At 40.9% G+C, this 144,179-nt stretch overlaps 1 protein-coding gene across 3 annotated transcripts; it reads left to right on the plus strand.

The window, feature by feature from the left end:
• Positions 1-45,573: 45,573 nt before the first annotated feature.
• NRIP1 (nuclear receptor interacting protein 1) lies at positions 45,574-118,949 on the plus strand. Of its 3 annotated transcripts, XM_036379528.2 has the most exons (4): positions 45,574-45,758; positions 52,561-52,645; positions 95,888-95,936; positions 110,163-118,949. In XM_036379528.2, exon 4 carries the CDS (start codon positions 110,524-110,526, stop codon positions 114,010-114,012), a length of 3,489 nt encoding a protein of 1,162 aa, XP_036235421.1. In that variant the 5' UTR covers positions 45,574-45,758; positions 52,561-52,645; positions 95,888-95,936; positions 110,163-110,523; the 3' UTR covers positions 114,013-118,949. The 3 variants fall into 3 exon arrangements, with proteins under 3 accessions (XP_036235421.1, XP_036235431.1, XP_054374590.1); XM_036379538.2 differs by lacking the exon at positions 95,888-95,936; XM_054518615.1 differs by lacking the exons at positions 45,574-45,758; positions 52,561-52,645; positions 95,888-95,936 and adding an exon at positions 87,280-87,294.
• Positions 118,950-144,179: the final 25,230 nt, after the last annotated feature.

Below are 144,179 nucleotides of genomic sequence, written 5' to 3' on the forward strand. Positions count from 1 at the left end.
CTTAGTCAGCCTTCTGAAGTAATCCTTTCTTCTATTCTTTTAGTATAGTTTTAATGTAATAGACATAATAAAATAATAAATCAAGCCTTCTGAAACATGGAGTCAGATCCTCATCTCTTCCCTCATCCTAAGACCCCTGTGAACATGGTCACAATGGAGCTTGAAAATCCTGCAGTCAGGCATTATTGCAAAGCTGGTATTGGAAGCTGGTTTTATACAAATTTTGCTGCAAAATAAAGTTGATCATAAAAGTTTGTAGATATCATCTTCTCAGTGACTAGTGGTAGACATTCAACAAAAAAATTTATTTTGGTGAGAACTACTGGCTTTCTCACTGAACCTGTTCTAATTTTACTGTGCCCTTGTAACTTGTCATGTAAGATCAGGTCTTCAGATTCTTTAGAGAAATTAATCTTTCCAGTAATCAAAGATCCAAGAGGGTAATGTGGGATTAGAGTCAATATGGCATAGCACTTCTTTGTGCAGGATGTGCTTTCCTGACCAGGATACTTTCGCATGATGTTCTCTGCAGCTTGGGATGCTGTCTGAACACTTCAACCACTTGATAAGATACATTGATTTTATTTCTTTTCCTTTTGTGTTAATATTTTCATTTCTTGGATAAGAATTTTTTCCTCCCTTACTAAGTTTCTGTATCTTGCAAAGAGCCAGAGACTGGATTTTAGCAAAGAGCAGACACATCAGGCTTCAGCAGGTCAGCCAACCTTGGTGAGAGCCCCCTTGGAGGGAAAGAGAAAGATCTCAGGAGGGGAAACACAAACTGATCCAAGCTGCATGTAAGTGGGAGGTTACACAGGGGCTTGGAGTATACCAGTATATTGAGGATGCTGGGGTTAGGCTTCAGTTGGACATAAATGTTGTTGTTTTCTAATTATTTAGGGAGAGGAGGAGAACAGGGATCTCCATGGTGCAAGTGGGCTGGGTAGTAAAACTGAGAGAGCTGAAGACCAAATTCCCCATGTTCCTTTGGACTGCATCCCTGCTTTTCTCAGCATCACTTCAGTTTGTCTTTAAATCCTCTTATTCAGGACTAGTAGAGAATAAGATAAAGGCAGGGAGTTAACCAGTAAAGGAAAGAGGAGTGTTGATCTCAGTCTTGGTTACTGAAGGGCTTCTGCTGTTGTGGTGTAATCCTTTGCTGGAATGAGCCAAACTCTGTTACTTAATTGGGCAAAGCTCCCTTTGACTTGTGCTTGATGAACAGCCCTGGGACCTGGCTCTGTGCAGTTGTGATGAGAGATGCCTCAGCATTTCAGCTCAGCCTGCCAGTGCTGATCTCCCCAGCTACTGGTGCTGTGCACTGTTTGAGGGGGGAAGTTTCTCTTTGAGCAGCTGCAAAATGTTGGTAGTGTGCATGCTGAGAGGCAAAGCCATCAGCTGGCAGGAGGGAATGAGGGTTAGGCAAATGGCAGAGCAGAAATCACTCCCCTTTTCTCCTTTCCAGCCCATCTGTGGTGCCCTTGCCAAAAAAGTTTTAGTGTTGGCTTTTCTCTCCCCCTCTCTTTTCTCTCCCCCTCTCTTTTCTCTCTCTCTTGCTTTTGTTTGTTTTGGTTGTTTCGGTATTTGTGTTTTTTGTTTTAGTGTGATTGGGTTGCTTTTGTGGTTGCCTTTGGAGATCTGTGCAGTGCAAAGGCCAATGGTGTTTGGCATTATTTAAGAACTTCTATAGGTCTGTCTTGATGGTACCAGATGATATGGACTGCTAGGGGCTTGTTGGTTTGTTTGTTTGTTTGAATTGAGCCAGCAGACCTGCTTGCAAGCAGCTTTCAGCATCTTGGGAAGTTAGAGATCACCCATGGTACCTCTTGCAGGTCTGTGGTAAAGCACACTCTCCTCTAAGTGACAGCAGGATCAGAAAAGCACTGGGCTGAGCACACACATGTGGGGCTGCCTAAAATTTTCTTCTTCAGACAGATTGTGAGGTTTCACCTGATGCTCATTGTTCGTGGCTTTCTAAAGGATGCGCCCAGTTTGAAAATCTGCATGTCAGGCATGTGCAGCCATGCTGTGCTGCTGCAGTGCTGCTACTGTGGGCTGCTACCATGTGCAGGAGTCACTTCATGTAGAAAATAGTCTGGTCAGTACTGTCTTTTAAAACCACACATTTGGCTGTACTTGTCTCATGGGCAGTGGCCGTGTTTTATTGCACATAAACTCAAAGAACGCCATTCGTCCCTTCAAAAAAATAAACAGTCAAACTCTAAAGACTGGGAAATAGATTGTGCACAGGGCTGTTATTAAACCACCTCAGATGCCCTATCAGTCTCTGAATTAAGAACAAACTAAGAAACAGAAGGCCTGCAGGCTGCCTGGTGTTTAACAAAAGAGGGGTAATTAATGAATTGGATGTGAAGCTGCATTGTGATTTTTATGAAAGATTTTGGGAAGGGCATTAAACTAATGGAATCCATAACATTTGGCACAGGGTTTGCTGGTTTTAATTTCACATTCTTTGTACATTCTTAACTATCTCATGGACATCTAATGAACAGAAGAAACTTTCTGTGTAGCATTTTCACAGTATCTTCACTTTGTTGTATAAAGATGAAATGGTTAAGCACGGAAATGTTAACTATATATAATTTTGTTTCTATTACAGAATTATTAATGATATGGCAGATGTAGTGTTTGCATATTCTACTTTGTCATTAAAACCTTGCTGTGCATCTCCTTGATGGTAACTCCTTTTAAGCTGAGCAGTAACGTGGCTTGAATGAAGACTTTAGGGTTTAGCAAATGAGGAATACACAGGCTTGGGATTCAGAGGAGCTGATGCTCTGTCAGCTCTTCTGTGTTGATGGTGATGTGCTCCTGTCATGTTCACTCTCTGTGCCTGAGAATTGCCTTTTGAGAAGCAACAGCATCATGCTGGCTGAAATTGCTCTGAGGTCAATATCTTTATCCTTCTTCAAGGAAGGAACGTGGATCCTGCCATCCTCTCTATGGACCACAAAGTATTTCCATTCCTTTTGTTTTAAGACTGTAATTCCTATTTGTTCAGGTTCTCTCCAGTCCAGAAAGTGGTAATGAATAGGGCATGAAATGAGCTGCATAAAAGGCTGGACACTTAATTCATGGGGCAGAAATAGATATAAACAATTGGATTTCTAAGTGTACTTCTCTAGTTGGTTTTCTAGGTAGAGGGGGGAATAACCACTAGGGAAATAATGCTGAACAAAACCCTGATATTGTGGCCTAATTATCTGAATTTTTGGAGTTGTATACCATCTGAAGAGTGATTTATGAGAAAAGTAAGGAATACTTCTCCTTTGTTTTAAATTGGTGTCCCCAAATATGCATCTGTTGTACACACAGAGCCAAGAAAAACAGATGTGGGAAGAAGAAACTGGAGAACATAAGAGCACACAATAAAATAGATTATCCCATGCCCAGAAACCCACATTTCTCCCATATATGATGGATATATAGCTTACACCAATACATAAAGACAGTGTAAAGAGAAAGGGAGGGACAGATGAATTACAGCAGTGCAGTCCCTGGTACTCTGTAGCTTTTATGGGGCTGCTATGCCTGGCTGCAGAGGGATTCTGTTTTACTGCATCCACTTTGTGTTCCACTTTCCTGCTGAATTTTCAGGAGTGCTACTTGGTTATTGATGTTTTTGGTTAATTGTGGTTTTAATTGACGGAGGCCATACGTGGGGAAAGGAGCTCCTGGAGCATCTTCGTGTGATTGTCACAGCTCTTTGTCAGTACCTTCCTGCAGTAAATCTGCCCCTACTCTTCTGGCAGTGCAGCTCTAGCAACTGAGCTGATTGATTACATGTATGCTCACACCAGTCTTTCAGAAAGCAAATCAATTTACATTGCTCAGGGAGTGTGCTCTTTTATTATTTTGCTAAACTTTTACCAGTAGCTGAAATGACTCTGAGCTTTCATGATATTAATCCTATTTTACATATTGTATCTAGTCTTTGATACACAGGACATCCCTAACAACTAATGGATTCCAGGGCTGTCCCTATGTAATTAATTCCTCTCTTTATGTTTTCTAGGCTGGTGGAATAATGGAAAAGCATTTAATTAAGGGTATATTTGTGAACCTTCCCTGAGGCTGATTCATGCATAAAACTTAGAAATGACATGCTGCCCAGCCAGTAAATTTTCAACAGGATCCCTTCCTTTCAGCAAAGAGACCCCTTGTTTTGAGGTAGTAATTGTCTTTTTCAGATATTTGGCCAAATCAAATACTGGTGCAGATCAGCATTGCTTCATTGCCTGTAGCAGATTAATGCCATTCCCACAGCCTAAGGCTTTAACTGACTGTTCACATAAAGGCAACCTTGTCACAAATTAATAGGAAAGTTATACTTGATTTTATGTGGCAGGCACTGGTTGGTTGTTTTCTAGAATTTAAACCACTTGACAAAATTTTAAAATGTGTGTCTAGCATTGGTTTTGTTGTGTGGGGATTTCTTTTATATTAAATTCTATTAGATCTTCTTATCTGTATTGAGAGACTTATTACAGTGACATGTTGGAAGAGAGGTAGAAGCAAAACTCTATGTCATTTCCAAAACTTAAAATAAAATGTTTTTACCTGATATACCTTGTTGATACACATGGTTTTGCTTAAAAACAAACCCAAACAAGAAAAACATACAAACAAACACCAACCCCCCAAAGCAGAGTACAGGGAAAATATTACAGCTCAGTGGGAGGCATAATACAGATTTGCTTCATGTAGTAATGCCTTTGATTTTTTTTCTCTTTCATGTATGCTGCTATCATTTATAATGCTAGTATTTGTTTGCATGTCTCTAACTATGGTGTTTACTCCCAGGAATTGTTTTGTGATGGCTGATTGCCCCAAATAAAGATGGTTAGATAACCTCATGTTTAGCTAAAAGAGCTTGGGGTTTTTTTCAACAGACAAAGTACAATTATTGTTGGAAAACAAAAATCAAATACAGTTCTTCACCCAGTAACCTGCAGAGAGAATAAAAAGAAATGTTATTTTCTGTAATAATTTGTAGCCCAATATTCACAATTTTGTTGAGAAATGTGATTCTTTTACTGAACTGCAAACTAAAATTTTAGAAGCATATACTTCTGCTTGTGTTTTCCTACTTACAATATATTCAGAGACCCAGTAAAATACTATTAACTTAGAGGCTAAACACCTAATAGAAGACATGGTTTTCATTTTACACACCAAAATCTTGACTCAGAATAAAAATTTGGGCAGGTTTAGGGAAACGTGTTGGCAAATGAAAAGTGACACCTGCCAGAGATGTGACTGCTGTCATCATTTTGATGTATATTCCACAATCATTCCCTCTGATATCCTATATGTACAGCAAAGATTGTTCTAAGCCAAATCCCTGATAAAAACACACATAGAGACAGTTGGAGGCATGAAATCCAAGTAGAGATTTCCTTGTTGGACCCTTCTCTAATTTCATCAGGTATACATGTTTTCATTGCAGATTTCTTAAATTACTGTGTCACTTCAGTTACTTATATATTCTAAAGTTGGTATTTTATATTAAAAAACAGTGCTGATACAGTGCAAAAGGCATCTTTCTGTTTGCCTGAGATTGGGTAATTTTTGGGATCTCACAACTGTAGGAAAAAAGAGTAGTGCCATAATGAGAAGAGTTATGAAATCTGATTTCCTGTAGCTTGTGCTAAATGTATGAATCTTCTTGTGTCCAATAAATTAACACAGAAAATTTCTCTCTGCAGGAAAGGGAGGGGCATTATCTTTCCTCTGCCCTGCCATCCATACATGTGCAGAGCTTGATCAGACAGGATTTTTATAACTGCACAATGAGGTTGTGTCAAACCCTCATTGAAACTGCCCTGCAAAACTGGAAGTTATTTTACAAGCTAGACAAATGGATAGAAGCACCTGTGCAGGCAGTTGTATGAAGTGACTTCCTTGGCAAGGTAGACTGATAATAAAACCTGACTTGCTTAATTCCAGCTGCTCTGACTATGCTGGAGCTGATAACCTGTGCCTCTGTTTGTCATGGAGGGAGGAGGAAGAGAGAGCAGCCCCTTTATCACTACACTTGATTTGCTGCAGCTCAGAAGGGTTGTTCAGCTTCCAGGAGATCTCTGAATGGATTTCATTCTGCAGTGGTATCAGCTGGAGGGTGATTGATTTGGTTGTGCTCTTTTTCTTCCCTATTGTGTAAGAGTTGTGGCGATTTCAAAAAAAAATGTTTCTTTTACAGCATTTGCTGAAAGAGCAAGGGAGAAAAATAAAAATCAACAGCATGTCCCCTCTCAATCCTTTTCATCCTCTCACCAGTAAAATCCAGGGAAGCTGATTTGCTATGCTTCAATTTTGGCAATGTATTTTTTTCCAAATTGTTAAGCTTTGATTTTTTTATATTGCTTTAGAAATGGGAAACGTAGTATTACATTTTGAAACCTCAAAATATGCACACAGTGGAAAATTTTGTGAATTTAAAAATATTCCACAGCTTTTAGGGTGGTCAAAATGCTGCTTTTCAGGGTGGATGTGTTGTTCCTTTGGATCCATATTTTCTGATGTCTGCTAAGGTTCTATAGCTGATCTGGTCAGAGCCTGGTGCTAATAATGGGTTTCATCCCTGGTGTGGGCCATTCACTTCAGAGTTGGGTTTGATTATCTTTTTGGGTCCCTTCCAGTCAGAATATTCTGTAATCCTAATTATAAATAAATGCATATATATAAATATTTGCCTGTTGCAGTATTCAGGCTTGGCCAGGCCCTCTCTGAGGAGCATCTGTTGGGAAGTCTAGAGAGAAGTGTGTATCAGGATGGTTTTGCCTTCCTCTCCTTTTCCCCTTTTGTTTTCATGCCTTTTCCTGTAAGGGAACATCTAAGGCTCACAGGACTGGGGATATTTGAATAAATGAGCAAGGCTGACATCACTGTATTTTATATTGACTATCTACATAAACCTAAACTTCCAGAGTACTTAACAATCAGCTAAGCTAATCAGAGTAGGTTGTTTGAAATAGCTTTTTATCCATCATTTATACACTCAAGCAAGTTTTGTTTAGTGGAGTTGGCACTGCAAAAATCAGTTGAAATTAAAAACAAACAGCAAAACAACACCAGCCTCACAGTAAATAATTTCATCCCCCATGTACATATCTGTACAATGTATATTTCTTCTCCCTACATATCACCCTGGCTACAAATACAAGTGCTAGGAGGGTAAAGTTTCATGTTAAGATCTTGATGATCTTAATGGCATGGCCCAAGTGGGATCTGAGATGAAAAGCATATGTGTGTGTGAGGCCTGATCCATTTGCTCTGGCTGGTTGTTCAGCAGTTAGACTTGGGGAGGGAGTGCACAGTCTAAACGAAGCTGTTGATGGACAAAAGAAAAGAGAGATTTATACTTGGTCTTTCCTCTGGGGCCAGAGCTCTGTGTGTGTCCTGGCAGGACTCCTAAAGCTGAAATTTCTTTGGCAGTACATGGGTGCTGATGAGGCCCTTCAGAGACATCCTGGGTACTCTGCCACCACCCCTCTTGCCCCTCCACTGCTGTGGAGGAGAGCGATGCTCACCCAGCTGAGTTTCTTCTTCTCTCTTTAATGCCATCCTCCTGGCTTGGTCAGCTGACTTGTCCCCCAGCTTGAATGAATTTCTGCTATAAAACTGAAAAGCTGGCTATGAAATCAATCTTTCAGGGTCTAGCTTTTGTGTTTCCTGTTTAGAGCAGCCTCTCAGGTAGCTCTTTCTCCTGGTGGTTCTGACTCATGGCACCTCTGGATCCTGCTCCTGTCTCTGCTCCACAGGCTGGGGAACAGCCAACAGCACCCTTCAGAGACAGACAGGGACTCTCAGAGACTTCTCATGATGAATAATCTGTGTCTGATGCCCTCAGGCAACTCTGGTTGCTTCTGGGTCTTAGAGCTGCTTAAAGATCTTTGCTGGAGCCTCTGGGCCTGCGTTAGACAGCATTTCATCCCCTACAAAGCTGCCATTTACTCAGACCTGTGGAGCTATGACAGACTGAGGCAGGCCTGTCCTGCTCTAGGCTAGGGGGATTGGTGGTGTCTGACCAGCAGACACCTTGCATGGATGCAGTTGAAACTTTTTACTGCAGCAGCTTTTTGGGAATTGTCCATTGACAGCAGCAGCTACTTCAGTCTTGTTCCATTGAGTGAAAACTGCTGGTGTGGCAGGACAGCATTCCTGTGTCAGTGAGGAGCTCTTCTGGAGCTGTTTCAGACTCTGTAGATGGCTTGCTGGAAGGAGCTGGCTGAGGAGGAGTTGTCCCAAGCTGACTGTGACAGGTAGAGCTGTCCTGATGGATGCTTTGTGCCGCCCTGCATCCGTGGGGCTGAGCCTGGTCACCCCCATGGTCTGCCATGTGCAGGGCCAGGAGGACACCACCCCACCACCTGTGATTTTAGAGGTTTAAGCAGCAGCAGTTAGTTCTGGAGGATGAGGTAGCACCAAGGTTCTCAAATGGTTGGCTTTGTTTACCTCTAATGCTCAAGTACTAGAGATGGGAATCACCAGGAGCTACCCTAAGCATCTCCTGTAATAACTTCCTTGCTGGATCTAAGCCTTGCAAGTGTTTTCCACTCATTCCTGTCTTGTCTTCAGTCCTGTACGAGCTTTATGCTTCACCCAGTTAAAACCTTTCCAGGTCTCATGTGTGGTAGGAGTTTTTAACCAAAACCATGCTTTAGACTCACAAGCTATAGTATGTATTCAGCTACATGTGTAGGTTATCCTATGTATGTATGTAGGTTCTACATATGTAGGTTCCCTTTAGGTTATCCTAGGCAGCAGGGGAAGGTTCCCTGAAATGGGATCTTGATGATAAAAATATTTAAAACAAAAAGCAAAACCAAGAAAGAAATGCAGAAAATTTGCATGAAGAGTACAGTACTCGAGCTGTCCTAGTTAATGACCTCTGTGAGAAGCTTATCAAGCAAACACTGAAGAGTCTTTGAACTTGCCCTTAACACAGGCATTGATATTGGGCTCATCAGTGCTGCAGAATTACAGTATACTCCAGGGAATTGTTTATCACTGCAATCCTCACAAACAGGATGACTAGCATGGTTAGAGGCAAACACCAGACATTTTGTCCTGGCATGGGCTGGGCTTTCAAACACTTGAGATGATGAAAGCTGTATTCTGTCTTCCTTTATGGATGTTATCCTGCCTGCTATCATCTTCAACCATCTGGGAAATAGCATTGCATTTAGATGGACTAACTCGGGATTTCTAAATAAAATAAAAATAATTTCCTGCATTTTATTCTGAATTTTTAATTTTTTTTATTTCCTCTCAGAATTTGTGGTTGCACTTTTGAGGTGCATCCAAACTGATGTACGTTGTGTCTTGGTTTCTAGCACCTTGGGGTCTCTTTGGCTCTAGGCCTTTGTGATTCCTTTACTGAAGTGATCATTTCAATAGACAAAGCACTGAATTTTGAGTTGGGTTTGTTAGAAATTAACAACATCACTGTATTTTTCTCAGTAACTATAGGAAGAATAATAAGAGCAGTAAACTGCTCTTATAAATTGCTTTTGTTTTCAGAACTTTCTGAAATTAATTCACTGATCACTGATCCTTCTACATCTGGAGTGCAGCAGTGTTGACAAACAACTTTTTGAAGCAAAACACTGTCACACTTGCTGTTCACACTTAGGTGCATGAGATGTTGTTGCTGTAAATGTTGTGGCTGGGCTATTACAACACAGACCTGGAAGGACAAAGAGAAAGCTCATTACAAGAGGTGACATCAGGAGGAGCAGTACCCTCCTCTCTGAAAATGGAGAATTTCATGATCTCCCTCCTCCTGTGTGATTAGTCATTGGGAGAGCAGCTGTTCACCACGTACTGGGCAGCCTTCCAGCAGTGTGACATTATTGACATACCCCAGTCATCACCCATTTCTGCCTACACTTCTGGCTTACAAGCTTGAAGTGTTCCTTTCATCAGCTTTTGGGTCCACAGGAGGCTGGAGGCTGTGTGAAAGTGAGATGAGGGTACCTCTAGAACAAACAGGACTCCTCGTTTCACCCAGCCTTTCTGCAGTTCTCTTCTTTCACTGGGATTACACTTGAGTGAGTAAAGCCAACAAGGGGATGTCACAGACATCTTTTATGAAAAATCCTTTCCTTGGGATTTTTCTTCCTGAGATGCTAAAGGGGCCTCAGGAACAAAATGTAAACAATGGTTATCTGCTGCTGTGGAATGCAACAGGTGCATCTGTGATTGGTCTCATGTGGTTGTTTCTAATTAATGGCCAATCACAGTCAGCTGGCTCAGACTCTCTGAGCCACAAGCCTTTGTTATTCATTCTTTCTTTTTCTATTCTTAGCTAGCCTTCTGATGAAATCCTTTCTTCTATTCTTTTAGTGTAGTTTTAATATAATATATATCATAAATAATCAATCAAGTCTTCTGAACCATGGAGTCAGATCCTCATCTCTTCCCTCATCCTTGGACTCCTGTGAACACAGTCACAGGGTTCCCTCAACCTGGGGATCAAGTTCCCATGTAAAAGTTTGGGTTTTTTTTTTAATTTAACAATTCTGGGTTAAATAATCTTCAGCAACTAAAATAAAACTCATGTCTTTTTTTCCTAGAAGGTGGGTTTCTAAGTGCTTGGATGCTGCTGAGTGACTGAAGGAGGGATTCCATTGAAAATCTTAACTTTTTTGTATGGTGTCCTGAAGTTTTATCTGTCATCCCTTCCCCCTCCAAGGGGGACATAATTTCATCTTAGTGGAGAAGGGTTTTTGGAAGGGTTACAAAAATATCTCTTACACTCACTGAAATGTGACTGATTCACTTGGAAATAAAACCTATGCTAGGAAAGCATAAGAAACAGATGAGCTATGGCTGTCCCAGATTTTGGATATGCTCTTTGGTCTCTCTTTGCACTTCAAAAGCATTATGTAATTTTCAGAATTAATCAATGAGTTACGCTTATATGGAGAAAACTAAAACAGAAAGGTTAGTTGCTTGAGAGCAAAACCAAAAAAAGAGCAATAATCCTTTTCTTCTTATTCCCACAGAGGAGACATATTTGATAGTGTTGTGGCTTTTTCCTTCAGACACGAGTGGGGCTGGCTCCCTTTGAGCAGGGCTGCTGTGGTCAGAGCCTGAATGACCCCCAGGGCCTTGAACCACTGGCAGGGGAGGAGCAACTTCATGGCCTTGTGGGGAAAAGTGGAGATGAACATTGTACCCCAACTGCTGGTTGTTCTTTCATTGCTCCCTTGAAAAATAAGGATGAAAAAACCAGTAGAAAAGTGGCATATTTAGTGTTTGGGTTACCTTGTTTTTCAGCATCAGTAGCTGCTCCTGAGAGCTCCAGTATCAACTGGACAATCAGTGCTCAGAGAAAGGAGCTTTATGTTTCCTTCGGTATTAAAGGACAAGAGCTACCTGCCTTGCTGGCAAATGTGATTAATTGTCACTTGTCTGGAGGAGAGGAGTTATGGCCTGCTGCTTTTCAGACTGCCTTGTCTGCCTTGCCTCTCCTATAAGGCTGTGGAAAGGAGTGGAGGGGAGGATACTGGAGAATTTGTCAGCATGATGCTGATATACAGTGAAGTGCATGAGCATAAATATACTTCTCCTTTTTGAACTGATATGCATCCACAAATAAGCAGATTACAATAAAGCATGGGGTAAATATCTTAATTTTTTTTCACAGAGAAGAGCAGTCATGAAAAGCAGATCAGCTTCCAAAACTGCTCCTTTGCCAAATGCAACATTTCTATATATACACAAGTGTGGTCCAGCACTGAAATCCTAATAGCAGAGGAATAAAATTGTATTTTAATGCCCATGCTTATTCCTTGTTCCCTCAATAGCTGCTTAGGCACAACTCTGCTGATAAGCATTCATAAGGTTTTGTTTAGAAAAAATATTTTCTATGTTGTCCCTGCGAGAGAGTCTGGGCAAAGAGGTTCTTGAAACAATAGGGCTTCCATTTTGCTGAAAATTTCAACTTTTTTTCTTTTTAATTTCAATTAAAACTCATGTAAAATTATTGTGTTTAGCAAGAAAAAAAGAAGAAAATAAACCTGTGAGTTTTTATTACTTAGTTGAAAAATGGAAGGAAGACCCATTAAAAGATTCTCATCTTCCTCATCATTTGAAATTCTTATTTTTGCTGCTTATTTAAACACAGAAAAGCCCCAATTTTTATAACTAGTAGGTATCTGGATTATGCCCCAAGAGGTCAAAAATATAGTCCTAGTTGTGTTATGGGTTTATGTCCAGATCAAGGGTGATGATCATTCTCATAGTTTTATTTGTGGGGTTGTGGAAGACAGGGCTGTAGTGAGGCATTGAAAAACCAGAGCTGGGCTTCCCATCGGGTTTTCCTCACTCCAAAGTTTTCTCCTGCTCTTCATTTTTACATTATGATTGTTTTTTTTTTTCTGTGTGTCCTTCTTAGCCTGCTCTCCTGACAGCCCAGCTGGTACTGTTCATAATTGGCAGGCCATTCAGGGCTCAGACAAAAATAGCTGTAAATTAAAACACGATTGACTGACCACTCTCTCCCCTGCCTTGCACCTTCTGTAGATACTTCTATGTGTGGAAAATGAGTGGGAAATTATCTCACTTTGTTCTAGTAAGATTTTATGCATGCTTTGCAGGGATGTAAAGGAGCACAGACTGGTACTGTACAGACACAGAGCCACTAATTTACATTAAGGCTTGTGTGCTAGTTCTTCCTTTGGTTCACACTTTCCACTTTTCATGCATTTCATTAATTTTAATTATTTATAATATTAATAATAAATCAGTCTTCCTTCCACTCTGTCCCAGGGGAACCCTATCATGAAAGTTAAAAATTAGGTATATTATTACTGTATCTGCTAAGCATTAGGAGCCAGATGATTCTAGATAGTGATATCTGGAGAGTATGCTGATAATTTTAGATAGTCATTCACCTAGATAGTGAATTGGAATTAAAAGAGGGGTGGAGGGTGTCAAGCTATTACAAGCTCTGTAATAGCACCTCTGGAAACCTCAATGGTGATTTAATAATGAAAAAAAAGACTCTAAAAGCATTTAAAAAAAATAAAAATCCAAAGCTTACAATGGTCCATACCTGTAACAAGACTGATTAATAAAACAGTTTTGAAATGCTAATTCTTAAGATGAAAGGCTAATAATTAGTCTGTGTAATTATTAACCAACTTTCAGAACTGACCTGACAGCTGTTTCCTGTGTTTTGGAAAGGATGATGGGCAGAGGGAGAAGGCTGCCACAGTGATCCACCCATCCTCACTGACAGACACGCTCTGGGAGGTGCAAAGCCCTCAACTGGTGCCTGCAGCTCAGGTAGAAGGAAGGCAGGCAGGTAAGCAGGTTCATATAAAGTGAATGGGAGACATGCTTAGGTTTGACTTCATCTAGTTCACCTCCTCCACTGGAAAATGAAGACTTCTGGGAAGCTTTTGGCATGGTTTTGGTGTCTGTTTTGTTGGCTGTGAGGGGCTTAGAGCCTGTGCCTTGCTAAAGGGGCAATACTTCTTGTAGCAGGAGTCGGTGCCCAATGTGCTGGTCTAGCACCTGTAAATGGGGTCACAGCTCTCCTAAGTCTACAGGCTGGTAGAGCTTTTGCAGTAATGGCTTTCCTTAGAGCAGGCATCCAATTTCTTTTAAATCCTTTTGGGCCCAGTTGACCCAGGAGAAGAAATTTTTAGCAGGAGTTTTCTGTTCCTCCCCCATCCAGTCATTGTACAAACAAGAACTCAGCCTCTATGAGTAAATTACTGTGTTTGGTTTAAATGTCTTTGGATTTCTTCAAGTTCAAGATGTGCAGCCAGACTTGTTTTAATTCTCCCTTCCCCTCTCCCATGAACTTTTGCTCAGAAAAGACTTTCTGGGATGAGTTTTGACTAGCTTCTGACTTTGCATATACTTTTTTTCCTACGTGCTTTCTGGCATATTTGTTATGTTCACGGGGTAATTGCTGTTCTGTACCACATGGAGACCTTGATCTGCCACTGAAGCAAGTACAGTTCCTGTGTTGAAGGCAGAAGCTTCCTTTTGAAAGTTGTCACAAAGCTCCTGCTCTTGCAGAAGATAATAAATTTCAAAGCCATCAGGAAAGCTGTCAGAGGGATCAGGCTGAGTATCGCCCTAAGGCACATGGATATCTCTTTAATTTTTTTCTTTTTTAATTAATTAATACAGACTAAAGCTTCTCAGGACTTGGAACGTTAGGAGTATCTGCGAAGTGGATTTGTTGGCAGGGGCTGGAATGCAGGATCAAAGATGCAGAATGGATTCTTTACTGCATGGCCCAGCCTCAAAGAACTGGGTCTCATCTCACAGTGCAGAAGTTGATGGTGATTTTTTGATTTTTTTTGTGTAATCTATTGTGAACACCTGTCAGAGTTCTGCTGTGACTGGTTTCATTGAGCAGTGCTTAATGCCTTGGTGACTGACTTCTCCTAACCTTGAAAGCATACATGTTATGTTTGGGTTATTTTGAACCAAAAGCCCGTTTTAGGATGTAGTTAGCTTCACACACTTTCCTTGTTGCAGAAGAGGACAGAATTTGAAAATGTGTGGATTTTAAATGGAAAAAGAGAGTTTTTATGTGTATTTTTTTTTCACATAGAGGAGTGCATGCAAGTGCAGAATATGAGGGTTGTGGGACTGAAAAAAAGGGTGGAGGAGGAATTTAGTGTTTTGCTGGGCACTGTTGTAAAGCTGATGACTGACTTGCTTTGCAGCTTTTTCCTTTCACAGTTTCTGATCCTGGGGGAACCAACCTAGGCTCTCCATAGGGTAAACTAGAACAGAACCTAAAGAGCTGTCCCAGGGGAAGGGGGGGAGGGATGTGTGAAAATGGATGGGCAGAGGAATTGGAGGGAAATTACTCCTCTGAGTTCCTCATTACCACTCTTCTGACTTTTATACCTATTTTACTGGGTTGCTCTAAGTCCTGGTGAGCCTGCTGTGTTGGTGCTTTTGCCTTTGCCTGCATGGTAGGATTCTCGCTGAAACAAGGATGAGAGATGGGAAAAATATGTTTGTGTTGTTTGGTGGTGGGTGAATACCTGAAGTGATTCCAGGTGAACCACCTTCTAGACTGCTGCCACACCTGAACTAATTATCTTCACACAGAGATTTTTATTTACTGAGAGGAAGTCCCCAGAAGCTGTGCTGTCTGTGTAGGAAGAAGAGTTTAAATCATTCTTCTAACCCCTTTCTCACATTTGTTTTCTGTTGGAATTGTTGTTGTCTGTGTTTTCCAGGTAGTATTGAGAGCAAACTGATAATTGTAGCTTTGGTAAGCTGTTGGTACGATCACTTTTTTTCTAGGTTAAATGATTTATGAGGTTTTACCACAGTCTTATAAACAGGAAAAGCCAGCCTAAAGACTGAAGAGAGATACTAATTAGAGAATGATAGAAATACAAATTTAAAGCAGCCACAGTAAGGCAGAGAATTTAAACAAAAGAGCGAGCGTCCCTTTTATTACAACCTAAGCCTTAATTACACATCCTAAGTCCTCTATTACATCCTAAGTTTAATTGCAGAAAACAGGGGATGGGAAAACTAAACCTTCACAGCCATATTTGGCAGGAGCTCCAGAATAAGATATGCCTTTAGAGGAGAAAGTAGGAAGTGAGCCCTCATGAGGAGCACCTGAGAGACATCAGGATGCTCCAACTCGGCCAAGAGGAGATGAGGAGAACCTGGAGCTTCTGCCACCATGGAATGGGACAGAATTAAGTTGGTGAGTGCAGGCTGGATGCCCCCTGAAGTAATTAAGGGAGAAGGTGATGGTCAAATATGACCTGGTCGTGTACTTTACTGTTTGTCGTTTACAAAAAATGTTTAGCTCTACATTGGTGGTGTGATTTGTCACAAGATGGCTTAACAAGACTCCCAAATTGTTTATCAGCCACCATGAATGGTGTTTTCATGAGCAAATGTTCAAGGAGTTGTTATTTTGAGGGATTGGTAGCATCAGTTGCTCATCTTGCAGAAAGAGCATATTTAGTAAATTGTGGAAGTATACAGATTGCAGCTCCTTGACCTCTCAGTATTTAATGAAAGTTAAACCTCTCAGCAAGGTTTCTCTATTATGTGTGTGGACCCTCTCCTGCAGGCTTGCTTTGTTTAATTTCTCCCCACCCTCCCCAAACTGGTCACGGAGGAGGGATGTGCCTTTCTTCAGTGTCTGTACAGGGCCATGGCCAGCCCTGCAAACTGGCTTCTCTTCCAGGGAATCCTGCACTTCATATGTTTTCCTAGTTTAGTTTTCTTTGTTTCCAAATACACTGGATTGTCTGGCTGGTCTAAATTGAGCGTGTTCATTAAGTCTGAATAATGAAAGCATCTCTTTTTCCTCTTGGCTTGGTACAGACAATACAAAAAAGCCATAACCTAGATAATCATGGAGGCTTAAACTCCCCCAATTCATTTACTAAAAGTAGATTCCTCAAAGTTTCAAGAGTTAGAAAAGGGGTTTTTTGGTTTGGGTTCCTGTGTGCATGTGTGGCTTCTGAGATAGAGTTGCCTTTAAATTAAAAATAGATGGAAATTTTTTCCTAAAAAGAAAAATGCACTTATTTATCCACCTTTGGTTTATATTTTGAATTATTGCTTCAAATAATGGGAGTCCTGTAGAATTTCTGAACAAAATCATTAAGTATTTTGCATAAGAGTATTTTCTAATTGCATTCTGTAACCTGAAGTTAACACCCAAAAAAGTGATAAATATTAGTGGACGGCCTATATTAAAGACTTAATACGTGTCCAGAGTATCTTAATATTTCAATGCTTAATGTTATCTACCTATATTATCTCTGTAGGCAAAATTGTCATCTGTTTTCCCTTTTCCACAGATGAAGTGACACACAGAGACAATTAGATAGATCTCTTCCCACTTGTTTTTAAAAATGTCAGGACCCAAGTTCATGCAAAAATAATATGGCAGTGTCAGGAGCTAAACTTCACTGTTAGTCTTAGATCACATTCCTCTTCCCTCAACTGAAGTGACTCCAAAGGGAATTTTGAAATCTTCGTGCCATGAGCAAAAGCTTCTTGTGGATGCTTTCCCTCTGTTGCTTCCAGTGTAATTTTGGTAGGTGTTGTTTATGGTCTCCTTTAGTAGCAGCTTATGTGAAGCATGGAATTGCTCAGGGAGAGAGCAGTTAGTGAGAGACTCACAAAAACAGTGTGTGTGGAAAAGGAAGAAGGTCTCTACCTCCATTTTAAGTTCTGTGGGTTGTCGTGATGAGCTCCATTCCCAGCTGACAGAGGCAGTAGACAAGTCTCCATGCTACTTCATTCCCAACTCAGTTTGTGGTCTTTTTTCCTAGCATATGACCAGGAAAACAGTTTGTCTCCATTGCTGCTATCTATTCATGAACATTCAGAGGGTACAGTTGGATTTTTTTACCCATACAGAACTAGTTAGGGCTTGGGGTTATTGTAGGTAAAGAAAATGATAAGTTCTTCTGTGCTTCCATTACACAGTTTTCACATCTGTAGTGGCAAATACATCAGCAGCTGTGACAGTGCAAAATCTGGGCTGTTTTCTTCTTCTCACTTTTTTCTTTTTTAATGCATAGGTTTGCCCTCACTATGGGGTTTCTTTGTCAAAAACATTGGGGTGAAGGGCCATGCAGCCCTCACCTTGTGAAAGAGCTTTAGAGCAAGCTGCTGCCATGTTTCCCTGGACTGGGGACACAAAGCTGTCTGCCTGACACCTTTGAGAAACGAGAGTATGTCTCCACATCTCTACCTCCTTTGCATAATCTGTGATATCTGAATTAAGTTTCATGACGTATTAACACTTTGAAGCTGAGTTAATATACTGTGTTGTATATAATACATTATGTATGACTTGGGCATCAATTGTGCTGGAGCATCAGCAGCCACAGACTTGAAAATGTCTCTTTCTGTGACAGAAATCCTAAATAATACTGAAACCAAGTTCTGTTGGCATGATTCTATTTTGTATTCCTTGTCCCATTACAGCATGTCTTACTTGCAAAACCACTCATGTTCAAGCCATCTAGATTCCTCTTCTCTCCTTCATGTACTTGTCACAGAGTCCCCGTTCCACATCTTTGGTATTACAGATATTCCCATGGTGTTGCACAGTTAATTTTAATTTGTAACATCAGAAGTGCTAGGATTATGTTAGCTTTGCTGAGCCTGGGCACTATGATGTGAAGAGGAACAATGATGAGCATTAACATTTATAATAATGATGTGCTGCAAAGAAGAGTAAGAAACAGAAAGAAGACAAACCTCACTGTGTTTTTCTCTTCTTGCATATTCACATATCGTGCTCCCAAAGTGAGCTAAGATAGAGTTTGTTTTGTAGAAGTTGTCTTGTGAACTATTTGTCAGACTACCCTAGTCTGACATTGGATACAGTATATACATATATATATAGGCAAATATGCAGTCACAGGTTTATTGCTCTTAATATAACTCATCTTAAGCCTGATTACTTTTGTTTCAAAATTAGACTCTCAGAACATATTAATTATGGACATATCCCCAGACAACATGGCTGTCCATGGGGGATTTCTGCCCTTAACTCTGATTAGTGTTAATAGGAGCTACCCATGTAAACTCCTAGAGGACCAAAAGAGAAAGAATGTTCTGCTAGCTGTGGGTTTTTTTGTTTAGGGTATAGAACAATGCTAAAATGTTCCAGGAGGGAATTGGTAGAGTGCCTGATAGGGCCAGTCTGAAACCTTTCCTCTCTTTACATAAACACTGTAAATATTCCTATATACAGGAGCATGTAGGGACAGAACAAGGGGGAACGGGTTCAAATTGAAAGAGCAGGTTTAGAATAGATTAGATATTAGGGATAAAATCTTTACTGTGAAGGTGCTGAGGCCCTGGAACAGATTTCCCAGAGAAGGTCGGGATTCCCCATCCCTGGAAGTGTTCAAAGCCATCTTGGATGGGGCTCTGAGCAGCCTGGGATAGTGGAAGGCATCCCTGCCCATGGCGTGGGGGCTGGAATGAGATGATCTTTAAGGTCCCTTCCAACTTAGGTCACTCTGTGATTCTCTATGGTGAATTCTGGTAAAATTCTGAATTCTGATAAAATCACATAACACTGCTATACACAATGTTGCATATTTTAAAGTTTATATATAATGCAATAGTACTTTTTTGTTTGGTTGGGGTTTTGTCGTTGTCACTTTGGTTTTCTAACCTGAATTAGACATTAGGGAATGCCTTTTATTTTTTTCTCTGGAAGCACTGGACTGAGGAATGCTCCTATTATATAAATAATGTCTACGTGACCTGATGTTGTATGCCCTAATTATCCACTTGTCATAATTGTACCACCTTGAATTTCTTGGGAAAAGAATAATCTCATTGGAATTAGCAACAGGAACAATTTTCAGACGGAGGGGGTGGCTTGTGCTAGATGTTAGATAAAGTTAGAGATTACTGGGTTTGTGTTGTCTGAGACTTCTGAGCTCTAGTGGAAGCTAAGCATATAATAATTAAAATAGCTTCTTAGTGATGGAGAATTTACTGCATCTTTTGACAATTCATCTCAGTAGCTAATTATACTTAAAACGTGCTTTTTATCTTCAGATTGAATTTGCAAATATTGGATTCTGTTGTGTGTCTGCCCACTAATTTAGAGTCTTATGAAATATCTTCTTCTTGTCTAGTCCCTTAAAGATTATAATCTTCTCTTTGAAGCAAAATACATTCAGTTCAGTGTCTCACTGGAAGGAGTCTTTTTTTTTTCTTTCCCAGAACAAAATCATTCTTGTCGCTCTTCTCAGCTCTCTTTCCAAGCTTATTTATTTTTATTTATTTATTTAAATTAAAGGTATCATAGCTTCCCAGAGGCTTTCCTGCTTTGTTGCCAGAGACACTATGGTTTCCTGTGCACACCTGCAGCTGTCCCTAGCTAAGCAAATGGCACAGACCTTCGTGCCTGCCCTCGTGGGGAGAGGTCTGACACCCCTGGGCTGATGGAAAGAGCAAGCAGGTGCCATCCAGAATCCAGCCTAAAGGGTTTTATTGTCTAACACCATTCAGAAGCTGCACCCAGGAATAAAGCAGGATCTCTTCCAAAGATTGTGCCTATTCTTAGCAGCAGCTAAATCTTATGATCATGATGGTAGGCCCGTGTGACTGGAGGGCCGTGTTCCAGGGCGGAGGTGAGGAGGAATGCATAATGCCTGCCTCATCTTGGGGGGCTCCTCAAGGAGGAGAAAGTCACAGCTTGCTGGCTATAAAGAGGGAAATTATAAGGTGTAACACAGTTGTAGCTGTGCCAGCTGCTCTGCAGGTCATAGCAGGGCAAAAGCATTCTTACCCAAAATGTAGCAACAGAATAAAAGTAATTGTGCCATTTTCAGTCAGTCCGCTCTCTGCAAAGCATGCAAGTCAAACTCTGGGATTGGATGGATGATGATGCTGACAAAGCAGTGCCCTGAAAGTGTGTGTGGGGGTAAAAAAAATACATCCAAATGAGAAAAGTCATGGGATTCTCTTAGGGAACAGCAGGAGCTGACCATCCTCATCTGATCCCTTCCAAGTCCAGCTAGCCCAGCTCATGCAAGGGAGTGCTTTGGTATCGCTTCACATCATTTATTCTTTACCCACCTGACTTGCTAGACTAGTTGGAAACTTCCTTTTTTGTAGCATACTGTTAATGAAAATGAAGGAAAACTGGGTCAGGTGTGTGTGAGGATGTCTCCCCCATCACATGGAAGAGAAACAAAAAAGGAAGAGAAAAAAGCTCACCAGAGAGGCATGGAAGGAAATTCATGTTGGAAAGATGGTAGTGATGAAAAATAGGAAGAGTGTGACAGGGACTTCTTTGTCTGTGGATAATTTATTTCTAACAAGACGTAACAAATATTATACTTCCAAGTATTTGTTTTAGTCTAATTGCAGATGAAGAATTGTTCAGTATACCTTTACTTTCTTAATCTTCTTCTGCTGCTCTATATTTTTATGACAACACAGATATAATGGAGCATTACCAGGATCTTCCAGTACTTTTCTGTCACTTAGTTTTGTTACAGTAAATGCATGCAGGCATCTTGAGCTTTTACTGTTGGTACAGAAATGATAAAAGCATCTTAGGTGGCCTCTTTCTTGAGGTTTTCATTTGATGTTTAGGTAGGTTTCTGTTCCTGATCAAAGATTTATTTTAGTGAAGGATAGGGCACAAATGTCTTCTCTTGAAATTTGCTGGGCTGTGCGTGTTAGCATATTTTATGATGAAATACACAGAAGCCAAGCACTGACACTGCTCCAAAGTAAAACTGGTAGGAAAAAGCTGTGCAACTATAAAACTCATGACACTGTCATAAAGTATGGCTTTTTAGTGTGGATGGGGTGACACTTTTCTACTATTTCATCTTTTTAGCTGATTTATTAAGTAAGGTTGAATGTTGCTGTGGGCTGAATTACTGTAGGAATAATCTCAAAAAGTGATCTCTATAAAGACAGGCCTCAGAACATTGCCTGATTTCTGTATTTAGCTCTGGTTATTAGAACTGATCACTCAGAAGAGAGCACACAGCAAATATCCACAGTATTCAGAAGGTGCATAAAGTCTGAAATGGATTTTTTTTTTAAAACTCTTTAACATTTAATGTAATCCTATCAAGGTGGGTGGTGGGTTTTATTTTCTGGGCATAGGAAAGTGGGGAAAAAACCCTCACACCACGCTCTAAAGCCTCATTAACAAAGAACTTTACTCAAGGAGGAGATGTTAATAAGTAATGAAACAAAGGCTCTTTTATGGAGATTAAATGTCCATGTGTCGAAGTACAAAGTTCGTGTTGCAAAGTGCAGCTGTTCCCCTGCTCACAGCCCCAAAGCCTGGGCTCAAAGTCTGCCAGTTCTCCTGCCATGGGGCTGACCGGGGCAAGGTCCAGCCAAGGTTCAGAGGTCAGTGGCTGGAGCCTTGCTGGCCCTGTGGCCCTGCTGTCTGACACACTCGGGATAAGCAATTTAGGATTATAGCTACAACCAACAAAAACTTCCCCTTCCCTTTTCTGTCGTGTCAGATTTCATTACAGAGGGAACTTTTTGGAAGGAGTCGCTGGAGTGTTTAAAAATAATGTGCTGCATAATGGGGTGACCTCACCAAACCCCTGCGAAGGAGAAGGGCTGGAAAATGATGCGTGTGGGAAGTGGTGCCCGTGTGCGTTCTCCTTCCTCCTGAGATGTATTTAAATGAGGAAAAATGAACAGCTAATTCTATATATCCAAAGAGATGAAACAGCTCTTTTAAAAAAAGAAACAAGAAAGAAAAAAAGCCAGTCCCTGTGTTCCCTTTGTGTCACGGTAACGGTGTTCCACACCACGGGGGTGAAGAGAACTTAATGTGTCTGGATATCCTGCTTTCAAATCCTCCTTTTTCACCTCCTTCAGAGGCTTTTTCGAAGCTAACCCCAACTTTCTTATTCATAAGGGCTGAAAACCCACCTGTGCAGCTTTTTTGATTATCTGTGGTCATATCAAAGGCTGCTGTACCCAAGCACAGACCCTGAGTGAGAACGGAGACTGACAGCTGAGAGCAAAGGCTGGTACAAACACCCTTGGAGGAATTTATATTTCAGGCAGTGCTGTAGCTGTATTACAGATAGAGAAAAGTTTCCTATCTGTTGCCACATCCTTTGTCATGTAAAGGATGATAAACCATGGGTGGTAAACCAAGTCATCAGTGCTCAGTGCCCACAGCATGCTGCAGGTCTGAGCAGGCTGCTGTCATCTCACCTCACTGAAAGGAACATGCATGTTCAGAAAGCTTTCTCAGACATCACAAGTCTGCCCCTGTTGTATCATGGCTGCTCTATGTCTGGGTTCAATAAATTTCATTATAAAGAGCCCCAATTAAACCCAGGATTCATGGAAGGACTGTAGTAGCCAAAACCATGAGTTCTGGACCAAAAGGTTTGTGTGCTTAGAAATGATGATTTTTTCCTTCCTGCAAACATTAATGAGTCCACCAAACACCAGAGGAGCCTTCCTCTGGTGGGTTAGTTCTGTGCTTTTCTTGTTACTTCAGGTCTGACCTTCCCCTTCTAAGAAATATATTTAGGAAGCTAACAAGGACCCTACAGTGAACACTCCAGACCACAGCTGTGAGGACTTGGAAGAGAGCATGGGGTACTCAGTGCTTAAAAAGAAGTGGGGGTAAAAAAGTTCAGCTGAGGTCCACAGATCCAAAATAACGTGTTATAATGGCTAAGCCCTTCCTGGGAGAATGCTGAGAAATAGAAATAACAGGAACTGCACCTGTGATGTTCCATTCCTGTCCTGGACTATGGAAACTCAGGAATATTAGGGAATTTTTTTCCTGTTGTTCTTTGTTGTCTGCATGCAACCACTGCAGCGAGCAGGCCAGTCATTGAGCCACTGTTGGAAGTAGTGACTGTGGCAGAGCACATCCAAAATCAGTTCATTTGGTCTGCACTGATGCAAATCCCTGACACAGCAGCAATCGTAACGTTTCATGTTGCTCCCACTGCTGAAGTTCCACCCGAGTCTCTGGCCTCTCTTTGCTAGGCTGATTATCCCTGGCCTTGGAATCTCTGTTTCCTATGAAACTCTGACTGTCACTACCCTTCCCAGCACTTCTGGCAACTGAAAATACAAAAAAGGTGGGGAGAAGATGATAAAGTTAACAGCTATAAAATGTGTACATTGCTTGCTGCACTGATAAAAGTCCTTCAGGTGATAGAGCCCTTCTGGGTGGTGGCTACAGGTTTGAGCCTTTGCTTGCCTCATCTGAAAAGATGAGCCCTGTCAGGCCACTACTGCTGTACAGAGTGGGATTCCTTCATTCTTTTCTCTTGGCATCGACCACATATTAATAATAATGTATTTGCAGGGGAAGGTATAATGGAAGGAAGGAGGAGAGTGCCTATAGCCCCATGGTTAGTGAGGTTTCATGGGCCAGGGCAGTAGGCTGAAGTTCAGGTACATAGTCCAAATCAAGCCAAACAGGAGCTGGGACTGGGTTTGCCAGGTAGAAGCTGTGCTAGTTGTTGGCTCCACTGAAGTAGATAGGTGAGTGTTTGCATCTCCCTCTTGCCTTCCCCTCAAACCATTTTCAGCAGGTTGTGTGTTCTTGTGTCACCTGGCTTCAGCTGGAAATACAAGAATAAACAGGAAAATTACTTGCAGGTCAATTCTTGTTTTCAGTTTTCTGCTTCTTTACTTTTTCTCTCTTTTTTCCCCCTCTTTTTGTTTTATTTTAAATTTTTGCCTGGTTATACCTTATTTTGTTTAAAGCTGCCTGTTTTCTTTCTCAGCAGATAGTTTGAGAATCATCCCACCTGTTGCCTGCCTGAACCAAGAACCAGATCCCAGTCAAGGACTGTGCCATACCAGTTGGTTGCAGATCTACTAGGATCCTAACACTGAGGAGAGATCTAACAGGTAAGTAAAAGTTGGAATTTATTCAAGGTGCCAAGACTCTTAAAAGAGAAGACTGTTATTGGTCTTCTGGAAAAAAAAAAAGTGGCCAGAAAACAGTGTATGCATGCAAATATGACCTGCAGGATATCTTATACTCTGGGAACTAGTATCTTTCCACTAAGAATCTGTGCCTGTGAAATGTTTTCTTCTCAGTTTACACACTCCCCAGCCCCTGTTTCAAACCCCTCCTAAGGTAACGCTATCAGAAAAGCCCTCCCATCTAGCTTCCTCCTTCTCATGCAAATACAGGTGTCTTAAGAAAATGCAGGGGGATTTCCTTTGGCAGGAATACTCAAAAAAGCCAAACCAGAAAAGTCCAAAAGTTATTTTTATTTGTTTCTCATTATTGCTTTGGTTTTGCTCCCCTCTTCAGAACTTTCTTTTCCAAGTGCCTTCTTCATTCAGTCTTGACCACACTGGCTGGGTAGAGTAAGAGGTTTGTCTGCAGTTACAGTTTTACTGCTTTATTCTCCTGGGGTAGTTAGGACAACCTTTCCACCACCCATGGCTTATTCCTACTGTAGATTGTGTTATATCAGCAAGAAGGTGCTTGAAGAGATACTTAGAGCACTCTCTAAACCAAATTGACATTGATCATTTGGTGTCATATTCAGTAAAACTGTTTGCACACTAGGACGTTGCCAATTTTTAAAAAAAAAATCAAATTTGAAATAAAATACGAAATACCTAGGGTAAATGTTAAAATTAGCAGAGGGTTCTGAGTAGCTCACTGCTTTATATGTTGGTAATAAGAAACAAGTGCATATTAGATGAGTTACACATATTATTACAAAATTAGAAGGAAAGAGTGGACTAAAATGAAGTTATTTTTATAGGTCTACATAGATTTGCTGTGTAAGGACTTTGACAAACTTCTTGAAAAGAGTTGAAGAAGAGGAGCAACTCCTTCAAAGGAGTTGTTCAAAAGTAGTGTTTGTTTCCTCATATATAGGTTTAAGTCTTTCCCTGGCAAGAAGCTCAGGTTTTTGCACTTCAGTCATGGAGCATGGCCTGTGCTGTGTAAAATATTGATTGAAAATAAGCTTTTCTAAGAAAAGAAAAAAGAGTAAAATAACCAAATTTGCTTACAACGTATGAATTATGATAGACATCATATAAGACATATGATATGAGAAAGGTTTGAGTCTTTATTATGAAAGGACTTGGTTTTTGTCTTCCTGTCTGACAGGAGATTTTAGATGAAAATCCAGATTTGTATTGCTTCTGTGTTAAGTGGAGGGTTCTGCATGATCCCCATTGTGTGTCGGGCTGCTGGTTTGCCACAGTTATGGGTGGAGATCAGTGATTTATTGTGAAAATGCTGGTTTTAAATTCAAAGTTGAGATTGTGGTAGAAGCTTTTGGTTTGCTGAAGTCTCGGTTCTCAAAAACAAATCTCAGTAAACTGCCACCTATGGTGGGAGTGATTTAAATATTTAATGATGTTTTGACTGGAAAATGAATGAATGTGGAAGGACTACTAGAGTTAACATTGAATTAATTTCTTGCCAGTGTTACTTTTAGCTCTTTCTTCCTTTCTCTAAGTGACTGTCACACTCTGGGAGTGATCCTTTGTTCCTGCTCTTGTTCCCCAAGGTGCTCCCTGCCTGACTATCAGCACGGATACGTAGTTTTCATCTGTGGAGAATTTTCTAACTTTCTAGTCATAACTGAAAATTTATGTGCTCAGTTCAACTCGATGAATCGCATGACAAATCCGCAGCAGGGCAGACGCCATCGGGGAGACAGAGAGGCTGCCTGTCTGTCTTGCCAAGTATCTCAGCAATCCTGGGACAGCAGCAGCTCCCTAATGCGACAATGAGCCGTGTTGACTTTTAGATATATACGGGTGCAAAGTTCCCGCTGAAGATTTCGCTTCCCCGGCCACGGCGTGACGCAGCCGGGTATCTCCGCCGTGCTGCCCTATCTGCTGGGGAGGGAGAGGGAGGGGAACACTTCAGGGCATTTCAGTGCCTTATCAGCCCTGCTGCTGGCTGGTGTGCTCCTCCAAAGAGGAGCAAGTGTGCTCCTCACAGACCTCAAGGTGTGTGTGCCTGCACGTGTCGCCCATTTTCCATAATGCTGCTGGAATGTTCACTAATTAGCTTTTACTTGTTTACGTTAATTGAACTTATACACATAGGCTGTTTTGATATATTTATTTTTATTTCAAAACTCCATGCTGTTTTTTATGCTGGATATATAGCATCACCACACATTTATTTTCTGTGCTGACAAGCAGACTTGTTTCCTTGTGAGGATATGAATTGTTTACTTTTCAGACAAAATACGAACATACTCGTTGGAATTATATTATAGCATGAACTGGTCTATTTGAGAGACCGGTAGGTACAAAAACAACCGGTGCTCAAATTTATTGCTACAGCTAAAATAGCATTTGCTGAAATATACATTAAGAACTCAGAGAATGCAAGAAGGACTTGAAAATGTGTCCACTTTTTTTATTCACATCCCATTTCAACAGCTCATTTTTAAGTAACAGTGAAATTATTTGGGCTTATTTGGTTTCAGAAGAAGTGGAGACAAGATAAAATAATTGGTTATCTTCAGTTAGGTGTTAAGATGTACTTTTTTCTTTGTCCAGGAAAGATCCTTAAATTAAAAATAAGCCGGTTGATTTTCTATGGATTTCATCTGAGCCAGGAGCTTTAGGTCAATTGATTTGATTTCTTTTTCAAAATACCAAATCAATTTATGTGAGGGACAGAGCTTAAGTTTTTATTTCAGTCTCAAGTTTTCTATTTTCTGAATGTGTTTTCTGGATGGGCTCCTGTAGTCTGGAGTATTGGTGATGCAGGGCTTGCTTACCTTGATTAGGACCAGTAGTCAGTCACTGCTTGGGCACAAAGTGAAATGAAGCCATTGAAGAGAGGGAAAAAAAACTTGGAACAACAGCTTATGAAATTGGCCACCCAGCTTCCTTTTAATATAATGGTGATGGCAAAAAGACTCTTAAATCTTACAATGCTTCACATCTCTGTGGAATTCAGCAGGTGCCTCTGGATGCAGTCATTACACCCAGCTTCTTTACAGTGGTGTTGATCTTTTCACAAAACTAAGCAGATATCAACCCCTGGAATACTAACTGCTTGGAAAGGGATAGATGGATTTAGTTGCTTTCCTTCCCTTTGAATGTCATAAATGTAGATTTCACACAAGGAGGATAAAACAGCGTTGCAATTTAAGCAGCTTGTCTCTAATAGTTGGATTTTACTTTTGTGTGTTTATGGCCCCTTTTTTTTCCCCCTCTTTGCCATTGACTTTTTCAGTAAGGAGCTAATGTAAAGATGGTTTTGATAAACCAATCCTGTATATCTTAAGCAGCAGGTCAGTGAATCTTCCTTTGAGCAGCAAATCCATTCCAATACTCAGGATTTTAGCCAGGGCCACAGGGCAAAACTCTTACGTTGCACAAAAAAAAAAAAAACCCAAAAAAAAGCCAAGGGACTTTTAATGATCCAGCAGAGATGATAGGACCTTGGCATGTGAAAAACCCTGATGTAGTAAATCAAAGCAGGCTGTCTTGAGCGTAGTAATATTTCTATGCTAATAAATTAGTGTCATAAGTGATTTGTCAATAAGATGTAGAATATGCTATGAGGGAAGTCAGACAATATTTTTCTTTCCCACAGAAAAATAGGGTGAGGTCATAGCAAAATCCTCAACATGATTTTTTTCTAAGAAATGTGTGGGTGCTCTGACCCACTGCACGATATTTGCATATTTAAATTCTTAAGGTGCCTAAGATATCCTTGCATACCTAGGCAAGGTAGAGAAAGATGGGCTGAGAGAATTGGGGCCTCTGGAGAAGAGAGGAATCTGGGGAGACCTTTTAGGGGCCTTTTAGCATGGAAAGGTGACTTATAAGGAAGATGGGGACAGACCTTTTAGCAGGGCTTGTTGCGATAGGACAAGATGTAATGGTTTTAAACTGAAAGAGGGTAGATTGAAACTAGAGATAAGAGAGAAATTCTGTATGATGAGGGTGGTGAAACACTGATACAGATTGCCCAGAGAGGTGGTAGATGCCCCACTCCTGGAAGGTGATCGAGGTCAGATTGGTTGGAGCTCTGAGCAACCTGGTCTAGCTGAAGATGCACTGCAGGGGTGTGGACCAGATGATCTCCAACCCAAACCATTTTACTTTTCTTTTGATCTGATTTGTCACACCAAGCCCTGTTGTACACAACCTTCCTCCACTGCTGCTTCATGCATCCACAATTACAGGTAGAAATCTATTCTGACCACTTGTTACCCCTCTCTCCAGTGATAGTACAAAACCCCTTAGGTATATCACAGGATTATCAGAACTCTAAGGAGCCATACGCTGTATCTTTGTTTTAATTCATTCCTGCTTTTAACAGATTTGGAAGTTGCATCTTAGAAAAAATATAGAAATGTTAGGTGGATGTAATTACTCTGGAACTTGCTGGATTGGCTGCAGCAGAGCTGTAAGCCTTCTATGGATCTACCTAAACAAGTGTGATACTGAGAAAATAATTTCTGCCTTTCTCAACATCCAGAGAGTTTAGGAGGGTAGAAGGCTGGTTTATTTGCCATGTTTTTCAGGTAAAATTTGCTGATCTGTGAGAAGATCTTCTGGAGTAGTAAATCAGGGTCTCTGCAGTTTGGATCCATCAGCCAGAGCACATCAGCCAAGGCTCAGGAGCGGGTCCAAGGTGGAGCCTGGTGCATCCTCTCACACATCACAGTGTATATTTCAGAACCACCTCTGCACTGTGCCCTGTGGTTGCAGTTTCTCCTTGTGGGTTTCTGATTTCAGGTCGTGATTCCTGGGCAGATTCTTATTCCTATCTCTGGCTGCTGACCCTTGGTTTGACTTTCTGGTTCCTGGTTTTTGGCCATGAGTGTTTGCCTCGTTTCCAGTTCTGGACACAGGCCCTAACCTTTGGGCTGGATAGCCCCTGCTCCAGTCTGTAATCCTAGACAGCCACCAGGTCATCTGTAGTAGAGAGTACTATAATTTACTCAATAACAAATGAAATCTAGCAGATAAATTTGGGTGTTTTGTTGGGGTTTTTTAAATTATGACAACTGTAGCTATTTATTTGTCAACTTGTACTAGTCTTTTGCTAGTCTTCTACTAGTATTTTGCTAGATTGTGAAATGTGAGCTTCTACTTTCCATGAGTTATCGTATTGTGCCTAATGGCCATCCTTTCTTAGGGAGAATATTGCCATGTCTGAGCCAGTGGAGGGGGTGAACAGAACTGTTAGCATGTATAAACATTTCAAATTGGTGGCCACAAGTTCAATAAATTACACTAGAAAAGGCAATAGTGTCAGAGCTTCCATTTCATTTCTATGGGGCATGTTATAAACATTATTGATGTACTGAATGCCTGTTCTGCTTTTTTTTGGTGGGAGTTCATAATGTCATTCTAGCACACATGACATAAGAGTGTAAACACACTCAAAATGTGGTCACTCAGACCCATAAGAATGTCGTGACTGAAACTTGATGAAAATATGAATTACAGAGTTCACAAAGTATGAAGATAAATTTCCAGGAAGAGGAATAATTGAAACTTATAATGTGTGTTAATGTTCGGGTGGAAGAAAGGTCAGGTTGCTTTGGCAGGAGAATAAATGGATAAGGAGTACAAAGCTGAGTGGTAAAATGAACTGAAGCTGATACTTAACCAGTTGCAAGTCATATGGTATAGACAATAATGTGAATCTGAGTGAAAAGAAAACTTTTATATGTGCTAGACATGTTACATTGTTTATAAACAAAATGGTGTAGCATAGGAATTTACATATATATATGTTTGTGTTCATCAGAAAATAGAAGTCACAAGATCTGAGCAAATCTTATTTTATTTTGCCCATCAAAAACTCAGGGGTAAAACATTCCATGCTGATGCAATTGATTTGCTTTGTAATATTTTGATGGAATTAGGTATCTGAAATCAAAGTAATGAGTAATCCATCTGTCCTGTTTCTATGTCAAAATGTGTGACAGTTGCCAGTCTAGGAAAAATGGGCTATTTTGCTCTAGCTTAAAGGTAAGTTATATCATGTTCTGCTGTTCATGTCTGCTTCATAGAAATGTGAACCTTCCTTAATTTTAGAGTTTAAATCAAGACACATCAATATGGAAACACTTGGATTAATTTTTTTATTAAATTATAAAAACTGCCTTGCTAAACCCATCTCCTTCTGCCCTTTGACAAGAGGAACTGTCCTTTACTAAAGCAGTTTTCCTGTAGATGGATTTTTTTACCCTGAAGCAGGCTAACTCAAATAAGGGATAGCAAGATGTTCATGGAATTTAGCTAACAGTGAATTGAGACTTTTTTGCTTAGTAGAAGTGGATGGTAGAAGCAGCAAGTTTACTGCATTGTTTTGGTGTGTTTCTTCTAAATTGGCCCTGTGCCAATTTTGGGAGATCCTTTTGTTAAAGTATCAGCTCAGAAAATGAAATAAAAGAAGTACCTCCTTCAATTTGTTTTTCAGTTAAAATTTGTTAATATAAAAAGCTACAGCAGAGCAGCAGGGCATAGTATTTATCTAAACTAACTAAACTTTTTACTTGGTTAAAAGCTCTTTAATGGAACTGCTGGTGAACTTGTATGATATTCACCATGTATAATGATATCATTTTTTTTTTTCCTTCAAATGAATTAAAAATGGCAAGTACTTCCAGTACTTCTTGGTAAGTACCAAGAAGTCACATCCCTTGGTACCACAGAAGTCCTTTCTTCATTAAAGGCAGGTAGTTTCCATTATTCATATTTGGTATCATTCAATTTAAAGTCCCACCATTACTTTAAAAGCAAGATATTAATGAGAGATGTTACTGGCGTGCTGTCTTTTAATTTGATATTGTTCGATCCAGCTGTTTTACAATTTCTAAGAATAAAGCTTCCATTACATATTAGAGAAGATTTTTATAGGCAAGAACATTTAATTCTTGTCTGGTTTCCCTTGATAGCCAATGGCTTTTCTTAAATCTTCACCATTTACTTCTAGGGTAATCCTTTTGCTTTGCTTGAAATAATTTCTCTGATTCCTTGATATCCATGCATTGCAATTAGTTATATATAGGTATTTTTCATACCCCTCCATCCACTTAGCTGATGAGTAGACAAGTAAAACATTCTTAGCACTTCTAATTTTACTTCATAAATCAATCATTGTAGCTCCAAAATCAGTTAAATTTTTTCTTAAACCATCATTCAATACAAAGAGTCCATTATGCGTGCCTGTGAATAATACAATCATTGTGTGGTTTAAATTCATAAACAATGTTACACAATTAACTTCATAAAATTGTTCACTTTGAAAATTGTGTAGCTACTATTTCTATAATAGTAGCTAAAAGACAACAGCACTAAGCCAGGCATTGTCACTTTGAATTGCCACTGGTAAAGCAGAGGCCTCTTAAATGTGCAATTATGACAAAAGGAAAGTGTATTCCTTGTTACAGATTCATTCCTTTAAGTTCTTTCTCAAAGGTTTTCACCTTGTTTAGTGCTGCTGTGCACTTATGGTGTAAGAGATGATTACTTCAGGCAATGGCTTTACTGATATAAAGAAATATTACTCAAGGATTTTTTAAACTGGATTTTTTACAAAGTATATTTTTCATTGTGTTTTATTCCCCTGTACTCAGCACTGGTGAGGCCACACCTTGAGTATTGCGTCCAATTCTGGGCCCCTCACTTTAGGAGGGACGTTGAGATGCTTGAGCGTGTCCAAAGGAGAGCAACGAGGCTGGTGAGGGGCTTGGAACACAAGCCATATGAAGAGCGACTGAGGGAGCTGGGGTTGTTCAGCCTGGAGAAAAGGAGACTCAGGGGTGACCTTATCACCCTCTTCAACTTCCTGAAGGGTAGCTGTGGTGAGCTGGGGGTCGGTCTCTTTCACCAGGCAACAACCGACAGAACAAGAGGACACAGTCTCAAGCTGCGCCAAGGGAGATGCAAGCTAGAAATAAGGAGGAAGTATTTTACAGAAAGAGTAGTCAAATACTGGAATCATCTACCCAGGGAGGTCGTGGAGTCACCATCCCTCGAAGAGTTTAAAAAAAGACTGGATGTGGCACTTGGTGCCATGATCTAGTTGAGGTATTAGAACATGGGTTGGACTCGATGATCTTAAAGGTCTCTTCCAACCTAGAATTTCTGTGTGATTCTGTGTGATTCTCTATCAAGTTGTTAAAAAAATATTTTGCTCTTTTGCTTTTGGCAAACACTTTTTTCTTGTGATGGCGTGAATAGCAGGATCTACAAGAAAAAGAGAACACAATCCAAAACCATAAGAAAACATTTATATGTTGATAATTGTTTGTTCCAAGTTTGAAGATTAAACTGAGACCCAGATTCCATAGGCTAGACAGCAGTGAATGTATTTCTGTTGAATTACAGCAACTAGATAAGGTAGAGAAAGAGTTGAAATAGGCCTTTCACATCTGGAAAACTGAGGTGGGAAACGTGGTGAAGGAATCTGCGCAGCATTATAGAATTTGGCAGGAGAATCAGGAGTGTGAGCTCCTGCCTTCCCATTGAACCGATCCACAAGACTGTATTTATTCAATAATCTGTTTTTATGCTCTTATCTATTTAATCTTCCCCTCACACCAATTTTTACAAGTATGTCTCCACAGAGAGCTCCAGTGTAAGGGATGTTACTGCAGATGAGCCCTGAGGTTTTATAGTAACGCTGTACAATCATTACAGGGAGGTACCCGGTGTTAAAATGGTGCAAATCTCCATTGGAAGTGACTCATTCCAGCACGGGGAAGAGGCTTTGCCTTCTCTTCTTGCCGCCTGCCACAGCTCCCAGTCGGCAGCAGCCGCTCCTTACATAATGTCACATATGTCACATATGCCCCGCCAGATTGCCCGCTCCTGCTGGGGGCAGGGGAGGCTCTGCTGCTCTCAGGGGGAGGAAAATCCTGCCTGAGTCCCGCTTGGGATTTTCCTGTGCGGTCCCGTTTGGGATTTTCCCATCAGGCTGCTGGGGATGGGAGCCTGGGGACCAGGCTCTGCGGCTCCGTGCTGCCAAGCACAGGGATGGCGATGCTGGCAGCATCGCCCGGCTCCCGGGCACTGCTGGGGGCTGCTGGCTCTGCTCCCCTTCTCCACACTGTTCTTCACCTCCCCCAGCTTGCCCCGTGCCTCTCCTGTCCATTTTCCCCTGTCGTTCCTCTCTGACTAACGGGAGAGTTATCGGGATATTTGCACACAAGGGCTGCATGGTCAAAATCAGTGTGTCTCACAGCCGTTCTTATCCTCTGCTGCATAAAAACAAACCTGGGGGAAGTTATCCCATGGCCTAGAGCTGTGGTATAGAAATGCACTCAAGTGAAAGCCCAGGCATGGAATGAAAGGATTTGGTACCCTGCTCAAAGTAAAACACAGCCAGCAGCTCTTTGGCATGGGGTACCAGTCACTGCACATGTTATTTGTTTAAATTGAAGACTCCACCGCTGCTGAACTGCACTGTGTGTGAAACTCCAAATCTGCTATAGTTCCAGATTTGTAAAACATCATTATAGGGAATATAGCCCTATTAATTTTACAGTCTAATTTCTGATTAGATTTTACAGCACCTCTGACGAACTGCATAGATTTTACCCATTAAAAATGATGGCAATCCAGTTCTGTCATTTTAAGTAGAATTAAAGCCAGTATTGCCAAGTATGATAATATCTTATAAAAAAAAAAATGAACCAACACACACACACACACATATATATAAATCAAAATAACCCAGCAGAATGTTATTTCTCTATAGGAAAAGGGCCCTTGCCAAGAGAGTGGGACTGTTACCTGTTAGTGCAGTCAAGAGCCTGTGGGTCTGACAGCTGACATCAACAGAAATTCTCCATTCAGGCTGAGCAGGTTAAGTAATGTTCCTAGCACAGCTGTGTAATGTGTCTGTTGGTAATTAAAAGAGTCTGCTAGAGCTGGTTAAGGAAAAGCATAAAGTGAAGCATTTTCTATCAGAGAATAGTTTTGTAAAGAATTAAAATCCGTACAATGTGTATGCCTTGTATTAGGGGAAACTGTTTTTTTAAAGAGGAAAAAGAAAACCAACACTGAAACAGTCTGTTCTTGGCTTATTTTAGACGTAAACTTAAACAAACCCCCCTAAAACCAAAAATGGAAGTGTTGCAATATGAAAACGAAACTTCCCTTTTCTATAATGTCAGTTTGAAATTTGGGGAAGGGATTTTGATTTGACACATTGCCAGATTCTGAAACCAGACATAAAATGACATTCTCACTCGGGACCTGGCTCTCCATTTGCATTTGTAGATGCAAGGTACGTTTTTTTAGCCCTGATTTGCTACACTAATCCTGTTGACTTCGCTTGAAAAGAATGGCACGTTTCCCACTAACTTTATTAGTGGCAGGATTGGGCCTTGATGCAATACCTCATGTCACAGCAGCAAAACTTGTTGCCAATAGTCTGTCTCAAGGGAGGAGATTTCCAGTAACTGCTCCCTGAGAACTATTCTAAAAATGCAGCTTTTTTTTCTGTCCAGCCATCGGGATAATGATATACTCCATCCCTGAAGAGAGGGGCATTGATGGCACCAGAGGTCCCTGCTGGCTTGTTCACTAAACAGAACTGGCAACTGACTCTGAAGATAAAAGTTCTTGACGTTTTTCCAAGCTGGTGGAATGGAGCTGAGTGACACTTAGAAATAAATAGAGGAGGGAATAGTATGATCTTGAATGACAGAGGAGCTTTCATGAAGGGTTTTCATGGGGGAAACGTGGGATGTACTGTTCCAGGCTTGAGTCTAGGGGATTTGTTGACAGTTGGATAATGTGCATGTTTGCTACCACTTGTATGAAATGTAGAGGGAAACAAGGGGAAAAGTTCCAAATGAATCTTTTATTCCCACTTAAACAGTTAAACCCAAATACAGTATATATCTCTTCCTTCCCAATAATTGACTTTACAAATTGCCAATTTCTTTGGAAATCTCTTAGAAGAACATTCTCTCTCCCGACAAGGAAAAGTACTTCATGCAAAACATTTGTCACTTGTCTGTTATCATAATTCATGATCTTATCCTTCATTCTCTTGCTTGTTTAAGCACACAGAAATAGTACTTTTAACCTGAGACTTCAAAGGTAAGAATATTGTGAAGAGGTCTCCATTCTTTTTCTTCTCATCTCTGATCTCAGCCTTTGAACATCAAAGTGGCTCAAAGTTTGGGGTAAGTTCTTAAGGATCCAGTTACTAGAAAGAAATCAATTGGTTTCCCGTGTTCACATTCACGATAGACCAGAACAAATATTAATATACAGGAATAGTTTAATTTAACAATTTACAGCAATTAAAACAAGTTGCTGCTTAATCTTTTGCTCAGTACAATGAAGCTCACTCATTCCATTGTATTGATATGAAAAATCCTCGACTTCTGTCAGTCAGAAGTTGCCAGAAAAAAAAAATCATAACCTAGGAACTACAAAACAATTAAGAACGTAAAATAAATTCCCCAAACAAAGAATGCTGCCATTTTAATTACAGTATCACACTGTCATGTAAAAGGTTAACACTTAAAAAATGAGTCTTGTATCCTCCGTCTATTACCCCTAAGCAATTCTCATTTTCACATTAATTTTTGTAGGCTGCCATCTAAATTAAATACTTTTCAGCTCTGTCAGTTTATACATATTCTCATTACAGCAGACACTAGAGCCAAAATATTTTAATCTTCAGTGCAATCTGGGTAGGCCCATATTCTTAGCTATAAATTTAGGGGTTCTGCAACTGCTCTTTTCCTTTTAAAGGTGGCAGAAATTTTTGTGCAGAAATTCTTGCTCTTGTAAGGACTTCCTATAAGCAAGTAAGTTCTGCAGTCTGTTGTGAATTTACCTTTGTTGTCAGTGCTAGAGAGTTAAAAATCTTCTTACCCCCCACCACTGACTCTTGAAGTTCTGTGTTCTCAAGAAAGGTTATAATGACAGTATTCTGCTAAGTTTAACCTCTGGTCATTTAAAAGCCAAGGTCTGGGAACAAAACCCTTAGCATTTTCTTTTTCACAGGAAAGATCAAAATAAAATTAAACAGCTTAGACATTAAACACTTATTAAGCATTTCATGGCTACTGTCAGACATTTTTTTTTTTTTTGGTCTGAAGTCAGTGACAAAGCTTCTCTTACCTTAACCTGGTAGAATCAGCCCCCTGACAAATATCTCTTCTAGTAAGTCAAAGTTCATGAAAACACTTGGTAGCATAAGAGCAGTAATAGCTTAAATAGATTTTGTGGTGTATTAGTGACCACTGTGAGGGAACAGCAGGTATGAAACCTGCATTAGTTGGTACAATACTTGCTCTGGAAACAGCACTTGCTACACAAGATGAAATTTGATAATCGGCCTCCTCGGCGGATCAACAAGCTGAGCATTAAAATAATCTAGCCCAGGGAACATAAAAGCATGAGTGAGCAATAAGCAAAGCACATTTAGTTCAACTAATAATAAGAAGCCTTCATCTTTTGACTGCAACACTGAAAGAAGAGCTTGCAATCATAAAACATACAGGGTTTTTAGCCAATGAACCTACATTGAATTTTAGAGCTGGGTTAGAAGTTCAAGTGGCTGTGGGTTGATGGCAAGAGCCAGCCATGAACAGCTCAGGGTTTTTCTCTGATTTTAACTGAAGAAAATTGATGCTTGTAGAGGCTTTTATGCTTACCAGCTCGTCAGTATGGTAATAGCATCATCTGAAATTACTGGTTTGGTTGACAATATCTGTGTCTTGTCAGCATAGAAATGAAATCCAGAATGATGCCAATGACCAACACTGCTCACAGGCAGCTTCAGATTGCTGAGTAAGAACAGAGCCAGAGTGGAACCCTACAGAGCACAATAAAAAATAAAATGCTCTGGGAGAAGGACACAAATTACCCTTGAAAATATAATATAGGTAAATGTTGGATAAATATGATTTAAGCCAATTTAGAACTGTGCCAAATAGGAAGATAAAGCTCCTCAGGCATTCAAGAAGAACATTAAGATCTAGCAAAATGAGAGTAGCTGGTGTATGAGAGCCTGCCTTTAGGAGAGGGTTACATCTCTGCTGTCCTGCTGAAAATTTTAAGTAGTGGAAACCCCACCCAAAATACAGAATCTGTTTCCATACTCAATGAAGTCAAAAGCAATTCCTTTATGTCCTTTGGTGATGCTGGTCTCTGGGGGTGTAAAATAACACAGAAATTCTTGGAGGGATTTTATGTTTCATGTTTTGTATCAACTTATAACAAACAGAATTATTGCATTATTAAAACACTTGTTTTCTTTTGGATTTGAGCAACTGAATAATGCTGTTGCTGTTCTTTTTTCATTTAAGCTTAGAAGGGACAATAAAAAGACAATTAAACCTAATTATAGGATGACAGGTTCTGCAAATCATGAGGGTTTTTTTACCAATTTTTGAGAATTTAGGAAAAAAATCAGTAGGTTACTTTTTATTTTTTGGTATAGATTTTCTTTCTACCAGAAGCATCCTAGCAGGATCAGAAAATATCAGTGAAGATGGTCACTGATATTTCAACTTTCAGAGAAGAGATAGGGGAAAGAAAGAATGAAAATTCAGAAGAGAACAGCTGTGCAACCAAAGGAAAAGTATTCTTCTTTGGAATGTCTGGGCCATACAATTTATTCCAAATTTTAATTTTTTTTTTTTTAAAGGTGAGGGTTTTGGATATCAAGGTGGGAACTGGAAAAAAAGCTGATGAGTCATAGAAAACAAAATTACATGTCTTCATGTCATGATTGACACTGTGTTTTGCTCATAAATCCAAGTACAGCTTATTACTGGAATTGCAGTATATCTCTGATAATGGGAAGGAGAATTTCAGTAGAGAATAGTAAGAATCATGACACAGTAAATTGTTTATACCTTTTCTTTTCCTTTATATAAAGGAAAAAAATCCATTTGCCATTGAAGTAATAACTCTGGAAAGAACATGAAACTATTTGTTTTAAAAAATCCAAGAATTTATCTGATTTGTTGTGTCATTTATTAACTTTCTTTAAGCATCCATATGAGCAACATTAATCAGACAGCGTGAGTGGAAAATTACAAATAACTGGCACATAAACTGGCTTGGGAGAGGTGAATTAATGTTTATGGATTTAACCTGGCCAATTTAACTGCTTAATAATTATTTGTTAAATAATTGGGACTAGTGATCACCTTTTCAAGAGTTTAAATCTGCTTTAGACAAGCCACACAGACAACTCTTTTTTTTTTTTCAAACACGTTTTTTCAAGCAACTGTTTTTGTATGTTTCTGCTGGTGGAAAATGGGCCAGACCACTGAAATATTTAAGAGTTATTAGGGATGTGGAACATAACATATTTTAGGAGCTTCCTGTAAGAAGCAATGTGAGTCCTTACCCTTATATTAAGAAAATTAACAATAGTATGATGTGCTAAGATTTTCAGTATGGTTTACATTAAAGAAGGGATTTTAGGGGATGCAATAATTTTGAAAGGAGTTTTTCAGAAAAACATGGATCCATTTTCATTTTATATAAGATGACAGTATTCTGCTTAAATAAAATAACAAAACAAAAAGTGGGCACAGCAGGTTAGACAAAATTCAGCAGGTTAAATGTAAGGGTTTTTTTCCAAACCAAATAAACACGAAACAAAATTTTCAAACTATTAACAAAATGTAATTATTTTCTCTACTCAGGCTTTTATTTTTAAGTGGTTGTTTTGGCCACTGTAGTACAGCAAAATGGATATTGTTCAAATTAAGAATGTAACCCAGATATTCTCTGTGCTAAGTCATCAAAACCCAAAATGAATTTTCTTCTCCACAGAAAATACTTCCACCTTGTTTTTTTTTTTTTAAATCATATATCAAACAAGAAAAAAGAGATGCAATTATTCCAAAATTAGAATTACATCTATAGAAACAGGGCATAGTATCTGCTGTTTATATATGGCAGTATCCTCATATTCCCACTCCTTTTAAAGCAAGGGCAGTCTTGGCTAGGCAGCTCTCTAAAATATATGCAAAAAGTGGCAGGGTAAATTCCCCAGCTCTGCAAGGGGATGTAACTTATGTGAACAGAGCTGTTGCTTTGTGGTTTATGCTGACTTGAGTCACTCCTATGCCTCTGACAGTTTTTATGTCAGATGTAAACTGCTGGTGTAATGATCAACAGCATGAAAGCTGGATTTGTTATATACCTAACATTTAGTGGAGCTAATGTCTCCTAATAAAACCTAGATATTTGTATGCTAATAAAAATATGCAAAGATATATAGTTGGATCAGTTGTAAAAGCACAGCTAATATGATTCTGATAAACTCTTCACGTAAAATACAATCAAGCAGAAATTATCTAACTTTATATGGCCCAGTGATTTAAGTTTTTTGATACACAATTTAAATGGATTTTCTCATTAGGTATCTGTATGTAAACAGAAACACTAATTAATCACTTGTGACTAAATTTGTGATGTTAGGTGGGTAAGCAACAATATTTTGAGAATATTTCATCCTCAGAACTGGAACCATGTTTTCAAAACAGTCTCCTTTAGGTACCTAGACAAAGAAGCCAGATTTTCTTCAAAATTTCTTAGTTGTACATAAACTAATATATGGGGAGGGAAATAGATTTAATAAAAATACATGAGATGTACAGTTTAGCTTAACACAGCAGTTTCCTGTACTTGAGTCAGAGCACCTAGTATCATTTGTACTAAAGAATATTATTGCAATTTTAATACGTAAATAAAGCGCTCATTTATCTTAAAATGTTTGTCCAGCACCTGTGTTATTTTGAAGGGCAAACACAGGACACTTAAGCTTTGCTTTTTTAGGTGCTTCCTAATGGTCCTCTCCAGAACTTTATTCATTTGCATTGTGGTATTGGCTGCCAGATCGTGTGTGTATAATCTGTACACACTGTTCATTTCATTTTAGAACATCCTGTTTCAACAACATGCCTTGTGTCATCATGAGATCCAGACAAAGGGTTACCCAGAGCTCATCTTAGCCAGCCAGAAAAATGGGGCTGTGAAACAAAATTGTTACTGAGAGTGACTTCTGGAAGCAGAGTGTGAGTGAGGGCATGATTCTTCAGTCCTCTCTCAATCTGTTACTGCTGACATGAGGAACTCATTTGTCAGAGAAAAGAGGCAAATACAAATTCTGGAGGGGAAATGAACGTTCTGAACAGTTCCAGCTACATGCCCATAACCTTCTGGAACATTATCTTTGCATAGGCATCGACCCACAGGTAGGAGCAGTGCTTATGCTCTCTCATACCTGCTCTACTGGTACTTTCTCAGGCCAGTTTTGGAACGGGGACTCCAGCATGGTTATTTTCTGGACTTGTTTTCACACTACCAGGAACTTGACTCATCAGAACAATGTTCTCAGAAATACAATCTTCATGTTTGTGCAAGTGGGATGAAACTGAAGGAAATTCAAGAGTACAGGATGCTCTCTTCTGGATAAAAAATCTTGGTATTTTATTCTGGTAAAATAATTAATGTAAGGTAGTCATATCAATTTAGCACCAGCCCCTTTGACTCTTCTGTAACAGGTGTAAAGCAGTGTTTATTTCCTACCACTAAATGCAAGACCTGAATTGTTAGTCCTTGTTTAGGGTCAAAAACCAGCACACCCCTACCCCAAAAACACATATGGGGAAGCAAACCTCACCCTAGCTCGTGCTTCAGAACAGATACAGTGTGCTGGGGGCATGGCCAAAACTCACCAGATGCTGCAAGCATATGATTCCTCCATGAGAGTTTATATGGTACAGCTGTCTTTAAATGTTTCTCTAATTGAAAAGACTCTAGCATCTGGTCCTTTGCTTATTACTCTTAGGATAAATAGTCACGGTCTGAAGTCTACTTTTAAATAATGCAGGGGAAAAAAAATTAATTTGAGCTGCTAAGGGTACATTCCTCTTAGGTGACCTGCTTGGAAGTACTTGTAAAAATGGAAGTAGACTCTGTAATTAAAAAAAAAAATGAAAAAGAAAGTGGAAAACAGCTCCAGTCGGGAATGATAGATGTATGCATACAAATACTTTTATAATTTTAAATGCAGGTAGATGAAAAAGCAGTGGTGTGTAGTTTTTATAACTTTCAGCTGTAGAGAGTGTTACTCTTCCTTTTACACGTTATTGTGTAATTCAACCCCACCACCGACAGTTGCAGACCCGCTGCTGCCATGAGGAAAACAGGAGATGCCCTCTGGTACCCCCTGGACCAGTTCCTCCTCTGAGAACCCTTGTAGGGCTCCCACTGATTTCAGGCACTCCCAGACAGTACTCCTGAAGAACAGCAGACTTTGCACCTCGCTACTTCAGATTTATGGATGAGCACCATTACATGATGATCATTAATTAAAGCAAACCTCCTTTGAAGTCCTTTATTGCATAAACAGGATTCGTAATGATTCCTTTTTTCTTTTTATTTTCTATTTTTTGGTGTATGTGTGTGCGTGCCTCCCTAAATTCTGTAACAAGTAGGTGATTTAATCCCCTGTGAAGGCACCTTTGAAATGGCGGCTAATCTGACATATTATGTGAATTGAACTAGGCTGAGTCAAGGACAGAATTTCATTATTTGTCTATGTAAGGCTGACAAACTATTTTTTTAGAGGAAGATTTAGTCTGGAAATGCATTTCTGTAAAGCTAGCTTCTCAACCACATCCTAAGCCTCTCATATCATGATTGGATGCCATAAAGCAAGGCCTTAATTATTGTGATTGAAAAAGGTAGTTTCAGAGTGGTTAGCTTTTTGAGAGGCTGAGATAACCTCAAATAAAAATCAAAATTAAAGCAACTGTAGTTCTCCCAAGCTCTTCAAAGCACCTTATGTGATTTAAAAATAAGCTAGCATTAGCTTAAAAATGTTTGGGAATAATAAAATAGTGTTTGCATTTACTTTTTGATAATAATATGTGGTTTTTTACCATGTGGCACAGACCAATGTGTTTTGCTTCAGCAAATTAAAGACAAAGTTTGCTACTGAAGATGCATCTTTGCTTATCTTTTTTAAATGCAGTATTGTAATTGTCAAAATCATAAAAGAGAAGTTTTAGGTATATCAACTATTTTTTAAATGGTCAGACAGATTAATTTTGTTCTTCAAGAATGTCAGAATCACAGTTATATTTTGGTTTTGATAGAAGTTTTCCTAGGTCAAAAATATACCTCTCTGTCTTATAAAGGAGGGGGTGCATTATGATATACTTTTATAAATATAAAAAAGAAATGGTTTGCTGATCTTACCAAAGTATGACACCAATAAGTGCTCTCCAGTAAGTGCTTGCAGTTCTGGGAGTGAGTTCTAATGTAAGCTCTATAAATACTTGGAAGCTTTTCCCTTCCAAGACTGATGCAAAGGTAGTTTATGCTTCCCTGTCACTATTGGCCTTCCATTTAACAGCATCTTATAGTGATGAATTCCCTTAAAAAAAAAAAAAATCAAACTAAGTGTCCTGTTTTGTGATGTCAATAGGAAAGTGAAGGTAGAGACACCACCCACAGATGGTAGATGGGTACAGCCAGGGATGCTCACCTTCTATGTTTGTGTTTAGGTTTGGTTGAAGAACGTTCAGGAAGGACCAAAAAATACACATCAGCACTTTCAAACTTCTTGAGAGGTGGATTTTACTGTGTGATAGATTTTTTCCTTTACTTGCACAGGATATTTATTTGAGTTTGAGTTCTCATAGTTAAGTAAACATGGACTAGTGGCACCATTCATTGTGATACAACTATTAAGTAGTGGAAATAACCTACTAAATCTTTATGTTTTATTATTTAATACAGTCTCAGTTGATTGTATCTTCCTGAAACTTGTGTCCTCAAGCAACTATATGTTACCTGACAACAATAATTTTAACAAATACTCCACACACACATTTTTTTTCTGTTGCTTGTCCAAGATTCCTCATTTTGTAGGTCTCTCATCTACGCAATACATTCCCTAAGGTTAAGAATGAAAGACGTCTCTACTACAGACACTCTTGATTGAAATAGCAGATAAATTGCTGCAGTAATGAGAAAATTTCCTTTTCCCTAGATAACTCAGCTGCTTAGCATTGAAAAAAATTTGAGATGAAGATTCTTTGTGAAATAAAAAAATTAAGGATAATTTCTTTACGATCAAAATTTGCTAATGAGCCTTATAATGGAAATGAAGAGCGAACCCATTCTTTTAATGGAAGTAGGATCAGGCTGTATTATGAGACTTATGCTCTCAAAAAAGAGACTTGTATAAACACTGTGACATGCAATGGCTTTAGAAAACGCTGCTGCACGTCTGGAAGAAAGTGGTTAAAAACACATGATGAAGTTAACCTAAATCTTTCATTGGCTTAAAAAAATAGGTCAAGTAATACATTACTAGCTCCACTCTAAGCCTGTACACAATCCGTACATTCCAAAGTGAAAGAGGTTTTGCTTAACATTCCTACATCTACTTTCATTCATGTTATCTCTCAGTTAAAATATTGAGCTTTTTATAAATGAAACTCCCTTTTGCTTTCTTTAAAGTGGACATTCCTTTAGTATTAGTCTCTTACTAAAAAGACGCTTGAACAGATCATTTGTTTTACCTGAGTTTTAAAACTAAAAGGTTGGCATGTGTTAATGCAGTAATTACCATGCAGTTTATATGTGACTTGCAAACAAATTTGTTTCTCTTTCGTCAGTCTTTGACTTGTAGAAGTGAAGTATCATGGAGCACTCTGTAAAGGTTTGGCAGACAGTGTGCGACACGTCGAGACGTTTGTTAAACACGGGCACTCAGGAGGTGTGATGAAGGTCGCATGCACTTTTTAGCTTCGTTTATACAGCCAAGTTCAGCCTGTATCTCAGCGTACTCTCTTTGGTGGCAGCAAAGTCTAAAGAACAACTTGACATTCAGTGCAATTTCTGACAGCAGAGGTTTGGGGACGTCGCCTACCAAAACGTAGGGCTGACTCTTCTTGGGAAGCACTGCCCAACCCCGGGTTGTTTTTTTATTTATTTTATTTTTCCCCTCCCGAACTGTATTTATTTGCCACGTGGGCAGACAGCATGGCTTTGATCAGTCTGCCCCCGATCCTGGGAGCGCTTCCCCCGCCTGTCCTCCTTCCCCCGCGGCACAGGGAGCGCCGGGCGCCCTGGCAGAGCGGGCAGGGATGCTCCTCGCTCCCGGTGCCCTGGGAGGCTGGGGCAGGGGATGAGGAGCCGTGCCGGGAGCCGGCAGGGATGCTCCTCGCTCCCAGTGCCCTGGGAGGCTGGGGCAAGGGATGAGGAGCCGTGCCGGGAGCCGGCAGGGATGCTCCTCGCTCCCAGTGCCCTGGGAGGCTGGGGCCGGGGATAGGGAGCCGGCAGGGATGCTTCTAGCTCCCGGTGCCCTGGGAGGCTGGGGCAGCGGATGAGGAGCCGTGCCGGGATCTGGCAGGGATGCTCCTCGCTCCCGGTGCCCTGGGAGGCTGGGGCCGGGGATAGGGAGCCGGCAGGGATGCTTCTAGCTCCCGGTGCCCTGGGAGGCTGGGGCAGCGGATGAGGAGCCGTGCCGGGATCTGGCAGGGCCGCGGCCGGGAGCAGCCGCAGGTGCCGGGGCCGCTGCCCTCCCGTGCCGGGAGCATCCCGGCTTTTCCTCCAAAACAGCGGTACTAACAATAACAATAATAATAACAATAACAACAACAATAACAACAATAATAATAGCACTGAAGTTTCTAGCGCGTGTTTTTTTCGGAGGAAAGGCTGAAAACATAAGCTCTAAACCGATAAGTACTAGTAACACTAGCAACGCCCACCCCGCTATTATTCCAAAGCAGCCAAAGGGGGAAAGAAAAAAGAAAATAAAAAACAACAACAAGAAAAAAAAAAGGTTATTTTTAAGCCGCTGCCGCTTTCATTAGATACGGGTCCTCCGGTGCTGTCGCTGGTAAGTTTGTTTCCCGGGGGCTCTGCGACTTCAGTGAGATTAATTGGAGAGGGCAGGAGGGGATGGGACGCGCGTACGTGCGGCGCGGCCGCCCTGCCCTGCTCTGCTCTCGCCGCGCCGGGCGGGGCGGGGGGCGCATCCCTGCTTCCCGCATCCCGCCCTGCCTCCTGCCGGGAGGGTACCAAAGGGTTAAGAAACTTGGCTGGAGAGATGAATGGCGCGGCGCGGGGAGGGGCCGGGCTGCGCCGCGGCGGGCGAGGTGGAAGGCGGAGAGGGAGGATCGCGGCTGCGGGTTAGGCTTTGAAAGTCAGCCTCGCAGGCATTGCAGCAGAGCCCCGAGCCGCGGAGAGCAGCGCAGCGGAGCTCGGCTCGCCCTGTATGTGCGCGGGGATGCGCGGGGCGGGGGGGACGCGCGGGCTCGGGGGTGGCGGGAGGGAGGCGGCGCGTCGTGCCCTGTCCAGCCCTGTCCTGTCCTCCAGCCGCGGGGATCCGTCCGTCCGTCCGCCCGCCTCGGCTCCGCCAGCCGCCGCTGCCCCGGAGCTCAGCGCCGGGACCGGCCGCGGCAGCGGGGCGGCGTGCGCGGCGGCTGCGGCCGGAGCGGCTCCGGGGGGCTCGGCCAGCCCGCCCGGGAGGAGCCGCGGCGGCTGCGGGGTGAGTGAGGCGCTGTTCCGCCGGGGAAATGGCCGAGCGGGGCGGGCCGGGCCGGGGCCGCGCTGCCGGGCGGCGGCACCGGGGAACAATGCCGGGGTGAGCCCGGCGGCCGCCCCGCGGCACCCCCGGCGCGGGCGGAAAGTTTGCCCGGTCGCGGTGGGTTTGGGGGAGCCGGCGGAACGGAAAAGTTACTACTCCATCCCCCCGGGACCCGCCAGTGCTTCGCCAAGCGCACGGCCGGGCCCCCCTTTGGCGGGGACCCCGCGCCGCCCCTCCCGGTGCGAGCGATGCCCGGGGCCGGGCGCTCCCCGGGTGCGCAGCGGCTGCGGCGGCGCGGCCTCGCTCCCGGGGCTGCGGGCAAGGCCACGCCGCCCCCGCCGCCTCCTGCCGGCCCTGGCGCTGCCCGCCCGCCGCCACCTGCGGGCCCGCAGCCAGCCCGGGGCTGCCGCCGCCGGCCCCGCTCGGCCGCGGCTCAGGCTCGGCTCCCTGCGCCCCCCAAAGATGCCTTCTCATCGCTCCGGGCTCCTTAGGGACGTCGCTGTTTCCCTTCTAGACTAAAGGTTACTTTTCCAGACGTGGTGTGGGTTTTTTTTTTTGGGTTTTTTTTTTTTTTTTTTTTGTGTGTCCCTGAAGCCCTCTAAAGGTGAATTTTAAAATTTTTTCTTTCTCCCACTTCCACCCTTCGTTTTTCCCTACAGAACGTGTTGTTTGAGGCTCTTCTTTCGAAGTGTCAGTGCGTGATTAAGTTGGGAGGTAGTGAAACATAAGGAAACGTAGTATAGGCAAAACGGGGGCAGCGTTGTAGCGAGCAGACAGCCTTGTGTCTGTGCTGCACCTTTGTGTATCCTGGTGATTTACTTCTGCTGTCTTGTGTATCCTGGCGATTTACTGGGCTTTTAATTTAAAGAAGGATTCCGATAAAATGCTTGACACATGTTGAAGGTGTTGGAAAAAACAGGGATTCCTGGCTTCGGGATTATGTTGTTGTTAAGAAGGCTGAAGTGGAAGTTGTCCTCTTTTGCCTCATCTCTCTGGAATCTGGAGACTATATTATTCCTCGTTTTATTTTGAGGGGACCTGCTGCAGTGTCAGACAGCTCACAGGCTGATTAGAATTTAACTGAGTCATGGCACTATAAATGTTCAGAGATACCGTAAAGCTTTATTTAACAAAGAGTGCGAATCTAATCTGCGAAGAGCTGTGGGGAGGAAGCAGTCACTTGTGGAAAGGGGGATGTGTATTCCTGAGCGAGCAGGGAACATTTTCTTTAATACACAAATGCGATTTACTGCTTCCAGGGCTGACTGAACACATGAGAGAGTGACACATTTAGATGCCAGATGACAAAAGCTCTCTGAGCTGAGGATATCTTGTGGTTGGGATCAGATTTAATGGCATCTGAGTAATTCTGCTCTATGGGCATGAGTAGCGAACATCTTGGAAGGCAGAAGTTCTCATCGAGAACAGTGTTCAGGCAGCTTTGGGGTTTTTGCTGTCTGAAGCAGCTGTGTTCCCAAACTTGTGGTGGGGAAGTTTTGACTTGTTGTTCTGTCAGTGGTCTCCTGAGGTGGAGTTGACATGAACTCCAAAGCAAGACAGCGAGTTAGTCATGAGTGAAATGCGTATGTAAGGGTGTTTGTGTTCTGTGAGTGCCATGGAGGAGGTAGGGAGTAGTGACTGCTTGTTTTGGGCAGGGGTGAAATCTGACCTGCTGCTAGACTGGCCTGTGCTTCTGGGTTATCTAATGAGCAGGAGCTATCAATGGCTTCCAGGTTTTGTAGGCCATGTGTGCACAGAACACAGCATGCAGTCAAATGCCAGACCATGCTGGATTGAGGTTTTTGGGGTTTTTTCCCTTTTAGTCTTTTGGCAGAAAATTGCTGATGAAAACATGCTCTTCTTCTCTGCTTCCCATGCTTGTTTCTTTTTCTGAAGTGAAAGATGTGCTAACCAAAATTTATTATAGTCATAAAAACTATGTTGATAAAGAAGCAAAAGTAAATAATGTTTTTATATTGTAAACTTAAAAGGGTGATCTAATCACTGGCTGTATCACCTGCAGTGTTTGGGGTAAATTTGTCCTGTAAAAGGCATCAAGAAAAACTTCAAGTGATTCAGTTAATTCAAACATGAATTAACCTTATGATGCTCATATTTGCCTGTGGTTTTGCTTATTGCAGGATTTGCTTAAAAGAATTGACAGAGTCTTGGTTGCTTAAAGCTTATTTTGTCCCTTCAGAGCGAACTTTATTTTTCAGGCTTTGAGCATTGGCAAAAAGTTTAGTGCCAGCTTTATTATCATTAGCAGTGAAAGCACTGTTAACTTTACCAGGGACAGTGCAGGCCATGGCTACAATAAAAGATAAACCCTGTTTTGCACTGTGCCAAGCACATGTATAAACTTGGCCAAGGCAAAGCCAGGGAGTTGCATTTCCCCCAGTCAGCTGTCCTGCTCCAGAGCTGTGCTTGACACCTCCTTGCAGAGCTGTCAGAGAAGACATGAAGACCATAAGATCTTTGAATTATTATTTTAGAATAGCTCTTCAGAGCTTGCCTGTACCTTGAACCCCAAAAGTCTTGTTGGTTGTGTTTCTTTTTCCTGTATGTCAATGTACAGGGAGTGGAGGGGATCCAGAAGAGAGCCTGGGGAAGTGAGGGGATCCCAGCTGGGTGCCTGGTTTGGGGGCACAAGCCCCTTTTCCATGGGGGGCTTTGGTGGCCACCCTCCCATGCATGGTGCCTGCAGGCAGGGCAGGGCTCATCTCCCACCTGCTGAGTGATGGGTTGGGTGAGGAGTAGGAGGCAAGGTTAATAGGATAGCTATCCAATGGATTAAAAAGCTTAAATACCCTTTTGGGACAAGAAGTGCAAAGTTTGAAGTATAAATCATTGCTGCTCAGGAGGGCAGGCAATGACAAACAAGCAGAAAGGTAGGTAGGTAGGTAGGTAGGTAGGTAGGTAGGTAGGTAGGTAGGTAGGGAGTGAAGCCTGAGCAAGAGGAGAAGGTGTGAAAGAATATGCATAAATGTAGAAAAAAGATACAAAGCATAAATTTGACAGTCTGTCTAAACAGCCTTGAACTAAAGACAAAAAGGTTAATGGTAACAGCATTTGTGGTTTTCCCTTTCTTCCTGCCAACAGGCCAAAACGATAAGAACAGTAACTCTGAGCTGTGCTGGCCTGCCTGCAGCAAACAGGGGGAGAGCTGGGGGGAAGTGTTTAGCAGGGTTGTGGCATTGCTTTTCCACATTTTGGTGTTAGGGATTCACTAGTTGCATTGGAAAAGACTGAATTAGAGAGCAGCATACAAGGGTTGGCACTCAGTAACTCTGGGTGAACATCTGGGATCATGTGAAAACTCATGTGTTTCCCAGTGGGAAGACATTCCTTGGGAAAAGTGGGCAGAGAGACTCTTTTGGTAAAGAGAAATGCTTGCTCTTTAGGGTTTCTGGATTATTTATTTCAAATACTTGGAAATGCTCACAGACCTATTTAGCACTTGAAAGAATTAATTTGGTAATTTATTTGGCTGTCTGTTGCAGGTCACTTGGCTTGATGGTTGAAGAAGGAGAATAGAAACTAAAACTCATGTAAATAAATATTCATGTGTAGAAAGGGGAAGAAGCAGTTGCTAGACGCCTTAGCTTGGGTCAAACCCCTCCTGGCATAGTCTTCTCATACTTAAATTGTTATTGGAGCTCATTGCTCTTGTTTAATTGCCTGTCTTGAGTGAAATTTTGTTTTCATACCACTTATTTCCAAATTGCCTTCAGCAGAGGAAAACCAATGTTGCTTGTAGACAAAATCAGATTAAAAGCAGAAGCTACAGATCTTCTGTTTTAGTCACTGGTTTCTAAGACTGTGAGTTTAATGTAGGAGAGAAACTGGGTGTTGGGAAAGACTTCTGAGAGGATGATCCTCCTCCTCTCAAGAAAGGAAGTTGTGAGGGAGTCCTTGCAGAGAGATCAGGTGCTAGATGTAAAATGTGTTCCAGTCTTGGATGAAACTATTTGAAAACAAATGAGGGAGTATTTAATTTGCCCCAAAAAATAGTCCATGAAGTTCTGTGTTGAAATGTATTCAAGCAAGTAAATCTTGCTTACAGATCTTACATCTTGCTCACAGATGAGCCATATTTTTGTTCTCATTGGTCCTAGAGCTGGTATTGTTGTTCTGAAGTTTTTCCATAGCAGGCTTTTAAGATTCATATCTACCTGCTTTCTGCTTCTTCTCTGTGCCCCATCCCACTGTTAAAAGAGAGATAGGGAAGCTGAACTGGAAAGGCCTTTTCAGTGATGTGAAAAGCAGGGCTTGCCTCAAATGTAAAAAGAAATGATGGTTCTTGCCCCAGGAGATGGCCTTGGTGGTAGTGTTTGTGTTATCATCTATCCTGCATTTGGTAGTCCATGAAACAACACAAATCAACATTCCAAAAACTATAAGGTGTGTCAAGTGAGTGGTTCAGATGCAGAGAGTTTGGGAATAAAATGTTACTCTAGAAAAGTTCTGGTTTTCCTCCTCGATTTTTAAAACATACTGAATGAATATGGAAATTTTCCCAGAAATAACAAATTCTGTTGTTGTCTTTTCACTGAACTCTCATAAACCCTTTGTAGTCACTTGGAATAATATAGAAAAGACTGCTGAATGCTGACCTAAAGGAAATCCCATCTATACGCTGAACCTTGATGGCAATACTGTGTGGAGTGCATTTTTGTGTCTTATTCTGTGTTTTTCCCTACTACATAGCAATCTCTTTTCTCTGGAAGTAAGAATGACTAAGTTCAAAGCATTTTGTCTACATCTATAGTATAGTGCAGTAATACTGCAGTTTTCTATTAACTATTTTAATCTATTTTTCTCAAATTCAGGTGGCTTTTTTTTTAATAGCACTTTCTTCTGCTCTTTGGCACCTCTTATCCTGTTTTTCATTGTCTACAAAAGATTCCACATCCAGCTTATTCACCCTTTCAGTAAAATAGAGTTGAGAAGGCTTTGAACTGTGTTTGTTAGCACCTTTGTCACTGTACCTGTCATTTCTCTGTTAATTTCTACTGTGATGGTAGATCTTTTTCCCTCGCTTACTAACTACAAATTTTGAGCAATGTGCCCCTTCTGTGGTGCAACTTACCTTTTCATTTTGTTATGTATGTGGAAGAAGGATTTAAAATAGTGTCTGCATGTAGTATTCCAGGCTATTTATTTATTTTTCAGCCTAATTGGCTCTATTGTTGGGCATCTTTTGTTGGGTCTTGGTGCTGGCAGTAGTCCAGCATGCTGCTGTTATTTCATGTCCCTGCAAGCTTTGAATAGGTGTTTTTTTGGATGATGACCCATTGATCAACACCTGTATCTCTTTTTCTAGTTAGCAAGCACATTGCAGTGGTCAGAGTTAGATGTTTTCTCTAATCTGGCTCGGACTCAAGTGGTTTTGTGGAGGGGGAAATGCTCAGATGTGCCCCCAGCACACACACTTCCCACTCTTCCCCTCTATCCTACCCACCTGGACCCACCTGCAGGGTCCTCCATGCTAGAAAAATTCTGTGTTTAAAAAGCTTTTGTATGCATTTTTTTTTTTTTTGTGGGAACAGAGGCTAAAGATGTTGAAATAAGGAAAGGAACTCTCCCATTGCCAAGCAGAAGGAGGGAGGGGAAAGTTCAGCTTAGTGGTGGAGAAAGTGTCTTCTTAATTCTTTAAAATATATTTTATTGTATCTAAAGTTGACTCTATGCACAATAAGCTTAATAAGCTTGCTGCTTTGATGGTAAACAAAAAAAAGACCTTTAATAGTGAGGCTTGTCACAACAACAAGGCTGAAATAGTAGAAATAAGAATGATCTGGGCTAGCTCTAAGTTTGCAACCTTTAGCAAAATTTCACTTAAGAATAATGGACAAGTGCTGAGAAGAACTTTTAAGGTTGGGATTGTAATGGATAACATTCTCTAACTAAAACAAAATAGTGTTATATACTGTTCTTAAATTTCTCAAAGCAAATATTACAATTTCTGCTGTTTTGTTTTTTTGAACTAATTTTGTTGTATTTAGCTCCCCTGTTATACTATACTCTTGTCTTTTCCTTATGTATATGTAAATTAAAAGAGGCTCTTTAAAACCTGATTTTGATGTTCATGGGTGCAAGTTTGAAGTGTTAAGCAGTAACCACTTACATAGGAAGGAGGGCTTTCATGTCACAGCTGTTTTTTGAATGAAAGGAAGGAAAAGAGGATTCTGGCTTAGAGCTGAATGTGGATTTTGTTCTTGCAGAATAATGTCCCTTAGTACAAGTCTAGACACCATGAGTTGTTTCTACTAGTTTTACTCATGGTTCTGTCTGGAAGATTTTGATTTCTGAAATTTGGAACTACGTTTTTCTTCTGATGTGAAAATGTTATTTGCTGTTTGTACTGAACAAAATTAAAGCATTGCTCTCTGTTAGACCAACAGTAAGAAAGTAGATCAAGGCATATTAGGTAGGAAAGAATGATTTGCAGAATTTCATAGGGGTATTTCTGCTGTTCTTTTCAGATCAAGCATGAAATTTTTGAGGAAGGCAATTGCTGCATCCTTGGACTCCTGAAGGAAGAGCTTTCCTAATGGAACCACATTCAAGGTAAATGATTTGTTTGGGTTGTTTACCTTGTCTCTTTGGTTTGGGGTTTGTTCTTTGTCTTGCCAAAGCTGTCAGACAGCTGTGTGCCTTGTATAAGCCTTTTAGGATTATAATATGTTTTGAAGTGATAAATGTTCAAGTTAATCCCTTTCTTGTACTGTAAGAGTTGGGTTTCTTTTTAATATTTGTGCTGATTATGGAAAAATAAGTATTTTTGTAACATCTGAACTTTTTGTGTGGAATTTGCTGTAAAATTCTGAAGATTGAGCCCACCTGTTTGGGAGGTAGCTAAATAGTGAAGAACTTGATTTACATGTAATTTCAGAGTGAAAGAGAAGATTAAATAACACTTACTGTGTTACCATCTCTCTTATTTTTTAAATAAAACAGATCCAAATTGAGCTTGTGTGGCAAGGGACCGTCAAAGTAAAATCATTATTAGATATTACATTACAATGGCTTGTAGACATTTAGCATCGCTGTCATTTTGTTCAGATCTGCTCCCTTGGTTCCCATTTCCTAAATCCTATTTTTCTTTGATACCAGGGAATAATTCCCCAAGTGTTGTCCAGTGATTGCTTATGTATATGCACTTTGGTTTGTGAGTCATTTTATTCACTTGAGTAGCCCCACTGTCCTCGGTGGGCCTACATGCGTGCCTAAGAACTTGAGAATGCTGATGAGCATAAAGAATACAATTTGGGCATGTAATGGTTGACAAGCAGTTGTTGTTTTGTTTCTTGTCTCTCTTAGGACTCATTTGCATTGCCTCCAGTGGCAACTTTTGTGAGCATTAGTAGGGAAGGTCTAGAAGCTGGAGGCAGTCACACCAAATCCCAGCCTGCAGAGCTTTCTCATATCCATTGTAATGACACAGATTGCAGATGCAAGGATGTATTTTTCTCTTATTTTAAATAAATCCATGCATTGCTTGACTTTACTCAAATACAACATTGGTCTGTGTAGTGCTGTTTGAGCATCTCCAACACTATAGAATATAGCCAAGTGAAATGACTAGAAAATAGATGCACTTCTTAAATTGTAGGGATTTGGATTTAACCAGAATCAGTGCTTTGGGAATAACCAAGAATTGCAATTAGAAATCCATTTTTTTCCCCGCAATGTTTTTTCTATTTGACTTTTCAAAAAAAGAAGTTGAATGTTGCTGTAGTGCATCTTATAGTTGTCTGAGCAATTGTATTTACAGAAAAGTTAATGGTATTACTTGCTGGTCTCAGAATTAGTAAGACAGGCGCTTTGGAATTAAAACATAATTAATTAATTAGCAATTTAAAACTGGAGAATTGTTGTGATCAGCAGCAGATGGTCTCTTATACAGCTTTAATAGAACTTAGTAGACAGTGGCTTTTGTGGCAACAAGCCTTTTGAAATCTTTCACATTTTCAAAGTAATTCAGAGCTTTGGTTCAAGATTGTTTCCTCTTTGTAAAAGGAGTTCTATTTAGTCAGAGTTGCAGAAGCATAAACTCTAAAGAAGGATGTTGCACCGAGTGTTCAACTTGTCAGTAAGGTGGTTAAACTAAAGATTTGAGAACATGTTTGTCAGTGTACACATGGCTGGTAATCTCCACACAGTTTGCATTCTGTTTTCTGTTTCTAACCTATATTATAAAGCAGTTATGGGCAGTCATTGTTGTTTTTTTTGGAGTGGGGAATAGGTTTATTAGTTATGAGCATTAATTGTGGAAGACCTCTGTTGGTATACCAAGCTTGCTTGCATACATAAATAGCTTTGTTGTGGAGTCCAGTAGTGCCTTGATCAGAGGTTTGTTATTGTCACTGGGATTAGAGTTCTTGTTTAAGTCAGACTTCTGGACCCTTAGGGTAGACTTTCTCCAAAAGAGTACTGCTTTAAAAGCATATCTGCTGGTCTTGTTGATGCTGTGTAACCTTTGTGAATTAAGAGATAGTGGAGCAGAAGGCGCTCCATGCTTTAGTTGAGCTTGCATAAAAGGAAATGTGTGGAGCTAGAATGAATAAATTGTCTTTGTTTAAGTCTGTGCCAGTCTGAGAAACTTCAAAGGCTGCAACTCACCTGGAGATGCATATGAGAATTACATACTAATAGTAAGTGTAAGTATCTTGTCAAAGGAACAAGATGGTGACTCAGTGTGAGGAGGGTTGGCAGAGGCAGCCTTTAATTGAGGAGAATTTGGTCACTGTAAACCAATTATGTCTTATTTTTAATAATGGGTTTCAGAGAATAGCAAATGAGTGCAGTATGATCTTGGCTGATAGCATGTGCTTTTCTTGTTGGATAAAAACCCAAAAGCCTGAGGATATGAAGTTGCTTGCAGAAGTTTCACTTTTTTTTTTCTCTCACCCTCCTCTGAAGAGGAAAAAGTAGGCTATTCCAGTGGAAGAAACTCCACTTTTTTTGTTGTGAAACTGATCAGCGTTTGAACATATTTTGTCTTTGGGGACTAATACAGGGGTTGGTAACTTGCAAGGTAGAGAAGCATCCCTCACTCTTTCTGTAGCTTGGCATTTAATATTAAAAGCAAACTTTTAGGTTTAACATATTTGAACTTGTACTAGATAGGGTTAATAGGCTAGAACAAAAGGTCAAAGCATAAGGCATTAGGCTTAATTAAGGGAGAGCAAGAGTGGCGGGAGTCTGTGACAGTTAAATGGGTTTCCCACAGACTAATGTCTGTTACAGTGCAACCATGCCTCAACTTAAGTGGGTTATTTTGTGCAAAGGGCAGCCTCGATTAGCAGTTTGACATGCCAGACGTTTCTGGCCAATCCCATCTGTTTTGGAGGTTAAAAAGCATACCTTTATGAGCTGATAGATTGATTTGTGTGCCCGTCTGGTAAAGATTAGGAGTCCAAGGCCGATGCTGTAAATGCCAGTTATAGAATATTGTACTTTCTTAGCCGCTCTTTGTTTGAACTGTGGTGCAATGGGGCCAGCAGCTCCAGAAGTGACCGCATGCACAGCAGGGTGAGAGCTGGGAACCAGAAACACTCAGGGAGCAACGTTTCCTCCTTGCTCAGGATTGTTTTGAATGGGAGCCTGTAGGCTTTGGGCGTTCTGCAGTGCTTTCCTTGGAAGGGGAATCTGGCTTAGCACATTCCCACGGAAGGCTCACACCTTTTCCTTGCTGCTGTCCAGAGCTCACCTGTCTCAGCACGAGCACTTCTGCAGTTCCAAGCACAGTTGGCTGCAGGACAGTTTTGGTACTTGAAAGGTTCCAGCATTTGTCTGAACTCATTATGCTGCCTGTGTCCTTCCTGCTCTACTGTTGAACTGGGACGATACATGCGTATTCTGTTGTTTTTCCTTTGTAGCTCTTACTTTCAGGATAGTTTTTCTGATTGTGTCATGAGGTTGCCTTAGAAGCCTAAAATAAAATAGGTAGCACAATAAGTCTTGCCTGTGTTTCTCGTCATCTTTATGACTTTGTAAAGTCAAAGCTACATTACTATTAATATAAGACTATTAATAAATCGTTGATGCAATAAAACTGTTTTTGATAATGTTCAAGGTTCATACACAGTTGAAGGTGATTATCCTATTTTAAAATCAAGTAGAGGTCAGACTGTATTGTAAGATAACTGACTGTGGCCCAAATGGTATGTGATGGCTTCAAGTCAAATGACAGTCCTCCTCACTTTAAATATATACGTGGTTTAGAAATAAATTGTTAACTTATATTGCATTTTATGTAAGGTGCTGATTAACTTCAGTTGCATTTTGTGAAAAGCAGGGAGATACATGCATTGACCTAAAAGTCATGCTTAAAGCTCTCATTTTTAAGGCACTGTTTAAGGATTCCCTGTTCTGTCTCTTTTCCATTCAAGCAGTGACACTTGTAGCTAAATATAACTGAGACGTATTAGAGACAAATTAGCATTTGGCACCCTGCATTTAGCATTTCTATGTTAATTTTTAGAAGTAGTCACCTGTCTGAAGTTTCTTGGTTTTCTCCTTGCAAATGTGATTATCTTTCCCTTCTTCATTTAAAGGAAAATTAAATTGGATGATAGCAATGATATGCTATTCATACTGTAAAGATTCCGTGTACCTGAGCTATATTTTTTCTGTGGCAGCTGTGACCTGTTCCTAAAGAGATTTCCTAATTTGCCAGTAACTTGTCTTCACTTTAGGAAGCTCTGTAAGAGCCACCCTAGTTTTTCTTTTTTTCTTGTGAATGTCTCTTCTTTTTACTTCTGTTTGAAATGCCTAGAAATATTTACAGTGTCCTTTAGGATGAACAAGGCAACATCATTATCTTGCAGTTTATTTAGTAACATGGAGCTGAAATGGGCATATGCAGCATCATGTTCTCTATGGAATAATATCTATTTAAATGATTTGGATCTAATACATATTTACATGAAAAAACGTCTTGCCCTTCTCTGTGGGGAGAGAAGGTGAACAAGCATAAATTTTATAATACTCATTGCTTCTCTTGCACTAAATCATACTTAAATTGCAGAAGGTTGCTGGCTTGAGAGTTGTATAAAAAGTGCTTTGCTAGTAAAGTAGGGAGCAGGGAGATTTATCTAATTTAATACTAAGAAAATGTTGTCGGCTGCAGTGTATCAATATTGGACTGCCTAAATCCAAAAGCTGTACTTTAGATTTTTGTATATGTATATTTGTAATAATTTCATGGTTATAATAGACAAAATGTAATCCTGAAATGATCCTTCAGTGCAGTGTGCATGTGTGCTCCACTCTGGCTAATTTGAGTGCTATTGATCATATCTGAGCCCTTGTCTAATATCTTAGGAATGGATGGACTGTGTCTACTTTTCTGCTGTTTCTACTTTATGAAGTTTCTTGTAACAGTCATTGTTAAAAAAGTTTTTTCTAATTGCTGTTTGAGTATTATTGCCATTTCTCACTCTAAGTGTACCATGGATGAAGCAATGAAAGTGTTCGTGTAGCATTCTAAAAGTTGCAAACTTGTCAGTTTAGCATTCCCAAGTATAAAGGCACTATACCAAATATTCAGTAGTTCTCAGTGATATGGATCTATTTTTTAAAAGTATATTTTATATTGTGGCTTTCATTTAGAATATTATAAAACATTTGCATAAGGTGTTCCTACAGCTGGATTGGCCATTAGGCATTAAAAACAATTCTGAAGTGTCCATTGCTTTCAATTTTGAATAGTCTTCAAAAAAAAAAAAGGAGGGATGGACTTTGTCTTTGGTGTTTTAGAGGATTTGCTTTTTTGATCTAATTGATGAAAAGTGAGTACTTGGTTGGTATCCCTGACCCTTTGCAAACTGGGATAGAAAGATGCTGCATAATCCTTGTGAACTGGCCGACTATGGATTTCTCCTTATTTTAGATTTCCATACTCTTTGACCTTGCAGTTGTTGACTTTGGTCTGGAACAATTTCAAAGTCATGTAAATGAATGTAATTAAGGTATTGCTTATCATCCCGGAGAGTTCACAATGATGCTTATTGGCTAGAAAGGTTTGTTTACTTAATATGGAAGGTTAATAGAAGGTTAAATTTTACTGTGTAAAATGGCTTCATAATGTTTTTATTTAGCAGCTGAAGAAAATAGTGTTTGAAAAGGCAAATAATAGTTTTATTTGACCTCCATGTGTTTCCTGGAGCTTGCATTATTGGGAAGATTTATCTTCATTGCATAGTCTTATTACAGTTTTCCTTTCTCCTTGTTTTACAAAGGGAACCTCTCAGAACTATTTGGAGGTCTTTGTGTACAAAAGGAGCTACATTAAGGAAGGAAGTGCAAAAATGTTTGACAATAATTGCTATAAGTAGTCCATCCACTTCCACTCTGTCTTTTGTTCCCCCTCCCTGTTTTTGCCAGAATGAGTTTCAGGCTTTGTTCTTTGGTGCTTCTTTTGTCTTTATTCCCACTGCTGCAGAAATACAGTGAGAAAGCAGCATGAAACAGCAGGGAGGAACATCAAGGTGCTGGTTTCTGCCTTAATTTCTCAGGCAATAGAAAGAACTGGGCCTAGGCCTCTATTTTCTTGCCAGTAGCCTTCAACTTTGTTTGACTGTAGTTGTTTTGCTTATCATTTATGGAAAAAATTGCTTGCCTGAGTGGGTTGTTTTTTTTTTGTTTTTTTTTTTTTCCCCTCCACTCAGGAGTTTTTGTAGTTGGCAAAGAGATGAGTATGTGACAAGTGTCATATAAAGAGGACAAAAAGATCCCCAAAAAACTTTTCCCCACACTTTTTTGTCTCATGATGTTTTCCTAGCATTGTAGCTTCTGGGGAAGCAGACATCCCTGCTGGGTTGGGGGATCCAAGCAAGGGTGTTCTGCCAGTCCTACCCTGGACTGAGTTTGGTGGGGAAGAAGAAAACTATGTGAAACATGGACAAAACTGTCTGATCAGATTTCTGGATCCATTTGGGCAATAAGGACCACTGGCTGTGTTTACCTTATTTTGCAGAGTACTTGGTTTTTTTAATTTCTTTCATCTCACAAGAGAAGCATGTGGGCTCCTCACTGTTGAGGTAACGAACTTTCTTCTGGTTACTTGAATTTTATGTGCTAAAGTAATTTTGCAAATGAGAATATCCTTCAGATGCTCATTAATTCAATAGGTAGTCTTATTTGACTATTTCTAGATTGTGGAGATACTCTGTAACTCAAACCCAAGTGCACCCCTTGCCCTCCCATTTTTGCAAAATCTGAAGGTTTCAGGTTCTATTCTCTTCTTCCTAAGTGTAAAGATAGGACAGTAGCTTGTTTTCTCTTGAATTAATATTAACAACAATAAATTGAAATTATCTAAAGGTGCTTTCAGAAGGTGGATAGCAAAATTTCTTTGGATGAGATGTGAGAAAGATAAGAAGCTGAAGTTCAAAACCAGAATATAATGATCCAAAAGGCATGGGGGCGTTTGGGAGGTGGAACACCAGAGATAAGTGTGAAATCCTTCAGTTTTGAAATCAGGAGTGGTGCTGTTGAGTGCTCCAGGTCCAAAATGTCACCAAATTTCAAGATCATATATTAAAGTCCTAGAACTCCCAGAATAATAGATCTCTAGAGGTGCATGGCTATGGGGAGGAAAGGCAAAACCAGCAGAAAAATCCCCGTAATCCGTTACTTTGGATCCTGTTCATGAAAAATAAGGGAAGAATCCATGCGTCTTTGCTATTCACTTGAGCTTAGCTAACATACTAAAAGCAAAGCTCTCCAATCTGGTAAACAGTGGCTATGTAAGAGTGCAGAATTTCTTGAAGAAAAATTTCCTCTTGCCTCTGGAACCCCAAAGGATTTTTTCAGCAATCCACCCTGGTCCTCTGACTTACAGATGTTTAAGTCTCTGCTGCTTTAAATTTTATCCTGCTGCAAAATAAATGCAAAAAGACCATTTAATAAACTGTGCTGATAGTATTTTGTAACCTCTTTGCACTCCCTCACATGGGTTTAACTGTTGAGATGAAAAGATAACAAGGTTGTGCAGAATCACATTTGCTGTTTACTGAACTCTGGCTCGTCTGTAGATTACAATATCAAACGTCAAAGTTTGAGCGTGTCTCATGGATACAGCTCTTGAGCACAGCTGTCTGGAGTGCTTGCTCACAAACCTTTTTTTTTAAAGCTTGTTTGTCATATGCCCAAGGCTATCCGAGCGTGCATATGACCCAACTGGTTTTTGATCTGAAATGCATAAAAGGTCACTTTGCTGAACTTTATCTTCTGGACCTCAAGTTTTTTTACCATTATTGATACTCTACTGTGAATTTCCTAAATGGAAAAAAGGATCTGTTCAGGCTTTCCAGGCAATTTCACTTTTGCCTTACCCTGCTCTGCTTTTGTTTTCAGAGTATTCTAACACTTGATAGAGGAAGGGAACAGTATTTGGACACTATTTTTGGGGTAATGCTGAGTATTGGGGTAATGCTGAGTATTTTGGGGTGCAATGCTGTATTCCTGTAGCTCTGTCCTGTCCAGGCAAATAAATGTCAGCTGTATTCTGTCTCTGCAAAACTGAACTTGAGCATTAAGGCAAGTCTTAAAATATCCTCTTTGTGCTGATGATCACACTACTTCTGTGTCTTCTACCTTATGACTTTGTTGTTACTTTTTGAGGAAAAATTGTGCATGCTTCACAAGATACCAGGAGCACAAAAACAATCAAATTTCCTCTGTTCTGGCCTTCTGGGGATATCATAGGCCACTGCTGCTCTGCTTCTTAAGTAGATTTGGAGCCTCTGATACCAGTTACTCTTTTGGATAATGGATTGTGTGAATTTAACATATAAGCATGCTCGCCTCCTTTTCCTGTCCTCTGTAAAGGTCACTGTACAGGAGGGAAAGTTGAGTCATGGGCTATAAACACTTGGAGGTCTGCTATCTGATCTAATTTTTGTTAGCTTATTGCTTGGTGCTGTGGCAGGTGGACTTTGTCAGGTTTATCCATGGTGGTGCTGCTGACCCTGGTGACCTGCTCCATTCCTGTGCAGGAGGTCCCTTCCCTGCAGGGAAATGGCACAAATCAGGGTGTGTCATCTCCTCACTCGCTTCTGGACCTTGCTGAGCAAGGAGAGTTGCTTGGAGGTGCAGCTGTCCCATGTGTGGTTTTTCTTAATTTTATTTTTTAATCTAAAAACTTGCCCACATCATCAAACTTGCCTATCATCTTCAGGGTTCAGAAAACTCTTAACAGGATGTTCTGCATTGTAGAAAAAACAGTGGTTGTTTAAATAATTCAGGAAAATAACTTAAGATACTGCAATATTTCTGAATATTGCAGATGTCATGTAGATAGGAGAAAGACTGTGAAAGGGCATATAAAACAGGTATAGTAGAGCTGGTGATATTTGGAACAGCCAATACTTCTTAAGAGTGAGTGAGAGGGAAGTAATGGATGGGAACCAGTTTTAGAGTTCCTGAACCACTCCATTTGTCTGGGATGAAGCACCTACTGTGATCAGCTTTTTAGGTGTTTTCAATTTAGGGGTTGTGTTTTGTTGGTTGGTTTTCAATCCCAGTTTAGATGCTGAAGTTAAGATATCACTCAAATGACCTCATACATTCTTGTTTGGAAGAATTAGGGCAAAAAGCCACTTAATGGCATAATTGAACTTGTAGTGATGCAATTTACTTGTAGAAATTTTAAGGGGAAGCACGTATTGATAGAAGTTTGGGAAGGGCTTTGTGTTTATTTTGTATGCTTTTGAGTCTTTCTGGTAAGTGAGAGCCCTTTTCTTTCTGGGTAAAACAGGTCTTGCTTGGATGGATCAAATGTGAAATTTTTAAGTATCATTTGTGGAAAAATTGTTTGGAAGCTACTTACGATTTTGAGAGTTCAAATAATGCAACACTCTTCAGTTGTAATACATAAAAATGAGATGGAGAAACAAACACATGCTTACCTTTCAGCCTGCATAAATAGTCTTGCTAATTAAGATAAGGGCAAATACCCTTCCTAGTTTCCCTTTTGATTTAATCATTAGACTATATTAAAAATGTGTAAACATAATTCATAAACTCACTTTCCTGAGTTCTGACTCCCTGTACATGTACTGGTGTGTTCCTATATTTGTTGTTTACAAGTGAGTCTCTTATGATACGTAGAAATAGCTGGTAATTACCAAAGTGAGATCACAGAAGAGAAGAAGAAGGTGCAATATCTGTGCTTTTATTAACTCTCCTTGGCTACCTCGTGTGTGCTCTTTAGTCTTTGCAGATTGCTCGTGTGTAATGTGGAGAACGCGCTTTTGTCTGGAAATGCAGAAGTTTATTTGGGGAGTTCAGAGGCCGTGCTGTGGCTGGGAGACTTGTCTGGATTTGACCTGCACTGGGTATTTTGATATGCTGTGGTCTGTGGGCACAGCTTCCTCTCAGTTTACAAGTGCTGTTTACCACTCCTTGGGACTACACACGTGAATAACAGAAGTCTGAACAGATTGAATGTTAGTCCAAAGAAATTCTTCATTGAGCATCTTATGAAAAGTAGCTGGTTAAATCCCTCTCCCCCTACCCACTCCTTTTAATAACCATTACATTGTTGTTTTTTTTTTTTTCCTCTGGCTGTTTTTAAGTGGAATGGGAAGAGCTGGCTTAGTCTAAAGCAACTCCCTACTCCTTAAATAGTTCACGCTGACATCAGTGGTTGTCTGAAATCTGTTTCCTTTCAAAAGATTTGTGATGTATACAGACTTGCAGGTACAAGACCCTTCTAAATAAAAGCATATAAACAGGCTTGGGTTAAAATTGTCACACTGGTGAGCTAACATAGCTAAAGCTGTAGAATTCTATCTGGTGAAGAAAAGTGCCAGAAGGTTTAGTTATGTATTTATCCTGTGAAGTCTATGGTGGGTTTATTTTCTTAGAGAGATACTGTGAAGCCTAGGTCTGGGCTGGTTACTTTATGGATGAAGGCAGGTATGCTTATTTATGCTCTTTTCCTTGAAAGTTGGGGAACAGCTGTTTTTTTCCTTCTTTTTAAGCCTTGCAGCATTTAATGAGATGGCTTTAAGTCATCATCTACTGTGACAGAAAGTGCATGTAATAGCATGCCTGCTGTAGGAAGTTATGGCTCTTGCCCTGTAAGTGCTGTGCCCTGTTCCTCTCTACAGGCTCTCTATCCTTGTGTTGTTTTTTTTCTGCTTTTAGTGGGAAAGGGTGGGATGAAAACCTGTGGCAGGCTGACTTCCATGTCCTTGCAGCCTTCAGTAGTGGAACAGACTCAACAGGGATATCTGGGCAGAGAGAGGGTGAGAAGTGTCCAGACTCAAGTTTAAAAATTAATCTAGGAAGGACATTCTAAAAATAGGTTAGAGCATGTGAACATATAGCTGTGAGAGAGGGAATGTAAAATATTTTGGTCCTAAAAGAGGCTTTTTAAAGGGATAGCTGTTTGCATCTCTTTCAACATGCCAAATTTCATGTTTCTGGTACTTAAAAATATTTATTTTGTTTTTAAGGGAAACCTGTCCTGGTTTGCTTTCAGTGCTCTCTGCTCTCTCTCTTTGACACTGAGTGTGAGAGAACATCAGGCTTGAATGGAACACACCTAAATTTAGGGGAAATAGCCCTACTGCCTGCACAAAGTGAGCTCTTTTTTAGAGGTAAAGGTTGAGCTTATGACCAGTTCACAGTTTCTAACACTTGTTTTAATTGTTCCATTTAATAGCTACATTGCAGTAAATGTGCCTTTTCCAAGGAGGAGTCACTCCCTTAACCCCATACCAGGTACTGATTTCAGGGGGAGCTTACATGAAAATTGGTGAAACTGTAGGGTCTTCTGTGAGTTGGTGGTTTGGTTCTTGTTCTTTCCTTTTGCTGGGAGGACCTAGGGAACAAGTGATTCCACCCCCAATTCTGGCTGTGGTTTTCATTTCCTGTGCTAATGAGTGTTTTGTAACACAGGAGCGCAGAAATGCTGGCTGGAAACAGCACTCAGTTGTGTTTTGGAGCAGAAAACCACATGCACCCACTAAAACAGGGTAAGAATGGGACTGTTAAAATTTGACAGGCTAAAATGTGTGGGGTATTAAGTTGGCCAGAGCATCCAGAAGGGAAGTCTGTAGCAAGAGAGCCATCCCAGGGTCCCACAGGCTTATGCCAGCATTACTTCAGTTTAGCACTGACAAACACCTGGTGTTAGTTGCATGGAGACATTGTTTAACAATAGAATACTTAACATTACTTAATATAACTTAATATTATAACTTAATAATAACTTAGTATTCTATTTAACAGTAGAATATTTAACAATATTTAACAATAAAACTGGAGAAAGATGCTTGCATAGGACTAGCAGGAAGGGCAACATCTTCGTGGCAGTGCATTGTATGAGATTAGCCTGTGGAGGAAACAGGACAAAACTAAGGCCAGGTATGACAACAGGTAACCTTCTCACCAGACAGTCTTATTTAGAAAAAAATAGAGCAAATAGCCCTTATTTTGGTTTTTATGTGTATGTCTCTTCTTGCTAGGCTTGGAGATTAGAAGGCACCTGTGCTTTAGTCTGAGAAATTAAAGTACCTCTCTTACTTGAGCTCATCATGTGGAGGCAGAAGCTCTGTTACCTGTGTGAATGAATGGTGCAGTCAGAATTCAGTGTTACCAGTAGCACTGGTCTAGCACTCAATAAAGAATTTTCATTTTATACCACTGTCAAATAATAAGAGATTTTGCTGGCATTGCACATGTGAGGAAAGCTTGGGCATATTCACTTAATACAAGAGAATAGCAAGAGTGACTCCTTACAGATAAAAACAAAGTACTCAGATTGATACTAATCTCAGTTTCAGTCCTGCCACTTCACTGGTACAGGCAGGGCTGTGGTATTGCCCTCATGGGAGCAGTTTTAGAGACAAGCAGTTATTTGTCATATTAAAAGCATAAATGTTTGTGCCATCTTCATTTCCTGAGCCCACTGCAGGATGAGAAAATAGAGTGGTGTTACTGATCAGAGTTGGAGAGCTGGAGGATGTCTAAGGAAAGCTTTACATGAGAGCACAAATGGAAGTAAAGGAAAGGAGGAGACTGGAAGTGATGATTTTTTTTTACACATTTTATTGCTGCCTCCTTGCAGGTAATCAAGAACAGCAGCAAGAGTTGGGTTAAGTAAAAGTTAATAAATTAAATGAGTAACATATGTTAGGTGATTCTCTGAACCAAAAGGTGACTGTTGCTTCTGAGAGACTGTGTCAGAGTTTGAAGCTTTTTGAGCCCTCTTTATTTTGTCTTCATTTTCCAGTTTCTTTACTTTTTCAAGTTTCTTTACTTCTCCAAAGTAAAGAAAACACAAGTAGAGAATGTTTCTGAATCAGGTTTATGAGATACTCTGCTCCAGTTTTGCTAAAGGAAATTTTATTAAAACACAAGCCCTGACTCATCAGTTTTACATTCTTTCATTGTAAAATAGAACTCTGCCATTGCTAATAAGTGACTATTCTAGCCTAGTATTGCATGAAAAGGCAGATATTGCTATAGTAACTTCTGAATGCGTCTGGTAATAGAAACTAATTCAAACAAACAAAACCAACTCACAAAAACATACAAAAAAGAATTTATGAAGACCACTCATTTCCATCTTTAATCTGTGCAGCTGATTAGCTGTCAGCATTAGGAATTTCTGTAGGCAACCCCTGGTGTTCAAGAGCTTTGCTCTGAAGACTGCAGGGGACCTATCACAAAGTATTGACGCCCTTCTGTGAATGAAGGAGTAGAAAAACCATGCTTGGATATTTCCAAATCAGAAAAACCTTTTGAAAAGTCTTAATAGGCTATCAACATTTTGATGAGTAAAAGTATGAGTACAAAGTCACGGAATGTCTTGGTTTGGAAGGGATCCATAGAGCTCGTTGAGAGCGAGTCCCTGTGCTTGCAGGACTACCTAACAGTAAACCACATGATGAGAGTGTTATCCAGAGGCTCCCTGAACTCTGGCAGCCTTGGTGCTGTGACCCCTTCCTTCCCTGGGGAGCCTGTTCCAGTGACTGACTGTCCTCTCAGTGAACAACCTTTTCCTCATGTCCAAATGGGCATGGGAAAGATCTCTCTAGTCCATAATTGCTGGGAAGGTCACCAGACTTTCTCCCAGTAACACAAGCAGACTGTGGTGCTTCCTGTTGGCATACATGGAGGAATGCTATGCACTTCTTCCTTCCTACAAGTGCTTTTAGGGTTAATTTTGATGGTCGTAATATTTGACCATTTTATGCCCTACCTGCATCTGTTCTGTAAAGTAGAAAAACCACCCCAACTTGTTAAGTAAATGTGTTTTAGATTGTATGCTTTATGTTTGGGTTGTGTTGTTGTTATTGATTTGATTTTGATTATTTATTTTTAAGTCGCAGTGGCTAGGTTTTTAGAAAATTATCCTTGACATAGCTTTGTACTTGGCCCCAGACTGTTATTTGTAAAATTTTGGACAAAGTGCTAGTTATTTTTACTGGCTAAAGAGCTTGTATGTGGGGGAAAGAAAGCCTTTTTATGTTGTCATTGGACTAAATAAGCTGTCAGTGGTCCATGGTACTGCACCTGCTGTAACTGTTGAATAGTTCCATTGACTGATAAGTTCCTTTTCTCAAATATTGTTCCTGCTTTGAGGAGCTATTTTGACACCTGTATTTTTAAACTTTTGAATAAAATAATACAAATACTGTTGAACTTGCTGTAGACTTTAGGTTTTCCAGCTGTGTTTGGGTCTATATGAGGTTATCAGGTCGTGTGCTAAATATTAGCTCAGAGTCTGCTGCCTGAGTATTGTATTACAGTACTGTAAAGAAGTTTTATAACAAGACAAATGGGCACTTAACCCATATTGGCTTTGCAGAGAACTTCAAAAACTACAGTCAGACTCTAATCACATACAGTTATCTATAATAAAATTATTATTTCTGGCACTTGGACATCTAAAATGCATTAAGATTCAGCAGTTCTTAAATGCAAAAGAAAATATTGATTACAATTTGGAAGCCTGCTATGAGTTATGGAGCACAGCTATATATTTTCATCTTTTGCTCTTTAAAAATTAATTTGCTCCTTTTATGCCCATTGTATAAAAGGCTGTGTGTTCAAGGTGTGTGGATAAGTAAGATGAGCCCATAGTTGTTCTCTGTTTCAGCTATATTAATTGTAAGGGTTCATGGAGTTGTTTCTTCTTGTCATGAACTCATTATGTACATGAAAATGGTCTTCATCTACTGTAAGACATTTTCAGAAATACTTGGAAGAATATGTGGAAGGATATACCCTTCACATGGTAGCAGTTGCTCCAGGATCTGACCTCCTTGGCACTGGATTTTCTGGGTAATTGAGTCACCTGGTCCTGTGCTCTGGTCAAGCAAAAGATGGCTTGCTTTTCCAGGTAATCTTTCTTTTCCAGCTGAACATGGCACATGCTTTACCTTCAGAGTGTGTAGAGATAAAAGAAGCAGCAAACAGAGATAAAGCAGTAAAGGCAGGTGCTACTATAGTTTACCAGCCTCTGGAGCATTTCACCTGTCCTTTTATCTAAGAGTTTTGTAACTTGCTGGTTTTCTGAGGTAGGCACAGCCAGCAGGCCCCCATGAGGACACAGAGGATGCACTCAGAGGTGGCGTGTCCCGGGGGGCTGTCTGTGACAGTGTGACCCCTGTGTGAGGCAGGGAATCCCTGCTCCTTGGTCAGCGCTCCCCTGCTCCGGCCAGGGAGGAGCAGCAAGAACACGTTCAGGCAGTTCTTCAACAGCTGCCTGCCTTCCTTTTGGCTTCTGGGTACAATTCAAGGTTTTGGCCTCGGGTACTTTTAAGCCTGATGTGACTTGAGCTCCAGCTGAGAGGCTGCCTGCTTTTTTTTTTTTTTTTTTTTTTTTTTTTATCCAACATAGCAATTAATGTCAACTGGGATGCTTGACCTAGATCATCCTGGTTTTTAATGTCAAGTACCATTGGCAGGAAGTTCTTCGAGAAGCACTGCTGCCTGTGGAATGTGCTCCCAACCTGGGCTGGTGGGGTCGGCTCGCCGGGCGAGCTCTGTGCCAGGCCTATCTTGTTTCTTTGCCTATGGAGATGAGGAATGGCTCAGGGCTTCTCCTATCTCCTTTGCCCCTGAAGAAAAGCAGGTTAATGGGAGTTTATAATCACTGCACCAAGGTTTTTCCATTTTGAGCCATGTGGGAAGATAAGTGAAATATATGTGAAAGAAAAAATAGCATACATGTCTTAGTATGGAAGGGTTTTTTCCCTGAGAGAATTTAATTGAATGTTTTGCATAAAGTGAAAGCAAAAGACGTTTCCTCACACAGACCAGTTTAAAAGTATGGCAAGTTAAATTTAGATAAGTGCTATTTTCTTTCAGCTTTGTGAAAGACTCTACAGCCAGGCATGGAAAAGTTTTCTTCCTGCTGGGAGAGATTTGTCAAACCACTAAAGCCATCACTGAGTGCTTTAAGCTTAAAGCACCATCTCCAGGCTTCAAAGCTGAGAAGGCTGTAATAGGGCCCACTTTGCCCCAAGGGAAGGTGTTTGGTGCATTTTTCTTAGCTGTGCCATTCGTTGATCAGTTGTTGAAGCAAAACGTTCAGGATGAAAAGCAGTTTTGAGGAGGAGGGATTTTGTCTGGAGTGCTACATGGCAGCTGCATGCCAAAGCTGGAGCTTTGGAATAACTGTTGGAATATAAATACAGTCACAACTTTGGCCTGGAAAAGCTCTGTTCTACAACTGCTGGGAGATGTCTGAGGGTTTGTTGGCAAATGCCCAACAGCCAACAGAGATGACTGGTTATAGAAGGATATGAGGAAGGAAGAGGGGAGATAAATTTCATCTCAAGCAACTAAGACTTGTTAGTTCAGTGTGGAACCAATTTCTAGCAGTACATCAAATATCATGTCTCTTTTTGTTCAGGTGAGACACTGCCTGGCCATACAGGATGAGAGAGTTCAGCTTGCCATGTCTGCTTTGGACAGGATAGAAAAAAAACTACCTACCTCCCTTTCCTGAACACATTTTAACCCTTTTCCTGTCAGTCTGGATTCTGGAGAGCTTTGGGAATATGGCTTAGGAGGAGAAAGAAGTAAGGAAAAAAAAGTTAGATGTTTCTGGGAAAGGTGAGGAAATAAAACGGAAGTAGAATTAGGGAACTTGAGAATATTCACTGCTTTATTTCTTGTCTGTTTGGTAAAAAAGAGGACTCTACAAGCAAAAGTAAGAGATAATGGAGGTGACAAACCTGAGCAGGTTGTTTCTAAGTCAAATGAAGATTCACAGGTTTCAGCAGATACTGGGTAATATTTTTAAGTGTAGGATAAAAGGAAAAAGCTTTAGGAAATTGAGAACTTAAGGAAATAAGGTTGAAGAAAATATATAGGTCACACCCAAAGAGAGATCTTTCGGTGAGTCTTTTTTGAAGACTGGCAACAAAAAAGTGTCTGTGCTAATGAGAAGAATTGCTACCCAGTGTCAGGCAATTCTTGTGACATCTGAGAGGAGAAGTACTGAAGGAATAAGTGCAAGCTGACAAATAATGTAGAAATAAACACACTAATTGAAGTCATGTAGCTGAAAGCAGTTATGTGAAGGACTGGTGTTAGCTGGGATCAGGCACCCGCTTTATTGAATGGGAAATGCTGGGAAGTTACACAAACAGTGCTTTGTTTCTCATTTTTACTGGGAGGAATAAGCTGATGTTAGGACAGTGTGGGTTTTGTCTCTCCTGTGTTATTAAGGTCTAACTGTTGAGTGGAAGTGGAGGGAAAACCCTGAATGTACTCAGCAAAGAGAAACAGGAGTTCTGGAGAACTCCTGTCAGGTGAGGAGCAGGAGCAGGCTCTTGTAGGATGTGATTCATTTGACCTCCTTTTGACATGTTCTGTAGGAGGAGTTCAGTCCAAGAGCATAGTTCTTCCCATGGGCTGTAAAGGGAGGCCAACATGACCTGTTCAGATACAGACACCTACACTGTAAACATCTTATTTGGTCAAGTGAATCCTAGCTTGGCATCCACATCTAAGAATGGGGAGAGAAGGTTGCTCTGTTATTATGGCTTGTGGTTAGGTGTCAGATGCCCTCCATCCTACTTGAGTAAAGACTCAACACCTCTCCACAATGGAAGTTGGCATTCCAGGGCCTCCAGAGGTCTGCCCAGGTAGGGCCAGCAATTCATGGTGAGGCATTGCGAGGGCACGGCCCTTGTGCCACCTCTGCACGGGCAGCCCATGGTGACTCTTTGCTCCTGTGGGGTTGGTGCCCATGGACACCAGGGATGGATCCCAGCTCTGGAGGCACAGTCCTGGTGAGATGTGAGTGAACCTAGGCAGTTCTTCCAGCTCTGGAGCAGGGGGAAACTTCCAAGAGCTGGGAGCAGTGGCTGAAGAGGTGTCCCCCATAGCAATGACTGATTTACAGGTGAGCTCCATGGGGACACTGTCACTGAGAGCAGGGGTCTGTGCTGGTGACAGCCCTGGTGCCTGCCTGTAAATCACACCCGGCGTGCTTGGTGGGCCATGGGCAGCACATGATTTATTGAACCTGGCTCCTGGGTGAAAGCAGTGTTGCCCTGTCTTGTTCAAAAGGGTCACATAAAACATGAGAACTCAAGTTTTGTTGTTACTAAGTCAGTAGTTTTGGACTATAAGGAATATGCAGATGTTACCATTGTGTTGTTTCTATTATATCCATACAAATGTGTTTTCATAGCTTCATGGCTTTCTGATTTTTGTTTATGCTGCAGAACTCCCAAATAAATATACACATGTATCTGAAAAAAACTCTGGTTTTTTTTTTTTTTCTCTTGAATTTTTTGGTGGTTTATTTGGAATACTAGCATTTTATATGGTGGCTGCAGTATTCTTTCCTTGGGTATGCAGTATACTTTATGTCTCTGGAAGAGATTTTATTTTTTATTTTTTTTTAATTTTTAAAAGAACAAAACAGAAAAACTTTACTATTCCATCATTGTGAAATGTGTTCAAGTTAAATTTTTGTGAAAGGTTTTGATAGAGAAATTAATAAAACCCCTATTTTAATTTGATTTTAAGTTGTATTAAAATTTAAGACACGGGACTAATCCTTTTTGAAGAAAAGGAGGAGTGTCACATTTAATATTATGACTATTATGAATTATTTTACTCAAGTATATTTTAAGAAGTAGCCTAGTTGAGAATGTCTTCATTTTTATTGCAGAAAAATGTAAACATATCATTCTCATTATTACACCTATTTTCATAAAGTGCTCATTGTCTCTGTGCAGGCTCATTTTATAATGTATGCATCTGGTAATGAAAATAATAATTAAATTCTTTCACAATGAAACAGTGATTGGGGGGAGGGCAGGGGGTGGAGAAAGCTCAGGCAATAGTAGCAGCTGAATTCATACCCAGCAAAGCTATAGCTAATTGACTAGTAAAGCTGATTCTTCACTTTTAATGTATTTTAAAGCCTAAAGTTATATTTTTAAAGAGATGGTTCTCACTTTTTTCCCTCTAATTGGCACTTCATATTTGGAAATACCACTCTCTTTTTCCCCCCTGCTTTTATTCTTCCAGTATTTTTTTCCCTGTTTTGTGCTCCCCAGCCCTCCACAAGTCTTCCCCCTGTCCTCATGTGCGTTTTCTGACCTTCAGCCATTGAGGAATTGTTCTTGTACTGGGGCTGTGAGCGACCCAGGCACTGACTTTGAAGGGCTTGAAGAAGATGCTGCTGGGGAGGTTGGCAAGGTCTGAGAGAAGGTGTTTCTGTTGATTTTAAAAGTGCACAGGGTGATGAGGCAGGCTGTATAACCAAACCCTAGCAAAGTCTCTCAGTTCTGGGATGGACAAGGATGTCATCTGGAGCTGAGTAGCAAAACCAAGCTGATGTGGATTAAGATACAACTATTTGGGTGAGTGTGTGCATGCTGATTGAAATGTAGGAAATAATGTGACATGGCTGACCAAAAGTATCTGGCTTAAATCTGATACACTTTTTTTGTTCTTAATCTCTTTGCTTTTCATTGTATTATTGCTTATTTTGTTTGTTTGGGATGATGTGCTCTCTTTAAGTTTTTTGTCTGGGTTGGTTTTTTGGGGTTTTATTTCTGAATCCTTGCCTTTTTTCCTTTTAAATCTGGGTTGGGTACTTTTTGATGTGTTTCTTGTTTCTTTTTAAATTTTTTTTCTTTATTTATGCCTTATCCCTAAGCAGTGTTTACTTTGCCGTATATCTTCCGTGTCTCTTTCATGGCATATTCAAAGAGATTTACTCTTCAGTCAGGTCTTGAAAATGATAGAAGCAACATCAAATGTTTTGAGAGTTTAGGACAAACTTCTGACAGTGCCCAGGCTCAGCATAGCCCTGGATGTCTGTGCTCATGTTGTCTTGCAGGCACAGATTAATGCTGAAATAGTTGCACAGCCTTGGACTGTGTAATGATTCCTCTTGTGTAACACAGGGAGGGAAAATGAGGTGGGAAGGACGTCAGCCTTGGCTGGTATGTGGGATTCAGCTTGGGGGAGCTGTAATACCAGGGCTCATCCTTTTCAGAATGTCTTTCACTCATATCTGAGCTCTGGGGTGGCCTGAATCCATGTAAAATACGATTTTTGGGAATGCCAGTCTGATCCATGGACGAGTGCTGCATGTTTGGTATGGTGTCAGTGTTTCCTACTTGAGATTAATCACTGTTACATCTTAATGAAATGGATGTACAACCTACTTTATTAAAAAAGGTAAATGGTGCACAATATTAAAGACCTAGAAGGTGCACTAAAATGATGGCATGTAATAATAAGATTTACCTTGTGTGAACAAAAAGCAAAGTGACTGTATTTGAAGCTGCTGCTCCATTATTAACTTAGAAACTAATTTTGGTTTTCCTTGAACTTCTGTAAGTGTACTGTTTCAGCCACCACCTGCAGAAATTCATTCTGCCACCCTTAGCATTTGGTACTTCTGCAGGACTGATCTATTTCATGTGTTTTCAGTCAGTGCTTTGAAAATCTCTTATTTCAGAATGTCTTCTTTTTTGATGAGAAATCAGTCTGGATCCTTTACCCTCTTCATTACAAACAGTTGTGGTTACTGTCACCTTTTTTGTGTTTTGTTGACATTTCATCCTTCTTTAGACCTAAAAGGAGAACCAATAATTTTTCCTGTTTGCCCTCAACAGCTGTATCCATTCACTTTTTTAAAAATTGAGTGTGGATTATTTAAAATATACTCCTCTGATTACCTTTTCTAGAGTAAGTTTTTTTCCATAAACTTGTGGAAGAAAAAAGTAGTAAAAATTTGGTGATGAAAAGCCAAGTTTTGGCATGACAGGGTTTCTTTGGGGGTTTTGCAACTGTGTGTGCCTATTGCAAAAGTTTTGTTATGTGTGACAAAACTTAATGGAGAACTGTCACTCTGCAGTTTGGTTTCTGCTGTTCTCTTTGGCTGTGATGAGTGAAAGGAGTAGCCCAGGTGCTCAGCTGCACCAGTGGCTGCTCTGGAGGGGGGACCAGCAGATCCCAGGGCTCACCTCTTACCTGCCAGCCTCCATGGAAGCAGCTTCACCATCTGGCATAGCTTCTCTCTCAAGGGAACAACTGCCAAGAACATTTTCTTTCTTAAATGAATCCTGTTTTCAGGGTAGAAGACTGTCTGCTCAGTGTTTTTGTTTACATCCACAGAACTAGAGTTAAGATGTCTTACATCTGACTAAAGGGGTAAAATCTTTTACAGGGGACATTATTGAGTTCAGCAAGTTTTAATCACTGCCTGTTAAACCTCTAAATTTTTTTTAAAGGGATTGTGAGGATGTTTCGTGCTATACATTTTTTAGCCACAAACTGGGCATGGAGTGAGCTGGAACAGAGAAGGCTCTTTATCACAATGAAAAACTAGCAAATTCTGTGTTTATGTGGATTGGTAAATTTTTATGAATAATTGTTCAAGTTAATTCAAGTATGCCTTTCAGCTCTGGTGGTTTTACTTGTTTTCTTCTTCCATACCACTAATTCTCAGGTTTCTAGGACAAGTCGTGTTTGTGCAGGACATTTCATACAATTTATCTTCAAAATAAAACCATATGGGCAAAGGGTTTCACTACTTTAAAATAATGCATTCTAGTCCGGTAACTTTGTTCCAATGAGCACATACCACTGGGCTTGCATTTTGAAATGATGCTGTTTCTCAGTTGCATTCCTTGATCTCACTGTGTACCTGAGGAATGGGAAGGGATTCATATTTCTGAGGATAGTTGGTTGGTGTCTCTGATATCTACTTATTTTTCTGTCGGTCATGGTCATTGATCTGCCTTTTGAATTTGTGGACTCAAATTTTCAAGTTTTGTGTTTGTCCCATCGCCCATCTGTCATCCCCGCTGCCCATGACTGACTACTGTTGAGGCTGGTAGGTTGATTCATGTGATTAACTTGCTCTTTCTGTATTTTTAGTGTTTAAACTTTCTGCTGACAAATGGAAAAACTGTGGCTAGAGGCTTACCTGATCGTTGTTTAGGAATTCTACCCCTTGCAATCCAGAAAAGTTTGTTAATACGGCAAAAATAACTTGGTGCTCGTACTTGTGTGTGGTGACAAAGAAACATCTGCTTGAAGAGCTTGCAGTGACCCAGTTAAAATGGTCTGAACAGCACTAAAACCAGTTCTACAGAATCAGGATTTTTTTTTTCTTTCTCATTTTGAAAGAATCAAAGATAAATGTCTTGCACGTTCAGGAGATGAGCTGTAATAAAGCATATATGGATGATATGGCAGCAGTCCAAGAGCATTAGTATGCATGCCCTGATGGAGTTGTGGCAGCTAGCAGTCACTCTCAACTTAGAGCTAAATGTTACTCAGGGAGCATGGAGAGCCTTCCTCCGTGAGCTGGGCCTGTTTTGGAAGAAACTCACTCCAGTTCAAGACATTTCTTGCCTGGATTGGTGTAAAACCTGTTGGTTTGGAGAACTGGTGTCCAGCTTTCCCAGGGAGCTCTATTGGTGGCAGAGGGTCAGGAGTGCAGGTGATGGTGTGTGTAGAGGTGTGGATAACTGGGGTAGGGCGTGTGCACGCTGTGTTGTAACAGAAACACGTGGGCAACACACAATTGTGCTGACACAGGGCTGGTAGTGCTAGCAGACATGGAGCAAAATTCATATTTATTATCAGGCATGTGGAGTTACAGGAGCACCATCACTACATGTGGTAATTTCTGCCCTGTTTCTTGATAGAGCAGGGGCTGCAGGCCCTTATGAAACATAGCAGTGGAAATCAGATGTGAGGGTAATTCCCCAAGCCCTTGCCTGCTTCCTTCCTATATCTAATTAGCCTTTGGGGAGGACAGTAAGGAGTGGGCAGCTGGCCAGATGAGTTGTTGCAGTGGATTGGATCTGGCCAGCAGGCTGCAGCTTGGGCATTCTGGTTTGAATTGCAGAAAAAAAAGGTTTATATGAATTTATATGACTCCAGCTTGCCTTCAAAGACATGCATTAGATTTTGATGGTTGTTATGTTGAAAAACCAGGCTCTTCCTGTGTTCTTAAGTAGCAGGCTTTTGAAAGATCTTAGTAGTTTCTTTTCCACAATTATCTATTTATTCCCTTTGCTTAGGGCAGGAGTAATCTTTACTGCTTCTCTGCATTATTACATGCTTCTTGCAAGTGTTCAGGCTTTTACTTTATTATCCTTTGGAGACTCTTTCACAGAGAAATGAACCTTGATGTCAGGTGGTAGTGAGCATGAATATTCCACAGCCAAAATGTTCCTGCTGTGGACTTCATACAGAAGAGAATGAAGGGAAGGACATTTTCCATGAGGTTCTTCCCATATACATTTATTTTCTGTTCTTTGGATGCCAATTGTCAGTGTGGCAGATGAGAGGAGAAGGCTGCCTCGTGAGCATGGGAGATCCTTGTGAGCATGGGAGATCCACAACATAGAGCCATGTGTGTAGGTGAACTGTATGTACAGTTGTTTTTGTTGGTCATCTCATGCTTTTGGAGAGTACTATAATGTTTATTTTGCTTCTGTGAGCAAATGAGCTGGGTCCTTTTATTTTTTCTGTGGGGAGTAATTTGTTGTTGATGCTTTGTTTGATGTTTTTTAGTACCAACACATAAACATAGCAAGGAGGAAAGGTTTAGAGTTTTGTCAATTTTCTCCGTATTATGGCTGATCCATTAACCACAGAAAGTTAAAACAACCTCTAGGACATTTGATATTTATCTATACAACTATTTTATAAATTCTGTGAGTTATATTTAGAGTAGTAACATTCCATCTTCATCTTTTCCAAATTAGTACTCAGTTTGCCTTCTCCCAATGCTGCATTTCTGCTTATCCGTGATTTCTCAACAGTGCTTCACTTGTACCTCAGGAAAGACTAAATAATGGAATAATCCTGTTTTTTATAATTATATACATTATGTACATTGCTAATATTAAGCTGTTTTGCTTAATTTGCTAATACGAAGCCATTTTTGTGATGTTCATGAAAGTTTGGAAAGCTGACAAATTAATTTTAAGTTGCTTTTTGTTTTTGTTTGAGGTAAATAGTTGTTCTCCCAGTATTTTAATTTGGCAAATCTGTGTTTTTATGTAGATTCATGTCTCTTGAAGAATGCTTTTTATGTCTGTGTTTGGCACAGACATCCTGTTACTCATCCGTAAATGAAAATAATTGAAAAGTGACAAGGGTTTTGTAAATGTTTTGTAATCTTTGGGTGCATTTAAAAAAGTTGTGAAAGCTTCATATTTCTGATTCTTTAAATCAGCCAGCCTGCGGGTGGTGGTGGTAACAGCTGTACTATTGGCAAAATACTAAAAATTAGACAAACTTGAATGAACCATTGCACACCTTGAGAAACTGGACTTAATTTTTGTGGTATGCACTAAATAGAAACCTAATGCGTCTTCTGAAAAAGCAGAACAATTTTAGTGTGCTCTCTGCTTTCCCAAGCCAGTAGTTTGGCAAGACCTGCTGTAGTTGGAAAAATTGCTGAGAGCATGGAGCTGTTGTGTATTTGTTTTATAGAGGCATTGTGTTTGGGCCGAGGGGTTATGTTTGCTACAAGACAGATCAGACAGAGGCTTTGTTTCTAAAAGAAAGGATCCATCTAGTGCTTCTGAGAAAGGGAGGAGAGCAGTTCAGGAAAACTGCCTAGAAACTTTCTTGTTATTTCTATTGGAACATATTTTAAAACTTGGTTCTTAAGTAAATGGAGAAGTGCTCCTTAGTTAAGCTTATGGCTTGACTAGGAACAGGATAAATCTCACTTTCCTCTACTAAAGGTTCTATTAACTTTAATGTGAGATTTGATGCCACTTTCATGTTCTATGTTAAGAATAGTCAAGAGGTCTGAATCTTACAAAGGTATTAGAGATTCATAACCATTTGGATTTCTAAGGCTAAAAAAAAAAGAGATCCTAATACGTTGCAAATTTAGATGTATGCAGTAAAGTGCGAATCTCGGGCTTGAGTATGATACAAAACACCTGTAATTCTAAATGAGAGTGTTGTAAAGTGAAATAACAAAACAGCCAGAGAACACTTGTGGTGGGTGGGTTTCTGACACCCTTGCTGGCTGGGGAGCCAGGCAGTCTGAGCCACTGCACGCCCTAGGAATTAATGAAGCCTGCTTTGGAGAAGGAAGTGCTGTTGGCAGCTGAGCACATAAATACACTTAACCAGGAATCGCTGCTGACCGCTGTTGGCCTCAGCTATTTTGCTGGACACATGGAAACTGTACTACAGTTTGGTCATTGCTGGAACCCTGCAAGTGGAATTCACTCTCCTGTTGGGCTTCTGTGGTTGTCAGCTTCTCTTCTCAGTGGCCTGAAGTACCAGCATGAAGTGTGCATGCCTAACCTAGATGCACACATGTGGAAGGACAGTGTATGCAAAACATGCCTGCCTGCCAGACATTTCCATATTTTCAATTTTCGTGGCTAGCTGTATTTTCTGTAATCAGTATGCCGCTTCTTGCTTTGTACAGAGATTTGCACAGACAAAACAAGTATTTAACAAGAGTATTTGAAGGTGAACTTTGGCAATATAGTGTTTCAGTGATGATGCAGAGACTGATATATATGTTAAAAAAACCCAACACAAAAACCCCTAAAACATACTGTTGTCTTCATTTCCTAGGCTTGTGATGTTTCTTTATCAGTCAGGTGCTGATAAAATACTAATAATATTTAATACAGCCACAATCAGAAGTGTAAATAAAATAAGTGCTTCCTTATATTACCCCCTTCAATCCCACATCCTTAATTATAAGCAGGAGGAAGTGATACAGAAGCTTAAGGAGGTTAGTTGGGGTGATGAAAGAAGATGACTGAGGAATAAGGAATTATGTTTAACTTTATAAAGCATAATATAAACAAACTTCTGGATTTTTTTTTAAATATTGCAAATTATTGTTGAATGTAGGTAGCTCCCCACCCTCGCCCCCCTTTTAAGTGCAAATTTAGAAAATGTTGTGTCTGGCAGAGCAGGGGAAGGAGCTCAAGGACCTGACTCTGTACTGGATGCCTTCAAAGGCTAGAGTGGGAGGTGTAGCTTAGACGTTGAGATTGCAGGAGTTGAAACTGATTTTATATCATGTTTATACCTTCCAGATATGGGTGGGTGCAGAGATGGAGACAAAATTAGAGCCTATGGTATTAAAGGTAGCCAAGTAGAATTATTAACAGGCAACTGATTAAGGCAACTTTAAAGGATGTTTTTTCACTATTTAAAGATGTTTCCAGACATCACTTTGCTCTCAAATCCACTTTAAAAAAAATTCTGTGCTCTGCAGACAGCCAAAAAGCTGTGCTTGTGAATGTTAAAAATGACCTTGAGCAGAAGAACTCAAAGGTTGTTGGTGGCTTTGTACTGAATAAAATAAACTGGCACAGCAATGAGGAAAACCTGCATTAACGTTCAGGGTCCTGATTCAGCAAAATACAGTATTAAACAGTGATACAGTCCTTATTCTTCTGCAAATGCTCACGTAATTCACAATCAGGACAGAAGTTAAATATTAGAATCAAATGTATTTGTGAGTGTAGTAGTATGAAGTGTTGATAATGTCCCTAAGTTAGTATCTGAGATGATTGAAGCAGGAAATGAACCCCCCAAAAGTGCATGGTGCTATCTGGGTAGGCCATCAGCCTTATTTTTTTGAGATCCACTTTTTCAAAAGGTTTGGGAGTTACTGGTTTTGACAAAACCTCTGCAGAAGGTTGGTGCAGTGAGAATTTGAGAGTCAGTGGAGACCTAAATTAAACACTGGCCTTTACTAGCAAGTTGTGGAAGATGCCTGGGTGTCAGTTGAGATCTCAGCAGAAAAAGATTATTTCATTTGTACCATAGGATCATGGAATGGCCTGGGCTGGAAGGGACCCCAAAGATCATCTGGTTCTAACGCCTTGCCATGAGCCAGGGACACCTTCCACTAGACCAGGTTGCTCAGAGCCCCATCCAACCTGACCTTGAACAATCTAGGGATGGGACATCCAGAACTTCTCAGGGAAATCTGTTCCAGTGCCTCACCATCCTCAACAGTAGAGAATTTCTTCCTAATATTTTGTCTAAATGTCTTTTCTGTCAGTTTGAAGCTGTTCCCCCTTGTCCTGTCACTCCAGGCCCTTGTAAATAGTCTCTCTCCATCTTTCCTGTGGGCTCCCTTCAGGCACTGTAAGGCCACAGTTAGGTCACCCCAAAGCCTTCTCTGTTCCATGCTGAACAATCCCAGTTCTCTCAGCCTTTCCTCCCAGCAGAGCTGCTCCATCCCTGTGATCCCCTTGGTGCCTGCTCTGGCCTGGCTCCAGCAGGTCCCTGTCCTTACTATGCTGGGAGCCCAGAGCTGATGCAGCTTTGGATGCTGAGAGTGTTGTCCAAAAGCTTCTTGAGCTCTGTCAGGTTTGGTGCTGTGATCACTTCCCTGGGGAGCCTGTTCCAGTGCCCAGCCACTTTCTGGGTGAAAAACCTTTTCCTAACACCCAGCCTAAACCTCCCCTGACACAGTCACAATTTCAGGCCATTTCCTCAGGTCCTGTCACTGGTCACCAGAGGGACAAGATCAGTGTCTGCCTCTCCACTTCCCCTTGTGAGAATGCTGAGAACCAAAATGAGGTCTCCCCTCAGTCTCTTCTCCTCCAGGCTGAACAAGTGCACTCAGCCAGTCCCCATGTGGCTTCCCCTCCAGACCCTTCACCATGCTTGAGGCCCTCCTGTAGATTCTCTCCAAATGGAGAATATGGAAAGGATCACAGTATTTGATCACTTTAATATACATTATTCAGTATTTCTTGGCCTTACCTGTTACTGTCAGATAGTAATTACAATATTAATTTATTTTATACTAGTGCAAGTCAGTTATTGCATACTACTGTATAAGAAGGCCGACTATATTGAGCATACTTAAAACTAATACACTACTGATAAAGCTTCTTACAAAGTAGATATACCTAATGTTTTGTTGTAGTATTAATTTTCATTTTTCTGGTAGACCAAGAGCTTCTTTGGGTGCTGGTAGGAAGTTAGGTCAGAAATGTTGGGCGATGTGGTCAGTCACAAAATGATTTTTCAGCTGTTTCTGCAAATGGTTCCAAGAGAATGGTTTTATCAGATGCATCCTTAGCAGATATTTTTTATTTAATAATGGTGTCCAACTGGAAAGAGATACATTATATTAACTTCTGCCACCTTTATCCCTTCTTTTTTTCTGCTGCACTGAGTTACACTGTGTACAAAAGAAGTCTTAGGTTTAAAGAGTATTAATGTTGTGTATTCAGAATCAACAGCTAGAAAATGGCAGAATTAAGATTGAGTGGGCAACCTGTGTTTGGGTGGTCTGTAAAATGCTCGTCCTGTCCTGTAAAGACAGAGCTTGTGTGTACTCCTGTGAGTATCCTTGTGGTAGGAGCAGGCAGGGAGCAGCCTTATCCTCTGCAGCTTGCCATGCATGAGAAATTGTAGCCACAAAGACCACTTTGATGGGAGGGTAGAAGTGAGTGACTGTCCAGCCTCACAGATGTGACATTGTCACGATGGCTGTGGTTTGGGTGGGTGGGTGTGCTGTGTAACTGCACTCGCTGCTTCTGTCTGAACCTCCTAGGGACAGCCTGATTTGGAAGTTTTTACTGAACTGTTGTGGCCCTGGAAGAAAGCTGCTAATTTGTATTTTTGGCTTTTGGCTTCTAGTTTTGGCAGGGCCACACAATGTGTCCCATACTTGGCAGCAGCGACTGTGTGGCTTGAAAGCTTTTGTTCCATCTTTGAGTCACCCTGCTCAGCTGGAACACTGCAATAGGAGTTCTTTGTTTTTGTTTTGGGCATTTTCACAACACTTGGTGCTTGGAAAAACCATGATATATTTTTGTCTTGTTACACCTTGGAGAAGCTTAAGAAATCACGGATGTTGCATGGTCATACCATGAAAATTCATTTTAGTGTTTTGTACTAGGCTAACATGTAACATGGGAGCTACTTCAGTCTCTCTTCCTGGTAATTGGGGTGAACTGGGAAGTTTTCTAGGAAGAACAGCAGAGAATGCAGTCTGCAATAATTGTGTTATAGGCTAAGTGGCTAAACTTTATTTTCTTTTTCTTGAATTTTTTTTAACCCCCCACAGTTGTATGGCATCCCATCACTGGAAAGCTGCAAAAAGAACACCTTAGTGCAGGAAGATCAATGAATCCCCATGTGTGGGTCTGGTCAGTCTCCATTTCCAGGGTCTGTGATAGGATGGAGAAGGCACATGAGATGTGTGCCACCCCCAGGCTCCTGCTTCCCTGGGGCTGCAGAACAAAGATGGGAGGGTCTCTGAGTAATCCAGGTGCTGTGGGAACACCATAGCCTTCTGTCCAGGTGTAACAAATGCCTTGGAAACCTTAGGCCTGTGGAAAAGCATGTGTATGATGCAAGTTCCTCCTCTTCTGATGCAGAGGGCACCGTCACTGATGCTACTGAGAACTCATGCTTAAAATGGTTAAAGCCTTCTAACGAGGAGGGTGTTTTTTGAGGAGAGCTGTGGTTCTTGGGAGTGAGGGAGTGAATCTATTTCAGTGGTAGGTGAAGGGTGGTGTTATAGCAGTTGTGACATAACTGCCAAAGCTGTGTCCTTCTTCAGTAAACTTAGATGCGTTTTGTTACCGTGTAACAGACTGTAGTGCCTGGAAAATGACTGTACAAAACCAGACTAAACGAAGCCTTCCGTGCTCAAGCAGAGAAGAATCACAACACCCTCTGCTGGTGCGAGTGACTCCTTCCTTTTCTCCTCAAGGACTTGCCTGGTGGATATCCTAGAAACAGTAAGAGATAGTTCTGAAGTGTGATGCGAGCTGACACTGAGGTTATTTTAACCCATTTGTATTTATTTTGTTTTCCCTTGAAGAAATCGACAGTGTAATCGGACCACTAACATACCACCACTCAAACAGATGGGGGGAACATGGTGATGCCTTTCTCTCCTCATTCAGATTTGGGGATCCATGTTGCTTTCTAACTACTCATTCTCCTACTTGGCAGAATTTTACTGGAGGTGGAGTTGGCGATTCTGTGTGCAAATACACTTCTGAGGGAAGCCCCCATCCCTTCACTGTGCCCATAGCTGTATTTGAATAAAGCTGCTAAATCCACTGGGTAAACTTGTGGTTTCATGGAGTAACCATGTGTTCCTAGAGGTTATCTCTGCCTCTGTGTCACTCTGTGGGACGATGAGCAGTCACAGGCAGGCTGGCCAGTTGGTTTATTTGTTTTTGTTCCCCCTGTGTGTACAGTCATGCTCTCCAACCCTTGGTAGGCCCATGGTATGTTAATGCCCTCTGCTCTGCTTCCTGCTTGGCTCGGGATGAGTGAGAAGGAAATCACAGGTTAGCACGAGAAGTGGTCACTTTTTAATTCCGTCTCATAAAACATGTCTGATGCCTGCCACAGCATGTTCCTGACCCTCCTCCTCCTCCTCCTTACCTGGCTTTAGCATGCACAGCATGCCGCGATAGGTGCTACCACTGGGAAAAGCATCTTTTTCCCGGGATGTTTGCGGAGGGAGCGCGGGCACCGAGCTCCCCTGTGCAGCCGGCGGGTTGTGTCTGTCTGTCTGTCCCCGCAGAGCTGAGGAAATGGCATTCCCAGCGGCGGGGGAGGGGGAGCCGTCTGGGTGCTGGTGGGGAGCAGGAGCCCCGCTCCCAGTAAATGGTGCCTTATATAATTTGGTTATGAAAGAATTGCTGCGGGTTGAGCCTCCCTCGGTGCCTTGCAGAGCGTCCCTCAGCGCGGCCGCGGTGCTGCCGCCTGCGCGGGAAGGGTTAAGAGGAGACAACATCCTGTCAAAGACCTTGTTTTTAATTTTGCCTCTCACACTGGCACAGATCCGGCTAAGAGCAGCCCAGATTAGTTCGGGAAAACCTTTGAAGAGATTTAAGATGTCCTTCAGCCAGTTTGAAGGTTTTTGTCTTGCAAATCCAGTACAAGGGCGCCTGCAGGCATCTCGACCCTTGCTGTGCTGCTGATGCAGCTCAAGGTCACACTAACCCGCCCTGTGACATTCAACAACACACACACACACACACACAGAAATTATGCAGTGAAACTGCTTCAGCATTCAGCCAACCAACAACTTCCTCAGTTCCTCACTAAAGGAAGAAGTATATATTTTTTTCTCTTTTTGTCTTTTTTTTTTTTTTGGCTTCGTAGATTTTTGCTGCAGGAAATAATCCAGGATTTCTGGTGTGTGTGATGACAAGGTCATTTCTTAATTAGAACACATGTAAAGAACAAAGCTAAATGGCTTCAAAACAGCTTTGTAGTTGATGGAGAGGATTTAAATTATTTAAAGAGATAGTCACCCAAGTATGATGGAAACTGAATTCTAAACACATTAACTCTTTCAGTACTCTTTGGTTTCCATATGCTACTCAAAAGGAAATGTCAAACTTGATGAGCATTATTGCAACTGCTGTTAAATGAGCATTTTTTACATTATTTATAGTTAGTGTTTTATTGTCCTGTCTCTTATCAGAGTTATGACAGCAAGATTTTTTTTCTTATTAAACAGTGGAATACTCACTGGCTAGAGATCAAGAGGTAGCTATAGGAAATTGCTTGTTTGAGATCAGTGACTTAATTTCTGCTCTGTCTCATATTTTGATGAATGTATTAGCATTAATATATGTATGCACGTGTGAGTACATGTATGAAATATAGTGCAAGTATACAGGTATTATTCAGAGCTGCCTCTGGGAGGAATCTGACTCCTGTCCTCAGTGCTCAGCATGGTTGCAAGGCATAAGAACATATTAAAGGTGGATTTTGGGATTAGGGAATGAGAAATGAAAAGAGAGAATTGACAAGAAATGGCAATTTCACTTTGTTTGAAATGACTGTGAGCTGGCTTGGAAGAGAGATGCATTTGAATTTTGTTCTTTGAATTTGCTTGTCACTTTGAGTCAAAGCACCTAAATACAAAGGTGTTGGTACCACTGTCTCAACCATGGTTTCACGTGGCTGTATGTTAATTATTCATACTTTTAATCCTATCCTCCTATTTTTCTTTTCCTTATTATGTTTTCTAAGCTTCTTATTCTTTAAATGCCAGGGGCTGGTAAGGTGACCACCCTTCTGTGGTTGCCTTGGGCATGCAGAGCCCCAGGTATCCACGGGTAGCACTCTCCTGTTAAAAGGAGTGACCTGATGCACCAGAGGAGAAGCTGGATTTACTGTAGGACCTGCCTTTTGGTGCCAGCACACAGTAACTTTCCAGCTTGTATGCTTAATAAAACAGTGAGGGCAAAAAACCACTTGTGAGTTGTTCACTAAGAGGGAAAAGGCAAAAAAAAAAATCATGGAGTAGAAACTTTGCTTGCAGAGTTTGGGCTCTCTATATGCTCAGAGATGTATGTCACTGCATGATTTATCTGAGAACTGAAATGGGCAGAAATTAGTCTTCTCCTGTCATTAAAGTCCAGCAGTTAACTCAGATTTAAGTGTTTCAAGAGTAATTGACATAAAATTTACCAGGGGATATATTTGTTCTGGTTGTTTTTATTCCTGTTGTTTTGTGGTTTTTCTTTTTTTTTTTTTTTTCCGGGGTAAACCTTGTTCAGCTTGAACTTGCAGTGCAGTAAATGTCAGACGGAGTGTGCTTACTAGAAAGAGATTGTGCTGGCTCTGAGGACCTCCTGAGAAAGGAGGAAACTGCATTTGCCAGGATAAAGAGGGAAGATAGGGTGCTACAACTTCTTTTTTCCTTTCCCTGCACCATCTGGCTCAGGCGAGGCTTGTGAGAAGAAAAGGACAGAGGGAAACAGGCTCCACACAAGGAAGGCACGGATAAGACAAAACTGATGTGCTCTGTGAAATCTGTATATTCCTGACCTTGCCTGGGGTGTGCTGTGCCCTTAATATTATGGGAGACCTAAGCTCACCTGCTAGTAATTTCTAATTTACTGTCCTAATTCATCGATTTGTTATCACTAATTGTACTTCATTTACTTCTGTGTAGTTTCCAGTACCTAAAGGGTTGAAAGGTTGCTGTAATTGGCACCCGCAGCTGCTCTTTCTTTTGACAGGGGATAATTTTGCAGCCTATGCTTTGTGTGACAGCTGCCTAATTGGGCATTCTCCCCTTGTAGCGAGCCTGCCTCCTCCAGCCTCCCTGCTGACAAATGGTGGTGGATTATAGATGAGGACACGCTGACCCGTTCGACCTTGCTGAGGCAGCGGGGAGGGGCCTCCTGCTACTTGAGGGAAGCTTTGGGTCATTTAAAGGACAAGGTCATGAGCCAGGTGGGGAAATGACATGATATCACATGACAATAGCCCGATGACACGGTCACTGTGTCAAGGACAAACTCATCAGTATTGATTAACGCCGCTTTTTTTTGCCAGTGTCTCTGCAAAGCCACTGATATTTCAAAAATATTTTGCTAATTTGTCCTAGGTAAAGTGCCAGGCATTATTTTTGGGGAGCGTTTGTGCAGTGTTTTCTTATCAGTTCAGATCGTGTGCAAAAGCAGTGTTGTTAAAACCCCTGACGATGATAATTTGTAGGGTTCATCGATGTTTTTGGTAAAATGTACATCTGGTTGTACTGGGAGGAAAATGCCAGGAAGGATGCATGACAGGGCAGAACTTGAGGGAGAAAAAAAAAAATCCCATGCTTTGAAATTTCAGTGTTTCACTTTTTACTCCTTGAAAGGCACATATATGAACCTCTGTGAAAACACATGTATCCACATATGTACAGCTGACTGGAAAGTGGGAAAAGTCTTTATTTAAAGAGAACCAAAGAGAAAAGTTAAATATAAATTGGATGTTTAAAGGAAAAGTCTTATTTACATCAGCTCAAGGGCGATAGAGTTAAGATAATGCCCTTCCTATTTTAAGAACTAGAACAGTATCCAACTATGCCAGGCAATAAAAACCTGCTAAGTGGGTTTTCGAAAATGTTGTGAATACAAGTGACAATGTTTTGAGAGCATCTTCATGTTGCATTTCTGTGCTAATAAACTTCAAGGTAAATGAACGGCTTGTTTGACATTTGCTATGTTAGACAATAATAAAATGCTTTCTTCTTGAGTAATTAGACTTGATAGATTGATTATGTTAAGAGGTAAAGATAAATACAATCAGAAAGAGAACTCTCTCGAAGGGAGTTAGTGCCTGTTTTTTGAACTTTGCCGCTGTGGTTGTGGTTTAGCCAATGCCTGGTGGTGTGTGCCACACTCGTGTGTGCACTCACCTGCACACACACAGGGACATAGGCACAAATACTCGGCATGGAGTTTGTGAGAAGCTGGGAGAGGAGCGTTCACCTCTGAGCCCCGTTCCCTTCTCCGAGAGATCTGATTTGTTGTGGGAATCTGTTGTGTCTGAGCCTCGTCAGTTCACCAGGATGTAATTTTACTCCCCTGAGGTAAAAAGCCGTCAGTGGTAAAGTGTGATAAATTAGTTCACTCAAGTAGACGCGCGTGCGTGCGTGTGTGTGTGTGTGTGTTTAATTCTGACCTTGCTGTGCATGTGTTGAGCTGCTCTCGGTGCCCGAGTCAAGCCCGGTGGAGGTTTAATCCTGTGCCCTTGTACACGTATACTTGATTAGTAGTTGTGGTTATCTCAGCAGAAGACATTCTGCCCTCCTCCTTGTATTGGTCGGGACCCAGGCATTGGGGAGTCAAGTCGAAGGAGAAAGAAAAGAGATTTTTGCATTAGTATTCTATGAAAGCCTTACTGTCTGCAGAACAAATTGATTGCTACAGTGTACCTGTGCTTGGCACCACTGCTGTGAAAGAAAGGTATGGTTGTAATCTGTTTTATTGTATTACATATTGTGACACTCCAGGAATGTTTAACATTCGGCTCTTCTATGGCACATGCTAGAAGTCTGAGGAAAGAAAAATACGTGAATGAATGAAAAGTGTGCGAGGCTGTCGTATCGGCAGCTTTGTTTACTACAGCGAACTAAGTAGCCCCTGCTAATGAGACAAATTTATGTGCCAATGGCAACGTAAGGAGATGATTAACTGAATTCTCTGTCTTCTGTTCAGTTCCTCACATCAGTGTCAGTAGTTGCTACGTACCTACACAGATAAAATTCTAATTAATGTTTTAAGGGGGTTTGGGTTTAGCTTTTTGCCAGATGATTAATGTGAAATACACTTGAGCATGGATGTGTTTGCCTCTTTAAATGAAAATGTGTTGTTTTTTCCTAGTTATTAATCTACTGTGATGGTCCTACATGGTGGGGGGGGGGGGGTATGTGAGGGGGTTAGGGGAGGTACAAAAACCTGCAAATCTTAGATGTGCTGCTATGATAAACAGCACAAGAACAAAGCTGAGGAAAAGTCTTAGAGGATTTGAGTCTTCGTATCTCTCTCACACACACACACCATCCCCCTTTAGTAATGTGTAAATATACACCCCTATTTTAATGTGAAATCTAGGGCTCTTTGTTTCCTTAACCCAGCTGTAGACTTCACATAGTTGATTCTTTGGTTTTACAGATGCTCAGCTGATGTCAGTTGTGTGGGAAGTATGAAGTACTCCATTAATAAAATTCAGGCTGTTTCACAGAGGGCTGTGCTTAGTGGTTCGTTCTTGGCATCACTGAAATTTTGTTGCTGATTATTTGGATGTTTGCTTGTGGTCAGTCCAAAACATCTGAAGTATCTGCTCTTGTCATGCAGACATTCCTGACTAATTAAGTTTAGGACAGGTGGCAGACTCCTCCTGGGCATTTAAATCTGTGTGTAAACCTAATCTAATAACTTGATGAGAAAATGAAAATCTATCTTTCCTGGTGTGTTATCACCACGCACAAGCCACAGAGGTATTTGTGAAATCCTCTCTCCACTCTTTGTCCTGGCAGGTGACAAGTAAATGAGTCGCTTTAAGGAAATGAGGGACTTGGAAAACGCTCTGTGTCCCGAGCAGCAGTCATGCACTGTAATAGTTACTTCTGTCATACAGCCTTGCTGACTTAAGATTAACACTTCATGGATGTGGGGTGTATTTATATGAGTGTACCCTTGAGCTTCCATTTTACACCTTGCAGACAGTGTCAATACAGCCTTATACATGCAAGTTGGTTGATCTTTGAGATCTCTTGACAGCTGAGAAAATTTCTGAAGAACCCCAGTTTGGGAGGGTCTGTGATGTGACTGTTTGGACTCAAAATATGATGACTTTAGTTGCAACTAATCAGTCAAAACTTATTAATTCAAACCAAATATTTTGTGAATAAGCTATTCTTCCCCCGAATTACTTTTTTTTAACACAAACTTACGTTGTAGAAAAGAAAGTTGGTAAGAACAGTTGCACAATTTACACAGCATATGGGAGGATCCAGGGACTTTGTCATATTTAACCATATTTAAAAGAATTTCAGTAATGCTATAGAAATGGTTAATTCTTATCTCAAATTCTGTATTCATTTTTTGTAGATTTTAACCAGTTGATGACAGGAGGTTGAGTTGTGAAAAAGGTGTTAGATAAATACTGGCCAATACTGCATTTCAATGCAATTAACTTTTGTTCATAAATAATTCAACCTATGACTTTAAATAAATGATCAGAGGAAAAGAAAATGACATGTGATTAAATCTAAGTCCTTGAAAACATTTTACAGTCAAGATTGCTGTGACTGCTTTGGGACTTCTTATAATTCCTCTGTTGAGGAGAGCCAGTTCTTAGAGTTGTGGGGATTTTGTTTCATTTTGTTTGTTGTCAGTTCTCAGTGTACCATTAGAGATATGAGGTAGACTTTTCAGATCATAGTTAAAAGAGGACTGATGATGTGCTGTTTTTCATTTTGTCTTGATTTTCTTAGTGACATTGAATATATCAGCTTGAGTAGCCCATGGTTTTCCTAGGTTTTTGGTGGGGATTTTTTTGTTTGCTTGTTTGGGTTTTTTTAATGGAAAGTAGAAGGACGTTTGCTGAATTGAAACTTTTGCTGCCAGCTTTACTGACTGAGCATGACTGATGACATTAGAGTCTTGATGAGAATTTTGGAATACTATTTGGCCTGGGGTAGACTGCTCTACTGTGGGTGGGGCAATAGAGAAGATACCAAAGGAGGAAGAAAACCCAAAAACAGACGCAACCCCAACCAAATAAATCCGATTTTAAAATTCTTGCGTATAATGGAAGTATGCAGTTGATTCCATCATCAGTTACCTGTATGAGACAGCTTTTCCTCTGGAAATCCTTAATCTAAGTTTTAAGTAAGAGTTGGTGCTTGAGTGTTATTATCAGTTTAGGCAGATTTTAGAGGTGAATTCCAGATTAGATCTGTTTTTGAAAGGTGGCTGTGCCCTGCTTGAGATTGCAAAATGCTTGATCTCCATCTCCACCCCTTTTCTTTCTGTTACCATGGTGTACCATAATAAAGAAGAGAGGAAGTGGAGGTGTTGCATAACTTGAAGTAAATAGATTTTTGGTGCAGATACTGAAGGCAGCCTTAACTCAACCAGTGCTGTCACTACCAGAATCCTGCTAATGCTAAAGGCAGTTGTGTAATTAATGGCCTTGTGTGCTGAACTGAGACTGCTGCGAAACCTCTGGAGGGAATTGTTGTGTCTATTGTGTTGGTTAACTTTCCCAGAAAATACAGTCTGTTGCTGGTAGTTTGTTGGGGTGATGGGGGAGGATTTTGTAAGGCATGATGAAATATTCCCTGGCATCTTTTTCCTGACCACTGGACAAAGCATCTGCAGCAACAGAGCCCAGTTCAAATGGAGCTGTTAATAAAAACAAGATGAGTTTTACTTGAGGAGACAAGTGTGGTAAGATAAGAAAATAGAAAGCTGCCATTTGAACTTTCAGTGTGTTTTTAAGATATTTTTGTTGTAAAATCATATGAAGAATTTGGACCTGGTTTTGATACTAGCACCTTACCTAGTGCAACAGTGGTAAATGATCTAGAATAGATGAAAATTATTTGTCGTTTTTTGTTATCTGTTCTTCTGAAGCCATTTATAAAACCTTGTTAAAAGTTCCAAAAACCTTTTTTTTTTTCTTTCTTTGGATCTTTGTTTCTGCAACCTCAACCATAGGTGGCACTGACTATTAGCACTTAGTAGGTTGGGGATGCTTCCCCTCCTCTCAGACTTAGATGTTTGAGCCACTGGCACCTGCTTGATCTGTTTTCTCTCACTCTGGCAAAGAGAAGAATGTGGCAGGTAACTGAGAGTTCTGCAAATGAGTAGGTATAGGAGCCAAGGTACTAGCTGAGTTGGCTCAATTTGGAAACGTCCAACATTTGAAGTTAGAACTTGAGTTTCTACAAACTCATCAGGAAAAATGCTAATATTGATTGCTGAGGGGGAGCAAACTTGTATTTTCAGGCTTAGTTCTAGTTATTCAGGAGACTTGCAGAGGAAGCTCAGTCAGGCTTGGAGTAATTCAGCATTCCAGAGGCTGGGCACCACTGAGCAGTTCAGCACATGCAAAAAAATCTGTCTGTCTGGATTCACTTGCTGCTGCAGCATCAGTTCCTTCACTGCTGCTGGCACAGGCTGCTGCAGTTCTGCCTCTTCACTGGTGGAACCAGGGATGAATGCACACCCTGTGTTCTGGTCCATCTGAGCTGTGAGCGTATTGCAGCTGAATTAGACTGGTAAAAGCCAGGTTTTAACAGCTTTCTAAAGCAAGGAAGTAAAAATGGACCTGTTTGGGCAGGAAGTGCTTAGATATGTGTTACAGACATACTTGGCTATGAGAGACCCTTGCTTCAGGTAGAAAGGACTTTATTGCACTTGGTTAGGAAAGAGACTGAAAGTGGCCAGTGGATCAGAAGAGCTGCTGGGCAGTGGGTTTTGCAGCTCCAGTCCATGTAATAGTTCTTGCTCAGTTTATTACGACTGCTTCCTTATGTTAGATCCCTGAGAAATAGGGAAAGCTGGTGGAATTATAGTTTTGATCATCATGCCACTATTCATGTTTGCTTCAGGACCAATACTTTAGTTCAGTACTGATGTGGTGTTTTGTTGGAGAGAATGTTGTTTCAGTGTGTATAGTGGAACACCCATACTACTGCATTTGACTGACATACATCTTTACCTGAGGGTGATGGGAATGCCAGTAATTTGTCTCATTTTGGAAGAGAAAGGCATTTACTGTCGTGTGCAATTCCTACTCCTTTAGTAGTAAGCACTGTTGTTTCCTCAAGTTTAAGGTACCCGATTATTGTTTGGTTTCACTAATAGGGGAAAAAAACCCCAGAAACCAAAACACCCACAAAATATGGAGAGAATATCTTGTAATTCAGCTAAAATTCAGAAAATCTATCTTTATTTGCTATGGATATGGAGTTAATGTGCTACTGTTCAAGCTGCTTAATCTTCTCCTGTTCTTGCTGTTCCTCTTGCGTAGAGTAGCAATATTCCAAAGCACTGCTGTGATATGTTCATGGATGTTCCTGAAATGTTCTGTCTTGTTCCAAGATGGAATCTCTCTTTTCTTGCAATTTTGACAGTTCCCAGTAGCCTCCAACATGGTTTAGACCCACACAGTGCATGTAATGAGAGGTCCTGGTGGACAACGGAGGAGTGAAATTACTATGATCAGTCCGTAAATAGCAGCAACCATCTAACATCAGATATTTAGATGTCAGATTGAAACAGGTCTTTGGTAGCTGAAATGCCTCTTACTTGTTAGTTTGCTTGTGAGTGGGGTTTTTTAATGACCTCAGTTTATGTATAAGCAATATGTAATTTAATTCTGTAGTTCATGCAAATCCAAAATAGTTTGGGATTTTAATTCCAGATTCATGTAGTGAATGGATAAGTCTGTGGAAGTCCTTTCTGTACTTAGGATGTTGCTTATACTCTGCAGCTTGGTGGTGGAGTACATTAAGATTTTTTTTTATTGGTATTATTATTAAGTTTTTAAATTGTGGTTGTATATTTCATCAAAAAAGCCCCTGATGCTTGGTCAACTTCAAACATTTTCTTCTTCTCAGCTTTTCTACCTGTGACTGTCATTTTACCAGAGAAAATAATTTCATGGAAGGGTAGTTCAGATGCATGTTTTTTGTAATTTGCAACTGTGGACACTTGCACATAGTTACAGCTGACCGAGTACAGTCAGCGGTGGAAGAAGTATCTTACCAACAGTTTCCCACTCCTACAAAAATTTCTTCTGTTCTCCAAGATTTATGAGGTTGTGGTGTCAAAGGTTTTTGTAGCATTCAGCTAGTCATGATGGAGTGCAAGCCAGTTTAAAATTAAAACTGGCTGGATGAGCTTTACTATGCAAAAATTAAGGTCATAATCAAATTTGCCAATTATACAAAAAGAAATGTTAAACAAGGGAGATTTTAGTACCTGAAGTGGCAAAGATTGTGCATACAAATCCCTATCAAGTAATTGGATTTTCTAGAGGTGCATTAGAAAGACTTCATAAATACTGTTCTCTTTCTTTTGATTATTATTTGTGAGGAACATGGATCATGCTTGCTCCTGAAAAATATACACTTGCTTCAAGTAAAGAAACTGAAGTGAAATACAAGAATTCGTGGGAAACACAAGAAAGATGTTTTCAGATATATTAGCAAAAAGGAGCTTGTTGTTACTCTGTGTTCTTGAATCATTCATGTCTTACTGAGCAGCTGGCAAAAAGAAGTTGCATTCAGTGCATGCTTTATCTCTTACATGTGGAAATGAATTGCAAGAAAGGTTTAAAGTCTGTTAATCTTTCTTTTGGAATCTTACCCTCCATGCCCCCATATAAGTGGAGCTTTTTGGTCTTGAGTGGTGATGGATATGCAGTAATTTACTGTTTTTTCTCCTTTTTCTCCTCCCACCTATTTTTCAGCAACAGATTAGAGTCAAGATGTTTTAGAGCTTCCAGTCCTTCCTCTTGTTCCTTTGGTCAAAATCACTGTAAAAATAGTGTAAACCCCTGAAAATTTTGGACTTTCCATTCATATGCATTGTGACAAAGTTTGCTGCAGTTCAGTGGAAATGCTTCCTACAACATGGTAGAGAAATACAGCTGGTGTTGTAGGCTACCTAGAATTTCACCTCTGGCTTTATATTTTAGTGAGGCAAATTGATTATAGTGTTTTACAGTGTGCAGTATCCTACCTTAACATGTTTCTGCTTATCATTTTTTATAGTTTAGGACTCCATGCTGGTCAGGCAGGTTGAACAGTCTCACAATCTTTCCTGGCATTGATGCTTTCTTCCTCTTTATACCTACTTTTCCCCTACATCTTTCCTTTCTGTTTCATTATCTCTTCATCTCATCTCAGTTTGTAAGCACTTTGGTGTCGTAGTCTGAATTTACAGGAATATAAAACATTTTACAGTAGTAATTATGCCAAATGTCAAGCACAGACAGACTTGCTCTCATAAACCTGGCAGCATATAAAGAAGGCAGGTGGATTTTGCATCCTGGTAGGTTATTCTTGGTCAGTCAAACTGTTCACCTTCCAAAGTGCTACAAGCAAGCTCTGGTGTGCATGATTTACTAGAGAGATACCGAGGTGACTTTGGAAGCAAGGGTTACGTTTTATTTGCAGTAAAACAGAATTCAGACGTAGACCCAGTAAATCAAACCACTCTGGTTTGAGGTGGGGAAATTATGTTCCAAGAAATGGAAACTTGCAGTATTAAGTCTGCTGTTTGGGCTGGGGAGGTTATTTGATGAAGGCAGCTGGGACACACAAAGCTCCCTTGGTTTTACTGGAGGAGGTCTGGGTTTATGCTGAGCCAGTCCCTGGGACAGGTGCTCCCTCAGCCTTCACCTTGCTCCTCAGAAGTTTCCTCATCCATGTCATTGTTTGTTGTCATGATTAAAAGTAAGTAAGTAGTTTTGGTCTCTGTGAAAAGAAGTATCTCCTTTCTCTCCTAGGAGCAGTATTTTTTCACTCTCTGCTCTTGCTTGCCTCTGTGCCCTCTGAAGAGAGAGCAGATTGCATCAGGGTAGGGATATTGTCATTGTACCAGCTGGAGAAGTGAAAGAGCTTTCACTAGACTTTTAAAAGTAGCAGCTCAAGAGAAGGGGAACCCTTTGATGCTGTATTTTAGCCCTTCTACATTATATTTTAGGTCTTTTGTACCCTTTTCTTCCTATCATTAGTCTTTGTGTTCTGTTGATCTTTTAGGGTATATCATTCTTTACTTCCCTTCCAATCATAGGTAGTAAAAGAAAGGTATTGGGTGAAACCTGTTATTACAGCAGCACGTATTGTTGTACTGCAAAACCAATAAATGCATTTTTTCTTCTGTAAGAGGAAGAGAAAACACTTATTTTGGAGGCCAGTGTTGCTCTAGGGCTTCATTTAATTGCTGTCCAGCTGAACTTGTCAGCATCTCACAGGTGCAGATGTATTTATTTTAAACTTCATATAGACTATGATGAGGAAAAGGAAACAAACAAGTCTGTGAGGAAGGGCAAGCAACATATATCATTTGTGTTTTGGCTTGTGGTCTTGCAGGAGGTATTTTGGTGGATTTGGATTAATTTTTTCTCTGGTAATTTACTGCTGGAGGAGAGGAATAAAGAGCCTCCAGAGTGTAGATGATCTTCGCCTGGGGAGCAGTGCAGAAGCGTAATGGAATTTCCTGTGTGAGAGGTGCCTGAGTATTACAGTAGAAATGAGTGGGGAAACAAAAGGGTGAGGAAAAAGGACACAATAAGTGCTTAGGTTATGTGGATAGAAATGCAAGTTATTAATGTTCGTAGAATTCAGATGAGAAATTCTAAACTTAATCTAGAGCAAGAGAAAAACAATTGAAAAGTTAAAATAAAGGGTTATATGAACAGAGTGTCTTCAGGGGAAAGATTACAATAACAGCTGTGTTTTGTGCAGTGTGGAATGGTCTTTGGATGTCATTAATGCTACACAAGTGTGGGTTGTGGAAGTGGGAGCTGAGGGAAGATTGAATGAGGGTAATGATGAGATCAGGAGACAATGAGCAAGATTCTAGAGAAGAAGAATGCAGTGGATGTGTTGTGTGTTCCTGGTTTCATTTTGGTTGTTTGTTCAGGGCTTTTTTTTTGTCATGGTGGGTAAATGGATAGTGGGAATAAATGGATAGTGTTAGAATAATCTCCTGATGACAGCTTTTTTTTACAAAGTGGGTGGTATTAACCAGACAAGGAGAGCTATCCCCTCTCTCCTGGCAGGTTACCTTTACCAGCTTGCTCAGCTCAGTTTCATTTGTCAAGTTCTGATACTCTCACAAATCAACCACAAGTATAACCAGCTTTTGGGGAAAACTTTATATTAATCTGTTTATACCCTGTTAAGAAGTAAGACAGGCTCCCTTTTGTGAACTGATACTGAATTAACAAAGGTACTTTCCTGTTACTGTAGAAGTAGAATTATTTTCACCATAAGTTTCTACATCCTGATTATAATGTATTTATTTTTGGCAGGGAGGAGTGAAAACCAGATTCACAAAGATCCTGCATTGACATTTGAAAGGTATGAGTTTCTGCCCTGAACTTGAAAAGTTTATTAACCTGTATTTTTTCTCACCCTGGACATGGCATGGTAACTTTATCTCATTCACACTCGTTATAGTCCTTATCCCTCTCAGGAATTCCCAGTCAGAAGATGGTTCATTTCACATCCCTGTATAGTCCTGATCTCATTCTCCTGACATTGCTAACTAGGGTGCCAAGTTAACAATCTGCTAAGTTTCCTGAGAGGCTGAAGACATGTTCAACTGCCCACCAGAAGTTCTGGCTTTTTCTCAAAAAATGGATTTTTAATTTTATGCTTTTAAGAGCAATAAGTCCCTTTGAGAAAATGTTTTGGGTTCTGGGTTTTTTAAGTTTTTTTTCCCCTCTGATATTCCTTTGTTGCCCTCTTTGGCTTGTACTTCCCTTTCCAATATGATTTGCTTCAGTATTTATTTGGTATTTGGGAGTGTTTGTGGTTCTGTGAGATTCTGCAGGTACTCACAAGTCTTAACTGCTACTGAATGAAATCACATTAATGTGTTCATTTCTGTTCTTTTGGTCTCACTCACTGATGAAATTGAGCAACAGAATTTGAACAAAACTATCCTTCTTTTGCAAGATTATGGATAGACTAAAAAAGAAAAGAAATCAAAAAAATGTGCTTTTGTAATAATGCAGGCAGTCAGTGAAACTTGCCTTCAGGTTATTGACAAGGCCTTACTATATATTGATTTAGAAAACACTGGCATTATTGATGTTACCTTGAGCTGGGAAATGACTCTTCCAGTTACATCAAGGAAAGATGGCTTTATATAACACAGAGAACATGGGTTGGGACCTGTCAGCCATGTCCAAATCTCTGTTCTAGGCAGGGTAAACTGGAAATAATACATAGCTGATCAGCTGAATCCATACTTTTGGCTTATAGATAATAGCTGTCAGCTAATGCCTTTATACATGGCTTCAGCTACTTTGGTGCAGTTTCACCTGTTTATTTGCTAGATTCTTGACTTTTAGGTCTTTTGTTATGACAACTTCCCCCACTCTCACCACATTCTTTCAGTACTCATCAAGTGAATAAATTAAAACAGTAATTTTGAGCTATTTCCCCCAAGGCTGAGACAAGATTTGCAGAGAGAAATTCACCACCTACCTCCCACTGCCTTTCATTGTTACAAATTTTATTTGAGGATGGATTGATACAGGACTTCCAGCATGTGGGAAACCAAATCACCTGCAATGGTTGCTGTGTGTTGAACAACTTGAAGGAATAGGAACTCTGGAATAACTGATGTTGCACATCTCGGAAATCCCATGCTGTGTCCTGAATAATAGAAGAACACTGAAACTTCAAATGTTAACTAGTTTGCTTTTAGTAGTCATGATGCTTGAACTGGTGATGTATTCCTGGGTTTTAGTGTGGTCCTATGCATATGTCTGTAACTTTAATATTTTTGAATCATTTAGATGCCTCTCTCATGCACAGATCTGCATAACTTTGTCATTATTTTATTGTCCCTTTAAAATTGATAGGTGTACTTAGGTGAGGGAAAATAAGTAAAAAGGAAGTACAAAGTTCAAGAACTACTACACTGTTCATCAATAGGGTGTTTTAAGATTTTTAGAAATTTATTTGACATTTCACACTTGTAAATGTAACTATGGACAATAATTTTTCTAAAAAATAAGTAAAAAATTTTACCTTTACAGAATTGAGGATTGATAGCCATCTAGTCTTTCAACATAATCCATTGTTGTGGACTCTTGTCTGCTGAATTGACCAGAAGTACTTTTTGCTAGCTGTGATATTTATTGTTGTTGCTGTATTGGCTGGTTGTTTGCTCCTGTTTGTCATTACCCCCTTTAAAGACAGCACCCTTGAAGTGCTTTACATTTGGATCACTGTGTGGAAAGATGCCTGTTCCAGCTCTCCAAAGAGCAATGGATAAGAACTGGCTTGCAGATATTTTCTACATGGCGTCACAGCCAAAACCACTGCTGGCTACTGACAGCAGCCTGCACATCCCTGCTGCTCAATAAATGGGGGATTTTATCCAGTGTTCAGAACAAGCAGAAAACTCTTGCTTCTGCAGGTTTTGTGTGTAAAGAGTGTAAGCTTGTATTTAAAAGGAAAAAACCCAAACCCACAATGGCTGCTGACTTGTTTTATCAAAGGTTTGGTTGTGAAGATTAAAGAGGGTTTTTATAGTATAAGCTTGAGAGAAGACTTGCCATGACACTGAATGAACAGTTATTCACTGTAATGCAGCTCAGTTAAAGCAAAGGCTTTTTCATGTGTTTGTAAACTTAAAAAAAAGCTATGTGACTCCAAATAAACTTGCTGTAGGGTTTCACATGTTGGGCAGTTGTACTGCTAATAATGATGTGTTTCCTAAAATGTTTTTAGTTGTGAAGTGTCCTATATACACATTTTCATGTGTGCTTGGTTCTCAGAGTAAGCTGCTGATTTGTGGATGTGGAAAGATCTTCTGCTGGTTTGTTGTAGTCATTGTCTGATTTACTTTCTTTTATTTTTCCCTTTCTAACTCTTCAATGCAGTGAGAAGCTTTATCAGCTTTTCACAAAGTAGGAAGGATAGAAATTCCATTTGGGGAAAAGAAAATTAACCAACCTCCCCTTTTCTCCCATTTTGCTGAAAGCGCTTACAAAAGGGGGACTAAGGAAGAGCAGAGTTGTACTGCCCTGAGGTCTACAACTTAAATCAATTTGATCTTAAACCAGTGACTGTTTTAAGGTCTGATGAATCACTAACAGAGTTAAAAGCACCTATACCACAGTGCTGAGAAGCTGGCATCCCAGGCTCCAGGAGTGATTTGTATCTGGCCCTAGTAGCTCAGGCAGTGCTATACCTTAAAAGGGTGACAACCTAATTCTTGTGAAGGATATTTTCAAAAAGGAGACAAGTTTTTAAACCTTTTTTTTCCATCTTTTCTTTCATTTGAGGCCTTTTCATTAGTAGCTGAGACAACCAAGTCATACAGGTAGAGAGCTGCAAATGTACTACCTCTACAAAAATGGAGGAAAATCAGTAAACAGAAGTTAAATAGCTGAAACAAGGTGCAGGAGAATATGTGATGGCATGAAGGTTTTACTGGCAATGTCCAAGATGCCCACATACTAGTGAGCTAGGTCACCCCAAATGGGTTCCTGTAAAAGCTTTAGTATTAACACAGGCAGTCCTAGTTATAGATATATCTCTCTGTCTAAAGATAAATTGCTCCCACTCGTGTCTAGACTAACATCAGAGCAGTGCTGGTGTGGAAAGTGGGGTTAAGAATTAAGAGTACAAGCCCCACACTATTCTTTAGTGCCTATTACAATGAGCATCTAAACTTTGTGGCAGCAGTGCAGCTTCAAATGCCATGGTGTCACCCCAGACACCTCTTCCTCGTGTTCAGGCATCGGAAGGGTGCATGTGGTAGACGTGACCTGTAAGCTGAATCTCTGCTGCATGTGTTTAAAGCTTGGAGAATGTATCAGTGCGTGGATGGATGGATGGATAGATCAGTGAATGACTTGCATTGCTGACTATTTTCAGCAGCTGAGTTTTAATGAGGCTTTCAACTGTTGCTACTGTGTTTAATCTGCTCACTTACTCAGCCTTCAGCATTAGAGAGGCTTTCTAGGAGGTAAATGTTGTCCTGATTACAGAAGAGGTTAGTTTGATTGTGTTCTGCACAGACCTTGAGGTTTTTTTTGTTAATTGAGAAATATAAGCTGTGCACACAGATAATTAGGATAAATAATCAAGTGTTGTGCTTGGAAGTGCACATCCAAATATACAATTGTTATATATGATAAGTGTCTTGAACTGCTGCAAGTTAAAACATGAGGTCCTGATTCTTTATCCTGGTCTTGCTATGCATTTGAGTGGGTTTTCCTTTTAGATTTGTAATTTAATGTGTATAAGCAATGGCTGAATAGAGTGAAAAGGATGGCAAAAAGTGTCTTTCGCTTCCTTTTCATTTAACATAAGAGCTTTTCCTTAGTTTATTTGCTGTGCTGCCTAATAGCTCTTATCAAAATAAATAAGGACAGAGCAGCTGCTCTTAAATGCAGGGAATGCTTAAAATATGCAGTGTACCAATGTGAAGAAAACGAAGTGTAGTGGTATTTCTGGTAAGTCTACTAAAAAAAAAGATACATCCAGGAGCTTTGATCAAATGCCAGCTCTTACATCAGTCCTCTTTGTAATCTTTCGTGCTGATCTGTGACCTTGACCTTGTGTTTGTGTTTGTATGTCAAATCTATTTTAGGGATGGACAAACTAAGTTCAGTTTAATAGGATTTATACTCCAGCTTCATAGGATACCTTAGTAAAATATAAAAATTAAAATATTTGGGTCAGTTAAATTTTCAGTCATCTTTTAAAATTTCAGTGGGTTTGAAGACGTTGACTTTGTTGTTCTTGGGAATGGGTCCTTACAAAGACATCTTTAGCTCACCAATAAACTGTTCTAAATTCAGCATGGGCCTTCTGCCTGGAGGTGGGGTTTTCTCTCCAACCATCTCACCAGTGACTGTGCTTTAGTTTGGCATTGAGTGAGGCTCAGCACTGAAAGTAGTTCCTGCTCTTTGTCCTGCCTCATGCCACTTGTAATCCGTGTTCCCACAGGGAGAAGTGCAAAAACAGACCCTTGGCAGGATCTTTGGGGTTTCTTTGGACTGTGACAAGGTCCTCAGTCTGGCTTGCCTTGCAGGAGCTTTGTGCCACGTGCACTCAGCCGATTCTTGAGCACAGCCCTTATTTTAAACACCAGCAAACGGCAGCAGAGTTGGTTGGTGTAACACTGGCACTTTGGGCATATGGGTTCATAAAGCCTTAGTGAGGTTGTTGGTTTCAGGGGCATTGTGAAATAGGGTCCCAAATTAGCTAATACTTCTGTGCAAATATGGAGTAATAGTTTTATTTTTAGAAGTCTTTTATTTCTGGGATAATGTTATTTTATGGAGAAAATCACATGCTTTCTTCTAAAATCAGTCACATCTCTATGTTACTTTGTTTTATACTTTTTTATTTGGCATAAGCATGTGTTTTGACTCTCTTGACAGTAATGGGACAAGCAATAATAATAAGTAGCTTTATTTTTTTGCTATTGCAGTTGTTTTCTCCATGAAGAACTCATTAAAAACAGATATAAATGTTTCCTTTCCACAAATTTGTGATGGCATATTGTCTTCTCGAAATGCATGGCACCATTAGCAGCATAAACTTTGGGAAATTATTTCCAAGTGTATGTCCTTACAGTGAAGGATAGTTAAACACTTCCCCTTACCAGCTATCCATTGGTTTTGCTATGCCTTTGTGGCAGTAAATGTTATTTTCACTGGTTTTGAGTTAAGTTGGTATTGTAATTGTTCTCACTTGATTCATGGCTAGAGGTGAGGTCCTGTTCTTTATGTGTGAGGGTCAGATGATTGCCTGTATACATCTATATGACTTCAAGTCCTTTTAACATTTTATTTAGGGATTTATGCTGTGAATGTTTTTAGATTAACTCTGGTATCATGATAAGGACTCTTTGTCCTTTTGTCTTTACAGGATGTTATGAGCCTCTTCTCCCAAGGTTTCACTAAAGCTGGTTCTTACATTTTATCTTGAATTTGGCTTGGTGTTATTGCTGTTTTGGAGAGGAAAAAAAATAAATTATTTGAACTTAGCTAGTAGAGACCATCTTGCTAATGCAGATTTTTCCTTTCACACTTAAATGTAGGTATATGAGCCATTTTCTATGTCCACAACAACCTTTGTAAACATCATCCACAATAAGCTGAAGTCTCCTATTACAACAGAAGCGGTAGTGTCCCCTCCACTCACTTTAAAAAAAAACAAACCCAAACACAAATCATCTGGGTCTCTAACATGGATTTATGGGGGTTTACATATAGTTGAATGCTATGTGACTGTGATCCTGTATTTCACCTTGCCTGGATTCTTGTGTATTTGTGTTCAGTTAGCTGAAACCTATTCTGTTGAGAAGTCTACAAAATGACTTTCATTCATAACCATGAACTGGTTGGTCCCAAGTGAAACACAGCTATTACTGTCAATAAAATACTGTGCATTACTTTTTAGTCCTTTGTTACACTCTGACATCTGAAACCCATTCTTGGTTAAAATAACATAAAGTGACTTAAAATATGCCAAACCACCTAACATAGTTATTCCAAGAAATACAGCATTTTAGGTCACTGCTATCAGTAAATGCCTGTATCTTTAGATCCCTCCAACAAGCAGGAGGTCAGAGTTGTGTGCAAATGCATTATCTGCATGCATTGATCATAACTCAAAAGCATTACCCAGGAGAGAACATTGATTTCTTCAGTGTATATTAATCACACTTCATTCCTGGGGAGTTGATGTAGAGTTAAATGCATAATCAGTGATTTGGTTTTGTAGGTGTCAGAGGGAATGGAAATCTGTTTGAGTTTCCTTTTAATTGCTTATTTATAGGCAAGTGGTTTACCAAACACTGGAAGGGGCATATATATTGTTGTATATGTTGTATATTGTCCTCCTCTGTCCTGAAAACAAGTCTTTGTATAGATTTTTGTATGTTTTTTGCTCTTGGTCTCTTGAATAGGAAGACTCAATTAACCAAAAGCCTTTTTGCTCACTATTTCTGAGCTCAGATCAACACCCTTTCCCATGTTAGTTGAGATTCAGTGATACATGCTATTTCTGGATCCCTGTCCTTAATGGATGTGTGGTGGGGGTGTAACTTCTCTGCATTATCTTTTAGTTTCTGCCCTTTTTGTTTTCAGCAGCAGCAGACCATTGAGCAGTGAATAATGGGACAGGTTTAGGTGACAAATACTTGCTTCCTTCACAGGTGGTGTCCCTAAGTTGAATGTCTGTTCTTCCTCATTCCTTATGATTAGCCAAGACTTGGCAGAGAGTGTTTCTAAGTTCATGCCTAGAGTGTTAGCAGACCATAATCAACAAGTGAACTCGAAGATGTCCTTTACAGTGCCATTAGAGAACAAAATAGAAATATTCCTCCAGTAGTATTTGTAAGAACAAATATACATACCTGAGTCTGAGTAAGGAATTGACTGAAATGTCTGTGAAACACTAGGTGAATAGCAAATTATATGAACAGCATGGGGTATTCTGTATCTAGGAGTGATTGTTTCTGTGATGCTCTGTTCTTGTACTTGTTAGAATAAGAAATACTTACTTAAGGTAGGCTGAGCTATTGTTTGAAGAGTGTCACAGCATGAAAAATGGCCATACGTGTTTTGTCTCTGAACTTTGCAGCAGGAGGTTTTGAGGAGCAGGCCACATTTGGATTAAGCTGTGTATGGTGCTTAAGTGTACTTGTAAACCTTGGAGAGCTGCTACTGAGGCTTTCACAAACTCAGCTTTCAAGGCAGTTGTCTGCTCCCCATTTCCTCTTTCCCATATACTTCATCTCTTTTGGGGATTTCATTGGGTTTGGGATTACGTTGGATGAGGGATTTTTTTTTTTTTTTTATTTTTTTATTTCTCAGGTAGAGTTTTGGTTGGTTGGTTGGTTGCTTTGGCTTTTTGTTAGGGCTTTTTATTTTCATTTTCAGTTTCTTTCCCACTCCTTACTGGTAGCTTTATGAAGTAAGATATAAAAGCCACATGTAACTTAGGGAGAAATTTCTGCCTGTGGCCCTCTGCATGCTGTGCACCCCAATCTAGAAGATGGGCTGAGAGCCAGCATTGGATGAGTCTCAGTGTAGCCAGCAGTGCTCAGAATTTGTGTTTTCCACAGGGCAAAGCTTTTTCACAGCATTTGAGGTGTTCCTCCTTGCATGTCTGTCCTGGCAGGGTGCACAGCCTCGCCTCGCCGCCTCCCCAGGCAGCCCCTTCTGTGTGGGTATGGAAATCTCCCTGACATTTCCACACCTCCTTCCAGCACAGGCTGGAAATGGCGTGTTCCCCCTTGATATATATATTACATACTACCCCAAAGCTCCTCGTTGTTGTCATGGGGTGGTGTTCCATGGTCTGAGTGAGTCACAGATTCCCGCACTGGAGAAGCCCATGTGAAATCTGAGGAGTGGAGGGACACTTGAGATGAGGTGGCTGAATCCCCTTTTCCACACCCCAAATGGAATGTGTAGGAACAGTCTCCCTTTCCTTATGTGCCTCTGGCGCTGCTATTAACAACAAGAGTAACCAGCATTTACGTTTTAGTGGCCTCTTAAAGGCTGGAGTAAATCTAAATAGTCTCTACCATGAGAACAGTTGGGGTAGGTATTTTCTTCCCAACTCAGTTCCTGCTTCACTAACATTTCAGTCTAGTGGTCTGTCAGGTCTTAGAAGAAAAACTGTGTCTTGTGCCTGCTGTGCTCTTGGTTCTGTGTTTCTGTTGATTTTGTGTGACTTAAATATTCAGTTATTTAAGATTTGTGGGTAAACTGCCATTCAGTTACTTAGGATTTTCATAGAAGGGTAGATACTGCATCCTTTTGAACTGTTTCATCATCTGTTATGGAATTGGTTTGCTCTAGTATTTTTCAAGATGCTGTTACTGAAACTGCTAAAATAATCAGAAGGTTTTGATCAGGCTTGTTCGGCTCTGATCCCTTCTACATGTAACCCCCTCCCACTGCTGCCCCATCCCCACCGTGAAGAAAACACCTCTTGCTGTTGTCTAAACCTTAAAGTCAGGTCAGGGCTAGGCTTGGCAGCACTCAGCTTAACAAAACACAGGAGAAAGGCTTTTCCATCCCCGTGCTCGTGCAGAATTTGGCTGGGAAGCTGTGGCTGCTGCTAATCCTGCATTATCCAAGGGGTGTTTCACAGAGGGAGCGGTGCTGCCGTGTGCTCCATGCCAGCCTGGAGGGAACAGCCCCAGCTCGGGATGGGGAATGCCAGCTCTGGTGGGGTCACAGTCTCGGGAGCCTCTTCAGAATTCCTGGCAGCAGCAGGAGCTCCTGCCAGCAACACGATTCCTCATGTGCCCTCTCCTGCCTGAGCTGTCTGAAAGGGATAGGCTATCCTTCCCATGTTTAAAATGTCTTTTGGAGTCAGTCAGCAGGCCCAGGAGCAGTGAATAATGTGCCAAGCTCCTGGGAAGAAGCTTATTTTTGCTTTCTCAAACTGATACCCTACAGTTGTAGGAGAGCAGCCTGATTCATTCCATTTAAGTGAATTAGTTGTGAAAAAAAAAAGCTTCTGGATTCCCAAGTTCTTTAGAGTGCAGCTGTGGGAGAATTCACCACTTACTGCTGAGTTTTGCTCCCCCATCTGATCTTTTCTGCCTTTCTTTCTTTCTTTTTTTTTTTTTTTTTTTTTTTTTTGTCTTTTTCTAAATTACATTTGCAAAGGGAACCTTCAAAATGTCTTGGCTGCCTGAATCAAAACTGTGAAGAGGTCTCAGCTGCTCCATTCATCTGAACAGATTTCTGACACAAATAAAGCGTGGATTTTGGAAAGCAAAGCACTTAAACACTTGATTCTCTTAAAGCACGTGCTCAAGTGCCATTGAAGTACCTGCTCTTGTGCAGCTCTGTGCATTTGGTGCCGGGGTTGTTGATCAGGGCTGCTTCCCTGCTCAGAACCTTTGCAAAAAGAGCCAACTGAAGACTGAAGTGCTTTTACCAGCACTCTGAAAGCATCCTTCCTGCTGAAATCAAAGGTGTGCAAATTGAGCTTAATAACAAAATAATTCTGGGACAGCAAGTCTCATAACCCCACTCATTCTTAGGTCACTGGAAGATTCTACTGCAATTCCCAGTGCAGCTAGGAGATATATATATATATATATTTATTTTTTTCATTGTCCTCTTCAACATTTCACCTCAGGCAGCCATAAGGATGGGGAATCACTTAAAATCCTGTGTTTTAGATACTTACTCAGTGCTGGTACTGTGGCTGCTGAGTAACTCACAGCCTTTAATATATTTATCCTCAATTGTCTTTCTGAAGTTCCCATCTATTATTACTCCCATCTGGAAAAACAGGGTACAGAGAAGTAAAACCAGAAGTCAGACAGCCTGTCTGCAGCACAGTGAGTAATTGGACCCCTGGATCCCAAGCTGCCACTGTAATCACTGTACTGCATTCCTCAAATCTGTAATAATTAAAATGACAGTCTGGGCCATTGGCTGATGTGGTGGGCTGGAGCCTTTACACTTGGGAATATGAGAATAGGAAGTCAGTGAAGCTGGTAAGAGGCTTTTTCTGGCTCTTCCAGTAGTAGCTAAGCATTAGAACACCAAATTTATTTAATAACTGAAGATTTTTATTTCTCAGACCAGTTTGATTTTAGCTTTAAAAATGCATGTTTTTATTCATCCCAACTTAAAAACGGAACATAAAATTGCTACAGGAGTTTAATAGTCATGAAAGAACTCTGAAATGTAGTTAATAAAAATGTTTTATCTGTGTGAACATACAGTAATCTCCACCTCTATTAATCATTCTAACAATGTGCGTGAGTTTGGGTAATGTGTCTTCTAATAAATGTTCATGTGGGCAATCTGCTAGCCATTGCCAGTTTCCTAAATGAATACCTTAATGGTTTCTGTAAGATTTTTTCCTATGATCTTGAATTGAAACTGCAGAAGAAGACACCTTGATAATACCAAGTTTTTTGGATTACCTAGTAGATTATGTAACCCTCGTACTCAAATAATGTTAGTCTAGTGTTGTTAATTTACTGTGGCTCTCTGTTCCATTTAGCAAAAGGATTTAACTGCAAATGCTAGTTTGAGATACTGGAAAAATGTCTCACAAATGTGGTTTTGCTAGTTAAATTGTGAGCTGTCCAGAATTTCTTAAATAGCAGGAAATATCTGTTGGATGAACTAAAAGTCTGCTGTTTGTTTAGAGTATCAGGTTTGCAGTTGAGGTTTTCATTCATTCAAAAAATCTGTTAAAAATCAAACATAAATATTCAGGAGCAAAAAGCAATTGGTTTTGTTGTACTTTTAACATATTAGAAGCTGTGTTCTCAGATTTCATTATCTTTTGCAGCAGTAATACATGGTAAGCAAAGGATCTTCAAGTTTGTTTTTATTCCTTAAAAATCTTTGTGGTGGATAAATATATTTGTAGTTTGCAAATAAACAAAGAAAAACTTCCACAACTGCAAAAGTGGAATTAATTTTCTGGACATAGGCAGTTCAGTGAACATTTTAATATTCCCTTACTTTCCCTATACTGCCTACAGCTTCTCCTTAGGCACATTTTGAAAGGCTGAAGAAGAGCTTATTTCTCATGGTGTGCTTCACTTGAGGAGTGTCTGACCAGGTGACACCATTTGTGCTCTGGATTCTGCTGCTGATTTAGTTTTGTCTAGGTAAACTTGGCTTAATGAGCCAGGTTGGTGCTCCTGGAGGTTCTGCACAACAATCTGGGTTATTTCTCATGGTACAGAAGTCTGGGAGAAAATAGTAGAAGTGACAAAAAAAGAGTGCATTTAGAGTAGCTGTGGTCAGGAAAGCACATGAACTTAACAATTTATTTTGTCATAGTAATTAAATATAATATTTAGGTCTAGAGAGTTGTAGATCTTAGCAGTTGCTTCAGCCCTTGCTGGGAAATAAGAAAGTTGCTGGATGACTTCTCCTTTCTCTCTTTTCTGCCTTTTCTTTTAACTTTCTTTTCTTTTTCCTTAGCACTGCTCTGGTAATTTCTTAAATATTTAATTTAAAGAAAAAATATCAACATTTCAGTGGGTCCTGGGAAGTTCTTTTGTACACTTGGTATGTATTTAGAAGGTAGCTGAATGGTTGCCTTAGTGTGCCTGCTGAGCAATAATTTCCAAAGCTGGTTTGGATTTGTCATGACTGCACCTCAGATGGACATTGTCATGTGAGATTTTTACACTGTAATATCTGTTACAGCACTAAATCAAAAGAGGCTTTTTGAAAGGATTTCTGATGTCCTGTTCTAATGTGTTAAGTGCTTTCCAGATTTCATTATCTTTAAAGAAGCCTCTTTGCAGCAACCCTGATTTCATTAAATTTATCAGTATTTCCCTAGCACTGGGTAATTAAAATAAAATAAAAATGAAGAGGTGGAAGAACACTTCTTAAAATAGTTATTGTATATAAACTGTACTGGCTACAAGTGTCATCTCCTGCAAGGGGCTTTTGGAGTACCTGAGGATTTGCATAAATGTGTTGTGTTTTTTGAACTACCCAAAGGTGTAGTGAGTAAAGTTGTACTGAATATTGGCTTAGTGATGCATTTGTTTGGGACTGTACCTTAAAGGTGTCCTGTAAGCCTTGCTTTTACCAGATTGTCAGAAATCCTGACAGAATTTCAATTTTATTGTCTTCAATGCAATACTTTTGGAAGCTGGAAAAATATATTCCCCAGTTAAAGTGTGTTCCCAAATGTTTGAGGAAATTAGTCTAATTGTATTGCTGTTACTGTTGCTGAATATTTAATAGTAGCATTGGAAATCTTGTTTTGTTGGGTTTTTTGAGTTTTTTTAGGGATTTGTTATTTGTAATTTTTATTCTTTTTTGGGTTGAAACTCTGTAAAAGCCCACTCAGAGGTACAGAGGTTTTTGAAGGAACAGTAAGATGATCAGTCATTTGCAGTTAGCTGAATCCACATTCAAGTTGTTTCATGTTTGAAGGAGCACTGTGTCTTCCACAGGTAATTCTGTAAATGCTGGTTAATGTAGTTCTGAGAGAAGTACTGAGACCTCAATAATAGCTAACAGCTTTGCATTTGATATTTAAATGCATGGATATACACGTCTACACTACAATGCATTGCTGGTTAGACTTTTTGTTTGGGTTTGGTTTTGGCTTCTTTTTTTAAGATAGCTCAATTTTTAGAGTTTTTCTAGATGACTTAAAACCAAGTAAGGGAATATTTGCCCAGGGAGATTAAGGACAGTTAATATTATAGCTACTTAGTAGTTCTTATTCTTTACATTTTTAGGATCTGATTATTTTCTGACTTCTAGTTGCCTGTAGGTTTTGAATTAAAAACTTGCCTCTGGGAAGTCAATCATAAAATATTCATTCACTTTGAGGAGGCAAGGATTTCATCTGTGTACATCCCTTTTAAACTTGTAAATACAAATTTTCAATGGAGTTTTAGCCCATGAAAGCAAATTACAGAGTTCAGTATGCAGAAGGACACTTACCTTTGCTCATGTTGAATATTTATTTAGCCAGTTTGGTACTGAGTGACTGAAGGAGGATGCATGTGTGCTGTAATGATCTCATTACTGAGGTGTGGTGACTGAAATGTTCCTGCTGCCATTGACCAGCCCTGTAAGTGAAGCTGCAGAGATGCATCCAGCACAAGTGCCATTGCTGTGCATTTTAAAACAGCTTTTTATTCCACACTGCCCCATCCAAGAAGGTATTTAGTAGAGATATTGCACACTCTTGAAGAATAACAAGGCTTGAGGGAAGAACTGGTTTGGTTTGGTTTTGCCATCCTATGTGTCGTGTGCAGAAAGAATGCAAAGGTGAAAATCCTCCAGGGAAGGGAGGATTTTGATGCCAGGATTTCTGTTGCATCAGGAGCATAAGCGACCTCTTCCCCACTCTTATCACAGGATTGTTCTAATAACTGGTGGTGTTTGGGTGTTGTAACAGCAGATTTCACCCCTGTTGTGTCACCATACTGGATTTTGCATTGGTGCATAGTCTTGGGCAGCACTAACAGCTTTGTTTCTACTTTCAGCAATATCATCCACCTGCCAAACAGAAATGTACTCATATATGTGATGCTGTCTATTCTGTTATTTCAGAACATATGCAACCTGAAACTAAACATTGACTTTAGTCCTGTCTTTTCCTATTAGTTCAGTTTAAGAGTGATAGGCTGCATGTCCTGTGTATTTACATTTACAGAAGAAAATTTCATGCAACTGTGAAGTAAAATTCAATGGATTTTTTTAAAAGTGTGTTTAGAGTGATTTCAGATTTTCCTGTCAGGTTTACTATTCCTTATTTTTAGCTGCAGAATAGTGAAATTCAGTGAAGGCTTGTAGTAGCTGTGCTTATGATAAGTAAGCTTAATTTTTGTGTAAAACTTCATCTCAGAATTGTTTTCATAATGTACTTTGAATTGGATACCAGGTATTTTGTCCTTTATTCGATTTTTAGTTTCTTCTGGAATGTGTGTTGTTTATGTATCCTGAATCTCTGCCTAAGATAATACATGGGGGGGGTTGGGTTTAGATTTTTTTTTTTAAGGAAAAAGTGTTTTATACAATTATATCTTAATCATAAATATTTTCTTTCTGTTTTGTGTTTCTGACTTAGGAATTTTATGTGCTTGGTGGAGATGGAAAAGGAAGAAAAGCAAGCTGGCCTCCAGAAGAAAGAAGGCAGCAAATACTTGATGGAACTTTTTTTCTGTGAAACCATGTTTTGAGTGTTCCTCCTAGACGTCGTCCATAAATATCCTAGATCTCAGCTGAGGATTGCTATGATTGGAAACCTGGCTCATCAAACAGTGTACACTGGGAGAAGCCTGCCTAGGATAATACATTTTCTGTTCTTTCTGAAAGTCTCTAAGAAAACACTGTAGACATCTACCTGTTATTAACTCTGCATCTTGATTGAGCAAAACTAGCCTTTGAAGTGAACAGAAACAGAGCCTTTTTGGAAACTTTTATTGAACATGACTCATGGAGAAGAGCTTGGCTCTGAGATGCACCAGGATTCTGTTGTTCTAACTTACCTAGAGGGATTACTAATGCATCAAGCAGCAGGAGGCTCAGGTACTGCAGTTGACAAAAAGTCCACTGGGCATAGTGGGGAGGATCAAAACTTTAAGATTTCAGGAAATATATTTCCCAGCTGTCAGAGTAATGGTCCAGTTCTTAACACGAGTACGTATCGGGGATCTGGCATGCTGCACCTCAAAAAAGCAAGACTGTTGCAGTCTTCAGAAGACTGGAATGCAGCAAAGAGAAGGCGGTTGTCTGATTCCATTGTGGATTTAGATGGAAAAAAGGAAGCTTTGTTGGCTGGCATGGTTGAAAATGTGCCTAAAGGCAAACAGGATAGCACATTACTTGCCTCTTTGCTTCAGTCATTCAGCTCTAGGCTGCAGAGTGTTGCTCTGTCACAGCAGATAAGACAGAGTCTTAAGGAGCAGGGCTATTCTCTTAGCCATGATTCTTTACAAGTGGAGAAAGATTTAAGGTGCTATGGTGTTGCATCCAGCCACCTGAAGACTCTGCTGAAGAAGAGCAAAGCAAAAGATCAGAAGCTGGACAACAGCCTGCCTGACATCACCAAGAACCTGCCCAAAGAGAGGTTTATAGAATCTCCTCATGCGGTGCAGAGCAGCCCCAAGGTGATGAACGAGCCCCTGTCGTGTGCTGCAAGGTTACAAGCTGTTGCAAGCATGGTAGAGAAACGATCCAGCCCCGCTGCCTCGCCCAAGCCCAGCGTGGCGTGCAGCCAGCTGGCCCTGCTCCTCTCCAGTGAAGCCCACTTGCAGCAGTACTCCAGGGAGCACGCTTTAAAAGCACAAAATGCCAGTCAGATTGCAAGCGAGAGGCTTGCAGCCATGGCCAGGCTGCAGGAAAGCGCTCAGAAGGACATGGGCCAGTTTGGTTTGGCCAAAGGAATGACAAGCCATCTCAATGGTCAGGCAGGATCATCCCCCAAAACAGTCGCTAGCAAAGGCAACGTGGCACCGTTTCAGAGTTCGGTGGGAATCATGCACTCGCCTCCCAAAACTGTGGGATACAAAAGTACTGTGGAAAGGAGTAACCTGAAAACCTCTCCCAGCAACAGCTTGCTCTTACATCTGCTGAAAAGCCAGAATACCACCAAGCACGTGAAAGGGCGTGAGCAGAGTGAGAGAGCCAGCATTTTTGAAGACAGCAGCACACCAACAACTGTTGATGAGTATTCAGACAACAATCCCAGTTTTACAGAAGACAGCAGTGATGATGAAAGCTCCCATTCTAACTGTCTTCCTATAGACCTATCCTTTAAACAGAGGACAGATAAGCCAGATGCAGGTCCACCTGCATCACTGGATAACCTGACTCAGTCCTTGCTTCGTAACTGGGATCCAAAAGTTTCCTGTCCAGAGAGCAAGGAAGAGAAAGACACTCCGAAAGCTTCTAAGCTGAATCCCCACCAGAAAGTAACACTACTTCAGCTGTTACTTGGGCATAAGAGTGAAGAACAGGTAGACAAGAGTAATGATCCTCAGGGACCACACAGTACAGCTGATGTGGCAAAATTCACTGTGCAGACTGGGAAAAGGACTCCTGTTGCTGACAGTCCTAGTGCCAACCGCATGACTCCGTTAAGCACTCCACCCTTGCTGGCTTCCACAAAAGCAGATTCTCCTATAAACCTCTCACACCAGTCACTGGCTGTCAAGCGGAGCTCACCACCCTATGCCTGCAGCATCCAGCCAGACAGACTGATGAATTCTGCATCTAAGCACTTGATAGACCTGTCCAAAAGCAAGGAAATTCAAGGAGCTAAGCTGAGCAGGACTGATAGTCCCCAGAACTCCTCGGCGTTCAGTGCCAGCAAGCTGCTGCAGAACCTGGCTCAGTGCGGCATGCAGAGTTCCATGTCGAGTGAGGAACAAAGAGCTAGCAAACAGCTGCTGGCAGGGAACATGGATAAACCTGTGGGCTTGATTGATAGATTGAACAGCCCTTTGCTTACGAATAAATTGAGTATGCATGAAGAAAATAACAAAATATTCAGTTGTCAGCCCGCACCCGCTGAACAAGGACTTCCAGGTTCGGAAATAGAAAATCTCCTTGAAAGGCGCACTGTCCTTCAGCTGCTTCTGGGAACTCCCAATAAAGGTAAAATTGAAAAGAAAGAGAGGATGCTTTTAAGAGATGAAAGTTCTCAAGAACAGGCAGACAAGGCTTTGAATGAGCAAATATTGACGGTGAAAATAAAAACTGAACCATCTGACGAATCAAATGTTCCTTATAATTCAAATGTACAACAAGTAAGAGAATGCAAGGGTAACAAATTCCAAGGGTTTGTTCATTCACTGCAGAGAAACACAGCTGCTTCTCCAGCATCCGAGGAGGTGAAATCTGAGCCTCTTTCACCTCAAGATTTCTCCTTTTCCAAAAATGGTCTGCTAAGTAGGTTGCTGAGACAGAATCAAGACAATTACCCTGCAGATGAGCCTGACAGGAGTCACCGAAACAACGAGCTGACACACCTCGAATCCAAGAGTCTTTGCACAGTACCGAAGAAGAGGAAGCTTCATGCTGAGCCTTTGGAAAGCCCATTAAAAAAGATGAAAAGTAATGTGTCTGATGCTGGAAACAATCACGCTTCTCCTACTGAGGCGCTGTACGGGCCTTTGCTTAACCAGCAAGAACTGAAATTCAGCAGAAGTGATGCTGAATTTAAATATGCTGTAAGTCATGGTTCAAATAGTGAAACTGAAAATAGGAGTTGGTCTAGAGATAGTAAAGGCTTTAATGTGTTGAAACAGCTGCTTCTCTCAGAAAACTGTGAGAGAGATCTGTCACAACATAGGAATAACATACTAACAGAGGGCAAGAAAAAAGGAAGCAAAACCAGTGCAACAGTCAATAAACCTGAATTCACCATTTCTTCAGTAAGATCATTGGTGGGAAGCCCTGTGCAGCAGAACAATTGTGTAGATCACAGAACATTTCAGTATCCCGTAGCAGTCAAAAGTCCGGCCGGCTCCCCCTTCCCTGAACACCTGGGGAGCGCGGTGTCCAGGCTGGAGCCTGACCAGCTGAGCATGTGCTCCATGCCCAGTGAGAAGGGCCCCATCAGATGGGTGATCACGGGCATGGACAAGAATGATTATGAGAAAGACTCTCCGAGACTGACCAAAACCAACCCAATATTGTACTACATGTTACAGAAAGGTGGCAGCTCCATCGGCAGCCAAGAAGCACATGACAAAGAAATTTGGAATGAGCCTTCATTTACCGAGAGCTCGACTCGTGTTACAATCAAAGAGGAGTTGACATCTGAGCCAGAGCTCAAAACTCCTTTTAGTAACTTAAGAAGCCCTTACAACAGCCATATGGGGAGTAACACCTCTCATCAGCACGGTGGTGTGAATGGAGAAGTGCATGGACTTCTGGAAAAAGTGCGAACAATCAAAAAAGAGCCAGAATAAACTGCAGCCTCCTCAGTGAGTTTACAATCAGCGGTTTTGAATCTTTGTTTAGAAAAAAAAAAAAAAAGAAAAAAGAAAAATTAGTATGAACTTCACTACTGTATAAATTGAGCATGATTTTAAAAAAAAAGCATGGTCTAATTGAAATGTTTTCATTTGATAAACTTTTTATTTTTCTGGTGATGTTATTTAAAATACATGTAGATAAAATTTGCTTTACAGTAGATTGTCACAAGGAAACTAGAAGGGTTGTAATTTGTACAAGATGTTTCTGTATGTATCAGATTAAGTTATGAGTACTCTTTGATCAGAGTCTTATTTGAATCTGCAAGCTTTTGGTATAACATAAAGTGTAAGCGTACAGCCTAGGTGGTGGTAATGCTGCGTTTCCTCCCTCCCTGTAAAATAATCCTTATTTTTTTGAAGCCTGAGCATAGAGACAGTGTACTTTTTTTTTTTTTGAATGTTTTAATATGTTTTGTGAAATTTTAAGAATAACTTTTAAGAAGTGGAGCAGTCCGTCCAAGGTATTAGCTCGTCATATTGGAAAACCTGCGTCAGTGTTAATAATTGAAGCGCACTGAAATGTATTTTTTAGTGCTTCCAAAATTTGTATTGTTATTTTTAAATCTTGTTTGTGGTCCTGCCAGAATAGTGGTGTACAATCTATTTTTCTTCCTTGCCCTGCTCTCAACAAATGCCTTCCTCAGAATTCTTAGCCATAGTTATGAGTTACTAGTTAGAATTAAGGGGTTTTTCTAGGTTTTTTAAAAAAAAGGCAGATTTTCATAGGCCGTGCAAGTACTGCATGAGTCCTTTTGTCGGCACATTCCTGTCACTTTCCTGCCTAAAAGGGGAAAACCAAAATGCCTCTTGGAGTAGTGTGATTGAGAAGGCTTAGTGCATGTATTCAGTGAGGAAAATGCTGGAAAGCTTGTGAAGGGGATGAACAGAATTGTGTGTTCAGCACCATCCTGCTTCCCTGTGGAAGAATACCAGCTGCACTAAAGCAGCACATCAGACTTCCACTCTAAGATGGAATAGGATTTTAATGAAAAATGTGTTGGCCTCTTCCTACAACCAGGGAAAAGAATCTATAATCTGCCAATATTTATTACTCTCTGAACAGCTGATACATGGTTTAATGCACTACCCTTTCACTGCAGAAAATCTGGCTTTAGAATAATTTCCCAGGTAGCACTGAGGATAAAACTGTGGTTTTGTCATGTTCTGTAATGGATAGTTGGATATATCTGAGAAATCCTTCCCTGCCCTTTTCCTCCATCCCCACCTGTGCTGTGATTTGTAACATCTGGCAGTATCAGCCTGAGCTGGGAGGAACTGAAAATTGCAGTCAGAGCTGAGACATCTTGAAAGAATTGCTGGCTGGGGAAGAGTCGTGTGGCTCTGCTTTCCCCTTAGCACTGTCAGTGTTAACTCCATTTGCAGCCCTTATTTCTCTGGGGGCAGGAAGAGGACAAAATCCAGTTCCTCTGAATTATATGAATTATTGGCAAGCAGAAGTTTTGCTGAACTTTTTACTCCCCTAAAAAAAATAAGTTCTCTGTGGCTTCCTGATTTCACAGATAATCCTCTCTGCCATCAGCAAGCAGCTAAGCAGTTGGCTTGCACAAATAATGAAAGCTGCACTCTGGTTTAGTTTTGTCTGTTTTCACCCTTGCAAGCCAGTGACATGACAAAACTGCTGTTTCTGTCCATCCCATGTCTGCATAGCAGACATGAGTGAGGGGGCGTTTTGCTCTTTTCCGTCTGTTTTGGTTTCAGAGATCCTTTTCCCAGACTCCTGGCTTGCTGAGACAGAGCAGGCTGTTGTCCCCCTCTCGTCCCTGTCCCCAGCCTGAGATCAGTTCCTCCTCTTTCCAGTGCAGTTCCTACTGAAAGGGACTTCTTCTGTCTGACAGCTGGAAAATGCACCACTATTCTGTTTTGCCTCCCTCCGGGGGATACCTTCTTTTAGGGAACACAAATATTTGGCAGTATCTGGTATAAAACATTCCCCCTGGTTTTTATGAGAAATAACAGAGCAATTTAAAGATATATTTTTATGTTACTTTGGTGAAGCATAATATATTAATGGGCTGTACAAAGAAAATTTATATTTTAAAACCTTCACACAAATCTAATATCATTTTAAATGTCATTGTCTGAAGTATAATATAAAAATAAAATTTTGTTTGTCTTTAATATTGCATTTATAAGTAGCCCAATGACAATTCAGATGTCTCATAGAATAATCATTAATGAGATAAAGTATATTTTGGATTGACAGTGGAACTGAATTCTTTTTATATGAGTCAACCCAGCAGAAATATTAAAAAGATGGTATTTGTTCCATCCATTAAATGTCTTTTAAAGTCTTAATTGATTATTTTTCTTGAAACAATGTGTATATAGGTAGGAAATATATACAATATAGAATAATAGATGGTCCCCAGACTAAATACAGGGCTATAATTTGCTTGAAGAGCTCCACAGAAAAATGCAGCATGAGAGGATGTGGAATTAACTGGTTGAAAAAACTTCTCCAAAGCTAAGTTGAGATGAAGAGTGGGGAAGAGATTCTGACCCTAACAAAAAATAATACTGGAATCGAGCAATGTGCTGACCTTTGTATTTATTCTAGGGTAGTCTATTGTTATAATATATACTTTTGAACATTTAGTTTTGAAAGTTTTGTAAAACAGTTAAGTTAAAATGTTAACAGTTTGACCAGTTAAGGATTTAGCTTTCTTTTTAGTTGATGTTAACAAAAGGGTATTGCCATTCTCACAGACGTCAGTAAACTCTAATATACAAGAATTTAAGTTTGGGACATGGTGTTCATGGAAGAATCTTCTCTCCTGTAGGCATTGCACTCTCAAACAGCAGGTAACAAGAATGGGGCCCTAGAGAGGGGGCAGGACCTGCCAGGGGAATGCTCAGTCAGCTGCTAAGAGGGCAACAACTGTCTCCTCCTATATGGAATTCTCCAGTATCTCTGGTGTTACCCCCTCCCTAGGGAAGAGAGGTCTCTTTTGGATCTACCCCATCCACACTTAGAGCATTGACACCTTAGGACCAAAGGCTCTTTGATTGTTTCTTGTCTTGTAGCGTGGGTGAGTAGAAAGGAGTTGCTATTTTTTTCCTTGGGGACTTTTCCATCAGAGAAGAGGGGTGTGGGAGCTGGGTTTGTTGTCCCACGAGGGACTGCTGGGGCTGGCCACGTTTTCCCAAGCAGCTCTAAGATCCCTGATTTCCACCAGTCCCTGCAGATGAATCGCAAACCAAGGTCATCTCTTGAGTAGCCCTCAGTACTCTCAGCAGCTCCTATAGGCCTTTAGAGTACAGATTTGGAACAAAATGGGGTCTTGGCAGCAGCAGCTGTGCAGGCAGAGCAGTGCAGGATCAGAGGGTGCTGGTGTGGGATATCCCCATCAAAGGAGCAGGGAGGGAAGGGAAGGCACATCCCAGGTACAGCCAGCAGAGACTGCTGGGGACAGCTGGAAGTGAGTTGGGGCATTGTCTCTGTACCATGCTGAGAGTGCAATTGCAGCCCCTTGGAGCTTTAGCCTGGAATAACTCTGGCCCCACTTAGCTGGGGAGGGCTGGGGCTGCAGCTGGAGTGGTGGAGACCCCGGTGCCTTGCTGGAGGGGGCGTCAGCAGCGCCTGGATTTGGGGATTGACTCGGAGCTGCCACGCAGATTTGCCTTTTCTTTCCAGAGGGAAGTGTCTGGGGCTCACATATCCAGGTTTCTGGTGTCTCCTCTGCCAAAGCTTGAGGAAAAGGTGGTGGGTAAGGCTTGACCACAGAATCAAAAGTGGAGGGCTGGAGGGTTTCTCAACTGATACCATAGAGCTGGGCAGCTCAGTTTGAGAAGTTTATATGAGATCAAAAGGGAATTCAGCCATAACTTTTACTTTTCGTAGCCATTTACTCTTAGTGAAGTTTTTAAATTTTTAATTTACGAATGTTTTTAAAAGAAAGAAATGAGTGGTTTAAATTTTCCCTGTTAAATGTTGGTGAAAGTATTACAGCTCTCATTGACGTCAGTGACATGATATTACCAGTTTGTTCTCTGCCACATCTTACAGAGGAGTAAACTGGTAAGTATATATTATATATATATTTATATATAATGTAAATATGTTGACTTGTTACGCCTATAATATGTTGAAATTGGTTTTTAAAAGGTGATGTAAATACTGGTTTCCTTAATGAAAAATACATATTTTGTATTGTTCTAATGCAAAGGAAAAAAACCTTTTAATCTTTTTTGTTATGTATATTCCATGTATAAGTGTAAATATGATCACATAGGTTTAAAAACTTTTTGCATGTATGTATACAGTTGCAAGTCTGGAAGAATGTATAGAAAAATTCTTTTATTTAAAGTTGTGATTAACTGCTGCATGAAAAGTGCATGGGGGACCCTGTGCATCTGTGCGTTGGCAAAAAAAAAAAAAAAGTCTTAACAAGTCAGGTCAGTTCAAAACACAACAGTATTCCACTTCTGGACATGACTTCTGCTGTGGTATTTTAGCTTTGTGAAAGAATGTGCTTCAATTCAAAAGGGTCTGGAAAAAAAAACAAATGCAAACCTACTTTTAAAACATGAAGTGCTCATACAACTATGATAAGTCATGTAAGTTCAGGACTCCATTTTGCATAACTGAAATATTGTACCTGGACTATTCCATCCCTGTAAAACAAAGGAGTATTGATTTTCATTGCCATACATAAGAATTTGGGATTTTACCACAACCAGTTTTATTGTGATGTGTCTTCAGTAATTTAACTGGTCTCATTTTTTTTATTAGAAATTAATTTCCTCATGTGATGTCACAAAACTGTACATACTGCAGTGTGAAGTTTTTTTAAATCTTTCAGTGTTTACTTCCTGCAGAAGATTTGAATAAATGAGAAAAATGCATTGTCTTGATGGTTTTTAAATCTGCTTTATTTCATGTGTACTTTGCCTTATTGGCCTTAGTGGGCTCTTTGCATCAGTGCTGTTGATGCAGATTTCTGACAACAAAAGTACCTCAAGGAACTTAGGCACACACAGCCTTCAGCAAGGCTACTGACTGGAAGCTGAGTGTTGTGGCAGCTGGAAATGAAGCAATCTAAATCAGATTAGCAGCTTTACTTCACAAAGCTCTGTATTATGTTTTATTTAAATACCCTTCTGCTTATTAACTTGAAATCAGTGACCATAAACTGAAAACCTCTAAGTGGGAATTCTCACGTGAAAATAATTTTGAATGTTAAAACGTTGTTCAGGTGCCTTGTGCAGGGTGGAAAGATGTGTTTTCCCACTAAAATCTACTTTGGTTCATATCACAAAGAAGACTTCTCAGTTTCTCTATGTTTGCTTAAGAACATTAATAGAATAAGTGAACACAGTTTGCCCACACAAAGGTTTAGCAGTGCACTTCCATCATATTTTGGAGTTAAGTCAGCTTATTAGTGCAAATGATGGATTGCAGCATTAGTGCAAGTGCTGTTTCTCCAGAAAAGTTTTGCTCCAGGGTGTCCAGACAGTGTCTGGAGCTGTACAGTTGCAAGCAAGGATAGGATAGGTCATGACTGTCTTGGGTAACAGGAACACCTATTTTCATGAATCATCCTCTGCTTCCTGATCTCAGCAATAAATTGTGTGCCTGAGGTTCTTGGGAAGCATTCTGGAAAGCAGAAAATACAATACATGAAGGTAATTTTAAAACAGTAATTCCTAGTCCATAGATCTCAGCTAAGGCTTCCTGAACTGTGTGTAGCTGAGCATTTTAATTGTTCAGTATCCAAAATGGAGCAGCATGGGGATGCTGTCTCACTCTGGGTACATCACCTTGCAGTATGGATGTGGTGCCACCAGTCTTGCTCAGCTGTGCTTCAGAGGAAAAGGACCCTGACCCAGCTTCTGCCCAGACTCTCCTCTCTGTAAGTAGGCCTGATGTGAGGGATCAATGGCTGAGCCAAAAGGCAGCAACCTGAAAAAATAATGTCACTGAGGAGCCAGTCTCATCTTCTAATGGCAGTGCAGCGTAGAAATAATTTCTTGAAATACGTGGTTTCATCACTGCTGTGTTTTCTTCAGTGTTGGTGCCCTGGGACAGTTCCATGGAGCACCTGAGTATCTCTGACTTTCCTGTTACTACTTGGTGGGGATTTCAGGCACTTGTAAACTCCTGCGTTTATTCAGTTGTGCTGTAACACCAAGTAAAACTTGCAGTGTCTACCAGAACAAGCAGGGCTGTGGAGCTGAGTGTGCTGGACAGCCTGTGGGATGATGAGGATGTGGAATGGGTGTGATATCCCAAGAACCATTCCCCTCTGAGGGAATGTGAACAGCATTTGCTTGGTGATTCAGGATGAACTCACTCAGAACTGCTTCACACTGCCAGTGAACTCTTCACAGACAGATCTGTGGTCACATGGAATAGTCTTGGTCCCCAGCTTGTTCCTCACAGAATGAAAATTGCACGTGGTGGTGATGGGTCTTTTTCACAAAACAGCTGCTGGACAAAGGAATTTTCATTTCTGCTTCAGAGATTTCCAAATTGGGGAGGGCAGGGGACAGCAGTAGTGTTCATGGCACTTGGCACCCCAGTCTTCTCTGCTCCTGAGTGAAATGAGCTGCAGCATTGTGGGTGTCAAGGACAGCTGTGGGCTCTGATACATCATTTGCAGGGATGTCCACTGTGGAAGCCTTTGTGAGAGTAGAGAAACTTACTGCAGTAGTACAGACATGTCTTTAAAAAAGAAAAGTAAAGCAAATAATTCTTCAGTGACTGTAAACTTGCCAAGAAAAAATGTGGGTTTGAAACTAAGGAATACAATGAGAATGTTTTGCTGTGTGGCACAGCTTGGCACATTAGGGCTCTGGAATACACCCCTGGGAATGTCTGTAGGGACTTGATATGAGCCTAGAGCAGAGGCTAGGATGTGCAGGCAGTAATTGCTGATAATATTTTTATTTCCTTTTGATTGTCAGAGTGACTCAAAGGGAGCATGGCACAAACTTGAGGCATAAAAATCCTCTCTGCTGGTAGCTATCAGTGCTGCTAATGAAGGAGCATATGCTGATCCAAGCTCACAGCAGCCCACTTTAATTTGGCTTTCTAAGGAATGCTTGCTCTTAATGAATAAAGAGATTTGTCACTATTTCCAGATTACTTTTCTGGTTAAATTACTCAGAACTTAGCTGAGTGCAAAACAAACATAATTGCCTTGTGAATATGCCAGTTAGATAAACCTGATGCCTGCTTCCACAATTAAAGTCAGTCTGTGCCTTCAGTGCATTGTGATGTGTTGGGGGAAGATGGAGAGACAACTGTCCTCATCCTCAGTACAGATGATCTGGATTCTCTTCATCCAGGCTAGTTTAGGAAGGTGATGAAAATTTCTCACTAAACAGGAGGTAAAGTGGGCTACTCTCTAATTTAGTGGGGGTTCTTTGGCCCCAGGCTTCACTGAAGCTGCTGCTGACTTTGAGAGTCATACCCTTTTGTGTGCTCAAAGTCCTTCAAAAACTTCAGCTCCAAGGTTACTTCTGCAGATGAGTCGTGGGTAGGCACTGAGAGGGATACATGGAGTCTGTGGTTACCTGTCTACATTTGCCTGTCTGCACCTCTGGAATTCCAGCAAAGTGTTACAGCTTTTCAAGTTCTGCCTGACTTGATTCCATGCCCAAATCTCAGAGAGAGAGTAAGTGATGAAATTCAAGGATGATTTGGAGCTAGATGCCCTGGTGCTCAGTCTCTTGTATGCTGTGCCTTGGGAAATGCTTTGCAAGAATTTCTGTGGAAGAGGAAAGTTCCCCTACTAACTGATAAAATTGCACATTTCTTTTTTTCCCTGAATTCACATTTTGCTCTGAGAGAATCCTTTGGTTTGGTGTTGGGTTTTTTTCAAGAAGCCTCACTGACTTTCACATGCCTCACAAATGGCTCAGAGGTTCACCTTTGGACAGCCAAGGGTTCCTGTGTCCCTTCAAGGGATGTGTGCTGTCCCCACACAAGTGCATCTGTGTCCTGTCCTCTGTGTGTGCAGTAGGGGACCAGTGACTTGGGGCTCTTAGCTTTTGTGCCACACTTATTTAAAGTGGAGAAGGAAGAACGAGAGTTAATTTTCTGCTATTTAACATGGCCATAGTGAAAAAATCCTCATTAGCACTTGGAGCAAGAATTAGATTGATCCAGGAAACAAAGATCTTGTGTAGCTCTTCATGTCATAGGTTGTAGACTCATAGAGTGGCTTGGTTTGGGAAGGAGCTTGAAGATGATAATTTCATTCCAACGCCCCTGCCATGGGCCTGGATACCTTCCACTGGACCAGGTTGTTCAGGGCACCGTCCAACCTGGCCTTGAAACTTCAAGGGATGGGGCTGCCACAACTTCCCTGGGCAACCTGTGCCAGTGCCTCACCACCCTCACAGCAAAACAATTCCTCCAAATTTCAAATCTGAATCTACCTTCCTTCAGCCTAAAGCCATTCCCTCTGTCCTATCACTACATGTCCATGTAAAAAGTCCCTCTCCAGTGCTCTTGAAGCCCCCTTTAGGCACTGGAAGGTGCTCTAAGGTCTTCCCATAGCCTTCTCTGGAGTGAACAACCCCAGCTTCCTCATGTTCCATCCCTGTGATCCCCTTGGTGCCTGCTCTGGCCTGGCTCCAGCAGGTCCCTGTCCTTGCTGTGCTGGAGCCCAGAGCTGATGCAGCCCTGCAGGTGGGGTCTCAGCAGAGGGGGCAGAGGGGCAGAATCCCCTCCCTGCCCTGCTGCCCACGGGGCTCTGGATGAGCCCAGCACACGTTTGGCTGAGTGAACAGAGATCAGTATCACCACTTAAATCATGCAGTATTACTGATGCAGGTTTGCTTACTTCCTAGTCCAAAATCTAAAGAAGCTTTACATTTCATTATGAACAAGTACCAGGAGCTGGTTGGTCAGCATGTAAATATGTTCAAAATCAGAAAAGAAATGGTTTAGGTAATCCTTGCATACGGTGATGTCTGTCTCTTGTGTAAGGAACTGTTATCTCTCTTGCTATTTTCCCCCTTCCTCTTACTTATTATTTTGAATCCTTTCATCTCATCTTTAAACTACACAGGAGCCCAGTCATCACCCATGAAGGGCAGAGGAGACAAAAGAAGTCTATATTTTTAGACAACTCCTTTGAAATAAGTGTTTGCCTAAGGTACTGTGTGTTATGCATTTTCTGCATTGAATGCTGTGCCTTGGTCTCTCCTCTGAAAGTATTCACCCAAGGCATTGCATAGTGCCTGCACACTGAGCAGAGAGGTGATGACATCTAACAGCAGCTACCCCCAGCACCCCCTTTATTTTGGAATGCTGCTTACTGTGGCAGAAAGAAGCAAAGTGTATGACACAAAGCTTTTTTCCCCCCAAATATTGCGCTTTTGAAAATGGCACAGAATGAAAACTGCAGGTTCAAGGTTAGAAAAGGAAAAGGAGAGGGGAATTTTTTTTATTTTTTAAGTGTCCTCCTCAGCATGGTCTAGCTGGCAGCCTGTTGCCTGCTCCCATCACCTGTTTCCCAGAGGGAAGGCACTATGGTGGTGCAGGTTGTTTCCCAAGGGGGGCCAAATTTTGCCATTTGCATGAGATCTGACTCGGAGAGCTGGTGGCAGCTGCTCCCACCACGGATAAAACTGTGGCAGCTCCTGATGGAAGAAGAAAAGGCACTGAAATCCCCTGCTGAAAATGTTCCCAGCCCAAAGAACCATCCTGTATTTTTGCATGGCATAAATTTGCAGTTGTTAATTTCGAAGTGGAAGGAATAATTGTCTAGAAACTGACAGTAGCTATCCTATTGAATACACCTCATTCTTTAAAACTTAAAAGGTCTGGGGATAAAGCTAGTTGCATAAGAAAAAAGCCAAATTTTATGTATTCAGTATTTTCAACAGATTTTTTCATTGTCTTACAACATCTGCCTAGCACTTGAAAGCTTAGTTCTCTTTAGTCAGAAAGGTACTATTCCAGTTTTCCTGCCATCCTTAATCTCTTTTTTTTTCACCATTTTTGCTGTTCTTCTAGTAGAACAATATGGCTTGCTATCACTTGTTTGATTTCAAATTATGCCTGTAACACTGCACAATGCTGCTGCAAAATGTCTCCTGACAGTCCCAGGGAGCTCCTGCATGGAACAGAAGTCTCCTCTGACCCAGGCTAACTGCTGTGCCTTGCTCCTAGGGTGCCTGGAGCAGTAAATGGTAATGTTGGTCATGTGTGATTCTGAGCACTGTATAAATTTCTGCCTCGTTCAGTTTTTCTATCTCCCATTTGGGATCAAGGGGATATGGAGATTTTTGGCAGTACATTATGGGCTGCAGAAGCAGCAGCTGGTTTCCAGTCATCTTCTGTGTTCCTGTTAGCCTGCATTAATGGTGCAGCTGTGCCAGTGTCACCCTTTGAGCCTGTGCCCAGTTGGCCTAAAGCAAACTCGATTCCACAGGAGCCGGGACGGTGCTGTCCCCTTTGATGTGGAACGTGGCTGCCTGTGGCATGGAATGCTGTGCCTTGCAGGGAAAGTAGAGAGTTCAGCAGAGGAGATCAAGATCTTGACAACTGTGGAAATATCTGTAGGGCAGGGCACAGCTTCTTGGTTTTTTGCAGTTTCACTCCGGATGCTCAGGGTTCACTCTTCTGCTCAATCCAAGTGTTATTCTGGAGTGGGAACCAGGAGGGGAAGGGGCAGATGGATGAGAACAGCATTTGTGGGGCAAAATTCTGTGCTTCATCACCCTCAGATTAATCTGAGGGTGATGAAGCACAGAAACCTCTGTTCAGAAATGCCTTAAGGCCAGGGCACAGCTGCAGCACTATACTGCTCAATGGAGTGCTTAGAGAGATACTCTTTCTGATCTGATATTCAAATTCCTGACACCTGACAGGGATTAAAAGAGGTGCTGCTATAAAAGGGGCAGTGTAAGGGAGCCCTGCTGGCCACAGGGGCTGCTGCTGCTGCTCAGTGGGGCTGGGGGATGCTCGTTGCCAGCTGGGCAGAGGGTCCATCCCCAGTCTGGAGGGAAGGATGGCTGGGTGGAGTTCACTGAGAGTCCAGCACGAGGGGAGATGCAGAAAAGCACCTCAGGAGGAGTGTTGTGGTACCAGGATGCCTTGCTTCAGCATCTGAGCAAACAAAGTCAGGTCATAAAGCCAAAATGGTAAAACTCCTGTGACAGCAGGAATTCTGTTTACTGTATTTTCCTTTTTCACAGCAGAAGTTCCAGTTGCTATCTCATTTCTGCTTACCTGGGCTCTGCAGCAATTGCTGCAGTTTTCCTGCCATGAGCAAGGGTAGCTCTTTCCACAGCATTTATGTGAAACAAATACGTGTTGCTTTCAGGGGTTGTCTGTAACCTGTTGTGACTGGTTGTATTCTATTATACCACGATCCTCACAGAGAAGAGAATAGGGAGGATGGTCTACAAATTATTACTGAGGAACCCCAGATTGCTTTGCAGGTGACTCTGGAGTTTGATGACATTTCAGGTGGGGCTTATGGTCATACAATATGTCAGCATTTCTCTGCTAAATAGGTGAAAAAAGTGTTCTTGTTTTAGAGAGACTTCAATGCTATTGGAATATAAGCTGCACATATATGTGACATAGACAAGAGAGTATAATTTGCAGTATTTCAAGTTTGGGTGTGGTAAAATGCATAGAATGTGGGTTGGCCTTTGAATTTAGAGCACCTGAATGTGAGGATTCCTATCAGATGGCAACATCCCTGGCAGTGATGGGACTGCTATGATGTGGTCAAAAACATCTGGGCAAGTGACACCTCACAGAGCAGACAGTGAACTCCACTACTCTGCTACAGCTTCCTGCCTGCATTGGTTATTTAAATCACACTCTCTAACCCTGCCCCTGCTTGGGCTATCTCACCTGAGACCTTTGAGTAAAACTAGGTTAAAATGTACTTGCAAGAGAAACATTTTGGAAATGCAACTCACTTGCAGCGCATTAAATGAGCAAATTTAAAAGCCAGCGTGAGTGAAGAAAATGAAGAAAGGTTTCTGAAGCCAGTGAGTAACCAAAGCAGAAACAGGACACTGGCTGTAATTTGTACCTGAAACCTGTGAAAGCTGACCCCAGGCTTGCAATTGTAGAGCAGGTCTAACCCCTAATAGGCTTGGACAAGTAAATAAGACCTTGCAGCAGTGAAAGTGCCTTATTGTGACTGGGCTTGTGGGAGCCAGTGTTTTTCTCAGCCAGGCTCCAGCTCGCTGTGTGCTCCTCAGGATAAAGCTCTTTCACTTAGGCTTAGTTCCAGTAGTCAAGATTTCTGTGTATTTTTAGCATGTTGTTTGTTTATCATCTGCCATATATTTCTTATAGCAACAGCAGGGCAAGTTAAACATGGGGTCTCGTGTCTAAAATAGCTTTTCTTGGAGAACACAGTGCTTTTATACTCTCTGGTTAGACTTTTTTTGAGGGAGGGAAGTGGAACTTTTATAAAAAATAAGTGTAGAATAAAATAAAATAATAAAAAAGTAGAAAATCTTTGAAGCTGACACTCTCCAGCTAAATCAAACTGTTTAGATTTATGTATAAAGTAAGGAATTTTGGTGCAGAGGGTTACTTTAGCATTTCTTTCTGTGGAGAGAAATGTCAATGAGCATGAATGTATACGCACACACACAGAGAAGATGGGTACAATGACTCATGCAGACAAAAGAAAAATTAAGAAAGCTGACAATGCAAGGGCTGGTATTTAAAGCAGGAGGGGTGTGTAGTGAGCATTCTTGTAGAGTAGCCATTATTTATTAAGTAGAGGCAGAGTGAGTTGAGCTATACAAAAATATAATGAGACATGCTTCAAGGAATTTGCAGCCTATTACAAACTCAGAAGAAACCACTGCGGGCACATAAAGTACATTAAGTGCTGGTACAAGTTAGCAGTAGTGAAGGAATCTGGCTGAGGTCATTGTTGAAAAGCATTGTGAAAGGAATGAGTCTGGAGGAGGAGAGGGGAAAGTCATCTGAGGTGAAATTCTTTGCAAGACTTAAGTGGACCTGACACCAGCTCCTCTGCGTGGGGTGAATTTTATCCTTGATGCTGGGGGAAGGTGACTTCCCACTTGGAGAGGCAGCTGGGGGAAGGAGCAGGAAGGTGAGGCAGGTTGGACTGGAAGGAAAGGCTTTATGGTGGGAAATGCAGGAGCTTTTGAAGATCAAGAGGGAAAGATAAGAAGGGAAGGGGAAATAATTTGGATGTATGGAACTACAAAATGACAACTGAGCTTGATTTGGAGCTAGTCAAGGAACAGTGGTTACAGATGGTACTGAGATGGTTTTTGGGAGCTGAGTGATCCAGAGCATTCAATACCATAGGAAATGTAGAAAAATTGTGAACAAAACAAGAGCAGAGGAGGGGAAAGCTTCATTTAATTAATTCCTTGCCTGGGCACTGCCTATCCTTATTTCAGGTCTGTGTTGTTTCTTAATTTAAAACAAGAATGATTATCTATGGCCTGTGTCATGGAGGTGATCAGAAAACAGAAGGGGACCTATTGCTGTGGGATTGTCCAGTGATACCTTAAAAAATAAACCTATGAACCCAGTAAGTATGAAGGAAGAAGAAGATCAAAGGTGAGATGAAAAAGAAGTGGCTTATTAAATTGCCTAGAGGAAAAAAAAGTGTCATCTGGATTTGAAAAATGAGCAGGAGTGAGGTAAAAGCAGGAAAAGCCATGTGGAGGGAGCTGACTCTGAATGGCCAGGTGCCTCCCTTTGTTTATACTTAGTTGGTTTTAACTAACAGAGAAGTATTTCCTGGTGTGGGGGTGGTCCCCACACAGAACCCAAGGCTAGGCTTTGCTTGGTTAAAGGTTAGTGCTGACAGTACCATCTTATCACAGCAAGCTGAAAAAGAATGCAATGGCACTTCCTAGCAGTGAATTTTAGGGAATCTTCCTGGTTTCTGGTTGCAAGGGACAAGAAAATAACAAATTGTGGCTGGTATAGCATGGCTCTTGGGCAGGTTTCAAACCAGCCATGGTTTTAAACAGTCTGATGAAGTAGAAGACCTTACCTGTAGGGGGATACAGTATGGGTAAATGAAGGTGGTGTAGAATGTAATCTTATCCCCTAAAGAGTTGCAGCTGGGTTAATTACTAAAGATTAGGAGCAGGCCTGATGTTAACAGGCCACAGCTGTAGGCAATAAGAAGAGTGTTATAAAAGAGTGGATTGGGGGGAACTGGAGTCAGTTGGCTGCTGTGAGGACAAGGAAGGGTCAGTGCCATGAGGAGCTGCCTATGAGAAGCATCGAGCAGGTACGAGACTCTGGCAATATGGAACCCTTGCACTATAATGATAATAAACTCTTGATGTATAAGACAACACTTACCCACTCTATAAGTTGTGAAAGAACCTCCTTGCAGCTTCTCATTTCCCCTGTGATTACTGTGCACTCACTGGGGCTGCACACTCACAGAGGAGCCAAGCTCCAGGTAGCAGATGATCCTGGCTGCTCTCTAAGCAAAGTGGGGAGAGAAGGGGCAGACACTCTTTCTTCCAAGATCATAAATTTCAGGGAGGAATTCTTTATATCCTCTTCAGAAATTATGCAAGAACATCTTCTGCCCCTGGACCTGTTAAGCTGTGGGTGCCCAGGCTTACCTTTGGCACTGTGAAAACAGAGCAGCCCTGTTGCTTTTGGGTGTGACCTTTGGCTCTCCTGTGGTGTAACTTAATGAGTGTGGAAACACCTGGCCTCTGCAGCCTGACCCTGCTTGCCTTCTGTGTGGGGGACACTGAGGCTTGGACTGAAGAACAGGGCATTTAGTTACAAATCCAGGTAAACCACATGCTGTTTCCCAGCTATCTGAATGTGCACTTTGGAGCAGGGAGGGAGAGTTTGCCACTGTCTTCAGTTTCTGCATTCCCCAACTCCTCAGTTCAGGGCAAGGCTTCTGGAATTTATAGCCTCCTACATTTATTTCATAACAGTGCAGATGCTTCTAAGTCAGTGAATTCAACCATCCTGACAACATACTTGCTTTTTCCAGCTGTCTCTTCCAGGGATGCTCAGAGACCCTGTGGCCTTACTCAAAAAAATATCTGTTGTTGAGAAAGAATCTCTAAAGATTATTTGTGTACCATGAGCAAATACTTGATGAAAGAAATATTTTTTGAAATATTTACTTGCATACCAGCTGACCTTTCACCTGTCTAGCATGGTAGTTAGTGTTAATACACCTTCTGTGTGCCTCCTCAGCAAAATCTGGTTTAGAACATTCCACACAGATCTGGAAAGAGACACCTGCAGTTTGGGGAAAAAGATGTATCTGTGGACTGCTGCCCCTGCCAGTTTTCAGGAGTTTATTACTCTTAGGGGAAAGCTTAATAGTCTGTTAATTGAGAAGACAGAAGATCTTTTACACTTGGCTGCACACTATTATTAGGAGCATAGCAATAAAGGGAACAAACTTTAGCCCACATATTCAAGCAAAAATTTGCAAAATAAGTTTAACAAGATAGTGATGAATTATCCACGCTACAATGTGTAGCAGAGCACAAAAGGGATAATAGCAATAAAAGCATTGATTACTGCCAGGGATTCTGCTAATTTTTTTTTTTCCTTGTTTTTGGGGCTTCTGACTTAATCCACAGGTTGTAGAATTGCAACTCCATAATGTCATGGCAAGGTGGAGTCCAGCCTAGCTTGGAAAAAATGTCTAATTTTTCCAAAATCTCACCACTTTTTAAACTTTGGATCCAAACAACTAGATCAGAGTGAACACTGAGTTCCTGGGAGGTACAGAACAGTTTGTTCTGAGGTTTTGCTTGCTTTGTATGCAGGAGAAACTGCTGCTTTTCAGAGGGTGGTCTGATGGTGCTGTGATTCACACATAGTAGCAGTGGTACCATGACAACTTCAAACCCAGCCGTGCCTGTGAATTTCATCTCCAGTGCCAGCCCCATCTTTTATAATTCCCATGGTGGCTTTCTTGGTGGTTTGTTTGGGCTTTTTTTACAATGGTACAGTGTCACTCTGAACTGTTCCTAAGATTTTAATGCAAGAAGTTGTTATTGTTCCAACTTAAACAAAGAAAAGAACACAACATTAAATTTGTGAACACTTCTGGGGCTTATGTTTTTATATCAAAGTAAATTATGGCTCTGTGAACAAGAAATTATTTGATAAACTCTGTTGTGATTGATCCTTATCTACTTAAAAGAAGTCCAGCATATGGCCATGCAGCTGGTATGGAATCTATGAAATTTTGACCTCAGGCATTCTCGTGATTCTTGGTTCTTGCATGTGGCTGTGCCAGGGCAGGGCCTGAGCCTGTGTCTCTTCCAGGAAAACCAGAGGTCTTTTGCAAAAACAGCTGTGGGCTTTTGAATCTGAATCCAGTGTATTCCAAATGAATCTGCATCATTTACCACTTGAGAGAAGATCTTTTTTAAAGCCAAGTTAGGAGCACCTGCACTGGGGTACGTAGAGAGCATGCAAGCTTTGCAAAGGAGGAGTAATGTATCTTTTCATGCTCTGTTTTAATCAGGCCATCCTCTGCTTTTGTGGACAAACAATGAGCTCCAGGACAGCAGACAATGATCCAGTGGAAGGCACAGCACCATGGTCTGTCTCTAGAGCCTGTAGCTGTCCAGCCCCATGCCTCATGTAGCCCTTTTGGGAAACCAGGTGTCTGCAGGAGCAGTGGGCAAGCATTCATAGCAAGGATATTTTCAAACCTTCGTGGTTTGCTGAAGAAGCTTCTGTTTATGCTCCTATTAAAAAAAAAAGAGGACTTCTGTGCAGCAAGGGTTTGCACCTGGCATGGCATGCATTGTAGGGAGCAAGGATTTTACGAGGAGGGGGATTTTAAGTGAACTCATTAACTCCTACTGCAAGCACACAGGTGGAGCTTGGAGCAGAGGAGCAGGCTCTGTTGCTGGACCACATTTGTGTTGACCATCAGGTTGTGGGTCAGGATGAGTCCTTGCTGGTGCTAAACTTCCAGTATTTTCTTCTGTGAGGTTGTTTGTTTAGGAATACATATACCCAGGGCTGTTGGTGTGTGTGTCAGGGCCCTGGCACCACGACAGGCTGGCACTACCCCTTGCTTCCCTCATGGCAGAGCTGGTGCTGATCCAGAGCCTCCTCTGCTCCCTGAGGAGATGCTGGGACAGGACTGGCCATGAGGCCCTGCCATGCCCTGCTGTAGTGGCCCTGTGCCGTGATGGGAGTAGGGAAAGTAATGTCTGCTGTGCACTCAGATGAGACAATTCTCCTTGTTCAGGAGGAGCACAGGCAGGCCACTTGATGGTGGCTTCTGAGAGCCATATATATTCCAAACACCTGGAAAATATATGGAATTTGCATGCAAGATGTGCACTATCCACTGACATACATCTGTAAATCCAAAAATGGAGGGGAGTGAGGGGAACAGCCCCAAGCTGAAGAAGAGGAACTTTCCAAACATTTCAAATGCATTTTTTAAAAGCAGATCTACTGTGTCTCCCGGTGAGTTCTGACTAGCCTGAAGTCTCCCCACACAAATTGTGTCAGCTCTGCCAAGAGCTGAGGTTATTTTGGGCCTGCCTGGATCATGTCAAAGCCTTTTGCACCCTCTTGCCCTGGTGCCACTGATGTGCTGCTCTGGCTGGGGCGTGCACTGCCCTGACCCGGTCAGGTATGATGCACTCTCTAAAACCAAACAGGGGCTGGGTGTGGGCACCTCCTCCGGCCTGGGAGAGCAGAAGGGCTGTGCCATGTCACAGGAGAGGCCTCTGGGAGCCAGGACTCTCAGGGGCACTTGGGCTTTGCTCAGAACGGAGGAGATGGGGCGTGAGGAGAGCGCTTCTGCTGATGGCAGCTCTCCTCCGCCAATGACTCAATAAAATCTGTCAGCCAGCTGGATCCCCACCAACACAGTGTCTTGAGGTGTTGCTGGGACAAAGTAAAAATACTGTGAGCTGGTGTGGCATCTACACTGTGCCACATCTACGAGTTGCTCAGAGTCAAGGTAGTCTAAGGAAATGTGAACCTGCTGGAGCTGTCACGGAGAAATTTGGAGTAAGATGCTTGCACAATACAAGAGGCAGTGCATAAGCTGATGCTGGCTTCCAGCTAAGGGTTCCACAGCCCTTTCAGCAAGGTATGCCATATGTGGATGTTGGGTTTTGTGCTGCTGAAATGGCACCCGAGGTGTTAAAAAGTCTCTTTTTCCCAGCCCCGTGCTCAAAGAAGTCAGGATTCTTTGGCTCTAGTTCTCAAGGTTGTTTATTTTCCTTTATCTAAATCATTCTTTCTCTGACCTGCTGAGGTCTGCCCAGCAGGTCAGTTTGAGGCACATTGGCTGCCTTCACAGAGGTGTTATCTTTTTATACTAAAAACTACATGTACTTTATTTACAATAATTTTCCAATACCTATCACCTATGTTAGTCAGTCTGTCTCTGTTCTAAACCAATACAAAAGTGCCACCATCACAGCAGAAGATGTAGGTCAAGAAAAAGAAGGAGAAAGACAGGACAAGCTCAGATTCCTCCATCTTGCCTCCTGAACCCCCTTTTTTTTTTTTTTTTTTAAATCCCAGAATTCTACTTTTTCACCTGTGAGAAATTCACTATCATTCTATTCCAACTCTTGTGGCTTGTAACTCTTCACATCTCGGGACTTTAGCTGGTCAGAGCGACCCCAAGATGTGTTAGAAAGTCTCTTTTCCCAGCCTGGCGGTTGAAGGAGGAGTCAGAGCTCTTCAGTTCTCATTGTCAAGGTTGTTTATTGTTCCTTATCTATAAAATTTTTTCTCCTGTCCAGCTGAGGTCCGCTCAGACAATCCAAGGCACTCTGCCTGCCCCCAGGGTGGTGTTATCTTTTTATACTTAAAACTACGTGCACGTTATTTACAATTACTTTCCAATACCTATCAGCTATGTTAGACAGTGAGCTTCTACTCTAAACCAATCTAAAAGTGCCAACATCACAGCAGAAGATGGAGGCCAAGAAGAAGAAGGGGAAAGGCCAGATTCCTCCATCTTGCCTCTTGAACCTCCATTCTAAAAACCCCAAAAATCTACTTTTTCACACAGTGATAAATTCACTATCATTCTATTCAAACTCTTGTGGCTTGTAACTCCTTGCACTAAGTTGGTAATTGTTTCCATGGGCTAAAATCGAAGGCACAGGTGTTTTTGACTCCGTGACAAGGTCTCTGAGCCCCCTGCCAGGGTCTCAAGTCCTCCAGGGCAGTCAGAGGAATGTCCTGGGTTCTCACACATGGAGAAATGGCAGCACAGCCATCAGTGTCACCCTCAGGGGGGGCATCTCAGCCGCTCCACAAACCAAGCACGCGACAGAGACTGAAACGCACCCAGCGAGGGCAGAGGAGCTTTCTGAATGTCTGAAACTGCTGCTCTTGTTTTTTCACACTGGTGAAACCTCAGTCTGCACCACTGTGTCTGCAGAGAAGCATGAACATTCCTAACAAGGAAAATTCGTGGTAACAGTTGGCGTGTGCCGCAGAGCAGGGATGCACACAGACAGTTCCTGGGAAGGGGATGGGAGCACACACGGCAGCAGCAGCATCTGCCCACCAGGAAGCAGGAGCTGGGGCTGTGTTTTCCAACAAATGACACAGTCTGGGCAGCTGCCTCTGCGAATGGGGAGCCTTCAAAGATGCTCATCTCGCTCCTGCAGTTTGACAGCCCAATCGTGTGTGACTCCTGGTGGCTGATCTTTCCTCAAACACTTGGTTTTTCCATCCCTGCAAAAGGACTGGGTGCTCTGATGGCCTGCCAGCTGTTTGGTTTTAAGGCAACAAGCACGTTGCAAGAATTATTTTTTTTTACATGTGCTCGTTTCAGTATGTTCAGATGTGAAAGTACTTAACTGTATAATGCCCCAGATGTCTGAAGGCCTCTTGGGGATGAGAGCACACACTGGTGGTGTTGTAGCCTGGAACAGTGGTTTTTGTGTGCATTAGGAATGACTACAATTAGCAATGGAAATTTAGGGCAGCAAGCCACCTACCCAGAGAAGAGATCGACTGCAGACAGAGCCATGCACAATAATTCTGAAAACTGAGCAATATTTGACACCCAGATAAACTGAAGATAAGTCTGAAACTCAGCCATTCAAAAACCAAGTTAAAGTAGGTCAGTGAGTTTAGACCCAGCACTGCAGTTTGAACAACTCACAGAAAGTATCTGCATATTTTTCAAAACAGAGGCACTGCCTAAAGCCATTGCTTTGCAGAAGATCCAGAAGTCGACTGAACATCCAAAAGACTAATCCAAGACCTTCCAATGCTGCAATAACATTGAAAATGAGACTAAATCATCATCCTTTTTTAAGAAGTGTTCAGTCAGGGGAAAAAATTTAAAAGGGTTAAGCTTCAGCTGACACATGGCCTACTTCTCATGTGAGCTTACTAGGAGCAGCAGCAGGAATACATCTCTGTGAGAGCAAGCCAAGCATGAAGCTTGGTTTTGGCCATACTGTCATGGCCCATCTTGGGGGTTTTGTGGGGCCATAATATTACTCCCATCTCAGTCCTGCCCACCAGCTGCTTCCTTCCAGGGCAGAGCTTGTCCACAGCCAGGGCTATCACAAACCTGCCCTTTGACAGGGCTGATTCACTGTTGGAGTGTGGAGAAGAGAGGGCAGCAAGTGTTGAGCATCCCCTGGGCAGTGTAGCTTAGCTCCAGGGTGAAAATGGCTCTCTCAGCAGGGCACCCAGAAATGCAGCAGGCTGGGACAATCCCATCAGAAACAACAGCTGTGTTGTCACCTTTAGGAAAATGTGCAGCAGGATTCCTGCCTCCTCACCTGGGTCCAATGCTAGTAATTAAAATAGTTAATGTTCATTTGTTACTGGGGAAGAGCAGCAGCATCAGTCAGTTATTGGGGCTGGCTGTTTTCTCTCCTGAAAACACAGAAGCTTCTGGTTCTGGCATGCCATTGCTCTGCAGGTTTTCAACATGTGAGAGTTCATTTTAAAAAACAAACAAGCAAACAAAAATACAAATAAATAAAAAAGACAGAAAAATCACCCAAGCCAGAATAAAGTGACACCAAGTAACTGGCTAGAATCCTTAATCTCTCTTGATAGCACCGGAAAGCTTGTAGAGACTTTCACAGTGAATGACTCAGGTTGGTATTTAAATTTATTTGAGAAGAAATCACCCTAAAAATATAAGTGAAGACTGATGCAGTTTTCTAGGTTAGGTCTGCCTTATTTAGTGAGCCTCATTACATGTTCAATGACATAAAACCAGGTGGCAGTTGACACACTAAACCAGTCTAAACAGGTCACAGTCTGCTCCAATGTCAATCATTTGCCTGGGGTCAGGAAGTAAAAGTAGGCCATGACTTCATTTCTAAAAGCATCAGATTTGGTTTTGTTCCTTGTTAGTTTTGCTCAGCTCCTGTGCTGAAGTGCAGTGGTCACATCCATCCTGGGGAAGCGGCTGAACCTGAGGCTGTGTCTTCCCAGGAATCCACTGCACGGGTTTGCAGTGTCCACCCCTTGCCTTTTCTGGCTGCTGAGGGGGTGGCTCTTTGTTATCCCTCTTGCCTTGAGCAGAAATCATTATGAATTTCACAGGGCAGCTCTCTCAAACAGCTCATTCTGTGTGCCAAGGGTGCACAGAGCATGAAACATTCACTGGGATGGAAGTCTTGGCTAATGGGCTGGCACCAGGGTCTTTCCTTGGCTTCACATCAGCTGATTGATACCTCTGGTGTCCCTCTTTTCAGTTAGCAGAGTAATTACAATAACATGCATTTCTGCTAAAATAGAGTTTCTGAAAATACATTGTGTACAGCAGCAAGGAAAAGCTGGTGCTGTGGAAAACAACAGCTTTTGTAAAACTGCATTTTCTGTGGAAAAAGGGCACAGACTTATTCCAGTGGGCAATAGCTCATAGTGCAATCCTACCAGGTCATTCCTTGCTTTCCTATCTCCAAGTAGTAGCTCCATAGCAAAATAAAATAATAATATCGTTTGAAGTAAGAAAAACCAAAATGCAACATTTTACTTTCTTTTCACCTCCAATTCAGCTGTAAGGCCAGGAATTAGAGGGCAGGGTCTTCAGTGCCATGCTGAAGTGCAGAGAGAGCAGTGGCAGTCAGCAGAGGTTCTGCACTGGGGACATGCCCCAGTCTGAGTTTCCCTTAGTGTGCAGCACCACTCACACTGAAATATTTCATCATGGCAGTGCTGCTTCTGCCAGGTGTTTGGAGGCTTTAGTAATAAAAATAGAGGCAACTGCTGAATCAAGTGAAAATTCATCACAATCCTTTTAGATAAGATGCTGTAGGACCCTTGACACAAGCCTTTCAGTGATAAATTTCTATTGTGTGTTAAATAAAATTACTTAGAATCATATTCCAATTTTTAATTTCAGGCAGCTGTGTGGATCATCAACATTCCTAAAGGATCTGAGGTAAATTCAATTACTGAGAAATGTTTCACCTGATATAGAAAATTGAGTGGTGTGCATTACATTATTAGATGTTTGTTTATTGATTTCTGAGGGGCTATCCTATTATAGTTTTTTAATCCTTCTAAAGACTGCCTCAGGTTTTTGAGAAGCACTTTGGGTCTGCACAGCTATGCTGAAGGAATAATTTATTTGGTCTTAGTACAATAAGAAAAAATCAGCATTTTAAAATTTGTCACCAGTTGGAAGCTGAGATTTAAATTTGAGAAGGGTCAAATCTGGATTAAGTATTTTAGATGTACTTCTCAATAGAAAAGTGTGAACAAGCAGAAAAATTCTGAGACAGGTCATGGATGGAAAAGAAAATATTGCTGTGCAAATATTAAGAGAGAAATGTGCTGGAAACTGAGATGGAAACTTTCTGAACTCTGATACTTACTGAAGCATAAACTGGACTTCAGTGGTATCTCCCATTAATTGTTGCCTGTATGATAATTCTGTGTGGACCAGTAATTTTGGTATAATTTAATACCACTTGTCTTTACCATTCATATGGTCTCTTTTCTTGTGGCTGGTTCAAAGTACAACTTTGCATACCAGACAAAAAGTAATTCTCCAATTCCATATGTCTGAATACAAACTTGAGACTGAGTCAGAAGCAGTTAAAAGTAAAGTTCAAGTCCTGAGATCTCAGAGAGAAACTTGTGCTTCACAGATTCATAAATGCATTCTAGTTTTGCCAAGTAATAGTACTAGTGCTTGTCATTAGGTGGTAAAATAAATATGTGATCTGTTTTGTTTGGTTTTGGTTTGGTTATGGTTTATTTATTTGTTTGGGTTTTTTAAGAGTACTTTTTAGACTTGTTTGTGAACCTCCAAAGCAGGCTAAAGTTGGTTGTGGGAATATTTGGCAGAGACCACAGACTAAAGTGAGATTGTTTTCCCAGTGGAAATGTTGATTACTCATTTTTCTTGTTTTCCTTCCTAGGAACTCTCTCCAAGGTTATGTATTTTAGGATCAGAAGTGTAATTGTATCCTCAGAGCATATCAGTTCAGTTTGTGTAGGGAGCATCATGGCATGTGTCATATGAATTCACTGGTCAAATGCTGTCTCATGCTGGTCTGCTTTAGTTCAGATTATCAGTGGTTTGCAAGCACAACACCATGATCTTTGTTGTCATTCAGTAGACATTTAAACCAGAGATCACCAAACCTTTTTCTTAGTTATCCTGCTGTGGGCCACTTAGTAGCAAAACCAAAAAGTACTTAGAATTGTTGAGTTTGTTGTTTTGCAGAAATTAGTGGCGCAGTGTTTTAACTTACAGAACAACTGGAAAATAACTACTCATATTCTATTTACAGAAGCACATTTTCTAAGATAAAACTGAGAACTAGCCACAGCTTAGCATCTAATATTGAGAAATCAGGATAAGTTTTAATAAGGTCTTTAATAAACTTGAAGGTGTCACAGCTTCTGGAAGTATCACAGCTGTACATATTTTCAATGTAAAATATTATTGGCTTAGAATAATATAATTAAAGTATAAAGAGAAAAGATGTTCTACTGAGAAATCTATTTTTAGCTTCAAAGAAACTTAAATTGAAAGGTAGAAAACATTAGGTCACTGATGGCATTCTCCAGAGCCCTTAGAATTCAATGCGAAGTTCTGGATTGAATGGAATCAACCACAGCAAATGTGAAAGCTTGGTGTGAAAATGCCCCCATAAGCAAAGAGGTATGATGTCTGATGGTTGTGCATGCCATAAAATGAACTTCTCTGGGGATCTTTAAAAACATCACATTTTCTAAAAATAGATGTAAAAAATAATTGCATGCTATATTTTATACCTGTTTTACAGGGTCCAGGCTTTTAATTGCAGCCCAGTGATTCAAGGAAGAGTGAGGAATTCTAACATGTGTTCACACATTTCTCTAAAATCTTCACATAACTGAAAAAACACTTAAGTTGAAATTACCTTTATGTATTCAGGCAGTCTCCTGAAATGCATTGCCATTGTGGGCAAGTTCCTGTAGCTGTTATTGAACCAGGTTACTCTTTATTTCAGTTCCTGTTGTGTTAGTATTTCCTTTCCTGAACTGGTTCAAACCTACACATTTTGATGTATCTAGTGCTGAAATCTCCAATTAAACAGAGGGGCTGAAATAACCAATATTTACATTGGACAGAGGAATGCAGGAAAGTTTCCTTCTTGTAATATTGGCTGTAGTGAGTTTTATTAACCTTTTATTTCCCTTTTGTAGCCAGGTGACACTGCTTATTCACTGCACAATCTAAATTAAACAGCAGCTGGTTGGCTCCCACATTCTTCTGTATAAGGATTTCAAAGCTCATCCTGGTGTATCACTTTCCATATGTTTCACACTGAATTTTAAGCAGAGGAATGTCTGTCTCAGCCCAGATACTTCCAGTCACACCTTCCTGGTATAGAAAGTCCTGGTTAATAATTTAATCACAAATATGCTTTTTCTAGATCTCGACGAGCATTGGCATTTGCTGTGGTTCTTCCCAATTCCTTAGACAAAAAAAAAAAAAAAACCCAAACCAAGCAAAAAACAAAACAAAAACAAAACAAAAAACCAAAAACCCCAAACCAAAACAACAACAAAAAAACCAAACAAAAAAAAAAAAAAACCCAGAAAAAAAAACAAAAAACCCCAAAGCCAAAAAACAAGAGGGTGGTTTGGGGGGCAAAAAAAAAACCAAAAAACCCCAAACAAAATTGCCCTTATTTAAAATATTCTGTCAGAAACAAGACCATAGCAGCAACATAAAATACCTGGGTGTATACTAGGGGAAAATGCATTCTCTTTTATTTTTGATCCTTAAAATATGACATTTTTAGTGTTTACAGGTTACTCTTGCTCCGATTAGCCATGTATCTTAGTGAGCTCATTGAACATACACAGTAAGATCTCATTTATCAAGATTACAGGTGAAAGCTTAGAAAATGGAGGATTTTAATAGAGTCAGCTGCAAAAGGCCAGTGGGATAATGAGAGGGGCAAATACTCAAATTCCTCTTCCCTGTTTGCTGTGCAGTGTGAACGCTCTCCAATCTGCTCCTAAACCCACAGCTTCAGGTTTTTCTATTTCAGCAGAATGTGCAGTTTAGCTGTGGCTGATATTTTCTCATGCTGCCTCATGGTTTTTGTGGGCTTTCAAGGCTATTCAGCATGAGACAAAGTAAATTATGAAGCTTTTCCTGGAAGGGTGTTCCTTTTTTCCCAGGGTTACCTGTGTCAAGGAGCAGATTAATTTGAAGAGGCAGTGGAGCCATAGTGGGTAATTTGCACAATCATGAGTGAACACTTTGTTCATTGTTTCTTGTTCTTCTGATGAATCATGAAATTATTTAGGTTGGAAAGGCCTTGAAGGATCACCTGGTTCCAAGCCCTTGCCAAGGGCAGGGACACCTTCCACTATCCCAAGTTGCTCAGAGCCCCATCCAGCCTGGCCTTGGACACTGCCAGGGATGGGGCAGCCACAGCTCCTCTGGACAACCTGTGCCAGGGCCTCACCACCCTCACAGGGAAGAATTTCTTCATAATATCAAATCTAAATCCATCCTCCTTCTGTGACAGTGTTCACAGAGGTCTCAGGATGAGGGAAGAGATGAGGATCTGACTCCATGTTTCAGAAGGCTTGATTTATTATTTTATGATATATATTACATTAAAACTAGACTAAAAGAATAGAAGAAAGGATTTCATCACAAGGCTAGCTAAGAATAGAATAGGAAAGAATGATAACAAAAGCTTCTGTCTCAGACAGGGAGTCGAGCCAGCTGACTGTGATTGGCCATGAATTACAAACAACCACATGAGACCAATCACAGATCCACCTGTTGCATTCCACAGCAGCAGATAATCAATGTTTACATTTTGTTCCTGAGGCCTCTCAGCTTCTCAGGGGGAAAAATCCTAAGGAAAGGATTTTTCATAAAAGATGTCTGTGACACTCCTTCAGTTTGAAGCCATTGCCCCCTGTCCTGTCACAAGTTTTGTAAAAAGCCCCTCTCCATCTCTCCCTTCAGGCCCTGGGTCTCCAGGGTCTTTTAGGTCTCCCCTAAGGTCTTTAAGGTCTCCCCACAGCCTTGTCTTTATGAGGCTGAACAGCCTGGACTGTCTCAGCCTTTCCTCACAGGAGAGAGGCTCCAGATGCTGGCAGGGCTGTGAGAAGGTTCAGGGGGATGCTGTCAGTGTATTTAAATATCTGGAACAAGGTACAAGGACAGCAGCATCAGGCTCTTTTCAGTGATGCCCAGTACCAGGCAGAGTGCACAGACTGAAGCACAGGGGGTTCAACAGAGTAGAAGCTTTTTTACTGTCAGGGTGACATAGCCATGGTATGAGTTGCCCATTGAAGTTGTGGAATCCCCATTCTTGGAGATATTAACAATTCCTCTGGGCTCAGTGCTGGGGAGTCTGCTCTAGACAGACTTACTGTTTACAGCCCTTTTATTGTTAAATTTTGGAAATTTGGCGTTGTTTTCCCACAGCAGGTCCCGTACAATAAAATAAGATAAATCTAGCTTTTCCTTTTTTTTTTTTTTGCATTTCTAGAATGGGCCTTCCTGATTTTAATTTTTCTCAGTTATTAAATTAAAAGTATTATAGTTGGTTTATCTCTCAGTCTGTGACATTTCAGAAATGAAGATCATTCAGCTGCAGGTCTGTTACATCAGCAGAGACAATGGCAGTACAATAGGATCTCCTCTCAGGCTGAAACATGATTCCTGAGCTTGATCTGCAGCTCACTGAAGATAAATGGAAAATGCCTACTGAGTTTACTCAGACCTGAATGGGAGTCTGAATTGAATTCAATGCACAGAGAAAGATAACTTTTTCTTTTTTTAATCTACAGGACTTGAAATTCATCTAACAGCTTTGCCCACTGGGTAAAAGTCACTTTTCATTCACCAGCTTTTAGGTGCATAGCTTTAAGAAGAACATGATTTATTTTATCATCACTGGTTAAATTACTTAGCTTATGATGCTTCTGAATGTGAATGTAGAGAGTCTAGTTGTTAACTTTCTCACAGTATTTAACAAAAATTTAGCATGTATTCCATCTGCCAGAGACACCTAGACTGAATGTTTGTGGGTTTTTTTTTTTTACCTGAATAACTTTTGAGTAATTTGTAAGAAGTGATAAACACTGAAGTTAGGATCTGTAAAATACCATGGCATAAAACAGCCAAGCTCCTCATTACAAAGAAGTTCAGCCTTATATTTTTAATACATGTCTAAGTTCTATAATGATTTCAGTCTCCATTTGAAAATGCCTAGAAGACTTTATCAGCACCTTCTCTCTCTCAGTGCATCCTAGGTTTTGCTTAAATATGTCTGCCTCAGTTGATACTCTGCCTAAAGGCCAATAGAGTAGTTTTTCATTTGGAACAAGTTCTAAAACTTAAATCAGGAAAAGACCTCTTCTGCATTTTCTGTCAACTTTAGAAAAAGTCTGCAGAAGAAATTACATAACCTAGATTCACAGTTACAAAAGGATTAATAGTAATATTTTGTATTCAAGGGGACAAGGGAGATTGGTGTTATATAATATTTCAAAGCTGCTGAACAAAGCAACTTGATAATGGAGGTAATATGAAGTGAAATATCCAAGATTTAAAGAAACTGATGGAATGGTGCTGTTAAAGTCACCAGGAAGGCTGCATCTCTGGAGATGCCCTTAGAAAGGAACTAGGCCATCAAACTGAAGCTCTCAGCTTCATCTTTAATAGATAAGAAGCTCCTTCTGCAAAAATCAGTGTAGCACAGTTAAGTTTGGTCTCAGGTAATTATAGTGGCTGAAGTTCCCTCTGTTAGGGATTTCTTCTGTGCTTTCTCCTATTTATGCTCGTGTTGCCCTGCTCTCCTGCCCTTCTGCCTTTATCTTTCCACCCTCCAAAACAACACCTGAGTGGACTGATTAGATATGGTGCCCAAGAAAGCCCAGTAAAGAGAATTATGGTCATATTAATATCTAGAACAATAACAGCTAAGGTGTATGGAGGAACTATCAAGAGCAGCCTCAGTTTTTGCAAAGGTTTTTTAAAACTGTTTTTTCAAACAGCTTTTGTTAATAGATTTATTTACATATAGCTTCTGGGATCTGGGTTTTCAAGCCTAGTGGGGTCAGGAAGCACTGATGAGGTTTTGGGATCCACCTGCAGTACTAAAAACTCTGCAGGTCCTTAAAAAAGAGCAACTGGGTGTAATAACAATTACTGAGCCCCAAAGAACATAAAGCAGAGAATGAAGAAGAAGTACAAGGGAAGATCAGTGCAAAAATGAAATACTGAAAATCAAAGATAGAAAATATGTGGAAAAAAATCCCCAGAGAAGGAACAGGCATACTGGTTCTGTTGCTGCCTTTTCCAATAAAAAAGAGTAATAACCATTTTTTACTTGATTTCCACCTGACAAGATGACAAAAGAGCACTTGGAATGACTGTGACAAGAGCTATGTGCCCCAAACCCTTACTAATTCATGTATTGATTTTTTTTGGGAAAAAAATGTCTAGCCTTTCCTATGTCTGGTAAATGTAAATCAGTGATTTGAATTAGCAGCTGCTTACTCTTATATGAATACAGAGATGTGATAGTCTTAACTAGAGGGATTTGCAGCCTTATGACTTTTTATCTCTTTTGGAAAAGTTTAAATTGGGTGTTGAAACCGCAGTGAACCTTATTAAATACCTTCCCTATCCCCATTGGTTGCCTTAAGTGCACAGTAGTTCTTTTGTGCTGCTGCAAGAGGGATGAAAGATTTAGAAGCTCAAACCTGTCCAAAAGGCAGCAGGCACATGCAGATCTGGAGAGGGTGCTTTCTCATTTGTAACAAAGCCAACGCTTTGTTGTGATGCCTTGGAAGCATCTCGAGGTATTGATTCTGAAAAAGGTTGGCACAGGTTCAGCCCCAGTGAAAGCAACAGAGTCAGCTTATCCAGCTTGCTTTTGAGGACTTCAGCCATCTATCAAGTGAGCAGGTTTTGCATATCTGGATGAATAATTCCTGTACAGCAAACTGTACAGCAATGCTTAGCTTAATCCCATAGCTGCTAATCTAATATATATTTCACACAACATTCTTTTTCCCCTCCTTCAAAATGAATGTTCAGTGACTTCTTGCTTTGGGATTCAGGTTCTAACTTTAAACAGCTGCTTTTTATTGCCAGAGAGGCTGTCAGCCCGTTCATCATCAGCCACATGCCCCCTCCCTTTGTGCATCTTTTCCCTTCTCTGGCTCTCCTGCGTAACCTCCTTTCCCTCCCACGTCACAGGCACTGCAATCCTTTTCCTTTTCTGTTCCTGCCCTGCCATAATCTCCTGCTAACACACCAGCTCTCACTAAGAGAATAAGCCTTGCCACCCCCAAGCTCAAGCAGCTTCCTCAATAATGCCACATGATGGGGGATTATTTGCTTAAAATATAGTTCGGTCGCAGCGCTTTCTTGCTCCTTGTAATTCAAGCCCTTCCTTGTGAGTTGTGACAAGTCCCAAATCCCTCCCTCAGGCCTATAACCCCTTGGCCTGTTTTTTAGGATGATCTGAGTCCTCACTGGACTTCCCACAAGTCTCCAGGTTGCTGGGAGGCACCTGAATGTGCCCTCAGCTGCCTTGGATGGCACATTACCACATCCCACAGCAAGGATACAGCCTTCAGAATAAGGCTGTGCCTCTTTTTTGCCCCCCAAAATTGCAAGACAATAAGCAAAACA

Source organism: Molothrus ater, chromosome 2 (assembly GCF_012460135.2).
Source record: "Molothrus ater isolate BHLD 08-10-18 breed brown headed cowbird chromosome 2, BPBGC_Mater_1.1, whole genome shotgun sequence".
NCBI classification, from domain to species: domain Eukaryota; kingdom Metazoa; phylum Chordata; class Aves; order Passeriformes; family Icteridae; genus Molothrus; species Molothrus ater.

What these genes read in the sequence shown, in the direction of transcription:
- NRIP1 (XM_036379528.2), top strand. Translation starts at nt 110,524, where the DNA reads ATGACTCATGGAGAAGAGCTTGGCTCTGAGATGCACCAGGATTCTGTT.